The 144,179-nt window shown below is 39.5% G+C and overlaps 4 protein-coding genes, 3 long non-coding RNA genes and 1 pseudogene across 10 annotated transcripts; 6 read left to right on the top strand and 2 right to left on the bottom strand.

Annotated features, from left to right (window-relative positions):
- Window positions 1-8,657: 8,657 nt before the first annotated feature.
- Window positions 8,658-21,020, top strand: LOC122342887 (annotated as a pseudogene).
- A 216-nt stretch (window positions 21,021-21,236) lies between these two features.
- On the top strand, window positions 21,237-21,908 carry LOC122342602. The gene is made up of 2 exons (XR_006250612.1): window positions 21,237-21,439; window positions 21,569-21,908. It is a non-coding gene; the product is annotated as an uncharacterized LOC122342602 (long non-coding RNA).
- Window positions 21,909-26,619: 4,711 nt separating this feature from the next.
- On the top strand, window positions 26,620-27,287 carry LOC122342601. Its single transcript, XR_006250611.1, has 2 exons — window positions 26,620-26,822; window positions 26,948-27,287. It is a non-coding gene; the product is annotated as an uncharacterized LOC122342601 (long non-coding RNA).
- A 2,051-nt stretch (window positions 27,288-29,338) lies between these two features.
- On the top strand, window positions 29,339-34,261 carry LOC122342596 (nuclear factor 7, brain-like). Its single transcript, XM_043236534.1, has 6 exons — window positions 29,339-29,961; window positions 30,724-30,819; window positions 31,178-31,408; window positions 31,487-31,509; window positions 31,582-31,703; window positions 32,771-34,261. The coding sequence occupies exons 1-6, from the start codon at window positions 29,560-29,562 to the stop codon at window positions 33,256-33,258; spliced, it is 1,362 nt and encodes a 453-aa protein (XP_043092469.1). The 5' UTR covers window positions 29,339-29,559; the 3' UTR covers window positions 33,259-34,261.
- Window positions 34,262-73,401: 39,140 nt separating this feature from the next.
- LOC122342885 (NACHT, LRR and PYD domains-containing protein 12) lies at window positions 73,402-87,674 on the top strand. Its single transcript, XM_043237033.1, has 9 exons — window positions 73,402-73,770; window positions 74,177-74,261; window positions 74,436-74,549; window positions 74,738-76,606; window positions 82,077-82,253; window positions 85,170-85,346; window positions 86,234-86,410; window positions 87,294-87,461; window positions 87,668-87,674. The coding sequence occupies exons 2-9, from the start codon at window positions 74,212-74,214 to the stop codon at window positions 87,672-87,674; spliced, it is 2,739 nt and encodes a 912-aa protein (XP_043092968.1). The 5' UTR covers window positions 73,402-73,770; window positions 74,177-74,211.
- Window positions 87,675-89,064: 1,390 nt separating this feature from the next.
- On the top strand, window positions 89,065-94,450 carry LOC122342598 (E3 ubiquitin-protein ligase TRIM11-like). The gene is made up of 5 exons (XM_043236543.1): window positions 89,065-89,225; window positions 91,221-91,267; window positions 91,438-91,574; window positions 94,151-94,274; window positions 94,350-94,450. The coding sequence occupies exons 1-4, from the start codon at window positions 89,065-89,067 to the stop codon at window positions 94,220-94,222; spliced, it is 417 nt and encodes a 138-aa protein (XP_043092478.1). The 3' UTR covers window positions 94,223-94,274; window positions 94,350-94,450.
- A 16,264-nt stretch (window positions 94,451-110,714) lies between these two features.
- On the bottom strand, window positions 110,715-114,764 carry LOC122342600. Of its 4 annotated transcripts, none has more exons than XR_006250610.1 (3): window positions 114,649-114,764; window positions 113,305-114,447; window positions 110,715-112,759 (listed from the first exon to the last, which is right to left on the bottom strand). It is a non-coding gene; the product is annotated as an uncharacterized LOC122342600 (long non-coding RNA). The 4 variants fall into 4 exon arrangements; XR_006250608.1 differs by having other exon boundaries at window positions 113,305-114,471; window positions 114,649-114,762; XR_006250609.1 differs by lacking the exon at window positions 114,649-114,764 and having other exon boundaries at window positions 110,715-112,409; window positions 112,563-112,759; window positions 113,305-114,542.
- A 179-nt stretch (window positions 114,765-114,943) lies between these two features.
- ptprb (protein tyrosine phosphatase receptor type b) lies at window positions 114,944-135,850 on the bottom strand. Its single transcript, XM_043236529.1, has 30 exons — window positions 135,375-135,850; window positions 134,974-135,262; window positions 131,790-132,053; window positions 130,969-131,232; window positions 130,480-130,749; window positions 129,121-129,393; window positions 128,779-129,045; window positions 127,609-127,869; window positions 127,222-127,485; window positions 125,494-125,757; window positions 123,503-123,766; window positions 122,834-123,103; window positions 122,272-122,535; window positions 121,888-122,136; window positions 121,326-121,595; window positions 120,097-120,375; window positions 119,715-119,864; window positions 119,351-119,612; window positions 118,989-119,095; window positions 118,718-118,823; window positions 118,564-118,644; window positions 118,031-118,112; window positions 117,733-117,823; window positions 117,460-117,536; window positions 117,001-117,135; window positions 116,792-116,914; window positions 116,318-116,481; window positions 116,089-116,224; window positions 115,686-115,794; window positions 114,944-115,315 (listed from the first exon to the last, which is right to left on the bottom strand). The coding sequence occupies exons 1-29, from the start codon at window positions 135,426-135,428 to the stop codon at window positions 115,687-115,689; spliced, it is 5,688 nt and encodes a 1,895-aa protein (XP_043092464.1). The 5' UTR covers window positions 135,429-135,850; the 3' UTR covers window positions 114,944-115,315; window position 115,686.
- Window positions 135,851-144,179: the final 8,329 nt, after the last annotated feature.

Below are 144,179 nucleotides of genomic sequence, written 5' to 3'. Positions count from 1 at the left end.
CACAGAATAAAACTCCTGAAGCGACTGAGATCCATGTGTCACACACTTATAAAGATGGCATTTATTAAAGAGGAGAGTGAAGACATGAAGGTTGTAGAAACATTCAGAGCTGAACGTGAATAACCTTTCAGAAGATCGAATTTATTGACAAACTGTGCAGAACCCACTCTGTCTACACAGTCTTCAATTCTGGGCAAAGGGTAACAGTCAGGCTTTGTCAAGGAGTTAAGCTTCCTGTAGTCTGTACAAAATTGTCAGTTTTACTCACTAATATGCAAGGAGAACTCCAAGAACTAAAACTGGGTTCTGCCAAATTATGAGCCAGCAAGTAATTTACCTCTTTCTGTAGTAACTTCCTCTTCATATGATTTACACGGTATGGATGTTGTTTCACAGGTTGAGCCAAACCAACATCAATGTCATGTCCAATGAGTTTTAGTAGGAACATCATAAAAGAGAAATGGAAACGAATTAATCATTTGAATTACGTCATTCTTTTCTGGTTCACACAAATGAGACAAATGTTGAGCTAAATTAGAAAGAATTTCAGAATTAGCAAGGCGTCCCTCCACTACACCTTGAGAAGGTCCATTGTTCTCCCAGCTGTCAACCACCTCTGTAATTGCATTTGAAATACTTGGACATACAGTTTCAGTAGTTAAAACATCAGCAGACAAAAAGGGTACGGGACTCACATAGGATTTCAATAAATTAACATGACAAACTTCTTTCGACGATCTGGTGTGTTCAATGAGTAGGTGTAGTAAAGAAAATCGTAAAAGTAAGTAGTTGTAGTACCAGTAAATCTAGCCTTGAACGGACTAGATAAAACAGGTAATAAAGCCACCACATGATCGCAAACCTTTTTTTGTCTTTCGATTAAACAACTTCTGCATCTTTCTCTGAGACTTGCCTAACTTTCGAAGAGCAATAGCTCTAGCTTCATAGAGTCGATAACAAAAATTACTCACATAGTCCAAGACATTCTCAGGTGGATTGGATGTTTTCCATTCATCTGACTTTCAGAAGACCAGTCTAGTTTTTCCTAGATCAAAACCCATAATAGGTGGTACACCACAATGTGATTTATCCCAGACATTCCCCCCAGCTAAATTGTTCCCTAAAATGAAGGCAACACCAGGAACGGGAAGCATAGCACGTACCAACCACTACATTTCCTGAGACAAATTTAGAATTTAACTGGATACTGTGTAAAGGAACTTCCAGATGACCCATTTCAAGCCCTCTAACCAACACATGAGATCCAGTAGCAGTATGTTCTGACAAAGAAAGAAAAGACTGCCCTGGCCCAGTGTTTCTAAGAATACCTACAGGCACAGTTACATTGCAACCAGGCAAGGAAACACTACCATTTGTGAGAAATGGGGCAAAGTCCACATTGTTTTGAAACTCTCCTCCTCAATAATGTTCAACTGTTTTTGAGCACTATGATTCACTCTAGAAGTACAAATTAAACCAACAGGTTTAACAGCTCTCTCTTTTTGAGAACCCCACAATCTGAGATTCTATGTCCTGGCTTCCTACAATAAAAACAAAGCATCTCACCTTTTATACATAGTAACTAAATTTTCAGCAAAATGTTTTAACACAGCATTCAGGTTTTTTGTTGGAGAAAACTTTTTAGTTCTCTCAGAGATGTTTAACTTAGATTTATTGACATTGCCAGCAGATACAGGAGTGAGAACAAATTCATCTGCCATAAGAGCAGCATCAGACAGTTTAGTTACTATGTGTTCATTAAGATACATTGCAACAGCACTTGGGACACACTTTTTAAACTCTTCTAAAAGAATAAGCTCCCTTAGTTGTTCCTTAGTTATAGTTCCAGTCTACAATAAAGTAATAAAACTCTCTTTAATCTTGCGATAAGATCTGCAGAAAAGAGTAAAAACAATTTGTGGCCCAATCTGGTTGTTCCCCCTTCTACCCCTCATGTTTTTGGTTCCTGTTTAGATAAACCTCTCCTTCCCCTTGAGTGTGACAAATGCAGATGGGAGGCTAATGTAAATAATTCAGGTGTAACTGGTGAAAGGGTTTCTGGTCTCCTGGTGAGCGTGTGCCCCAATAAAGACCATTTGATAACCATTTGTCTTTGGTCCAAGGATGAGCACGGGAATGGTCCAGGGAGAGGTTTCACATTTGGGTGCTAAATGTTTGATTCTTTGATCGGTCTCTGTATTTAAAGGAAGTGGGCAAACCACTTAGGGAAATTTTTGGTAAGCTTTCCGCACAACTTCTGTGTGTCTTCTGTGTCGTTGGATAAAAGCGTCTGCAAAATGACTAAATGTAAATGTAAATGTAAATGTCTTTATTGCCAGGTACGATGAGCTTTTGAATAATACTTATTATTAAATTTAATAATTTGTTTTATATGGTGGTTTTAGTTTGCTTTATTTTTGTGTGTTTACTGCTGATCAGTTGTGTAAATGTTATGAAATCTCATGAATTGGAAAACAGTACTGCCTTGCAAAATAAACGTAAATCATTAGTGTAACGTAAAAGGTTAGTGACTTCTGAGGTTTTCCGCATTGTTGGCGTGCTAGGGTGAGTCAGATCAATGGTCAATGGATGGAGCCGGGGGCACGTTTTTGAGATCTTGACTTCTGGCCACCAAACTAGCTTAGCATGCTATCACTTAGGGAATGCATAAAACATACTCTTTTTGAGTCTATTGAGGAAATGGCTGCATTAAGGTAAGCGATCTACGGGGTAGCCTCTGACTAAGACCTGGACTAGCCCAGATGTGTTGTGAGTCTCTTCTGGCCAAACAAGGTCTCTAAGCGACCCATACTCCTAATGAACGAAAAGTAGAAACTAGGAAGTATTATAGTTAATTAATGATCCAAATTCAATCGCAACTAGAGGGATCAGCAGTAACATTTAAATTAATATAGTCAAAATCACGAAAATTTGAGTCAGATTAAATTATATAAGGTCAGTACTAAAATTGGGGAAATAAAAGATTAATTGATGTAAGTGATTTTGCAGAAGCACTAGAAAGAGTCTACATGCATCCAGCCTTCGACCAGCCACTGGATTCTGGCCGGTGGGTGGACCCTTACACTAGCAAACTCAAGATATGTAACTTTCTCAGACTTAAAATGACTACTACATTTTTGGCGATATGCCTCTGGTACTAATTCCTATGCGTGCAAAACAGCAGATTTGACAATCTCATAATCAGCACTCTGCTCAGTGGTCAACGCAGAATACACTTCTTGTGCCCTCCCTACCAACACACATTGCAGCAATAAGGTAGAAAATTATTTGGGCCATTTCAAGGACTCTGTAACACGTTCAAAGAGCTGGAAATATTTATCTACCTTCTCCAAAAATGGCGGCACAAGTCTAATGTTTTTATAAATGTTAAACCCTGGTGCAACAAGCACAGGTTCAATAGACGACACTCAGACAGGAGTTTGATCAGTTTTACCCCAACTCTAACTCAAGTTTCCGCAACTGAACGTTTCTTTCCTCTCTTTCTTTTTCAAATTGTAACTCAATTTTACGTAACTCTACCTGTTGTTGTAATTTCTTTATTTCAAACTCATTCTCTAGCTCTTTCTCTTTTAAAAGGACAAACATTGTGCTCAAAGTTTTTCTGTATCAATACACAACTGTTTCTCTTGTAAAGACATCTCACTAAACTTTGTATTTTCGTCAACTTCACCCAGGAGGAGAGGACAAAGATTCTCCGGGTTTGTAACTTCAGCTCTTACCTCTAAAAAACTCGCTCGAAAAACGCATTCTTAAGAACGTTCATTGGCGTTACCTTGAGCTTCTTGTCACTGCACGTTACCTCTATGCCCAACTGCTCAGCAATCTGCAAGAGTTCCTCTTTTGTGCATCTTTCTAATAATATTTCCTAAGGAAAAGGCAAAGAAGTCCTCGACTATCAACAACATACCTATCAAAGAGAGAACAGAACAACCAAACAAAATACGAGCACACGTGTAAATAGAGCTGTAAAACACAAATCCCATCAAACTCCATGTGAACCGTTACTGTAGATAAATAAAACAAAAACTTACAATAAATAAATAAAACAAAGACTTACAAATAATTCCCTAAATGATTTCTTACTTGGCAGAGATCACCTCACAAATACAGAGAAACATCAACAGTGTTACATCAAACAGAAAAAATTACAGACTTCGTTTCCTAACATTAAATGAAACTAACTAAACCATTTAAACGCAAAACTCAGGGTCATTTGGGTATTTCACTCAAAAGCATTTTAAAGATTTAAAACCCCTGTCCAGAATAATATAATAAAGGCAAAATAACAAACAAAAATAACAGATAGCACCTCAATAGAAGGATTTTAAAACACAGCTGAGGACACTCTAGCTACTTGAAGTCTCTTCATTTAAAAAGGTAAACACACTAAAACACTCTGCATTACTTATATATGTAGATATCCCGGATGAGTCCCCAATTTTATGTTACGATCCGCTCATTGAAGGTTGCAACATAAAAGGCGGTCGGAAAAGGATGTCTAAACAAATACTTGTTTATTTGCGTTTCAAAGTTTCAACAAATATTAGTAATGAAAATTAAACGTCTAAGGGTTTTTAAAGAACATAATAAAGATATCAACAAAACCTAAACTACATAACATAAGGAATGCAGAAGAAAACCAACAAGAAATAAGCTAAGGCAAAAATGAGACATTCCCGAGGGAAAACTATCACCCCAGGAGTGCCTGTCAGACAAACTAAATCTCATGTTTAAATACTTCAACTAATGATCAATTAACAAACTTGTAACCAATCAACAAAAAAAAGAGAATATCTCTCGCTCCAATGAGATCAGGAGGCTCGGGATTGTCACAATTTGTCTCTACACCTCAGACTTGATGGCACTGAAAGAAGAGAGTCAAGAACCAAATGAAACTCAAGAAAAGCATCAAAATGAAAAACAGCATGATTTCAAAATGGAAGAATCGATTAGTTGCTCACAAACTGCAAAGACTTTCACACCAAAAAAACCTCAAATTACACCAAGTACAAACTTTCATTGCTACAGTAGAGTTCAGAGTTACGCCTGCGAAAAATGTGGACAAATTTTCAGTCATAAAAAAAGCCTCGCAATGCCCATGAAATTTCACCTGGAAAAGAAACCTTCAATACGCCCTCGCCATAAACAATTCCGAGATTCATGTGCGTGCTTACCCCTAGTGTCTAGTAATGTTAGTTTGGTTGAGGCCGAAAGCTTCTGCCACTGAATAAAATTGCTACATTTTATCTCAAAATTCTGACATTTTTTTTCAGAATTGCGAGATATAAAGTAAGAATTGCAAGTTAGAAAGTCAGAATTGCGAGTTAGAAAGTCAGAATTGTGAGATATTTCAGTGTTACTAAGATGACCTTCAATGTACTGGACAGGACATGTTAACGGAGGGTAGGATTTAGTATTCTATAACCTGTAACAATGGAAACGATTATAGAAGATTATTTTCGGTGCGGTTTCACTAATAGAGAAATATTACATTTATTGGAGGAATCATACAACATAAAGCTTAGTTTATGGACTTTTGAGAGAATGTTATGCAGGAATCATTTGTGGCGGAGACGCAATAAAACAGGCTGAAGTGGCACGTTTTATACACTAGCAGCTTCAGACATCGGGATGACAACATGGAAATCGCTAGACGCACCAGAAATGTTGGCTGTCCGGCATTATTACAGACAGAGAAACTGTCCATCAGTTGATGCAACTGATGGATGGACTGATGGATTCTTCTTTGCCTGTCCTCGGAGGAGGACGTGTTTTCCTCCCCTCTCCCTACCCGAGACCTTGCCTGCTTGTGCTTCTTAGTCTCGTCTTGCGTCTACTTTTCTCCACTTGAGAGACTCTCTCTGCCCTGCTCTCCAGCTAAAAACATGGATTTGATCAACTGGTCTCTCAACGCAATTGACACCATCTTCTCGAAGAGAAGCGTGGGTTCGGGGGAACCCGATTGTCCTGCTGGGACGATGGCGGCCGGGTATTCGATGGACTCGTGGGAGAAGTGGCGTCTCGTGTGCTTGGCGCCTCTTTCCGTGCAGGATATTGAGGATATCTTTCTTTTCAGAGAGTTGAATACGGGGCTATTGCTGATCAGATTGGGCATAGCCCTGGTATATCGACAAAATGAGAGAATGAGGGCAGCTGTCCACAGCCCCACAAAGTTACCAGGGAAAATTGATGTGGTGGACAGAGCTGTCGGGACTTTGGATAACATCATGGGGAAGCTCGAGGCTTTTTTCGGGGGATCAATTTGGGGACCACAATGGACAATAGAGTAGTTCGGGTAAATTTCTTACGACTACTCGCACCAAGCCTAAACAAATTCCATTCCTATCTGGTTTCGACTCCCTCTACCATGCACTGGCCTCGGCCAAGGCCACTGCTGGAAAACAACTCCCCCGGAGACGGGTCTGGATCAAGCGCTGCATCGACGGCTGCCAGAGAAGGATGGCTGATCGCCAGTGGAGGACCCCAACAAACCCAGACTTACATGTTGTCAAAGTGTCTAAACTATGTGCTTCTATTGCTGAGGTGTTTTTTTCCCGTTACCACACTGTGGTCTGGGTTGGCTTTTTTTTCTCGCCTCACCTCTCGTCATGTAATGCTGTACTTCTTTATTTCTGTCATCCCGTCATGTCTACCCCCATCTTGTATCTGTATGTGGATGGGATGATGGCCAAAGCATCTCGCTACACGTCATACTACGTATGTCTGTGTATGTGACAAATAAACTTGATTTGATTTGATTTGAGGAGTTGATCTGCGTGCTCACGGTCGCCTGCGGCGATGGTCAAACTATGTTTGGCATATCGACGGATATGATAAGTTAATATCTTACGGAATATGTATAAATGGATGCATTGCTGGGTTCTCCAGAAAAATGATCTGTCTTGAAGCGTACAAAATGAACAATGACCCACAAGTAATTACCTACAACTGTTGGTAAGAATAACAGATTTCCACAAAGAATTCGCATTGACCATGGAACTGAAAATATACATTTAGCAGATATGCAGACATTCTTTAGAGACAATGTGAGTGCAGAATGTGTCACTCTTGGTCCAAGCGCTGGGAACCAGAGGACTGAACGATGGTGGACCACATTGAAAAGCCTGTGCATACAATTTTGGATGGAGCATTTTGACCAACTTAAAGAAGATGGACACTTTGTTGGTACTTTTATTGACAAATCTCTCATCCAGTTTTGCTTCCAACATTTTATACAGGTACCTCATTTTATTCACTTTCAGAGATGCTTTTACTTTAATTATAACTTAATATTTATTGATGTAGACTAAAATGTGCATTTTAATTCATTTAGCACAGGGGTGGGCAATTAATTTCTATCAGGGGTGTTACGGCCCATGCGGTGGCCGCACATTAAACGATCAGGTGAGAAATACACAGTACACTAATCTATATTTATTCATTTTGTTTAAATGGTTCATTATTAGTATTTGAAATAAGACTCATACACAGTTTGTTAGTTTATTTATTTTAAAGCAGTTAACCGTTTGGGTGCACACAAGTTGGTTTACTGTGTTTATTTTGTTTAATATATATTTCTTTGAGTTAAGTTACCATGTCGTGGGTGGTGTGGAGAGTGGTGGAGGTATCGGCTGTTCCTTTGTGAGGTCCGGCAGTTTAAAGGGCGACCCGCCACCACGGCTGCTCTTTTAGTTCCGCCGGCTTGTTCCATCCAATCTTATTTTTTTTTCTTTTTGTTATATTTCTTTCTCCGTTTATGATTTATCTAAGCAATTATTTGTTATGAAATGATTTGTTGTTGTTAGATTTATGTAAATATTTAAAATATTGATTTCCTGTGTTTCCCTCCTTGTTTCTAATGGATTAGTCCTTTTGTATATAAGTGCTCTGTCATTTTGGGGTGGGGTTGGCTTGAGTTGGTGTCGTCTTTGAGTTGCCAGTAGTTATTTTTGATTTATAAGGCCTGCTTATTGATTTGATAATTCTGTGTGTTAATATATATTTTTGGCTTTTTATTAAAAGCATTTTTTTTCTTTCCTTTAAACTTTGTTTGTGCTGGTGTGTGCCCTTACAATTTTAAAACCTGGTGTGATCCCTCACAAGGGGCCACATGAGAAACTAGAATTGTGTCGAGGGCCACCAACTTTTTTTCATTGTAAAATGCTCTAAATTAAATATTTTGAATAACTGGTACTGATAATCAGAAGATTAACACACTTTGTAAATATTTATATTAGGTTATGTGAAATTATGGTGTATAGGTTAAAAAAGAAAACAAAATCATTCTTGGCGTTTTCTCTTGTGTTTGATGCACGCGACCCCATCAGCTTCCGGTTCCGGTAGCGTGGTTTTGTGTTTGAGCTCCGTAGTTTTGACTACTAATCTTCGGTTTTTTTCGTGATACATAAACACTATAACCGATTTATTCTTTCTCTGACCAAGAGTAAACATACTTGCTTTATCTCTTACATCGAATCGCTTCCAAAAGTTGTATATTTGACAGTTTTTTCCATTTTCAAGATCACCTGCTTCTAGCTTGTAGCCCGTTAGCACCACTAGCGCGGCTATCACAACACAGCGCACATCACAACACAGGGTTTACTAAATCCACAACCTAACCTCTGTCGTCTTTAATAATGTCGACTGCTTGTCTACCTTTGAGTGCAGGGGAGGACTCACTCGAGCTGCACTTGCTGGTGTCGGAGCTGGAGGCTATGGAGAAGCAGATCGGCGTTCTCCAGCTGAAGCAGGCCCAGCTCAGGAAGCGGATAGCTTTGCTTGAAACTTCCGCTCTGAGGCCCGTGCTTCCAAGGTTAGTCGCGCGCGCGACACTAACACCTCCCCATCACCTCGACTCCGTGTGCTTCTCTGTCCAGGCTCACTGCAACCAGGTCCCGGGCCGCTCGGGTGTCGTTCACCCCGATGCCCGGGCACCGGGATCCCTCCTGGTTGCAGCCGCGACGACCGCGAGCCCGAGCCCGAGCCAGAGCCTCCCCTCCGCCTGCCTTCGAGATCTCGGCGCAGAACCGCCGCCACCCTCTGCGAGAAGGATCCTGAGGCTGTCATCATCGGTGACTCCATCGTCCGACACGCCCGCGCCACCGCGGTTAAGTATAAGGTTCGAACACACTGTTTTCCAGGCGCTCGTGTTAAGGATGTCTCTGCACAGGTGCGGAGATCGTGACCGAGCTCACCGGCGCTGTGGTCGCGTGCATGCGGGGTGAACGACATCCGCAGCGGCAGTCTGAGGTTCTGAAGAGGGACGTGAGGAGCCTGGTGGAGGGAATCCGCAGCGCCGCGCGCCGAGACGCAGATCATCATGTCGGACCGCTTCCCACGCTCCGTCATGGAATAGAAAGGTTCAGTAGACTTTTTGGTTTCAATGAATGGCTGTCTTCATATTGTAAAGAACAGAAGCTGCTCTTTGTTGATAATTGGGATTCTTTCTGGAAGCGTCCTAGGTTCTTCCGTGCGGATGGTCTGCATCCCAACCGTGCGAGCAAAGCGTCTCTCGGACAACATCTCCACCGCGCTACACTCCATTTGACTAGTAAGTAACGAATCACACAACAGCAGCTTTGACAATATGACATGTAATGTAAATGTTAGACCGAGAGTAAGATTACCCACATAGAAACTGTGTCTGTCCCGCGAAAAATCAGATATATCAGGAAATCCGCACAGGCCTTAGAAATAACCTAGTCACGATCAAAACAACAGTTAAAACCGGTAAACAGAAACAATATTTAAAGTTTGGTCTCCTAAACATCCGATCACTGGCGCCGAAATCTCTCATAGTACATGAACTAATTACAGACAAAAAGTTTTTGCGCGCTCTGCCTGACTGAAACATGGCTGAAACCTAACGATTACATCAGTTTAAATGAGTCGACTCCATCAGGGTACTTATATAAGCACGAGCCCCCGCCGGTCAGGTCGAGGTGGAGGTGTTGGAGCTATATATCGTCAGGAGCTAAATGTTACTCAGAGAACTGGAATTAGCTATAACTCTTTTGAACTGCTTGATCTTAATGTTACGCTTATGGATGCTACAAAGAAATCTCTGTTATCTCTTTCTCTTATCTCTTTGTATAGACCACCAGGACCTTATGTAGATTTTCTTAAGGAATTTGCTGATTTTATTTCAGACTTAATAATTAATAAAGACAGAGCACTTATTATCGGTGATTTCAACATTCATGTTGACGACCCAAATAATACAGTAGGAGCTACTTTCACAAATTTATTAACATCTTTTGGGCTAAAGCAAAATGTAATCGGCCCAACTCACTGCTGTAAGCATACATTAGATTTAATTATTTCGCATGGCATCGATGTTTTAGACCTAGATATCTTACCTCTAAGTGACGATATCACTGATCATTTCCTCATATCCTATAAACTTTCTGTAAGTGAGATTAACCGAGCCGCACCTCGTTACCAACTGGGTAGAACCATTATCCCAACCACTGTAGATAAATTCACAAATAACCTACCAGATCTATCCGACCTGCTCCGCAAACCTGAGAAAGCAGATGATCTTGAGCAAATGACCAGCAGTATGTGCAGTATCTTCACTCGCACATTAGATACTGTCGCTCCCATCAAGTTAAAACAGATTAGAGAGAATAAAAGTGTACCATGGTACAATAGTCATACACACTCTCTAAAAACAGCTACTCGTTCACTAGAACGTAAGTGGAGAAAGACTAAGCTAGAGGTTTTTAGAATTGCCTACAAGGACATTATGTGCACTTACAGACAGTCACTAAAAGCAGCCAGAGCCGAGCACCTCCGTAAACTCATTGAAAGCAACCAAAACAATCCGAGATTTTTATTTAGCACAGTGGCTAGATTAACAAATGATCGGTCAGCAACAGAACGCTGCACACCCTCTCTCAGTTAAGTAGCAATGACTTCATACAATTCTTCACTAATAAAATAGATAATATCAGACTTAAAATAACAGAAAATCAACCCTTAACTTTGTCCTATAGTCCAGCCTCACTCAGTACCCAGCAAATTCAGTTACAGTGTTTTTGCAACCATAGGACAGGAAGAGTTCAATAAACTAATCACTAAGTCTAAATCTGCCACATGTGTATTAGATCCTATTCCAACTAAATTTCTGAAAGATATATTACCAGCAGCTGGTGAACCTCTTCTAAATATTATTAACTCCTCCCTATCGTTAGGTCACGTACCCAACCCATTCAAATTAGCAATTATTAAGCCTATGATCAAAAAACCACAACTTGATCCTAATGAACTATCTAATTACAGACCGATATCAAATCTCCCATTTATATCAAAAATATTAGAAAAAGTTGTGTCAGCGCAGCTATGCTCCTTCTTACAGATGAATGATGTCTATGAGGAGTTTCAGTCAGGTTTTAGACCGCACCATAGCACAGAAACCGCATTAGTTAAAATCACTAATGACCTGCTCTTATCCTCCGACCGAGGGCTGCGTCTCGCTACTCGCTTTATTGGATCTCACTGCTGCATTTGACACTATAGATCATAATATTCTCCTGAGCGTTTAAACACCGCTGGTGTACAGGGACAGGCTTTAAAGTGGTTTAAATCATACCTATCAGACCGTTATCAATTTGTAGATATAAACGGAGACCGCTCTACTACAATGCCCGTAAAGTGTGGTGTGCCTCAAGGATCAGTTCTAGGCCCCTTACTGTTCTCTATATACATGCTGCCCTGGGGAACATTATTAGGAAGCACAGGGTTAATTTCCACTGTTATGCAGATGACACACAGCTATACATTTCATCTAAGCCTGATAAGTTATCAGAAATGTCTAAATTAACAGAGTGTGTTAAAGACATAAAAGACTGGATGACTAGAAATTTTCTTCTATTAAACTCTAATAAAACAGAGGTGCTCCTTATCGGACCAAATTCATGTTTGCAGCAAATTTCTGAGCTCAAACTACAATTAGATGGATGTGATATAAACGTTACTCCGACAGTTAAAGACTTGGGTGTGATATTGGACAGCAACCTGTCCTTCGAACACCATATCACTCATGTTACAAAATCTGCCTACTTTCATCTTAGAAATATTGCTAAACTCAGACACATGCTCTCTCTCTCAGATGCAGAAAAGCTAGTTCATGCATTCATGACATCTAGACTGGATTACTGTAATGCCCTGCTCGCTGGTTGTCCAGCATCTTCAATAAACAAGCTTCAGTTAGTGCAGAACGCAGCCGCTCGAGTTCTTACCAGGACAAGGAAATATGATCACATAACCCCAGTTTTATCCTCCTGCACTGGCTGCCTGTTCATTTTCGGATTGATTACAAAGTACTGTTACTGACCTACAAGGCTCTAAATGGTTTAGCCCCATTTATCTGACCAGCCTTCTGTCTCGCTACAACCCGTCACGCTCTCTAAGATCTCAAAACTCAGGGCTCCTGGTAGTTCCTCGTATAGCAAAAGTCTACTAAAGGTGGTCGAGCGTTTTCACATTTGGCACCTAAACTTTGGAATAACCTTCCTGCTAATGTTCGGGGATCAGACACACTCTCTCAGTTTAAGTCTAGGCTAAAGACATATCTTTTAGCAAAGCATACTCGTAAAGATTAACAGAAACCTATGCTACAGTACATCGTGATTCCCAATAGTATGAATGGCCGCTACTCTAATTATCCTTTTGTCTCCACCTCGGGATGTACATCCCGAGGCATCTAGTTACCGAGCCTCTCCAGTGGACCCAGTGAGAGATGACCTTCCTGCGATGACGTCGAGGAAAACTCAACCTTCTGTCTGGACTAAATCTATCTTGGACTTTCTACATTGTAATTCATCCAGCTGTTTTGTAACGCATCCTGTTGTGTGGTGACTTGCTTATGTCTGTGGAACGATTTGCTTTTGTCTTGTAATAATTTGCTTTTGTGAAGCTGCTTTGGAACAATAGCCATTGTAAAAGCGCTATACAAATAAACTTGAATTGAATTGAATTGAATTGAATCAGTGCAATTTATTTTTAACTTGTTAATCTCCATGAAAAATAAATTGTAATGTTTTCCACCTCATGTTACCACTTCAGTCAGAATAATCCAATCTGTTCTGGGCTTGAACAAGGGCATTGAAATCTGGCGTAATGTCTGAAGTTGCTATGCGAAGAACAGCTGAGAGGTGGTCATCAGTAGAGGATCTGTGTTTGGATTTATTGAATTTCATAACCGAAAATGTCTGTTCACAATGATAGGTAGATCCAAAGAGGACTAGGATCCTCTGAGCATGCCTCCTCAGGAGTGGAAAGTTCTCCTCTTTGAGGGAAGAGTAAAAGTCCAGGAGTGAGACTGACCTAAAGTGATCTGCCAGAAGTGAGTCAGACTGCAGATCAATGAGTTCCATCTGAACTTCACTTGGTGCATCATCCACACTGCAGTTGAAGGGAGAAGAAACCATTTGCATTTCACTCTCAAGAGTTTTGATATCTTGAAATCGCCTTAAACTCTTCATGCAATGCTTCTAACATGGTTCCCATATGGAAAAGTTTTGTTAAAAACCACTGTGATTCTTATATGTTTCAACAGAATATTGTAAGGGACTTATATGTTGCAGAAATCACATATATAAAATGCATAATATTTCTGTATTTACTATCATATATGTTATATATGTCCTGCATATGACTGAATCCTTATATATTTCCAAGATGTAAAAATATAGGGAAAGAATGCTAATTTAATATGAATGCCAGCCACATCTCTTGTGAGGCATATAAAACGCTGCAGATGCACAGAGCACCAGAGTGGCCACACAACAACAGTTTATTTTCTCAGGCAATCCATCTCAGACAATTGTGGAACACTCAACATTATTTATTTATCCAACACACTTATACTTAATTTAGATTTCAAATTTACACATAATATACAAAATTGTAACATACCTATAAATTAAAACGGTCAATTTCTATTGTTACCTATTATTACCTATAAAGCCCTGAATGGTTTAGCTCCTCAATACTTGAGCGAGCTCTTATCACATTATAGTCCTGCACGTCCGCTGCGTTCTCAAAACTCTGGCCATTTGATAATACCTAGAATATCAAAATCAACTGCGGGCGGCAGATCATTTTCCTATCTAGCACCTAAACTCTGGAACAATCTCCCTAACTCTGTTCGGGAAGCAGACACACTCTGCCAGTTTAAATCTAGATTAAAGACACATCTTTTTAACTTAGCCTACACATAACACACCAACACACCTTTTATTATTCAAATCCGTTAAAGGATTTTTAGGCTGCATTACTTAGATTTGCTGGAACCGGGAACACTACTCCTAAAACACGATGTACTTGTGACATCGTAAAAAGAATGGCATCTACGCTAATATTAGTCCTGTTTCTTTCTCAATCTGTTTTCACAGTTTGTATCCAGACTAGATGGTGGATCAGCACCCAGAGATTATGTTCATCAGAGACCAGAACACCTAGATGCGCCCGTCGACAGATCACCAGATCCTGATGCACACACACACGCACACACTAAGTCATTTACACTACCTGACACAGCAGCGTTTAAAATTGAACTGGAAGTTAAGTGCTGGGCGTCCGGTCAGAGGAGAACTGACCCCAACTGAGTCTGGTTTCTCCCAAGGTTTTTTTCTCCATTCTGTATGCATGGGGTTTTGTTTCCTTGCCGCTGTCGCCTCTGGCTTGCTTGGTTGGGGACACTTAACTTCTAGTGACTATCGTTGAATTGACTACAGAGACCGTCTCTGCATTTAATAAGAAATTGGTCACTTTCGTCATTATACATCCCTGTCATTATACATCCCTGTCATTATACTGTACAGTGCTTTGATGCAACCTGTGTTGTTAAAAGCGCTATATAAGTAAAAATGATTGATTGATTGATTGATATATATATATATATATATATATATATATATATATATATATATATATATATATATATATATATATATATATATATATATATATATATATATATATATATATATATGTGTGTGTGTGTGTGTGTATAAATTCTTTTCACAGGTTGTGTGGCTGAAGTCTCACTTCTCAGTCCTGTAAAAGTTTGTCATTAGCTCTACAATCATCAAACAATATCCTGAGAGAGCTAGACCTGAGTTACAATGACCTACAGGATTCAGGAGGGATGATTATTTTCGAAGTACCAAATAATCCAAACTCTAAGCTGGAGATATTGAGGTTTGGGTTTTACATGCTTATTTTATTTCACACTTTTTCACACTGTTAGAGTTAATTCAGTATGCAACTACTTTGTTCTTCTTGTTCAGATTGTCCATCTGTAATCTCACTGCTCACTCTTGTGGGAGTTTATCATCAGTTTTAAAATCACTAAACTCTGTCCTGAAATAACTGGACCTGAGTAACAATGACCTGCAGGATTAAGGAGTGAAGCTACATTCTGAAGGACTGAAGAGTCCAAACTCTAATGTGGAGGTACTGAGGTAAATGGCTGTCCATAAAATACCATAATTAACAAAATGCTACTACAATAAATGACCATTAAATTTTGTAAACAAATGTTTATTCTGCTTTCAACGCAATGCCAGAACAATAAACAAAAACATTTACATGCATTTTGTCATGTTTATACAGTTGTCTGTTGATATGGATTATATTAAAAGTGAAATAGCAAAATGGCCTGAAACAATTACTAAACAAACTGCGAAACTGCTGCTTTTTCAAGGATTGCACAACATTTAGGAGCTGGGTTTAAACACCTGCCAATGAGGTGATAACATTGCTGTTTTTGTAATTAAACAAACAACTTTCACTATAGGCTACTCTCTCGTGCTTTCTATCTCTCTTTCTCTTTCACACAATTTTATATTTTCAGAGAGAGAATTCTACTGTGAGCTTTAGATAAATAAAACTTAGATCTCTCCTCACGTGGTACCCACCCCAGTACTTTCCCTATGTACTTTCTCAGTGAGTCCATAGCTGAACTGTCACATGCCACCTCCCCTACTGGGTAGGATGTGATCTCCATATTGCCTTCTCTCTTGTGGGGGAGCATGACACTGTCCCAACACTACTGTCTTGAAGACTTCCACTTATATGGAGGCTCTCCCGATTGTGGAGAGCGAAGATGATTATGAGGGCGAAGGTTCATTTGGTTGTGATGCTGCCCTGTCAAAATTTGGCCTCTGAGGATTCGTGACGCAGTTCAGCAGTGGTGGCATTTGTTTAGGGACCCGTACGACACACTCAAGAAGATGTTGAAAAACACAACAAAAAGAGTCTAGTAACTTATGGTAACCGTTGTTCCCTGATGGAGGGAACAGAGATGTTGTGTCCTTCCTGCCACAACAACTCTGAACTCCCTCTTTTGATGTAAAAAAGGGGCTTTATTTATACAATTTATTGTTATTTATGCTACTTATAATCTGAATCTTTGCTGATGGCCTTTCATTTTCTTTCTCTTTTTTGTCTCAATATCTGTCTTGTTTCCTGTTTTAGCAAATACTCTCCTCTGTGCTCAGGCTCAGCATGCCTACATTGCCTGTAAAGTAGACCTGTGCTGAATGGTTAATTCAAAATTAAGTGTAACTATGCAATAATCTAAGAAATATAGAATTGAATAATTAATAAAAAAAATTAAACTGGAAAAAAGTAAATCATTGTGTTGAAAATCTCTTGTAAGAGAGGGGTGCAGCAAATTACATTAGACGTTTTGTTTTAAATCTTATCTTTAAATTTTTTTTACTACTTTGTTGAAAAATGATTTCAAGAGCAGTACCACTATTGTTTGTGTGAGAGATCAAATGCTTTACCTTTGTATTTACATGTAAGATATATAATGTCCAATCATTTAGGGGAATATTTGTTTCTTCTTGATAATTCCAAATTAGCACAAATTTACCTTTTTTCCTAAACAATCAGAAACAATGAGTTCAATATAAAGAAGGTACAACAAACTAATGTCACTTAAACTGTTGTTGTATGTTTTGTAGGTTGTCTGGTTGTATGGTGACGGAGGAAGGCTGTAATTATTTGTCTTCAGCTCTGAGTTTTAACCCCTCACACCTGAGAGAGCTGGATCTGAGCTACAATCATCCAAGAGATTCAGGAGTCAGACTGCTCTCTGAAAAACTGGAGGATCCAAACTGTTCACTCAACAAACTCAAGTATGTCAAGGTGTTTTTGGTTTCAGTATCTTTGTAAGTTTATATGAGTTTTGAGAGAATACAACATTATTAAGGATTTAAAGAGCATTGGTAAGTAAGTAAATTATTGTCTACTGTCTAACAACAAAACAGCATAATTTAATTCCCTAACTGGCCACAAAACAGGAACAGATAAAATGCAACAGAAATGCCAATCAAAAAATATAGATTCATGATAGTATAAAATTATATTTTAAATTGCAAACATTACTGTTTAAATGAAAGAACAAAAATGCTCCAACTTTCATTATACAAGTTAAATGCTGGAGTGACTATTACAGTAAATTAGTTGACATTATCCCAGAATAACCCTTATGCACTGTTTTTTGGGGTTGATGCTCCCAAAGAAGGTTAAATTGAAAGACTTACAAATTTTTTCACAGTGTATTTTATTGCACATCAGAGTCATCAAAAATATGAAATAATACAAATGGAAATTATGTGCTCACCAAAAAAGGGAAGCAATCAATCAATAATAAAAAAGCATATTAACTTGACAAGAAGAATAATTACTTTTTTGTTGATCTTACTCTTACAAAACCCAGTGGAAAAAGGTCTTTTGGATTCTTTATTTTTGTTTTATGATAGAAAACTGTACATTTTCATGTTTTATAAAAGTCTAATTTAGCAAGTGTTTTTTTTTTTTTGTAACTGTCACTGAGCCACCACTGGGCCCACTTGTTTTAAACAGTAAAATCTTAGTGCAAACCTTAAGTAATCATGAAAAATATATACAGGTTATGAATATAACCATGGTTCCTTGAGGGGATGAGACACTTCATCTGAAAATGCTATGGGAATTGCCTTCTGTTTGACCATGCTCTGAATCTGCTGTAGAATCTGTCCAATGGAAGGGCGCAATATCATAGAAGGGTGACAGCACATAAAAAGACTTTTTAGGACATTACCCTTATGCCCTCTCTTTTTGAAACGCTTATAAGTGACACAGAATGGAGTTTATAGAAAATCCGAAATAGCAGATAGTCTCTTGTAAAGAGTAGGGTTGATGTAGAGTGCTAGCACATACAGTTTGAACCAGTAAACCAAAAGAAGACAAAATAAATCTAAATTCTACTGGAAACAATGTCAGTGTTGGCAACTGCATTTTATTTACTGACTAAATGTGTCTGTGTGTGTTTTCTAGTGTTGATCATGGAGGGGAATCAAGAATTACAGCAGGATTCAAGAAATGTACTTCCACATACACACACACACACACACTTTGTTTTACTATACTTGTGAGAACTTTGATAGACTTATAGATATTTGATCCCCAAATATAGATAATATGTATTTATGTAAAAGAGGAGTCATAATCGCTAGAGCCTACCCAACTAAGCAAACTAGATTCAGCAGCGGCAAGGAACCACAACCCCATCTGTGACAGAGAATGGAGTAAACTAAAATTTGGGAGAACCAGGCTCCCGCTTCTGGCTGATAAAATTAACACAATCTAAAAATTCTTTAACAGGTTTAAAATAATAGAAGCATATAAGTGTGTTCTGTGTAAGCCAGGTTAAAGAGATGGTTCCTTAATTTATATTTAATCTGACAGAGTGTGTTTGCTCCCGGAACACTGTTAGGGAGTTTGTTCCAGACTTTGGGTGCTAAATAGCAAATGATCTGCTGCCCGCAGGTATTATTGTCACGCATGTGGTAAGCACGAGAGTTTTAATCTACTAGGAGAAGAAATAAACAATATAAATGCAGGCAGGCAGTCAGGCAGGACAAAATCACACGCACATAAAGACGAGATCGGACAAACAGAACTGAAATCACAGGACTTAAATACACCCAGTAAATGATTAAATTAATCACACAGCTGAAGACAATAAACTAAATTAGGTCACACGGAACACATGGCACATGACAAAAACAATGAAAAAAGTCCAGAGACGTGACAATTATCAAATGGCCAGAGTTTTGAGAACGCAGACTATAATGTAATAGAAGCTCAAGTGTTAAGGAGCTATACCGTTCAGGGTTTGTTAAGTAATTAACAAGATTTCAAAATCTATAAAATGTTTGATAGGGAGTCAGTGAAGTGACAGAACCAATATGGTCATACTTCATAGTTCTAGTAAGAATTGGGAAGACTAAGCTGCTGCGTTTTGGACCAGCTGAAGTCCATTTATCAAACGTGCAGAATAACCACCAATAAAGCACTACAATAATCTAACCGTATGAACATTTCTGCGTTTGACGTTGAGAGCAAAGGTTGTGATTTGGATATAATTTTAAGATTGAAAAATGCAGTTTTACAGATGCTGGAAACATTTTCAAAGGAAAACTTGCTATCAAATAGCACACCTAGGTTCCTAACTGATGATGAAGAATTAACAGAGCAGCTATCAAGTGTTAGACAGTGTTCTAGGTTCTTGGGGTTTCTAGGTCCAATAATTAGCACCTTTGTTTTGTTTTAGTTGTTTTTTTTTTCAGAATTTAGCATGAAAAAGTTGCAATTTATTATTAACTATGCATTCTGTTAGTTTCTCAATTTGGTGTTTATGACCGGGCCCTGAATAAATATTGAGCTGCGTATCATCAGCATAGCATTGAAATCTAATGTCATGTCTCCTGGTAATATCTCCCAAATGTATCATGTACAGTGTGAAAAGTAACGGCCCTAGTACTAAGCCTTGAGATACTCTCTAGTCAAGAGAAGGATGTGCGCTGAGATCCAATAGCACTTATAACAAGATACAACCACGCTCAGATGATAGGAGCTCACATTTAACCATCTGGTTAACCATCTTACCAGCTGGTAAGATAATAATAGCAGAAAGTATTTTTCCTATTATAGTTTACAAAACACAGCAACTGCAAGCCGCTTGCTGGCATTGCTACGTTACAGTACATAAAATTTCCCTTACCACATAAACAGAGGTAAGAGATGGCTGATAGGATGATGGCGAATCACTTAAAGAACCTGAGCACCACCAGAAAACCAAATGTTGCGAAATGTGTGGCAAGTCGTGCGCACTTCGTAATAGAGTAGGCTATGTATGATCGCAAACCTCCCTGATATTAGGCGCTGTTTTTAAATTACAGCACGTGAGAAACCATATAAAGAAAATACGCCAAAGCAAAGTACCCCCAAACCCACCTACCTTAACGTGATTTTGAGGGTCTCCCATAGCAAATTCAATGCCAAGGGCCCAGATTTTCTAGCTCTGCTCACAAGTATAGCAAAACAAGCCCACACATTACACACACCAAACAGCTGCAGTGATTATTGTTGTGTTATTAATGTCGCTGTTCTTGTGTTCAGATGCATGTTTTCTGACACTGGATCCAAACACAGCACACATTGAACTAAGTCTGTCTGAGGAGAACAGAAAGATGACTCATGTAAAAGAGAAACAGCCGTATCCTGATCATCCAGATAGATTCTATGAGTTTCCTCAGGTGTTGTGTAGAGAGAGTGTGTGTAGACGCTGTTACTGGGAGACTGAGTGGAGTGATCGAGTGGATATATCAGTGTCATATAAGAACATCAGAAGGAAGAAAGACAATGACAAGTGTTCGTTTGGATTTAATGACCAGTCCTGGAGTTTGATCTGCTCTCCTGTCAGATACGTATTCAGACACGATAACATAAAGTCTGTTCTCTCTGTGAAGCCCATCATCTGCAGAAGAGCAGGACTGTATAATATCTACAGAGTAGGAGTGTATGTGGATGAGAGCGCAGGAACTCTGTCCTTCTTCAGCGTCTCTGACACAATGAGACTCATCCACACAGTCCAGACCACATTCACTCAGACACTCTATCCTGGGTTTAGTGTTTATTTTTCGGAATCATCAGTGAAACTGTGTTGATGAATCAGAAGAGACTGATGAAGTTCTACCCACAATGCTTTGAGGTTCATGATAAATCAGTAACATTGACACATAATTATCAATTATTAGTCTCTTCCTGATATTGCTGCTGCTCAGCTTTGGTCACTGAACTAACAGAATACATTTGTTTTATTGTAGTGTCATGTTAATCATTTTGTAACAGATCTAGAAAACTGTTACTTGCTTTCTGTGGTGAATGAAAGGTGTTATTTTACTCCCTGCCATTAGAGGGCACTGGGAGCTATTACTGTGTAAGGTCTCTAGGCCAGAGAATAAAAGGAATGGGGAAGTTTAAATGAGGAGCACATGGAAGCTGAGGGTGTTTGCTCTCTCTATGCTTTTATTTGGAAACCCTTGTTGAGGAACATTTTGTTCTACATCTCAATGTGAGTTACTTTATTTCTTTCTTGGAAGTTTTCTTGTTTTAAGAGGTTTGTTAGGAAGAAGTGTGTTTTGTTTGCTGAACCTCTTGCTTGCTTGTTTGTTTGTTTGTTTGTTTGGTTGGTTTTGTTTAGAGGGGTTTTGTGTCTGTCTGATTATGGGATCATCTACCCTGGTCACGGATCCTTCTCTTCAATATTGGGATTTTCATCCGAGTACTTTTTGAGGATTGCTATTCCCTTTGGATAAAGTTTACTGGATGGACTTGGATTTATCCTTTTTAACATCTATGCCTTGATGGACTGAGGACATGTGCAGTAACGTTGAGCTTCATTGTTGTGTGGACATTCAAATGTTTTTCTTTCAAATGTGACTGCTGCTCTGAGATATGGTCATGATTGTTGTGCGGTTTCAAACTGTATGTCTTTTGGGAATGTAAATATAATAAGATTGGTGGTGACAGATCCCTCCTCATTTTTTGTGTGACATTTAGTGAATAATCTTTGTTACATAATTTGGCGCCCGAACAGGGACGAATCTCCACCATAGTCATTTTCCTGAACTGAATTATGTTTTATCTCTCTGTCTACTTATAAGTCATCTACTTTTGAGCTTAAACTATAACTTTTTGGTTTATTTGCAAAGTAATAATTTGTGGTCACATTGGTACTGATAATTGTCTAATTTATTTTTGGTTTGAGTACTTGCAGAGGACCTTGCATGAGACAACATGAGCCTGTCCCAGATGGATCCAGACTATGCTACTGAACCTTTTACCACCCGACGTGAACCAGTTCAAGATCTGATATGTTCCTTCAGCAGCTTGTATCTAGAGTCTGAAGAAGGAATAGCTGTTCCTGAAGAGGATAATGACTTTAGTTGTCTGCCGCCTCCACCACCGCTGGAAGAGGATGAAGAGAGTTTGATCAGTCTTGCTATTTCAACAAAGGTTAGTCAATTGGGGATCAGAATGGATAAGATGGAGCAAGATAGCGTGGAACGTGTACAAGCAATGGAAAGACATATTCAGAGTCATCTACAACAGTATGACCGCCGTTTGATTGGTATAGAGGGGCAGATGCCAGATTTATTAAAGCTAATGACCTCTCAGTCATCCACCAGCCAAAGCTTGAATAAGATGGAGGAAAAACTAATTGATTTTGTTAAGAATGAACTCAGCCACCTGAAGAAATCCTTAGAAAATCAGTTGCAAGACATGGGTAAAGCTGTGATGGATTGCATGAAGAGAAGAGATAGCCATCTCAGGTCTTTAATTTGCATTACGCCTGGAGCTACCTCTACCCCAACTGCTACCTCAAACCAAGATGTGCCATCTACATCAATGTTAACCCAGCTGCCTTACAAAATGGCAATTAAAATAGAATTCCCTAAGTTTGGGAGCATGGTAGATGAAGACCCAATAGCATATCTGGAAAAATGCGCAGAGTACTTAGCTGTACGACCCATGAGTGATGCCGAGATATTAGCAACACTGCCATCAGTACTGACACATACTGCCAAGGATTGGTGGGTAGCTGAAAAAACACACGTTAAAACATGGAGTCAATTCAAGTCTGCCTTTTTGCGATCATTTCTGCCTGATGATCATGAGGTGGAAGTGGAAAGGAGGATAAGGGAGAGAAAACAAGGAATCGATGAAGATCTTCGAACATTTGCTTTTCAGTATCGAGCCTTGTGTCTCAGACTTAAACCGGCAATGACAGAGAAGGAGATTTTGCAGGCTACCTTGAGAAACTGTAATCCCAGACTTGCAAGTATCTTGAGAGGAACAGTAAATACGTTTGATGACCTGGTGCGCACAGGGGCATTGGTGGAACGAGATATTGCTGAGGAAAGGGCCTTCTGGAAGCAACGTCAAGCAGAGAAGAACTTCAAAAAGATGGTCCAGGATAAGTCCTGCAGAGGTAAGCCTGGAGGCCACAGCATGGCGTTAGTAACCAGAGGGAATGTAAAACTCCTGACTTTGAATATAATTCTGTGTAATCAATCTTGTGAAGCCATTGTGGACACAGGCAGTTCATACTCATTGATTCAGGAGTCATTGTGGAGGAAATGGAAGGATGGAGCAGAGTCATGGCAGTCCAGTCGAGGACAGACGTTTGCACTTGCGAATGGCCATATCCAGAGGGCTTTAGGTGAAGTGACATGGGACTGTACTTTGCAAGAGTGCACAAACCCTTTGCGTCTATTTGTTATGAGGGATGAAGACTTGGCATTCCCGCTCATCTTAGGCCTTGAGTTCCTTGTGATAAGTAGAGTGAAGCTGGATTTTGACACCTCCACCTATTCTTTGCCTGGACAAAAGGAGATATTACATCCTTTCTCTTGCTATGACCAACCATCTTCAGTTAATGTACATTGTGCACTGCCGTTAATGCAAGCGTCCAGCGATACCATATCTGCAGTAAAGGATTTGGTGGGTCTTGCTGATGTCTCCCAGACGGAGAAGTATCATTTGGAAGAATTGCTGTTGAATTGGCCAACTGTTTGCACCGATGTATTGGGTCAAACCTCAGTGATTAAGCATCAGATTATAACAAGTGATTCCATTCCAGTGCGCAGAAGAGCTTATTCTGTTCCTGTCAACAAGCAGAACTTTATTGATGAGGAAGTCAGAGCAATGCTGAGTAAGGGTATAATTAGGCCATCTACATCTCCGTGGGCAGCTCCAGTAGTGCTAGTATCAAAGAAAGATGGAGGTATGCGTTTCTGTGTCGATTATCGAGCACTGAATGCTAAAACCCCACTGGATGGCTTTCCCATGCCTCAGATACAAGATATCTTAGAGTCTGTCTATGGAGCTACAGTCTTCAGTACCCTGGATCTGAGGAGTGGATATTGGCAAATGGCAATGGATGAGAGCAGTATCCAAAAGACTGCTTTTGTTACCAAATACAACCAGTATGAGTTTGTTCGTCTACCGTTCGGCTTGAAAAATGCAGGTGCAACATTCCAGAGGCTGATGAACAAAGTTCTGCAAGATATTATAGGCAACTGTTGTTTTGTGTACATAGACGACATTGTGATATACTCCAGAGGAATTCAGCAACACTTCCAAGATTTGAATAAGGTTTTTGCTGCACTGGAATCCGCTGGCTTGACACTTAATCTTAAGAAGTGCAAATTTGTGAGGAAATCATTGACTTTCCTTGGACATGTCATTTCGGAGGAAGGAATTAAGACAGAAGATTCCAAAGTGGATGCTGTTAAGAATTTTCCTGTGCCCAGAAATGTGAAGGAAGTGGAGCGATTTCTGGGACTTGCAGGATGGTATCATCGTTTTATCCCACATTTTTCAGAACGTGCTGCTCCTCTTCATGCACTTAAGAAAAAGTATGTACCATGGAATTGGTCCAAAGCATGCCAGCATTCCCTGGAAGACTTGAAGGATGCCCTACAAAAGGCCCCTGTATTAATGCCACCAGATACAAATAAGTCGTTCAAAGTGCAGACTGATGCAAGCGATATTGGACTTGGTGCAGTACTGACTCAAGAATCAGAGAAGGGAGAACACGTTATTGCCTATGCCTCCAGATTGCTACAAGGAGCAGAAAAATCATATGCTGTCTCGGAGAAGGAGTGCCTTGCCGTGGTCTGGGCAGTTGAGAAGTGGCGACAATACTTAGAAGGGAGATCCTTTGAGATTATTACAGATCACGCTGCTCTCACTTGGGTATTTAACCATCCTCGCCCGACATCCAGACTTACTAGGTGGGCCATACGACTACAGGGGTTTGAATTTACAGTGAAATACCGTAAAGGGAGGTGTAATGTTGTACCTGATTCACTGTCTCGTGTAATGCCTGAAGAAGTGCCATTTGGAAGTGTAGCAGTATGTAATGCAAAGGATGAAAGTGGAGATTTGCCAATCAACTGGGAAGAACTTGGACGAAGTCAGAAAAGTGATCCGTCTTTGCAACTTTTATGGGATGAAGCGAAGCAAGACCCCTTCGACCCCCAGCGTATTCACTATGTTGTGCAGAATACCTTTCTGTTCAGATGTGTTCCTGATGGCCAGAAGGGTCATACTTTGCAGGTGATCGTCCCTAAGGATCTTCGGCCACAATTTCTTCAGTTTGCTCATGATAATCCTTTGAGTGGGCATCTAGGACGCATGAAGACACTGCGTCGGCTTCTCAATGTAGTGTATTGGCCAGAGATTCAACGAGATGTATGGGATCACTGCAAACAGTGCCAAGTTTGTCAGCAATACAAACCACGTATATCCAAACTTTCAGGGACACTTCAGTCTACTCCTGTGAAGGAACCTGGATATATGATTGGTGTGGATCTTATGGGACCATTTTCCGAGGAGCATGAGGTTAAATGAGTATTTGCTTGTGACTGTGGATTACTGTAGCAAATGGGTTGAGGTATTCCCTCTACGATCAGCTAAAACACCTCTGATAACTAACATCCTCATCAAAGAGATCTTCACTCGATGGGGGGTACCTACTTATTTGGTGTCAGACCGAGGGCCGCAGTTTACCTCGCAACTTCTAAATGCCACTTGCCGGCAATGGGGTGCTATTCAAAAACTCACCACTGCTTACCATCCGCAGACTAATCTAACTGAAAGTGTGAATAGAACTCTCAAGATCATGATAGCCTCATATGTCAAGGACAATCATCGGAACTGGGACCAGTGGATCCATGAATTCAGATTTGCAATTAACTCATCTTGGCAGGAGAGTACACACTATACCCCTGCGGAAATTGCACTGGGACGCAAGCTGAAGGGGCCCCTTGAACAATTCCAGAATCGTGCACCTGATCCTGACCAATCTGCCTATGGCATGATTGAACGGCAGCAAGCTCTTCTAGAGAGAGTGAAAGAGAACGTCACAAGAGCCCAAAGTAGACAACAAAAATATTACAATCGGAAAAGGCGGCAAGAAACTTTCCAAGAAGGGGAACTTGTCTGGGTACGTGCTCACCCGTTGTCTCGTGCAGGGGACTCATTTATGGCTAAGTTGGCTCCCAAGTGGCAAGGGCCTGCCAGAATTGTAAAGCAGCTCAATAATGTGAATTATAGAGTTGAGTTGTTAACTGATCCCAAACAAGTTGAAACTTACCATGTAGAAAAATTGAAACGATTCTACGGCCAGGTTAGGCCTTCTTCTGAAAGGGGGGGTGTGTAACAGATCTAGAAAACTGTTACTTGCTTTCTGTGGTGAATGAAAGGTGTTATTTTACTCCCTGCCATTAGAGGGCACTGGGAGCTATTACTGTGTAAGGTCTCTAGGCCAGAGAATAAAAGGAATGGGGAAGTTTAAATGAGGAGCACATGGAAGCTGAGGGTGTTTGCTCTCTCTATGCTTTTATTTGGAAACCCTTGTTGAGGAACATTTTGTTCTACATCTCAATGTGAGTTAATTTATTTCTTTCTTGGAAGTTTTCTTGTTTTAAGAGGTTTGTTAGGAAGAAGTGTGTTTTGTTTGCTGAACCTCTTGCTTGCTTGTTTGTTTGTTTGTTTGTTTGGTTTTGTTTAGAGGGGTTTTGTGTCTGTCTGATTATGGGATCATCTACCCTGGTCACGGATCCTTCTCTTCAATATTGGGATTTTCATCCGAGTACTTTTTGAGGATTGCTATTCCCTTTGGATAAAGTTTACTGGATGGACTTGGATTTATCCTTTTTAACATCTATGCCTTGATGGACTGAGGACATGTGCAGTAACGTTGAGCTTCATTGTTGTGTGGACATTCAAATGTTTTTCTTTCAAATGTGACTGCTGCTCTGAGATATGGTCATGATTGTTGTGCGGTTTCAAACTGTATGTCTTTTGGGAATGTAAATATAATAAGATTGGTGGTGACAGATCCCTCCTCATTTTTTGTGTGACATTTAGTGAATAATCTTTGTTACAATTTGTATTATCAAAATTATATTGCTTACTGCAGAAATAATAAATCAACAAATCAACTTGAGATCATATATTAATTGATGTATCAAAAAATACAACTGATTCCTCTCTGTATATTGTAACGACATTAAAGCTGCATTAAAAGAGTATATTTCAATGAGTGTGAGAAGCTGTCTGAAGATACTTTAAGTGTTTTATTCACAGTTGTCATGAACTGCTGCAACACACGAAGGTTGAAGTAATCCTCAAACAAAAGACCAAGCATTGGCTCTTTGTTAATTAATTAGCTAATTTCACATCAAACCCTGCATATTATTATTATTATTGTACTTTATTCTCAATCATTAATGGTAACTACCTCCTCCATGGCTCCTCCCTCTGTCGGCTCCACCATGGATCATCATGGCTGGGCTCTGCTCCTATTGCTCCGGGCTCCTCCCTCCATCTGTTCTTCCCTGGACCCCCTACCTGGGACTCGTCCTCCACCGGAACCTCCTCCCAAGCTTCCAGTTTTGTTTTGTTTTTTTTGTTTTGTTGAGTGCCAGGAGTCGCTCCTAGGAGGGGGGCTATGTCACCAAACCAGCAGAGGGAGCCCTTACCTGTGATCACTTCCTCTGCTGCTACTTCCTGTTGTAGACTATAAATACTGTAGCAGGCCCCTCATCTGCAGGTTGTATTGTTTGATTGTTGTTGTTTCCCGAGATTCTTTGGTTTTGACCCTGCCTGTCTTCTGATACTTTGATTGTTTGCTGCCTGACCCGACCTCTGCCTGTTTTTTTGAATTCTGTTGTTGCCTTGCCTCTTATACTCCTGTTTGCTGTGTTTTGACATCTGCCTGCTTTGACCATGTCTTTGTTTAAACAAATGGATCCGCACGCCTCAGACCCCTCAATCATGACAATACCAAAGCGTTGTGCAACTAGTACTGTAAAACTACGTTGTAAAACTAGTACAAGGGTAAGAATACACTAATGTTAGCTGGGTTTGTTAAACAACCCATCACTTTTTTTATTTTTATATTTCTTAGCAAAGCAAAATAGGCATAGTAGAACTATCTAAAATAATTTGTTAAACAGAGATTAAAATAATTGTGAAATATTTAAAAAATAAATAAATAAATAAATGTGTCTCGTTATAAATAACTTTAAAAACTGAGATAGAAAATTACTTGAGCCAGAAATTCACTTTTGCTGAAAAACACAAATTTTCTCAGAAGAAAACTTCTCGGCTTTGTTCTCTTTGTAATAAAGCCGTTTTCTGGCATCAAAAACCCAAGACTTTGAGTGTGATTCTTGTTAGCAATGGTCAGCGAAAAATCTACAAAGGGTTCCAGTAATTGTGATGCATAAAGCATGGTGACACAACGTTAATCTGAAGTTACACCTGCCTCCTGCAAGGTTTAATTTAAGGCCCAGTTTAGTCCTGAAATAGCTCTAGTCTTCCTCTAGGAATTCAGCCTATTAAAATCTGGCTTGGACTAAATCAGAGACTATTTAAAAGCATGACAGAGAAAGCAGATTTCTTTTAATCTGGTTTAAATGGCCATTTTACTTTTGGACTAGGCTTAATCTCTGTCCAGGAAACCAGTCAACAGGTGAGCAGCCACATTCTGAACCATCTGCAGTTTGGAGAGAGAAGCCTGAATAATTTCTATATAAATGCAGTTACAATAATCCAGATGAGCTGAAATAAAAAATAATGAATTTAAAGTCTTTAGAAAATGGTAAAGTTTTCACTTTAGTGAGTTGTCTTGACAAGAGGGGAGTAATTAGAAAAGTACCTCAAGATGGGATTCCGATGTGGGTTATCTTTTATATTTGAGAGCAATAATATTGAATAAATGAATAGAGATCCTATGGAACATTAAAGGTAAGTGCACTTTGATCACAAATAATCCTTGTCCACATTCAATCAATCAAAAAAAAACTCTGGTGATGTAATGGAGAAAAAAGGTACAAGGTAACAAGGGGCATTGTGTTTACTAAAGAAATCCTGTTTGTGTTGTCTGACCTGTTTGAACAGGTCTTACGGTTCTTACCAGGAAGAGGATTATCTCCTTGCTTTCGTTCTCTCTTCTGTCTTTCTAAAGAAAACAAAGAATCTATAAAGAACAAATACAGCAAATAAATGTTTAACTATTTATTTCTGAAAAGACATCAGATCTTTGGGATTTATTAGATTTTGAAGCATTTCTCAGAAAGTGAATGTGAAGTTCAGACTCCTGGAGCTCAGAGTAAAATGGCTTCACCAAATGTATCTGCAGAAGAACTTTCTTGTCCCGTTTGCCGTGGAATTTTCAAGGATCCCGTTCTTTTATCATGTGGTCACAGCGTCTGCAAAGAGTGTCTTCAGCAGTTCTGGAGAACCAAGGAAACTCAAGAATGTCCCATCTGCAGGAGAAGATCCTCGAAAGACGATCCTCCTCCTAATTTCGCACTGAAACACTTATGCGATTCATTCCTGAAGCAGAGAAACGAGAGGTGTTCTTCGGGATCTGAGGAGATCTGTAGTTTACACGGTGAGAAACTTGATCTCTTCTGTCTGGAGGACAAAGAGCTGGTGTGTTTGGCGTGCAGAGATTCTCAAAAATGCATCAATCACATGTTCAGACCTATCGGTGAAGTCATTCCATCATATAAGGTAAGCCAAAAATCTCTGGTTTATTATGTAAATTACAATAATTAGTCAAAAATACAGATGATCGCAGGTCATTATATCAGGATATCTTTCTATAAAAGTTTAAGATCTTATGACTTTTTTTTTGTTTTGAAAATCCTACTTGATTTTAGAATTTTGGGATATTTTGGCTGGAAACAAGACCAAAAAAAAAAAACATTTTCTGGGAAGGTTTGGTACATCAAGTTTTACCATTTGGATATTCTCTTGAGTCTACAAGCCTTTGAAATAGTTCTCTCATAATTCTTATAAAATCTCATTATTTATTTGTTTTTTCATAATGCATTACTGTTTAAAACATTTTAATCAATTCAACCCTCCAGTATTGATCATTTGGAGGTCAATCTTACGGTGTTCAGGTCAAAACAGACCAGGCACCCAAAATGTAACTTTTTTATTTTTAGTAAAATCAATGTAATATATATATTTTTCCATAATATTTTTTTATCTTTTGAGAACATTTCATGGTACTAATTAATATTTATGCAATAATCAATATCAAATTTTCCCTATTAATAATAAAAGAGACAATGCCTTCAAAATGGAATGTTTGAAGTAAGATTAGTGCCATCCGGTCAGAGTAAAAAAAATTTAATATCTGCAGGTTCATGGTTTAGCCGCAGGATTCCTGTATAGCTATATATAAACAGTCTATAAACTTCCTAGTGGTTTTTAGGCATAAATACTTATTCATTATTAAGTTGTAGATCTGGATATATATTCTAGGAGGAGCTCAATACAGCACTGAAGTCCTTACGGGACAAAATTCAACAGAATGAAAACATTAAAGAAGAGTATGAAGAAATAGTTCAACACATCAAGGTGAGGAAAAAAGTAAAAAAATAAATATACATTTTAAGACCAAACAATGGAAGTAATATATTTTATAAGTTATTTATAATATATTTTATAAGTTTTTGTTGTTATAGCACAGTTGTTATAGATGTGTGGGTTATGCCCAAGATGAATGTGACGGGGAAATAAAACCCCTTTTTACTGTTAGCATGAATTCACAGATGCTAACTGAACAGGACCATTCTTGAAAATAAATGAAAAATAGAAAATAAACATTTTCCTTGCACACTAATAATAACTATAAAATTGATATATGTGGTATATGTCTGTAACTGTTAATGTATCGATATGTGTTGATTGAGATAATTATTATTATTAATTTTAGCATCAAGCTGAGAGTGCAGAGCATCAGATTAAACAGCAGTTTGAGAAGCTTCATCAGTTTCTCAGGGATGAAGAAGAAGCTACAATCGCTGCACTGAGGGAGGAAGAGGAGCAGAAGGAGGAGATGATGAAGGAGAAGCTGGAGGAGATCAACAGACACATCTCAGCTCTTTTAGAGACAATCAGTGACACAGAGGAGATGATGAAAGCATCTGATGTCTGTTTTCTAAAGGTATGATTTCAGATCGTTGATTAGACTGACTGATGATAGGTTGAGTTCTTGATGATCAATGGTGCGTTTGTTCTGCAGGAGTTTCCGGTCTCAATGGAAAGGTGAGGGATCTGCTGATGTCTCTGCTTCTCATCTTAAGCCACTGCATTTCTGATTTCTGAGTCTTCTTCCAGAGTCCAGATCTCATCACAGCCGGATCCACAGACACTTTCTGGAGCATTGGTTCATGTGCCACGATACTTGGGCAACCTGACCTTCAGAGTCTGGAAGAAGATGCAGGACATCGTCCAAAACAGTGAGTCTAAAACATTAAGAAAATCTTTGGAAAAATTTTAAAAATAAGGGTATGGACAGCTACATTTTTGCCCTAAGGATTTCAGAATTATAGCAATCACGGTCTAATGGATAGAGATTATTTTTATTACTGTTGTTCTGTTGTTCTTCTTCTTTTAAGCAGAGCCTTTGGAGGTTATCCATTAAGAAAGTCGGGCAAGAAGCAACAGCTGTTTTTGCTTCCAGCTTGCATGTCTTATTATCGGCCATGATTATTCTACTCTGTTCATTTGAAAGACTGGTTATATGTTTTTTACAAGAAAATCATATGTAAGGGACTGACAATTAGCTTAATTAGTGCCAATTAGACTGCATTTATTTATTTGAATTTGAAATCCCAACACTGTATTAGATATAACATTAAGCACAATTTGTGTACATTTATTAACTAAAAAGGCTGTTTGACTGGTGTATATTTGTATACTGTTACCAGCTACTAATTTTGTGTCGCTAAATGTTAGCCTTTGTTTGGGTTTCTTGAGTTTCTGACCTCACCCTGATTCCTGAACATGATGTTATCATGAATAGACAGCCAGGTATCCAATACGACGGTGTGTTTTGATGAACTGATTAGAGGTGTGCAGCAAAGTCAGTATTTCTATCTGTAACAATCACAAAACTATTTGCATCTGTTTGAGTTTAGACTCAATTACTGCACACATTTGTTAATGCATTATAATTTTAGAGGTTTGCTTTCCTTTGACTCAACAGTTCATGCACAGTTTCAAAATGAATTTGAAGGTCTGAAAAACTATGGAAAACAGTATGGATACATCTCTATTTTTGTTTGGAAAATCTAAAAATAACTTCTTAAAAAACACACTTGGGCCTTTGGTCTCTCTTCAGTCATGGTATGGAGGGAGAGGGAAGATACTGTTGGAAACATTTTCAGAACGTCAGAAATTGACAGTGACAGTGATCAATGACAGTGATCATAGAAAAAGTCTAATGTGCTTGAACTACAGAAGTTCACTCTTGACCATTACATGAACATCAGAATAAAAGCATCTGTTGGTTGTGTCTTATCAGCTCCTGTGATTCTGGATCCGAACACGGCTCATCCAGATCTCATTCTGTCTGGCGATCTGACCAGCGTGAGATACAGCAAGAACAGTCAGTCTCTCCCCGATAACCCAGAAAGATTTGACTATCATTTCTGTGTTCTGGGATCTGAGGGTTTTGACTCAGGAACACACTGCTGGGATGTGGAGGTTAAAGAGAGCCCGGTCTGGAGACTGGGAGTAACTACAGAATTCAACCAGAGGAAGGGACGCGATTTCTACGACACCAGTGTCTGGTTTGCGCAGCACGGACGGACTTTCAGCTCTGGTTTTCCCGTTAATCGACAGCTTGATCGTGTGAGAGTGTATCTGGACTGTGACGGAGGAACGTTGTCATTCTCTGATCCTGTAACTAACACACATCTACACACATTCACAACCACCTTCGCTCACACACTCTTCCCATTCATCAGTTGTTCTTCCTTTCTGAGGATCTTACCGATCAATAGTCAGTAAAAGTTACTTTTGTAGATCTGGAAGTTCTTGCTTTCATAATATTTCCTATATTGAATCCATTTCGGTGAGAGTGCTGTCAATCTAAACGTCAGTACAGCTGTGATTGAGTCATGATGATCACATGACTGATATCCAACACTACAACAATCAGGGTCTTAAGATCAAATAAGCCAATTGGGTTCTTGAAAATCTTGCATATTGATAGACAATATAGTAATATATTAAACAGTTATTAATCATATACCCTTAATAAGAGGGTTTCCATTAAGAGAAAACTTTACTTTCACAGTACTTTTTTTTTTTAAATGTCCAATGATTGCTTCACGCCCCTTTTTCGGAGGAATGCCTTCATCTTAAAAATGACAAGTAAACTTGCTGCGAATCAACGAGTCTATTCCATAACAGAAATGTTATCAGTCACTCAGTATGTACTTTACATTATAAATGCATCCATTTTGTAGTGAGAGCCCGCCCACACACGCTTCTGATTGGCTGTGATATTTGATTGATTGCGTCGCACTTGAACTCATCGCGTGTAGTTGGGACATGGTGTTAGAAACCTTTATGACGTTAGTGTACTTCCGTCAAGATCTTCCGTCCGAAAAAGTGTGTCATGCATTTAGAGACTGTTATATTTGTAGAAATGTAAGGTCATTAGTGTCGCGTCATGGTGCTTGTTTTGTTTTATGTTCTTATTTAAAGTGCATCTAACTTTCTTCATAGTTTTAATATATAGTGAGTCATCCTTTAATTATTAAAATGTGTATTTTTTTTTAACAAGAACTGAGTTTGTGAAGTAATTGCTACAGAATTCTTCGTGGCTTTGTGAATTTTATTTCCAAAAACTATTGGCACATTGTCAGACCTCGTTTTTCATCATAGATTCTCTGCCCTTCTAAAACAAATGAAAGGGATTGTTTTTTCTTTAATTCAGTTATTACATAACTGTTATGTAATGTAACATGAATGTAAAACAATGAATCTTTCCTATTCTTTTTCTTCACTTCTTTGCCATTTGTATTCTGTAATTTCATTTACAAATTAAAAAACTCAATTTCTGTAAAAAAAAAACAAAAAAAAGGAAGTGTTTGGATCACACGAATCAGAAAACAATTACATGTAGCCACCAGTGAAAACCTAATCCATCAATAAAAGGATGGCTGTTATATAAATGGCTATTTTGTATAGAATTGGAGAAGGCTATTTTTGATAACATGCAACCAGGCTCTCAGCCTAACATACCTGGGATCATGTCCACCCGCTTGTTTGGTTTTTTTTAGCAAAAGGAAATTTCAGTTTAGCACTAGAATATGAAGTCTAAAACAAGTTGCTAAGCAACAGTGACAAGTATCTTTAACTGTGGTAAAAAAAAGAAATGACGGTAGAAATGTTCAGAACTCTGTTGGGTTTTGTAATTTTAATACACAAAAAATAAAATATAAATACATTTAGGAAAAGTCAGGGTATTATAGTTATATTGGTTGTATTTCAATAAAGTTATCCCATTGCTGGCCTTGGTAGTTCTAGTGCTGAAGGACAGAATGCATTTTTTCTGATAAGCCTTGTCAATGAACTGTTGAAATGATTACTGGAGTATTGCTGAAATATTATTTGTAATGCTGGTAATGGGAAATAATATTTGTCACATTAAAAGTTCCATATTGTACACCTTTTTGGAATTTTATTTTAGTATAAGTAACAAAAACTATCTCAAAATGTTTTTACAGCTCCTTTCTTATGAGCTCTGTCGAAAACAGGTTCATTTTGGTCTGTCTAATTACTATTCATGAGCCTCTCTACTGATTGTCCTGTTCTTTTTGAGTGATGTATGAGCAAGCCATTTAAATATAAAGACGTGTTTATGTCACAGTGCAATACAAAAGTATAATACACTTAAAAGTGCATTTAAGTACCTGGGAACTTATTCATTTTTATTAATTTTTATTGGTACTGTTGTTGTTATGTTATGAGTTGACTTGTAGTCTACTGAAATTGTTGTGGATTCCCTGGATTAAAGAAAAACTCCAAGCATTAGGTTTTGATAGCAAAAGTCAGACTTTTATTGATCAATACAAGCCGAGTCTGTCTAAGGTCCAAACAGAACCACTCTATAGACAGCACTCCCCCTCACCACTATTCAGGGGTTTTTATATGGTCGTCACAACAACCCATCACAGTAATAAATGGTGGGCACCTGAAATACCCTTGCTAAATGAGGATCACAGGTGTAGAACAACAGATGTAAAATGCCAAAAACAGATGGTTTTAAATAGTGGGGTTTCTAGCTTAGGTCTGACTGCAGTTATAATGGTAAACTAAATTGTATAGGATTTCTTTATATTTTGATCAACAAAAACGTCTTCATATTTCCCCCTTTGAGATGTTTAGATCTCATTTTACTCTTGAGTGACGTTTTATGATTCAGTCTGTTCTGTTAATGCTATCTAGTAACTAAAAATAGTCCCTATGTTACGTTAAAACAAGTTTAAATCATGCCACTTCACTCAAGAAGGTGGTAGGGCCAAACCTCTTCCCTCGGTCTCTTTGGCTAGAAGGAAGTAAAAGACCATAACACCTTGATTTTACTTTATAGTCAATGTACAGGGGTTGTGTACTTGGTTTTACTATATCTATGGTTATCATAATTATGGAACACATCTAGGTCAATAAAGTAGATCAAACAAAGCATGAGTAAACATAAACAAATATGAATATGTAAGTAAGAAGGGTACCTCCTAAATGCTAATCAGAAACATCATAAACCAAAAAACATCTTAAAACAAAAACATCATAAACCAAAATATAAAACATGCATAATAGTTTTTCGTCATTCCCTTATTCTTCATCAGAGCTATTGGACATTTCTTCTGCTAGATGCAAGTTCATGGTTGTTTTGTAAAGTAGGTAATGCTCATTTTGATTTGAGTATATTTTTCTGCTAGGTCTCAATACTCCCATTTGTTTGACTGTGGATTTGATAATTAAAGATTTTACAAAACAACAAAGTAATAATCCTCCTATGGTAATTGCCATTGCGAGTTGTAGTCCTATTTTTACTAACCATTTTCCCCATGATCCTAAATTTAAATTAAACTAGTCCCATATTTTCTCATCTTTTCCAGCATTCTTTTTCATTTCTATCTGTAGTTCTTTGAGCTTGGTCATGGCTTTTGTAAATGTCCCTTCTGGTGAGGTGTTGTTAGGTATGTAAGTACAACATTGATTACCAAATAATACACATACTCCCCCTTTGTCAGCTAATATCCATTTAAGAGCTAGTCTATTTTGCCATGTCATTTTACTTGTTGCATCTAATTGTTCTCCTAAAGAAATTAATGCTTTGTTTGTGTAATTAATGAACCTTTGTTGATTGTAATATATATAATTTATCCATTCTGTATTTTTGTTCTGTGTAATCCAGATAAATATGGATTCAAGACCTGATTAAACTTGATTCCTTGCTTTAAATTGCTCGGGTAAACCTCTTGGTTCGCCTACAGAGTCTATATATATTCTAGGATCTGGTTTATAACTTCTCTTAGCTCTGGAATTTACTGCGTTATTTTTCCCGGAAAGGGATTCAGGATTTCATTCTGTAATATGAGTTTCTTGTATCGACCCTACTCTAGTACATTTTCCTGTCCATCCTAGGGGTAATGAAGGTAAAAGTTTCCCATTTCCACAAATCCAGAAAAAGTCTGCTAGTGCTGCCATTTGATCCTTGTATCTGTCTGCTTCGGGAAATTATATAGTTTGATTTTCACATGTTTTAGCTGTATATATTTTTCTTCCTCTGCTGATTCCTGAGGCCTGGAAGGGTGGAAGTTCCATAGGATCATCAGCTTCTCAATAGATTTTGGCATCAATATTCCATGTGACGCTGCACTTCCCTTTGAATTGTCCCACACTTATAATTCCTGTCGGTTTGGCAAAACACTCATATTCTTTACTATAGTCTATGGTATGCCAGGTTGGAATTTCTATTTGGTCTTTTTAAATTCTCATGCCCTCTGTTAGATTCAGACTTCTACATTTAGCTCTCAGTCTTGGTATGGGTTTGAAAAGAAGTTTGTGGTTAGCATTACTTAGAGAGCCTACCCTTCAGCGGGGCAGAAGGGTCTGAAGTCTTTTCCCAAATGGCAATAATCTCTTTTGAATTTTGCACAATGTTCGTAGTTGTATGGATTTGGAACGGCTATTAATTGGCTTACAGGTGTTTTGGTACATACTTGGCAGTTTTTTTTATGTAATTCATACCACTGATTACTTTGTGCCAGTTCCCACAAAACATCTTGCTTGGTGTTATCCTCATACATGATATCATTGTCCTCGCTGTTCCTGTGTTGCTTTCCATGTAGTCCTGCTTCAACTGAGTCGCTGCTGGTTTTGGTGGAGGCCTGAAAAGTTGATGGTAGAAAAGTGAGGTTGTGCGGCAGAGTGTTGTTCAGTGCTTGACTTGTGGGGGCTGGAGCTGTGATGTTGTCTGTGGCTTGAAGTTGTGACAGACATGTGCTGATCAGGCATGTGGTCAACATTATTATCGCCGTTGTCATGCTGAGCTCTCTCTGTTGCATGTTCTTCATCATTCTGTATCGTGGCTGGTCTTTCTTTGGGAACTCTTGTGCAGTGATTTAGATGGTACCAAGTGCTGCTTCCTTCTACTTGAATAGCAGTTGGTGTCGCAGCTGTGACTTTATATGGCCCTTCCCTTCTTGGCTCATTCCATTTCCTTCTGAATACTCTCAGATAGATCTGATCTCCTGGGGTGACAGGACAGCTGGTTTCCATCTGCTCCGACAGCTCCTTTCTTTTTTTCCAGTGCACAAATAGCTTTATGGATAGCAGTTAGGTCTTTCATGTACGATTTTAACTACATTTGTAGTTGTTCTAGTGGGGGGCCTTTGTATGGACCTCTGTTACATGGTGCAGGCATCATGCATCCAGTAAGCATTTGGTGAGGTGTTAGATGTGTGTTTTGGTTAGTTTGCATGCGGTAACTTATCAGTGCAAGAGGCAAAGCATCAACCCAATTTAATTTAGTGCTTGCACATATTTTGTTAATCTTGGATTTGAGAAGACCATTTACTTTTTCAACTTGTCCCTGGGATTGAGGATGGTAAACACAGCCTAGTCTTTGTTTTATTCTCAAATTCTGTAGGACTTGTTTTATAGTTTTTTGGATAAAAGCTGATCCATTGTCAGAACTTATTTCGGAAGGAATTCCAAATCTTGGAAACATTTCTCTTGTCAAAAATTTGATTACCATTCCTGCTCCTGTTACGGTCCTACCTGGAGCAATCGCCGAGCTCGCTTTCCATTTTGACAATGGACGAACGGCCAACCGCGTCGCGCTTGAGAATGGACGGGAGCCAATCAGAGCGCGAGCTGTCCATTGTTGGGGAGCCAATCAGAGCGCGAGCTGTCCATTGTTGGGGAGCCAATCAGAGCGCGAGCTGTCCATTGTTGGGGAGCCAATCAGAGCGCGAGCTGTCCATTGTTGGGAGCAGACTTTACGCAGTCCTGAGGAAAATTGACAGATTTCAATTCGACAGAAGAAAATTGCATAATTCGACAAAGTAAGTATTAAATGTTTTTTTCCTCACCGTTTGCTATGTTTTTGAGCTGATAATTCATTACGTTTTCGTCCGTCGTTCATGTTTTGCGTTTAAAAACTATGACTTCGTAACGACTTTTGAACATCTTCTCTATAATTACAATTTGCCTTTAATCTTATTTATTACATTCCATTTAGTCGTTTTATATCTCGGGAAAAAGCGTTACAACTGTCATTAAATTCCCCGGGGAAATTCAAAATGATTTGACTTGAGTGACGTGTGGTGTAGTAACCATGACGTGTTTTGTCGTCGCGTTGTTTGCCTTTAATCTTAGTTATTACATTCCATTTAGTAAGTTTTCAACTGTATAAACAAAGTATTGCTATACATAAAAATCTGAATGAAAAAAAACAACGTGACGCTTGTAAACATTTACCATGTGCAATATTTACTATAGTGGAAGTGTAGTAAAAGTGTTTTGTTAGCATAGTTTCACAAGATTTTTAAAAGTTTATTTTGGGTAAAAAACAATCATTTTACATCAAAGTTTGTTGTTTTGCTATAGTGTGAATGTAGTAATCCTGTTTTGTGTTTGCAGATTGATTACTATTTGTATAAACACATATGCAAGTGCTAAACATAATCATTTTAAATGACAAAGGAAAGTAATACATCAATTAACCATAGATATATAAACGTGCAGTTACAAAACTGTAGTTACTATGAAGAAACATATGTTTAACCACAGTTTTGAACTGAATTAACAATGCGTTTTATTTTTTTTGTCATTATTACACACTAAATGTAGTAACTAACATAACAGTAAATTGGCATAATTGGATGTAACTATTCAAACTAAACAAAAACTAATCTTACCTCTATTGTAAGCGCATTTAGTAATAATAATGTTCAAATACTGTATAATTGAAGTGTAACACTTTAAAAACAAGGTTTATTTATTATTTATTTGTAGTAAAATAATTTTCATTTGCTGTAATGAGTGCCATTATTTAGTTACCTTGAATGTGTATGTGTGTGTGTGTGTGTGTATATATATATATATATATAATTGTATCATTATAAACAAATTGAAATTGGCTGTGTAGTTGTCTAGTGCTTGCAAAAATGCACATTATTTAGAGTTATTTCCAAATTGTGTTTAGATGAGTACCAAGCCAAAGACCCACAAGGCCATGGGTGATGTCGAGTGGATGAACAGGTTGAGGGCTTTTGCAAGCTCTGGTGCATGGCCTTCTGGAGGCAACAGACCAGCACCACGGCAGCGGACGTGGTATGACCTCTACCAGAAGGTAAAGTTACCAGTATCTCATTACATTGTACGGAGGTGAATCAAAACCTGTAAATGAAACAAATCTTGGATTTGTTTAATATGATTTACAAAATTTACTGGTATTCCCATCCTTGTGACGACACAATAACGTGATAAATACCAGGTGAACACAAACACACACGGACACGGACACACATGCGCACACACACACACACACAAAGTACATAATAGACTCCAATTAAACTGTATAATAAAAAAAATGATGAACATAAAAGTCTTGTTACATTTGTAAATTTCAGATCACAAAGAAGCTGGCCGGCCATGGACAGGGGACAGCACTCTGGGTAACCTCCATTGGAAATGAGGTTGACCAGATAGTGCCCAACCAATACAAGGGCATTATATACTGCCCCTCTGTAGAGACACTACCAAAGGAGCAGTGGTTGGAGAATATTAAAAAAACTAAATAAAAAAAAAAAGAAACTTTAAAGAAGGTTTTATTTATGTGTATAGTTTTATTTTATTTTTTTTACAGAAGAGAAATGGAAACTTTATTTATGATGTTTATTTATGTGTAAAGAATATAAAAAGTTTTATTAATCTGTATAGCTTTGTTTTTGTTTGTTTTTTTTCCGAGAGGCATGGTAACTTTTTTTATTTTATTTTGTTTTTTATTTATATTTAGTTTTATTTATGTTGAAAGAATGCACAAGACATTTTATTTATGTGTATAGTTTTGTTTTTTGTTCTTTTATTTGTGCCAAGAATGCACAAGTGTCATGGATATGTTTAAGGTTTGTTCATGTTCTGTTCTTTCTGTTGTTTTTGCAATGAATAATTGGCTATGACTAATTGAAAAATAATAAAATGGTCCTGATTACATAACTCTCTTTTCCATGTTTTACTTTTCTACATTTTCATTCAAAGGTTATAGACATTTTTAAAAATTCAGAGAAATTTTAGGATTGTTTCAGAAATAAACGGACTATTTATACTATTTTATTTAGAAAATAGCTGCAGTAGAAGTATAATTTAAATTAAAAGTGAAAAACTGAACTGAAGAGAATATTGACAATCAGCAACATAAAATTAATAAAAGGTTTATTGGCAATTTCAGAAAAAATTCGTAGCATTAAGTAACGACTTTTATTCCTGGCAGCAGCGGATTCGAACCAGGTACCTTGTGATCAACCGTTCTCCTCACAAATGAATAAAACAACAGGAAAACGTTTTTAAAAGCAATTTATTGCAAACAAACACTTACAAAAACATTGCTTTGGCGCGCACAAAGGGATTAGAGCCACTTTCCTCCTCATTTTCCTCTTTTTTCGCCTTTTTTCTCTTCTTCCCCCTTCTCCCCCCTTCTTCCCTCGCCTTCCATTTCTTCCCCCCCTCTAACAGACTATTGTTCCCCAGCTTTTGTACCTTTTTGACCCCTGTGTCTATTTTCTGTTCCTTGTTTTACGGAAGCTCGGCTATCCAAGTTTGTTTGTACTTTGTGACTTTAGTTTCATTAGTAAAGATATTTTTAGTTTGAAGACTCAAGTCTCCTGGCTCTTTTGCTCTTCTGCTCTTGGGTTTCAATGCCTGGAAGTTAGCTCAGTAGCTAATACCACCTTCTCAGAACACCAGAGACCAGGGTTCTAGTCCCGCCTAGGGGGACCCCTGACAGCAAGACTGAACCATGGAAGGAAACCCAGCAGAAGCAACTTCACCTCCTTCTAATGTGGATCGTATTTTAACAGCCCTCTCAGATCAAGCAGCAACCATACAGCGGCATGACCAGGCGTTGTCTGAGATCCTTCATCTTTTAAATCTACAGTCTCAAGCCTCCTTATCCCAGGAACCTCAACCTCCTTCTGAGCAGTCTAACAGACCCATGTTGGCTGTCCCGTCCGAGCCCAAGTTACCAGCACCAGAGAGGTATGATGGCAGCCCAGAGAGATGCAGAGGATTCATTACCCAGTGTACTCTGGTTTTCCAGCTCCAACCCAGCAGCTTTCCAACTGAAAGTAGCAAGGTGGCCTACATGATTACTCTACTTACAGGCAAGGCTTTGGACTGGGCCTCAGCTTTGTGGGATCAGAGAGCTCTACTAACAATCAACAGCGATGACTTCATTTCTGAGATGAGGAGAGTTTTCCAACATCCAGCCAGTAGAGGGGATGTGGATCACCGACTGCTCCACCTCACTCAAGGTTCTCGGAGTGCAGCGGATTTTGCTATTGAATTTCGCACACTTGCCACAGAGAGTGGGTGGGATCAACGAGCTTTGAGGGCTACCTTTCACCATGCCTTGTCTCCTGCGATCAAAGATGAATTAGCTTTCCGAGACCCGGCACCGAACCTTGAGTCCCTCATTGATGTGGCTATCCGGGTAGACCACCGCCTTAGAGAACGTCAGCAGGAGCGACAGCAGGAGACTAGGGTTTTTGAACTCCCAAACCCTGTTAAACTGCCTGCAACTCTTAGTGCCCCGGAGGAGCCCATGCAACTGGGTGGAACTAGAATTTTCCAAGCTGAGCGCAACCGACGGATGAAGAAGAAATGCTGTCTCTACTGTGGCAAGTCGGGTCACTTTCGTTTTACTTGTCCTGAGTTGTCGGGAAAAGTCAATTCTCGTCCAGGAGGAGGGGGGCCAGGGCGAGAATAAGATCCTTCCCCTGCTCAGCAACCTCAGGTTTGACAATCCCAGCTACAATAACCCAGAGCAACCAACTCCACCATGCACTCGCCTTTATTGACTCTGGGGCTGCTGGGAGTTTTATGGACTATGAGTTGGCTAAGAGACGTGATGTTCAGCCGGTTACCCTCCAAAGACCCCTAAGTATCACGGCAGTTGATGGCAGTCCTCTGGGTACAGGGAGAGTCAGTCAGTGTACTCCACCTCTCCAGCTACAGGTTGGACATCACCAGGAGCAGATAGAGTTTTATCTGATTCATTCTCCTAAGCTTCCTCTTATCCTTGGTTTTCCCTGGTTGACTTTACACAACCCACATATTGATTGGGCCCAAGGGGTTGTTAAGGCCTGGGGAACTAACTGTCAAGTTTCTGATACTTCTTTCTGCTGCTCTTCCAAGCTTTTAGAGACTTTTCAAGGACCCTCAGCTGACATCCCCATGTGGAGAACAACATCCTCTTCTGATACTCAATCCACAGAGGTCATGGCCATCCCGAGATGAGGTCAGTCACAACCAAATCTCTAATTCAGTGTCCCGAGTTATCCCGAGTTCCCCAGGAGTATGTAGACCTCCAGGAGGTCTTTAGTAAGACTCAAGCAGCCACATTACCCCCTCACAGATCCTATGATTGCACTATTGAATTAGTTCCTGGTACATGCCCACCACGTGGAAGGCTCTATTCCCTCTCTGGCCCTGAGAGGTTGGCAATGGAGAAGTATCTTGAGGAAGCCCTGAGCAATGGACTTATACGTCCATCCACATCACCTGCAGGAGCGGGTTTTTTCTTCGTTGAAAAGAAGGATGGGGGACTTCGACCCTGCATAGACTATCGAGGTCTAAACCGCATTACCATCAAGAACCGATACCCTCTTCCTCTGATGACCACGGCTTTCGAGGTCCTACAAGGGGCCACTATCTTCACTAAGCTTGATCTGCGAAATGCATACCATCTAGTTAGAATACGTGAAGGGGATGAGTGGAAGACGGCTTTCAACACACCAACAGGGCACTACGAATACCAGGTAATGCCATTTGGCCTAGTCAACGCCCCAGCCATCTTCCAAGCCTTTATTAATGATGTTCTCAGAGAAATGTTAAATACATTTGTGTTCGTTTATCTGGACGACATTTTGATATTCTCTCGCAATTACCCAGAGCATGTTCAACATGTCCGACAGGTCCTGGCCCAACTACTGAAACACAGACTCTATGTGAAGTTGGAAAAGAGTGAGTTTCATGTTCCAGAAGTTTCCTTCCTTGGTTTCAGGGTATCAAGGGGCAGCCTTCAGATGGACCCTGGCAAGATACAAGCTGTATTGGATTGGCCTCAACCTACGTCAGTTAAACAGGTACAGCGCTTTCTTGGCTTTTCCAATTTTTATAGAAGATTCATTAGGAACTTCAGTTCCATTGCCGAGCCCCTTTCTGCATTGACCAGGAAGTCAGCAAAGCCATTTATGTGGACCTGTAGAGCAGGTCAAGCCTTTAACAAACTAAAGCGACTCTTCACATCTGCCCCAATCCTAACCCTCCCTGATCCAGAGCTGCCTTTTGTGTTGGAGGTGGATGCCTCAGACGTGGGAGTGGGAGCTGTCTTGTCACAGAGATGTAAGAGTGATAATAAGCTTCACCCATGTGCCTTTTTTTCTCGTAAGCTCACCCCGACACAGAGAAATTATGATATTGGAAACCGGGAGTTACTGGCTGTTAAAATGGCTTTGGAAGAGTGGAGGCACTGGCTGGAGGGGGCCAAACACCCATTCTTAATCTGGACTGACCACAAGAACCTTACTTATATTCGGGAAGCAAAGAGACTGAATGCCCGACAAGCCCGCTGGGCCCTCTTTTTCAACCGGTTTGACTTTACTCTCTCCTATCGCCCAGGTTCGAAGAATCTCAAACCAGATGCACTCTCAAGGCAGTTTGAGCCACCAGAAGTGGATTCCTGTCCAGAACCCATTCTCCCCAACGTGAGAGTGGTAGCTCCCATTCAATGGGACGTTGAAACTGCGGTCAAGAAGGCCCAGATGCAGCAGCCAGGCCCAGGTAATGGCCCTCCAGGTCGCCTTTTTGTTCCTAACTCTCTACGCTCTAAGGTTTTACAGTGGGCTCATGCTTCTCTTCCTTCTGGACATCCTGGAACTACTAAGACATGCAAGCTCATCCAAAGAAGGTTCTGGTGGCCTAGATTACAGAGGGACGTCCGGGAATTTGTTGCCGCTTGCATGGTCTGTGCCCAGAACAAGGAGCCAAGGACCCACCCTCATGGCCTGCTGCACCCACTCCCCATTCCAAGACGCCCTTGGTCTCACATTTCGATGGACTTCATCACAGGCTTGCCACGGTCTCAAGGAAAAACGGTAATCCTAGTAGTGGTTGACAGATTTTCAAAGGCCTGTCACCTCTTACCTTTGCCCAAGCTCCCCACAGCCGGCCAAACTGCGGAACTGTTGATGAGGCAGGTGTTCAGGATCCACGGGTTTCCACATGATATGGTTTCTGATCGGGGCCCACAGTTTACTTCCCGGTTCTGGAAGGCATTTGGCAGACTCATTGGATCCTCCATTAGCCTGTCTTCTGGCTTCCATCCCCAGTCTAACGGCCAAACTGAGAGGGTAAATCAAGAGATTGAAAAAAACTCTAAGATGCCTGGTTGCAGACAACCAATCTACATGGAGCTCTCATTTAATATGGGCTGAATTTGCACATAACACCCTTTACCATTCCTCCATAGGCATGTCACCTTTTGAGTGTCAGTTTGGTTACCCCCCTCCTCTATTTCCTGGACAGAAGCCAGAGGTGGATGTTCCAGCTGCCACAAGGCTATTCCAAAGGTGCCGACGGGCCTGGAAAAAGGCCAGAGTGGCTTTATTAAGAGCTGTCCAACAACACCGGGTGCATGCAAACCGTCTCAGGAGGGCAGGGCCCACGCCCGTCCGGGACAAAGAGTATGGCTCTCAACCCGAGACCTTCCTTTGCGGGTGGAATCGCAAGCTGGCCCACGATACATTGGCCCATTCAAGATCCTCAAGAGGATTAATCCAGTCTCTTATCAACTCCTCCTGCCTAGGGCTATGAAGGTGCATCCCACTTTTCATGTCTCCCGTTTAAAACCTGTTGTTTGCTCTACTCTGTCTTCAACTAGGAACCCCCCCCCAGTTCCTCGCATGTTGGATGGCCAGCCAGTTTACACAGTCCGAAGGCTGCTGGATTCTCGACAGGTTCGTGGAGGCGTCCAATATCTTGTGGATTGGGAGGGATTTGGTCCAGAGGAGCGGTCCTGGGTTCCGGCACGAGATATTTTAGATCCCACCCTTATCTCAGAGTTTCGCCGAGCCCAAGGGAACAGTCGGAAGAACGTCAAGGGCCGTTCCTAGAGGAGGGGCTCCTGTAATGATCTCATCCCTACACTGCTATTCCACTCCCAACCTGCAGGGGATGCCCTCCTTAAACCCTTTGGTTATGCTTCCCCAAAGACTCTAGATGGCACCATTGTACCTAATCTTATTTAATACGCTCTTCATTAGCCCTGATTCCCTGCACCTGTGTTTAACCCTTTATAAGTGTGTTTGCTCTCTGCACCTATGTTCAGTCTTGAGCCTACGTACTGTGGTCGCCGGCTCGCAAGTCAAGTTTGTACCTTATTGTACCTTTTTTGACCCCTGTGTCTATTTTCTGTTCCTTGTTTTACGGAAGCCCGGCTATCCAAGTTTGTTTGTACTTTGTGACTTTAGTTTCATTAGTAAAGATATTTTTTGTTTGAAGACTCAAGTCTCCTAGCTCTTTTGCTCTTCTGCTCTTGGGTTTCAATGCCAGGAAGTTAGCTCAGTAGCTAATACCACCTTCTCAGAACACCAGAGACCAGGGTTCTAGTCCCGCCTAGGGCAACCCCTGACAAAAACAGGACCAAAAATGATACGATGGAACTTCCTAAAGAAGACAGCCACAGCTATGGTCTAAATTTAAGATTAACATTCTTGAAAAGATGCTGAAAAACAGCAGCAAACTTGACAAAAAGGGTGAAGAGTACAAAGAACTGTGTTGGGGTTGCCCTCTAACCCCTGTGTTGATGCGGCTGTGTCTTACTCACGTGGCTGAAAAGTTTGTTGAACAAATAAACCAGCCAAATTCAGAAATCCACATTTGCAAAGAAAACGTCATTGTGAGAGTTAAACAGACTGTCAGCAGTGATTTCCTAAAACAAGCAGAAAAGGAAATACCCACTGTGTACTGTAAATTAGTTGCTGATCTTAAGAAGTGATAGTGAAGCCTTGAGTAGACTATTATCATTTTACAAAATACACACGTGAATTGATTATATTAGTTTTAGGTTATAGTGCAAGATCATCTAGCCCCACACGGACATTAGCACAGGCAACATTGTATAAGGATCTTGAGAAACAATTAATTGGCAAAATATTAAGGCTCTCTCTCTAGGATCTGCAATATATTAGAGAAAAGGGTTTAGCGAATGTCTACAATCAAAAATAATCATGCAGTCAGTATGTTAATGTCTTAAAGTTAGCAAATCTTAGTGATTTTTACAAACATTTCTTTGAATAACATGATCACAATTTAAAAATAATTTAATATAACAGAACAAAGAATTGCTTTTCTTTAAAATCTTTATTAATGTCAATAATGCTTACATTTATATACATCTTTTTGTTCGCTTGGGCAGCCATGTTGCCGCCGTTGCTTTTTTCCGCTAAGGAAATATCATACCCTTTCATGTTTATATTGCAGATATTTTATTATGATTTTAATGCAATCGAAAATTTTTACATCTTAAATCACTCCTGATCATAAATTAAACATTATGAAATAAATATGAAGCATAAATATGAGACAGAAAATTGTAAATGTACTATTAAATAAGTTGGTGAGATAATCAGGCTAACAGATTTTTTGATTTTCCTTGCTTATGAATTTTCATTGTTGTTCAATCTCATGTTTGTGAGTTTTGATGAATTGTTCAGTCTGTATGAATAAAAGAGAAATAATTGGGAATGTTTATGGAAACCCAAGGTTTATTGGATGTTGCCTTCATGGGTAATTGATCTCAATCTCCAACATCATAGTTCCATTCGGCAGGGTTTGTGGGAAATAATTTTGCTGACACTGTTGGAAGCATCTATCTCCACTACAAATTCTTTCGGTGAAGAATAGCAGCTGTGGTGAACTTTTCCTTTAGGCACTCAGGTGACCATTGCAGACGATGAGTCCCCTTCTTGACTAGGGACGTGAGAGGTGCTGCCGAGGTATTGGATAAATCTCCAATAAAAGTTTGCACATCCTAGAAACGTATCTCTTTCAGCGTTGTAGGTTGTGTCCAGTTGACGACGCCTTGGACCTTGTGATCATCCATAGCTACCCTAAGAAGGAGACTTGAGACTGATTGAACTCTCACTTGGCATATAGTTACTTGTGTTGTAATGTGTAATAACTCATTTAAAATGCATATTAAATAACATGAATAAAAAATTTTAACTCGCATGTTAGAAATACATGATAAACATATTCATTAATCCTTTTTCTCATGATTTCCAAATGATCATGATTTGAATTGAAAACCAAGGTTGTTTTGGGTTGCTCTATTGGTTTTTTCTCCTTATTGTAATTTTTAGCAACTTTTCATGCATATTGATGCTGGTCATGAGGCTTATCAACAACATTCATAAAAGTTCAAATTAATTTGTCAAACTTCATATCCTCCAACACTAATACTCCCAATAGTAGTTATACTAGTGAACCTTAGGGTGAACACCAGTGAATTTGTGCTTGAATACAAAATAATCACCCAGGAACTATTTTTCCCGTTTATGCCCTTATTGCATGGGATAGTATAGATGCGACAGGAAACGATGGAGGGGGAGTGATTATCAAAGTACCTCAAGCTGGGATTCTGACTTGGGTTATCTTCTATATTTGAGAGCAATAATATTGAGTAACCAGTGAATGGGAACATTTATTAATGAGTTCCATAACGTTATTAAGAACTAAAATGGACCTTAATATAAAGTGCACACCTGTGAACCATTTATTAATGAGTTATAAACTACAATAACTGGTTAATGGGCACCCTAATGTAAAGGGGTCATCTTTTAACCATTTATTAATGAGTTATGCATGTTAATAACCTGTGAAAGTGAAGACAACTATATAGAGTGCTTCCAGTTGCAAAATCATCAATAGTTTCACCAAATAGAATACTAATAAAAATAAAGCAAGGTTATTTTTCTCTAGTAACTTTACTAACTTTTGTAAAAAATAAACAATAAGTGATAGTGTAAATACTGTAGGGATACAAAGTACACAAATATTTAAATTGCTCTGAACAACCAATCCTTGAACCCGAATGATGTCGAGTTCCTTGAAAACTCAAAAAAATTGTGTACTTTTAAAGTGCTATTAAATATGAACCATTCTTAAACAAAAATATAAAAGAAATCTAGGAACATGCAACTCCTTTCGAAAGACATGACACCTTTGAAATACTGGATTAAACAAGAAAAAGTTTGAAATGTTTTGAATAGAAATGTTAAGAATTTTTTTAAAAAGCCTGCAAATTCAGAGATCCGTATGGAACAGGTAAGTGCACTTTGACCACAAATGATCCTTGTCCACATTCAATCAATCAAAAAAAACCTCTGGTGACGGAATGGGGAAAAAGGTACAAGATAATGAGGGGCATTGAGTTTACTGAAAAAATCCTGTTTGTGTTGTCTGACCTGTTTGAACAGGTCTTACGGTTCTTACCAGGAAGAGGATTATCTCCTTGCTTTCATTCTCTCTTCTGTCTTTTCTAAAGAAAACAAAGAATCCATAAAGAACAAATACAGAAAATAAATTTACTAAACATTAAGTAAAGTTATACTAAAACATTAAATTTATACTAAAACATTAAGAAAATCTTTGGAAAAATATTAAAAATAAGGGTATGGACACCAACATTTTGCCCTAATGATTTCAGAACTATAGCAATCACGGTCTAAAGGATAGAGATTATTTTTATTACTGTTGTTCTGTTGTTCTTCTTCTTTTCAGCAGAGCCTTTGGAGGTTATCCATTAACAAGTCGGGCAAGAAGCAACAGCTGTTTTTGCTTCCAGCTTGCATGTCTTTATCGTCCGTGATTATTCTATTCTGTTCATTTGAAAGGCTTGTTATATGTTTTTTACAGGAAGATCATATGTAAGAAACTGACAATTAGCTTAATTAGCACCAATTAGACTGCATTTATCTTTATTTGAATTTGGCAGCATGATATCTCACTCTAGAATACGTTTATGAATAATTTGCATAGTTGGTGCCTAGTTAGTAAGCGTGTAACAAGGCCCACCCTTGCTCTTCATTACTAAGTAGGAAAAGAGTTCTCTCACACACTAAATATGACACAAGCACTAAATACTAAATAATTTGAGGGTTTGTAATAAGTGCAGATCATACTATTAGGCAAGGCAAGTTTATATAGCGCATGTTGATTTCGTACACAGTGGTAATTCAAAGTGCTTCACATAAAAGTAAGTAAAACACTCATTCGGTCATTGCGAGCAGTTTATATGCTTTGACAGGCAACATATGCTCCCCTCCAGATGAATTTTATTTCAGGGAAGGATTTGTGTGTTTTAGCAGGACAATGCAAAACCGCATTCAGCATGGCTTCGTAGCAGAAGAGTACAGTGCTGAATTGGGCTACTGCAATCCAGATCTAAGCGTAATTTGTGTACATTTATTAACTAAAAAGGCTTGACTGTTTGACTGGTGTATATTTGTATACTGTTACCAGCTATTAATTTTGTGTCGCTAAACATTAGCCTTTGTTTGGGTTTCTTGAGTTTCTTACCTCACCCTGATTCCTGAACATGATGTTATCATGAATAGACAGCCAGGTATCCAATACGACGGTGTGTTTTGATGAACTGATTAGAGGTGTGCAGCAAAGTCAGAATTTCTATCTGTAACAATCACAAAACTATTTGCATCTGTTTGAGTTTAGACTCAATTACTGCACACATTTGTTAATGCATTATAATTTTAGAGGTTTGCTTTCCTTTGACTCAACCGTTCATGCACAGTTTAAAAATGGATTTGAAGGTCTGAAAAACTATGGAAAACAGTATGGATACATTTCTATTTTTGTTTGGAAAATCTAAAAATAACTTCTTATAAAATACACGCACTTGGGGCTTTGGAAACATTTTCAGAACATCAGAAATTACAGCAATGACAGTGATCATAGAAAAAGTCTAATGTGCTTGAACTACAGAACAAGTTCACTCTTGACCATTAAATGAACATCAGAATAAAAGCATCTGTTGGTTGTGTCTCATCAGCTCCTGCGATTCTGGATCCGAACACAGCTCATCCAGATCTCATTCTGTCTGGCGATCTGACCAGCATGAGATACAGCAAGAACAGTCAGTCACTCCCCGACAACCCAGAAAGATTTGACTATCATTTCTGTGTTCTGGGATCTGAGGGTTTTGACTCAGGAACACACTGCTGGGATGTGGAGGTTAAAGAGAGCCCGGTCTGGAGACTTGGAGTAACTACAGAATTCAACCAGAGGAATTCTACAACACCGGTGTCTGGTGTGCGTAGCACAGACAGACTTTCAGCTTGATCGTGTGAGAGTGTATCTGCTCTATGACGGAGGAACTGTGTCATTCTCTGATCCTGTAACTAACACACATCTACACACATTCACAACCACCTTCGCTCACACTCTTCCCATTCATTAGTTGTTCTTCCTTTCTGAGGATCTTACCGATCAATAGTCAGTAAAAGTTACTTTTGTAGATCTGGAAGTTCTTGCTTTCATAATATTTCCAATATTGAATCCATTTCGGTGAGAGTGCTGTCGATCTAAACGTCAGTACAGCTGTGATTGAGTCATGATGATCACATGACTGATATCCAACACTACAACAATCAGGGTCTTAAGACCAAAATAAGCCTGCTTTGTAGGGCAAGCTACAATTGTGTTCTTGAAAATCTTGCATATTGACAGACAATATAGTAATATATTAAACGGTTATTAATCATATACCCATATATCTTTACAAACCATATCAACAATTAAAAATATCATTAAACAGATGTTCTACGAACCAAAAAACTAACATTCGGTTTCCATTAAAAGAAAACTTTACCTTTACAGTACTTTTTTTTTAAATGCCCAATGATTGGTTCCGCCCTTTAGCAATAGCCCACCCACACACACTTCTGATTGGCTGTGATATTTGATTGATTGCGTTGCACTTGGACACCCAAGTTTGTTGTCTCATCGTGTGTAGTTGGGACGTAGTGTTAGAAACCTTTATGACGTCTAATAATAAAAATAAAATTACGTAATTATACATACAAAGTATTATTGTTTATTTATTTACAAAAAGAGAAAAAGCAGCAACAATTATGTGTTTGGATTATATCCAGTGAGAAAGCATTTTCAATATAGCTGTACTTCCGTCAAGATCTTCCGTCCGAAAAAGTGCGTCATGCGTTTAGAGACCGTTATATTTGTAGAAATGTAAGGCCATTAGTGTCGTGTTACGATGCTTGTTTTGTTTTATGTGCATCTAACTTTCTTCATAGTTTTTATATATAGCGAGTCATCCCTTAATTATTAAAATGTGTAATGTGTACAAGAACTGCGTTTGTGAAGTAATTGCTACAGAATTTTTCGCGTTTCATCTCTGGAAGCGGATTGGCTGGATTCATCTCGTGGCTTTGTGAATTTTATTTAAAAAAAACTATTGGCACATTGTCAGACCTCGTTTTTGATAACTGATTCTCTGCCCTTCTAAAACAAATGAAAGGGATTGTTTTTTTTTCTTTCAAAGCAGTTATTACATGAATGTAAAACAGTGAATCTTTGCTATTCTTTTTCTTCACTTCTTTGCTCATTTGTATTTTATTAATTCATTTGCAAATTAAAAAACTCAAATTCTGTAAATAAAAAAAAAAGTGTCGGATCACACGAATCAGAAAACAATTGCATGTAGCCACCAGTGGAAACATAATCCATCAATAAAAGGATGGCTATTTTGTATAGCATTGGAGAAGGCTATTTTTGATAACATGCAACCAGGCCCTCAGCCTATCATACCTGGGATCATGGAGGAAATTGGAGGTGTCCACCCGCTTGTTTTTTTGTTTTTTTGTTTTTTTATCAAAAGGAAATTTCAGTTTAGCACTAGAATATAAAGTCTAAAACAAGTTGCTAAGCAACAGTGACAAGTATTTTCAACTGTAGTAAAAAATAAATTATGGTAGGTTCGACGGCGAGGGCGACCACGCCTCCTGGGAGCAGGACGGTCTGGATGGGCCCGATGAAATTCATCCAGGAGAGAAGGGTCTAGGATGTCGTCTCTGTAGATCCAGGCTCTCTCCTCAGGGCCATAGTCCTCCCAGTCTATCAGGTACTGGAGCCGGCCGCCCCGGCGTCGGGAGTCAAGAATTTTCTTGACCCGATAGATGGATTCGGAGTTCTCGACCTCGGGGGGAGGGGGGGGTTCCGGGTGCTCTGTGGAGGGAGGAAGGAGAGGGTCAGTATAGGGTTTGAGTAAGGAAACATGAAAAGAAGAGGATATACGATATTTGGCAGGGAGGCGAAGTTGGTACGTGACTTCGTTTATTTGTCGATCGATGGTGAATGGACCTATATACCGGGGACTCAGCTTCTTGCAGGGCAGTCGGAGGCGTATGTCCCTGGTGGATAACCAGACCCGATCCCCGGGTCGATAGGCTGGGGTATTTGATCTGCAGGTGTCGGCCTGGTGCTGATGCCTCCGAACTGCCTGCTGGAGATGGACGTGAGCTGAGTCCCATACCCTCTCGCTCTCTCGGAACCAGTAATCTACCGCTGGGACTTCAGCTTGGTCACCGGTCCAAGGGAACAGAGGTGGTTGGAAGCCTAGGACACACTGAAATGGAGTTAGGCCTGTGGTGCTCTGACGGAGGGAATTCTGTGCATATTCGGCCCAGGGCAGATACTGGCTCCAGCTATCTTGGTGTTGATGGCAGTAGGCCCGGAGATATCGACCGATTTCTTGAATCTTCCGCTCCGTTTGTCCGTTGGTCTGCGGGTGGTAGCCAGAGGAGAGGCTGACTGACGTACCGAGGAGGCGGAAGAAACTTCTCCAGACTCGGGATGTGAAATGAGGCCCCCGATCAGAGACAATGTCTTCGGGTAGCCCGAAGTGACGGAACACGTTGTGGAAGAGTGCCTCTGCGGTCCCCATGGCCGAAGGTATTCCACGTAGGGGAATTAGTTTGCAGGATTTTGAGAACCGGTCTACCACCAGGATGGCGGTATACCCTTTGGAGGGTGGTAGATCGGTGGCAAAGTCTATGCCCAGATGGGACCACGGCCGACGTGGGATTGGAAGTGGCACTAGCTTCCCTTCAGGTAGACGTCGAGGAGTGGAGGAGATAGCACAGACTGCACAACCCTTGATGTAACGGTCGACATCCCCGGCCATGTTGGGCCACCAGTAGCAATTACGGAGGAGCGAGAGGGTTCGGTAGCTACCTGGATGCCCAGATCCCGGAGAGGTGTGTACTGAGTCCAGAAGGTTTAGGCGTAATGCAGATGGGACGTATAGTTTCCCTTCTGGACCTCCCGGCGGAGCAGGTTCGGTGGCAGCGGCTTCTCGGATCTGGTCGTCTAGGGCTCACTGGATGGGAGCTAAGAATGTGGAGGCTGGTAGGATGGGTTCGGCATCTTCCGGAATGGGGTTTGGCTGGTGAATGCGAGATAGGGCATCAGCCTTGATGTTCTTATGACCGGGTCGGTAGGATATCCGGAAATCGGAGCGGGTGAAGAATAAGGCCCATCTCGCTTGTCGCGGGTTGAGACGTTTGGCGTTCTTCAGATATTGTAGATTCTTGTGGTCGGTTATGACCAGAAACGGATGTTTTGCTCCCTCCAGCCAATGACGCCATTCTTCCAGGGCGAGTTTGATGGCAAGCAGTTCTCGATCTCCTACATCATAGTTCTGCTCCGCCGGGGACAGTTTTCTGGAGAAGTAGGCGCAAGGATGGAGTACAGGAGGTTCACCCGTCCGTTGGGATAGGATGGCGCCGACCCCCAAAGTCGCCGCATCTACCTCCACCACGAACGGCTGGTTCGGGTCTGGATGGGATAGGGTCGGAGCGGAGCAGAATGCAGACTTCAGACAAGAGAAAGCGGTCTCAGCCTGCGGGTTCCACCGGAGGACTCTGGGCTGGTGACGGAGTAGAGAAGTGAGTGGGGCAGAAATTTGGCTGTATTGGTGGATGAAACGACGGTAGAAGTTGGCAAATCCCAGGAATTTTTGGAGTTGTTTCACGGAGGTTGGTGTGGGCCAGTGGTGTACTGAATCCACCTTCTTTGGGTCCATGCGAACCCCTGAGGGTGAGATGATGTAGCCAAGGAAGTAAACAGAGTCGCTGTAATAGAAAAGGGGTTCTTTAATGAACAACAAAAAGGTGGCGTACAGCCTCAAACTTCAACAAAAAGGATCACAGGAACGTCCAAGTTCTTTCCTTTCTCTGGATATTACTCTCCCGGGGAATTCCAACGAGACGAGCAGACAAGCTGACGGGAAGACGGCCGAGGTTCCGTGTTTGTAACCTCAAGGATCGCCGTTGTGGAAGTGGTGAGTGTGGTTTATGAAGGGTGGTTGTTGAGTGGTTGCAGGTGTTGCTGATTAGTACTCGGGTGATTGGGATCGTGTCCATGTGGTGAGTTCGGTGGAAGGTGGAAGTGATGACGTGACAGTATTATTGTTATATTGGTTGTATTTCAATAAAGTTATCCCATTGCTGACCTTGGTAGTTCTAGTGCTGAAGGACAGAATACACTTTTTCTGATAAGCTTCGTCAATAAACTGTTGAAATGATTACTGGACTATTGCTGAAATATTATTTGTAATGCTGGTAATGTGAAATAATATTTGTCACATTAAAGGTTCCATATTGTACACCTTTTTGGAGTTTTATTTTAGTAACAAAAACTCGAAATGTTTTTACAGCTCTTTTCTTATGAGCTCTGTCGAAAAAACAGGTTGATTTTTGGCCTGCCTAATTACTATTCATGAGCCTCTAATACACTTAAGGTAGCATGCTAAAAGTGCATATAAGTACCTGGGTTTAATTTTCCAAGTCAGCTATATATTGTTGAAGAAAGCGGGACGTTTTCCCAATTTTGTAAGTTTGCCTTGTTTATTTAAGTAATACCTTGTATTGTATACACATTGGGATGTGTTACTGATTTATCAAGAAGAAGAGACCACACAGAATATTGTATTCTTTTATTTGATAAGTATTAATAAGATACACAGTACACATGGTATTGCATTCACTTTATTGAATAGTAGAAAGAAAGACCACCACAGCATCATGTGTAAAAGTAATTTATTGAGAAAAGACATTAGGTATGATATATGTAGCATTTAGTTGAAGTATAGTCAGATAAAATATGTATTAGTAAGAACTTTGAAGAATAGGAATGTTACCGTTGAGTGCTGAGTTCCCGACGCGGAGAGGAGGACATCTTAGAAAGATCTTCGCAGAAGAGCAGACTGATAAGATGGCTGTGTTTTTATTGTGAGCTTCTTGAAAGGGAGGTCTCCAGCTGGACAGGACTTTCCCAAAAAGTGTTGACTTGCACCTGTAGTCTATATAGGAGGGTTGCACTTAGAAGTGAACCAGAAGATAACGCTGTACCTCGGCGACACGCTTCTCCGATGCCAGACGCCACGATGCCTCCGAACGACCGAGCTCGCAAATTATAGAACTTTGTTTTTATTTCTATTTTATATTAGTGTTTTATTTGTAATGTAAATACATTACAAAAAAACACTAATATAAAATAGAAACCTATATATAATAAAACTATATCTTATTATAACCAATACGCTCGCCTGCCAAAGACTCTGATTTCAAGACCTGAGCAGAACAGACCACGGAGAAGTCTTCTGTGACCTGTCTTGTGAGTATGATTAAATGCTTATTAGAGATAGGACAGATTCGACTTATTTTACCTTACCTGAGGATAAACTGAATAAGGTAGAAGGTGCAGGAGATTTGCGCACCATAAAACATGGCGCCCAACGTGGGGCCCATTGATCATTGATTACTGGCCATAATCAATGACCGATTGCTCAGCCTAAACAAGACGTTCTAGAAGTGAGAGTGTAGAGTTTAATAGGTGAAAGAAATCCTATAGAAAACTCTAGTAGTTAAAAATAATTCAAAAATAATTATTTAATAAACTCAGAAAGAGTTTAGTGTAAACACAAAGAAGAAAAATCTTGTAAGTTAGAGACGAATGCTTAATGAGGTTAGAGAAGTCTTGAGGGGCTGTAGATCTGTCAAGTGGGGGACACCTTGCTTGTAAGAAATACAGTCCATAAAATGAATTAGAGAACAGAAAAATACTCGAAAAAGCGTGTTTTAGTTCAGGAAGAACTAAAATTATATTGGTTTTAATTATTACCAAGATATTTGGTTCCAATCCAGAGACATACAGAACAGAAGAAGTTCAATCAAATAAAAATAGTCGGTGCAAAATAGCCTACTAAAATATAGAGAATTATATGGAAAAAATAGAGAGAGAAAAGGGATGTGAGCAAATTTAGTTTACATTCAGAGACAAAACCTATTAGAAGAAACAATACGAAGAGAGTAATGGAAAACTTTTGTCCAAGAAAAGTACTCTAAGAAATGTGTTTTAGTTCAGTAAGAACTAGAGTTATATCGGTTTTAATTAATACCGAGTTTCCATCCAAGCCTATGGGGAAACCTAGAGATTCTAGAGAAGCAGGTCAAGAATTAGTGCATGAACTAAATAAAAGGAGATTTGAGAAAACGTGAAATATTTTTAATCATAGTTTATGATGGTTTAATAGAAAACAACTAGAGGAGGAATGGTAGTGCTAAATGGAAATCTATTAAAGCAAACAGGAAAAGGGGCTGACATTACGATTTTTTTTTAAAAAAAGAAAAAGATAAGAAACTAAGTGTTAGCAGAAATAGAGAAAACTAAGTAGCATTTAGGTATGCAGAGTCCTGGGTCAGTCAGATTAACTTCTGGTTTGCTGCATTGGACTTATGTAGCACATACCGTTGTGAAAGACCGTAGAGAAGATCTATGTAGCACCAAAAGATCAGAGTAAGAAACCGAGACAATAATGTCATCCTTAATTCAAATAGCGGTCTGTAGAGAAGTTAAGATAATACATTTAATCTTAAAGGAGACAGGACAGTTTGGGCATTGTGAAATAGCAGGGAGTTGAGTGTTAAGTGTTAAGTGTATGGTTGTCAATACAGTAGAAGAAGAAAAAGAGGAAAGACTTGCAGAGTATGATTTAACCTACCAACATCTAAGGGTAGTGAGGAAAAAGAAACCTCAAAATACGAGCACACAGAAATTACAAAAGGTTAATTTCACAAAAATGCAGAATAATAAAACAGGAGAGAGAAAACAGTATAACACTCGTTTTCAAACTAGACAAAAAGAAGGAAATAGCAACACTACGTTTAGGACAGAGAGTCAAAGTATAAGAGTTGGAAAGAAGAATTTAAGAATAGGAAAAGATGGATTGGAAAGTAAGATGGGGGATGTAAGATACATTCCAGCAAATAGGTGGGAGAGAAGGACCCCAGCTGAAAGTTATTTAGAAGCGTAAATTAGAAAGTTCTTAAAGAATGTAGAGAAGGTTAGACGGACTAAAGTGGTAGATAAGAAAGGAATGCGAACAGATCCAGAAAGTACGAAGAAAACAGTAGAGCAGAAAGAAGTGGTACCACAAAGAAAAAAACTTGGCCTGTTGAAGAGGAATAGCTGTGATCAAAGAGTAACTGAAAAGGATAATAATCTATATATTAATGTAGAAGGAACACAATACTTAAGCAGCAGATGTCACCTCGACAGCAGAGCCAATACAATTCACAGATAATATTCTGGTACAAGCTTATAATTGTAAAGTCGAAAGAGAATGAGTGGGAGAAGAGTTTGGTATTAAAATGATTAGAGGGTCAGATTTGTTAGCAGCAAGGGATTTGAGAAAGGTATTCAGATTAAAAAAAGTCGATGTTGAGTTAGAATTAAGAAAAATGCGTAGTAAAATAGTAGTAAGGATAGATAGTAAGGAATGAGAAAATTAATATAACAATATGATGTCTATCACGTTGTGTATAAACTGGAACCAAAGGCAGTGGTAGAGGAGTACAAAGAGGATTTATTAACAAAAACAACAGAGAGATATAAACAACAGGCTTGGAGAAATGAGGATCAACAGTCCTTATCTGACTGGGAAAGCAGGCATCAAACACATAGCAAATGAAGTTCATTCGTGGGGTGCAGGTCACGTTCTGTAGTCCAGGAGTCTGTAGAATAACATAGGGAAGTGAACAGTAGACCCGACGCTGGAGGAATGACTGAGTGTAGATTATATAGGATGGAGCTGATTGAGATCACGTGACGATGATTAGTATTCAGGTGAGTTTGATCTGGTAGTTAGTGTGACAGGTGAGTGTGCCTCTGGTGAACGCCTGACAATGTCAAGGAGCTGAGAGAATCCAGAAAGAAAAGTTCTTACCAGAAGGAAAGAAACTAGCAACTATCAGTAAGACTTAAAAGATCTCGTGCGAAGACAGAATTCTACAGTTAATACAGATAAAGCATTTAACTAAGAATAAAATAACAGACGCAAAAGACCAAAATACTCTATGATAAAGATAGGAGAATATATTTAGAGATCCTAACTTAAGAAATAGTTAAGGAAAACTAAAAATGTCAGAAGATAAACTTATTTAAAGTAATTATAGTAAAGTAAAGTAATGATAATCTAGAGCACTGGGCACAAATAAAGTGAATAAAGATAAAATGAGAAGAATAGAGAAGAGGTGAAGGAAAGAGGTTCTGATCCTGTCACAGCTTTGTTTGCAGAAGCAATGTCTGTTTTAAAGGCTTATGAAAAAAAAGAGTTATTTTGATGACAAAGTGGCAGATATAGTATGTCTGAATGTAAACTTAGACGTCTGAAGACAGAACAGCTTTTCAACATTGAATAGAAAGCCTGTTTAGTATAGTGAGCTGTGGTAGGACTTTTATGATCTAATGAAGAAGAGTGAGATCTAGTAGTAGTTCATCAAACTGAACATACCACAGATGACACAGAAATAGCGCAGAGAGATGGACGACTTAGAAGAAATAAGGTGTATAGTTGTGATCATAGAAAGCGAAAATAACACCATTCATAAAGTACATGATTACATGAAACATTCTAATGTTAAAAATTGAAGAGCAAAGTCTTATCAGATAAAAGATACAGACAAATGTAACATCCAGCCAGCAGAGGGAGCCCTCTCCCGATTACTGACTCGAGCCGCTCCATCTATCACCACTTCCGGGTTAGGGCTATTTAACCGCGAAGTATTGCCAGCCTGTCTGCCTTACCGAGCGTTTACCCATTGTACTATTGACTACCATTGTGTATGACCATTGCTTGCTTTTTCGACTCACGGCTTCACGGATCTTCCTTGTTTGTTACGGTAACCGAACACTATTGAACTTTGTTGTTGACCTTTGCCTTCATTCGACTTTGCCCACGGATATCCCTTTGTGTATGTTTGCCTTCCGGACTGATACTACTGTTGCCAACCCTTGCTTGTCTTTGACCATTCTCATCTGTGTGTGTGTTTCTAATAAACATCTGCAAATGGAATCGCAATCGGCTTCCGCCACCTCCTTACAGAATACTTCGCCTGACCAGACTCCAGCAGATGTAACACACATGCAACAATTGATGGCATACCAGGAGGAGCTATTGAAAGGTTATCAGTCCCAATTGAATCAACTGCAGTCGGTGAACGAACACCTCACCCAGTACATTCGGAATCTACCACCTACTACGTCTTCTTCGGTAAACCTTGCCTTACCCGAGAAGTTTGACGGTTCTGCTGAACGATGCAAAGGTTTCATTCACCAGGTCAGGTTGTATTTGGAGTTTCAGCATGGTAGATTCAACAATGAAGAAATCAAGGGTGCATTTATCATGACGCTACTGACTGGAAGAGCGATTGACTGGGCGACTGCAGTTTGGGATACAGATCCCCACATCAAGACATCTGCTAATCATTTTTTACAGATGCTACGAGAGGTGTTTGAATATCCTGCAGGGGGCAAGGATATCTCAACACAGCTGATGGATCTGTCCCAGGGTAAACGCACTGCTGCTGATTATTCTATTGAGTTCCGGACTCTCGCTGCTCAAAGCGGCTGGAATGATGTCGCACTCAAGGCAACGTTCAAGCGGAGTCTCACGGCTTATTTACAGACGGAATTGGCGTGTAGAGGTGAGGATTTATCCTTTTCTGATCTCGTCAACTTAACTATCCGTATTGACAATCTTAAGCGCCAGGCACCACAATGTAAAGCGCCGTCTATGATCACGAGCCAGGAAAAGGATCAAGTACGACACGAGTTAATGAGGGAACCAAAACCCATGCAATTAGACTCCCAACGTGTCTCTATTGAAGAATGCGAACGCCGGCGCCGTCTTCAACTATGCTTTTACTGTGGAAAAGGAAAACATTATCAGGCTGACTGTCCTCACAGACCCACCACCACCAACCGGGTAAATATGGATCATTTTTACATGTTCAGCAACAAGGCTCTCATGTTACCTATCATGATTAGAAGAGACAATGTAAATGTTATGTTGACAGCAATGGTTGACTCGGGCGCGGCCTTGAACATCATCAGTCGTGAGGTAGTCGAAAAGTATCACATTCCTTTTCAACCCTGTGAATCTGTTTTAAGGATTAAGACCATTAATGATGATAACATCGGAAGGGGCATTTCTCATAGAACCGGGACTCTTACTCTCCAGGTTGGCATGTTCCACAAGGAAGCCATTACGTTCTATATTGTTGACTCATCCAAGTATGAAGTAATCCTCGGATTCCCCTGGCTCTCTGTACACGACCCAACTATATCCTGGGGTAGAGGTGAGTTAACGCAATGGTCTCACACTTGTATTAACAAATGCTTCGCTGTATCACCAAAGAACTGCCTCACCACCAGTATTGAGAGTCCAGATGATCAAAGGAGAGTTAAGATACCAGTATGCTACAGTCAACTTTCAGAAGTGTTTAGTAAATCAAGGGCAACAGAATTACCACCTCACCAACCATGGGACTGTGCAATTGACCTCCTACCTAACGCCATGCCACCCAAAAGCAAGGTATACCCATTGTCACTCACTGAAAGCCAGGCTATGGAGGAATATATTAATGAGGCTCTTAGCTTTGGGTTCATTAGACCTTCCACATCACCTGCAGCAGCTGGATTCTTCTTTGTTGGAAAGAAGGATGGAGGCCTGTGCCCATGTATCGATTATCGAGGCCTAAATAACTTCACAGTCAAGTTCCGATATCCCCTACCTTTAGTTCCATCAGCTCTTGAACAACTACGTGAAGCAAAGGTGTATACTAAGTTAGACCTCTGTAGTGCCTATAACCTGATAAGGATCAAGGAGGGAGACGAGTGGAAGACTGCTTTCATGACGACTAGAGGGCACTATGAGTATCTCGTTATGCCGTATGGGCTAGCCAATGCTCCAGCTGTATTCCAGTCTTTCATCAACAAAATCTTCAAGGACATCCTGAACAAATACGTGGTGGCTTATATTGACGACATCCTCATCTACTCAAAGAATGAAGCTGATCACATTGGACATGTCAAGGAGGTTCTGTCCAGGTTACTGTTGGAGTTATGTATGTATCCATCGGGTGCCAGGCTTTGTCAGCTTGGTGAGAACGGAATGTTAGAGTTGAATGTTGACAGTTATGCACCTGTGGCCCTTTTAGTTTCAGTTTGATTCTTGGTCATAACATGGCCTCCGTATAATACTGATAGGGCCACCGGAAGAATCTGAAGGAGTGAAGATTCTGACGCACAAGAAACGTGGCCAATTGTTTTCATTTATTGTATCTTGTCTTTTACTCTATAAATAAAGTGACTTGCAATCTGAGCTTCGGAGGCAAAGCAGGGAGGCAAACAGAGAAAAAGCAGGGAAGGAGGCAGAAGGCGGGGGCCTGCCCGGCCCCCGGCCTCAGGCGGACTGAGATCCGTCTGGAGGCAAAAGGGAGGTTAAGGAGAAACCTGCTTCTCTCCCGCTTGCAATCGACAGCGCAATCCTTGCAAGCTAAAATTCTAAAAACTTGTCTTGTGTTTTATTTCGCCTTGAGTTGATCCTTCCTGGTAAAGAGCCGTTTGAGTGAAATAGTCTCAACAGTTACTGAAACACCGGTTGTTTGTCAAGGAGGAGAAATGTGTCTCAAACTTTGTTCCTAGGTTACCAGATCAGCCACCAGGGAGTGAGGATGGACGAGGACAAGGTTAAGGCAGTTACGGAGTGGCCTCAACCCACTACTGTCAAGGAGCTACAACAGTTTCTAGGGTTTGCAAATTTCTACAGACGCTTTATCCGGAACTATAGTACCGTGGCTGCACCACTAACCTCTCTCTTAAAGGGAAAGCCGTCCAAGCTGAGATGGAATGAGGGAGCAATTAAGGCGTTTTCCAACCTCAAGGAACGTTTCACCACAGCCCCAATTCTCAAACATCCTGATCCGGAACTACTGTTTATCGTGGAAGTGGATGCATCGGACTGCGGAGTTGGAGCTGTTCTCTCACAGCGTCACGGTCAACCAGGGAAACTTTACCCTTGTGCTTATTTTTCTAGGAAACTAACAGCAGCTGAGAGAAATTATGACGTGGGAAACAAAGAGTTGTTATCCATGAAAGCGGCCACTGAGGAGTGGAGACACTGGCTAGAAGGAGCAGTGCATCCATTTCAAGTCATCACGGACCACAAGAACCTTGAATACATCAAGGGAGCTAAAAGGCTGAACCCCAGACAGGCAAGATGGGCACTATTCTTTACTCGTTTCCAATTCACTGTCACCTATCGTCCAGGTTCCAAGAAGATTAAGGCTGACGCACTGTCCCGAAGATATGACGCACCACAGAAGGAGGGAGTCCCGGATAATATTCTGCCACCCACGGTAATCCTGGCACCAGTGTCCTGGGATATCATGGAGGAGCTGCAGAGGGAATTGCAGCATGAACCAGCACCCCCTCAATGTCCCACCGGTAAACATTACGTACCATCGACAATACGCCAACGCATCCTACAATGGGTACACACTTCACTGAGTTCAGGTCATCCAGGCATCAATAGAGTTAGTTACAGTTAGTGCAGAACGCTTTTTGGTGGCCGTCAATATCCCGGGATGTGACGAACTATGTCAAGGCATGCCAGGTATGTGCACAATGCAAGACCCCCAGAGAATTACCTGCCGGTTTACTAAAGCCTTTGCACATTCCTCAACGACCATGGTCTAACCTATCCTATCCTAGTCATTATCGATAGATTTTCGAAGTCATGCCGATTAGTTCCCATGAAGAACCTCCCCACCGCCATGGAAACCGCCCTCGCCCTGTTCGAGCACGTATTCAGGATCTACGGATTACCCGAGGACATAGTGAGTGATAGAGGTACTCAGTTTACTTCCCAAGTATGGAGGGCTTTCTGTAAACACCTCGACATTAATGTGAGCCTTACCTCAGATTACCACCCACAGGCTAATGGACAGGTCAAGAGACTTAATCAGGAGATTTGGAGGTACCTTCAGACCTATTAACACAGAGAACAACACAGGTGGTCAGAGTTTTTACCATGGGCTGAGTATGCTCAGAACTCACTAGTCAAGCTAGCTACAGGTATGACCCCCATTCCAGTGTGTCCCCAGGTATCAGCCGCCCATGTTCCCGTGGTCAGGAGAACCATCCAATGTCCCAGCCGTTGATGATTGGATTCGTAGGAGTGAGAGGGTGTGGGATAGTGCTCATGTGCGACTACAAAGAGCGATCAGGTATCAAGAGACTCAAGCTAACCGCCACAGACGCCCACATCCCCCATATCAACCTGGACAAAGGGTCTGGCTCTCGACGAGGGACATCAAGATGCGGCTGCCCAGTAAGAAGCTAAGCCCAAGGTATGTAGGACCATTCAAGATAATAAAACAAGTAAATGATGTCACATATCAACTTGAGCTGCCTACTAATTATTGTATATCTCCATCCTTTCATGTATCCCTCCTCAAACCGGTCCACCCGGGAGCTGACCCTGGCCATGAAGCCCCAGAACCACCGCCGCCACTTGAGATTGACGGGAACCCCGCATATCAAGTGAGCGGACTACTGGACTCGCGGAGACGGGGGGGTCGGCTCCAGTACTTGGTGGACTGGGAGGGTTATGGACCAGAGGAGAGATCCTGGGTAGCCGCTCAGGACATTCTGGACCCATCCCTTATAGAGGAGTTCCACAGAGCCAGACCCGATCGTCCAGCACCTCGCCCTAGGGGAAGACCACGTAACCCACAACGAGATCCACCCCAGGATCAACCACGGCCACGAGAACGACCACGAAACCAACCACGAGATTCTGCCCAGGACCAACCACGACCACGGGGACGCCCACGAAATCAACCACGAGATTCTGCCCAGGACCAACCACGACCACGGGGACGCCCACGAAATCAACCACGAGATTCTGCTCAGGACCAACCACAACCCCGGGGACGCCCACGAGGACATCCACAAAAAGCTCCAGGAGTCGCTCCTAGAGGGGGGGGTTCTGTAACATCCAGCCAGCAGAGGGAGCCCTCTCCCGATTACTGACTCGAGCCACCACTTCCGGGTTAGGGCTATTTAACCGTAGAGCACCATGTGCTCTACGCGAAGTATTGCCAGCCTGTCTGCCTTACCGAGCGTTTACCCATTGTACTATTGACTACCATTGTATATGACCATTGGTTGCTTTTTCGACTCACGGCTTCACGGATCTTCCTTGTTTGTTACGGTAACCGAACACTATTGAACTTTGTTGTTGACCTTTGCCTTCATTCGACTTTGCCCACGGATATCCCTTTGTGTATGTTTGCCTTCCGGACTGATACTACTGTTGCCAACCCTTGCTTGTCTTTGACCATTTTCATCTGTGTGTGTGTTTCTAATAAACATCTGCAAATGGAATCGCAATCGGCTTCCGCCACCTCCTTACAACAAATAAGGCTAAAATGTGACATTTGTGAGAAAAGAGGGTACAATAAACATTTAAATGATTATTGTAAAATTATACAAGAGCAGGTTAATAAGGAATAGTTAATGGTTATAACAGGAGCTTTAAATCCAAGACTGAAGCTAGGAAATAAATATATACTAGTAGTAGAAGGATTTTCTGGACACATGAGTAAAATCCTGGAAAAAAAAGAAACATCAGCGGAAACAATTATAAAAGTGATAGAAGATTTAATATTGAGTCAGGGGAGACCTCAAGCAATTTGTTGTGATAAAACCACTTATTTAGTTGAAAGTTAGAAGAATAGCTTTTAAAGAAACATACAACTAAATAAAGTTTTACGTTATTCACCTGAGAGGAATACATCTTTGACAAACTTCTTTAGATCTAATTACAAAAATTTTAAATGGGATAAATGCATGAAAGAAGCATTTATATTATTGTAATTTTAATAAATAAATAAAGAATGAATTGTTGGAAAAGACAAAGAATAGTCTAGTAACAAATGTCAAGTTAGAAATCATATTTAGTTGAGATTGGACAATTAAAAGTCAACTAAACCTTTTTAACAAATATGATTATAAACAAGATAAGGTGATAAACATGATTGACAATCATACAGTAGAGGAGTTGCAAAATAGACTGTGACGTAAAAGAAATGTACGTTTAGATACTTAACAGTTAAAAATTGAACTTAAGAGGTAAAATAACTTTTTTCTAAAAACGTAATATACCTGCATTAGTGGGTTATATCTTACAAAACAGTTTCATTCATGCATGAAGAAATATGCGATAACTAGGAATGAAGTATTGAAGCAATAAAACAGCTAGTAGTATGTCTCTGGATGGACCAAAAATGAGAGAAACTTATGCTCAGCAGAAGTAAGAAATAAACTTTGAAACAAAAATATATAACTAACAAATATCAGCGCATAACATTTGAGGCAGAGAAACAAGGAAAAGTGTTCACTGGCAGTGGCCTGGCTGTCTGGCACCGTAAGTATGACATTTTATTAATTATAATAAATTATGATAGACCCCATAGAAGGGGAATACATATGTTTTGAATGTAATAAGACTTTTAGAAGGGGAATGAAGCCCAATCAGAGAAGAAAAGTCTTTTTACACACAAAACGGTCTTAAGATCTGTAACAGCAGAACTTACAAATACTGAAAAAAAACTCTAGATGACTTAAAGAAACTGAACACAATTTCAGATTTGTGTTATATTTTACAGGACAAGGAACCTGGAGCTAAGTGTTTGGCTCAGACAGAGAAGTGTTCAAGGATTAGTGAAGATGGAAACAGGTCTGCTTTAGCAAACCAATCTTTCTGGTAAACATGATAAATGAGGTCCAGAAGGAAAAAACGTTAAGAAAGAACCAGTGTTGTAGAGTCATATCAAGACACACGTGTTTAGAAGGTTGGACAGAAGAACTCTAACATTGACCAGATCAGACTTGTCTTACAGCAGGATGTCCGACACAGAGGTTGCTGGAAACTTAGATGCACTTGACCGTTTCGACTTACTGGTAATCGCTTTCTTTTTATATTATCAAGAAATGTATGTTTATTATATATATACTGCTATTTGGTAACAGTATGTGAACAATATGGAATAGGATGAATGTATGACTTGTCATCAGGTGTTATATATTCAAAAAGCTGGATTTGTTGTGGGTGACTAGTGCAAAAATTGCTTTAAGAGAATCAAAACTATCATCTGGTATTCTATTATCTTATTCTATTTTAGATCCATTATTTCAACGATTAGTCAAAAGTCAAATGTCTAATCAGTGGAAGAGGCCACACGTTAATTTGTGAAGACTCTAAGAGACATTTAAATTAGGGCATGCTGTCGCGAAATAGAAACAATAGAAAACCAGTGAGAGATAAACTCAGACAATATTTAACTTTTATGAAACAAAGCACTGAGATTCGACTAATTGGAGATGTTATAAATAAGAGAATTATTGTAAGCGAAATTGTGAGACCTAGAAACAGATGACCTTGGGTTGATCTCTATTTTAACGTATTTCAAATGAATGTCCTAACAGAAACAGGACAAGTGTATGTCAAACTGAGCAAGTATGACAAAGACAAAATGTGTTATGTTCCAGACATAAACTTTAAGATAAGAGACTAAAGACTAGAGCAAACTTCCAAGACTGGGGTGTTGAGGAAAACTATTTTGTAAGTTTGCTTTGTTTATTTGAGTGATACATTGTATTGTGAACACATTGTGATGTGTTACTGATTTATCAAGAAGACGAGACCACACAGAATATTGTATTCTTTTATTTGATATATTAAAGTATAGTCAGAGCTAAAATATGTATTAGTAAGAACTTTGAAGAATAGGGATGTTACCGTTGAGTGCTGAGTTCCCGATGCAGAGAGGAGGACATCTTAGAAAGATCTTTGCAGAAGAGCAGACTGATAAGATGGCTGTGTTTTTATATGAGGTTCTTGAAAGGAGGGTCTCTAGCTGTTACCTGTCTTGAGTATGATTAAATGCTAATGAGAGATAGGACAGACTCAACTTACTTTACCTTACCTGAGGATAAACAAAATAAGGTAGAAGATGCAGGAGATTTGAGCACCATAAAACAGGATGTATAATGACTAGATTGAACAATTTGTTATTAAATGCAGAGATGGTCTCTGTAATCAATTCGATGATAATCACTAGAAGTTAAGTGTCCAAAGCTAAGCAAGCCAGAAGATACAGAGGCAGAGAACAAAAACCCCATTCATACAGAATGCATGCATTTTCCTCATATATTTTGCATAATTGAAATAGCCAACATGTGCTTTTCAATGTTTTAGCTTTTCCAAAAAATACATTTAAAACATCCCTTTAGAAATCAATTCACCGTCCAAAACACATTCAAAACAACTTTTAAATACTGGCCGGCTTCCAAACAGGTGATAGTTATGATCAACCTACAAAACTGAATGTGGAAGTTATTATAAAGCCGATAGCAGGCACAACAATTACTTTTAAAATACACATACACACCTTTAGCAAATCTTCCCTTGCAACTCAACAAAATGTGTCTTCTACACAGCATGACGCATGCTTAGGTTGACTTTTAATATTTTATTTATTTTTGTAAATCGAATGTAACAGGAAGTGCTTCTTGCTTCGGCGGCTTCTGCGGACAAGAGATGAAGACAGAGTCAGAGAATCCTATCCCATCTATTGGTCAGGAACCTATGAGAAAAAGCTGAGGCCGAACGAAGAGCTCCAAAGAAAAACAGACAAGATTTGCTGCTGAACTGAGGATTTGACAATTCTATTTCAATTCAGGTTAAAAACCTTTCTACAATTGGAAGAGTTTGGTCAAAGTTTAGACTCAAATGAAAGAGAAGATCAAAAAATCTACAGTATTTGTATGTTTTATTGCAAATTCTGTTGTATTTTCAGTTATCTTAAAGTGTACTTGTTTATCTCTAAAAACCTTATTTAAACCATTTAGGAGCAATAATGAAATCATAACCTGGGTCTACTAGCATGGAGGCTGAAAGACCAGGTCTGGTTAAAAGAAAGACTCATGGGAGTATTTTGAGAATGTATTATATTACTGATAATATGTGTATAATATATTATATTCTATTGGAGCCCAGTTAAAATGTTCACTGCTCTGCCGCAAGAATAAAATAACTGTATTTATTGTTGTTTTTGATACTTGTTATCTTGTATTCTCATAAATAAACTTGTGCTAAATCATAGTTAATAGTATAAGGTGAATATAAAAGAAACAAATCAACAAATTAAAGACAATATATAACAATAATAACTAAATAGAACAAAGATAGCTATTAAAGAAATGAAATATAGAAGAATCATTGTTAAAGTTACTAAATGTAATCAATGAGTGTTTTTTGTATTAATATTAAGTATGGTCACATCCAATATATTGATGTATATACCATTTTTCTCCCCATTTTTGACATAACTGACTGTTTTTCAGGATATGCTCCAAGACTGGTATTTTATTATTACTGTCCTTGTTTTTTCTTCCCTCAAAGTCTTAAAGCTAAAGTTAAGTGCAAATCAATGTTTTTAATATACACTAAGTGTGAGATTTGAATTGTCGAGCAGAAACCATAAATCATAGTTTATTGTTCAGAATGTTAGGGATGAGAAGGAGTAGGAGATATTATAGTCAGCTTGATTGGGCGTCTAGAACTGATGACCCGGGGGTATTGTCTGGTTAGTGTATTTAAACCAGACTATTAGGACTCCCCGATGTAACCTGGAACCTATATAAGAAGGATTCAGGAAGTATTTCACTTAAGCTAACCAATCACTTTCCATATATTGCTGTAATGTTGTATACAGCTGATATTGACATGACGTTTTGTTTTACAGAAATCAATTACTCCACATTTGCAAGATGCTTCACCATAATGTGAAGTATTGAGAGACTCAAAGTAGTATATGACTGGAGCTGAACCTGCCTTATGTCACATATGAAAGAAAGAGATAGTGAGAAAAGTCTACTAATAATAATGTCACGGTCGCGCTTTCGCGGGACGAAGCACTCGAGACGTTAAATGAACTTAAATGGGTTTAATCCAAAAACGGCAAAATAAATATATACAAAAGGCAGGCAGGTAGGTAGGTAGGTAGGTAGGTAGGTAGAACAGACAGGCAGGACAAAACTCACGTAGGGACATTGCCGATCGGACAAACGGAACTGAAAACACAGGACTTAAATACACAGGGTTAAATGACTAAATTAACTACATACAGCTGATGACAATTAACATGAACTAAAGGCAGGGCACACAGAGCACGTGGCACGACACAAAAACAAAAACAAAGTCCAGAGACGTGACATTACACCCCCCTCCCGGAAGGTGCGTCCTCGCACCTAAAGAGGAACAAAAACAAAACGAATGGGAACTGGGGATACAGGATCTTGGGAGGAGGTTCCGGTGGAGGACGGCCCCCAGCAGGGGGCAGACAGACAGGAGTCCAGGGAGGAACAGACGGAGGGAGGAGCCAGGGAGGAGACAGGAGGAGTCCGGAGCAGGAGGAGATCCAGAGCCCAGCTATGGTGGTCCACGGTGGAGCCGACGGAGGGAGGAGCCATGGAGGAGGAACAGCCACCGACTCCATGGTGCCGACCGATGGCGGCGGAGCAGGTGGCGGAGGAGACTGAAGTGGAGGCGGAGAGCCGAAGAGCCAGGGTGACGTCGAGGCGCTGGAGGTCCAAGGCGACGCCGCAGGCTTCGGCGACTGACACGGAGACGGGGGACGGGAAGGACGTGGCGGAGCCAGAGCGACTGAGGACTGAGGTGAAGCTGGAGGGAAGGAGGAGCCTGACAGAGCCGGTGGGATGGGAGGACGAGGCGGCCGGAGGAGAGGAATCCCGAGGCGACGGATGGTCGACGACAGACCGAGGCGGAGCCGGAGGGACGATGGAGCCTGGTGGAGCTGGTGGACTGACGGACCACGGTGTAGAGGAGGGAGCTAGGAGCCCAGGGGGAGCCGACGGGTCTACGAGCCGAGGAGGAGTCTGGGTCTCGGAGGCAGGACGGCGAGGCGAGGATCCTTCACCTCGACGGCGATGGAGACCGGCAGACCCGTGGCGAGCTCCAGTTGGAGAGCTGAGGATGAGCGCAGGGGCTGCTGGGATCCATCGACGTGCTATGACCAGGGTGGGAGGGTGTGAAAACTGGACGCGCACGTGGCGCGGGCACTGGAGGGAGTGCACGTGGCGCGGGCACTGGAGGGAGCGCACGGGCGCGGGCACTGGAGAGGAGCGCACGGCGCGGGCACTGGAGGAGCGCACGTGGCGCGGGCACTGGAGGAGCGCGCCGCGCGCGCGCGAGCGGAGGCAGGGCGGGACGGAGCGCACGTGGCGCGGGCACTGGAACGGGACGGCTCGGCGGAACCAGCGGGCTAACGGGACGGCTGGGCGGAACCAGCGGGCTAACGGGACGGCTGGGCGGAACCAGCGGGCTAACGGGACGGCTGGGCGGAACCAGCGGGCTAACGGGATGGAGCGCACGCGGCGCAGGCAATGGAGGGAGTTTTGGGGATCCAGCAGCCCTAGGTGGGGAATCAGCTCATTCTCAGCCGATGTGCAGTGGGCGGAGCTCCACTCCGCGCTCTCATCGCAGTCGGCTCGCTCCACCGTGGTGAGCTCTGTTGCTGGCTCGCCCACCTGGTCTGACGTAATTGGCTCGGGTCCTGTGACGCTCCACGGCTCTGTCGCTCTCTGTGACGATGGGTCCGTGGTCGCGCTCGACTCCGCCCCCGTGTCAGCGGTGGGCTCAGGCTGGGGCTCGACCTTGCGGTGAAGGGATGGGCTAGGCTCTGGATCTGGAGTGGGGCTGGTGTCGTTATCCTCCAGCGCAACCGTCATTGGCGAATTGCAGGACACCAGCACCCACTCGATGTAGGCGGCGATGCTCTCTCGAGGGCCGTCTCCGGACAGCTTCGCTCGTGGGGAGTAGTCGAGTCCTCGGAAATAAAGCGAGCAGAGGAAGCTGTCCGAATAGCGCGAGTCATTCGCGAGGGCGAGGAAGTCCATTGTGTAACCCTCGAGAGAGCGATCCTCCTGCTCCAGCAGGAGGATGAAGAAGTTGGGGTCGTCGTAAGGGGAATCCATGACAAACAAAAAAAACAAAAAAAAAGGAGGGAAAATACGCCGCTATTTACTTTTGGGTCCGATCGTACTGTCACGGTCGCGCTTTCGCGGGACGAAGCACTCGAGACGTTAAATGAACTTAAATGGGTTTAATCCAAAAACGGCAAAATAAATATATACAAAAGGCAGGCAGGCAGGCAGGTAGGTAGGCAGGTAGGTAGGCAGGTAGGTAGGCAGGTAGGTAGGTAGGCAGGTAGGTAGGTAGGTAGGTAGGTAGGTAGGTAGGTAGGTAGGTAGGTAGGTAGGTAGGTAGAACAGACAGGCAGGACAAAACTCACATAGGGACATTGCCGATCGGACAAACGGAACTGAAAACACAGGACTTAAATACACAGGGTTAAATGACTAAATTAACTACATACAGCTGATGACAATTAACATGAACTAAAGGCAGGGCACACAGAGCACGTGGCACGACACAAAAACAAAAACAAAGTCCAGAGACGTGACAAATAATAAACTCAGTTTATTATTATTATTACATCAGAGAGATGTTTCAAATAAAAAGTCTCAAAAGACTGAAAAAACTACACTAATGTGATGTTTCTGTCAGGTTTGATCTTTGTCTGAATTTTTTATTTACGTTAAATAATTAATTAGAACAAGTCAAGCTGTGATACCAAACAGGACCACAGGGAGACACCAAAGACCATAATATTAATATTGAGGAGCAAAAGACGACGGAATATTTTTATTTTTGGGTGAACTATTCCTTTAACATTATAGGCGGGACTAACAGAAACTGACGAATCATCAGTGTGACAAGTGTGTGATTTCCACCAATAGAAAGAGGGAAAATTAGGAAAATACCCGTATTTGATCATAAAAACAAGTCTTAAACATATATTTTTAAAATAAGTATATAAATCCATAGTGAAATAAGTCATTTATTATTATGATTGTTTAATAAATTATATTTTTTGTAAAATGACCAGCTTCTCCTCGTAGCCTCAGCACTGCTCTAAACAGGATGAACCTTCCTGAGAAAAAGAAAACGCAGATTATGTTTTACATGGGACGTTTACACTTGATCGTAAGAGCTTTTCTTTTCAAAAACTGATCATTAATCTTTTTATTTGTTCTTGTGGGAAGATACATAAACTTAATGAGAAAGCAAAGACATTTTGATCAAAGCAAGTCTTCAGCTGTGGAGCAGAAAGACACTTCCTTATTCATGTAAGTAAAGATTAAATACTGTCTTAATCATGAAACACTCATGAAACATGATCAAATATAAACAAACATGACTCATAAGACTGTAAGATGTTTCTTTCTAATCTTCTAAAAACACTTTTATAAACTTTTACACAGTTTTATAACAAAGTGTAACTGAAAGTATCCTGCAGTTACACATTTTTACCATGTTTTTAACAGCTGTAATAAGGTTAAGTTACACTGTAATATGGAATGTAATAAATGCATTTCATTAATTACTTTTTTTAAAAATAAAGACAATATCTCATCTTCATGTTCATTGTGTGATCTTGAGCGAGATTCATTTCTGCATTTATTAGTACATAAACCCATGTCATTGTTTATTTAGTTACTGTAGTTTTTGTGATTGTTTGTCATTTCCATCTAGAGTCAGTGTTGAAGATCAAACTGTTCAGATCCATCATGAATGAAACACAAACATCGGGAGATGAAGAGTATTTTAAAGTCTGCAGGTACTTTGAGGAACACAATAAAGCTTTTCTCTTATAGAAATTAAACCATGAACATTTACATGTTTATTTATTACAATTTATTTTGTATACAAATATTTTTTAAGCATAATAAAATTATCTTGTAATATATTAAGATGATTCTGATTATAAAGTATAACATCTGTTCTGTTTCAGCTCAGTTCATCAGAAGAAATCAGAAGCAGAGCCCAGCTGTGTGTCTATGAAGAGTGACTGCTCTATGCATCAGCCAAGAAATTTTAAGAGTGAAGATTCGCAGCCTGGGTTCGGGTATGACACCTTATATGATGTTTAGATATACAATTTATATTATCATATGTTATTTAAGTCAATAGTTTTTGTAAATACATTCTATGGAATTATTATAAAGTACTCTTTATGAATATGATCATAATAAATAACTGAAGTGTTAAATACAGTATTTTAAGTGATTTAAGTTGAATCTCTTTCTGTTTTAGTTCAGTTCATCAGAAGAGATCAGAAGCAGAGCCCAGCTGTGTGTCTATGAAGAGAGAGACATCTGTGATTCAGTCTTTAAATTTTAAGAGACGAGTCCTCAACACACTTAGATCAAATCTGCTGAAGAAGTTTGAGTGTCTGTGTGAGGGAACAGCGATGCAGAGAAAGCCAACACTGCTGAATGAGATCTACACAGAGCTCTACATCACAGAGAGTGAGAGAGGAGAGATCAATAATGAGCATGAGGTGAGACAGATTGAGACACAATCCAGGAGAGAAGCAACAGAGGACACAGCCATCAAATGCAGTGACATCTTCAGACCTTTACCTGGACAAGACAAAGACAACAGAACTGTGCTGACAAAGGGAGTCGCTGGCATTGGAAAAACAGTCTCTGTGCAGAAGTTCATCCTGGACTGGGCCGAAGGGAAAGAGAATCAGGATGTCCAGCTCATATTTCCACTTCCTTTTAGAGAAATCAACTTGATGAAGGATAAAACACTCAGTCTTTTAGATCTTCTTCATGTCTTTTTCCCTGAAACTAAAGAAATGGAAATATCCAGTGATGAATATAAAGTATTGTTCATCTTTGATGGTCTGGACGAGTGTCGTCTGTCTCTAGACTTTAAGAGTAAAGTGAATCTGTGTAGTATATCTGAGTCAGCCTCAGTTGATGTGCTGCTGATGAACCTGATTGTGGGGAACCTGCTTCCCTCTGCTCTCATCTGGATCACCTCCAGACCAGCAGCAGCTGATCTCGTCCCCTCTGAGTGTGTCCATCGAGTGACAGAGGTAAGAGGCTTCAATGAGCCACAGAAGGAGGAATACTTCAGGAAGAGGATCAGTGATCAGAGTCTGGCTGACAGGATCATCTCACACCTGAAGTCCTCCAGGAGCCTCTTCATCATGTGTCACATCCCAGTCTTCTGCTGGATCTCAGCCACTGTTCTTGAGAAGATCTTGAGTCGAGCAGAGACTGGAGAGATTCCCAAGACTCTCACTCAAATGTACACACACTTCCTGATCCTCCAGACCAACATCAAACATGAGAAGGACTATGAGAAGAACCTGACGGATGAAGACATGATCTTCAAACTGGGGAAACTGGCTTTTCAGCAGCTAGTGAAAGGAAACCTGATCTTCTATGATGAAGACCTGAGAGAGTGTGACATTGATGAGACAGAAGCATCAGTTTATTCAGGACTGTGCACTCAGATCTTCAGAGAGGAGCTGGGCTTGTTTCTGGGGAAAGTCTTCTGCTTCGTTCACCTTAGCCTTCAGGAACATCTAGCAGCACTATATGCACACTTATCCTTAACAATAAAGAAGATAAATGTGTTTGACCAAATCCAACAAAAATCCTTCTTTACTGTCATCTTTAATGAAATTGGACCATTATCTGAGCTGCATCAGAGAGCTGTGGATGAGTCTCTACAGAGTAAGAATGGACATCTGGATCTTTTCCTGCGGTTTCTTCTGGGTCTCTCAGTGGAGTCCAATCAGACTCTCTTAAGAAAACTACTGACACAGACAGGAAGCTGCTCCTACAACAAAAGGGAAACAGTTCAGTTCATCAAAGAGAAGATCTGGGAGAATCACTCTTCAGATAAATCCATCAATCTGTTTCACTGTCTGAATGAACTGGGTGATGATTCACTGATGCAGGAGATCCAGGGTTATCTGAAATCTGGAAAAATAAGAGAAATCAAACTCTCCTTTTCACAGTGGTCAGCTCTGGTTTATGTGTTGCTGACATCAGAGCAGAAGATGGATGTTTTTGATCTAAAAAAGTTTATTGGAAAACAACATACAGGAGAAGAAGTTCTTCAGTATCTGTTACCTGTGGTCAAAGAATCCAGATCATTTTGGTAAGTAACACTGAAGATCAATACACTTTAAAAACATGTTCATGATATAGCTTGTGTTTTACTAAAAGTAATGTGAATGATCACATTTCTGGCAGTGAACAGGAGAGTTTTGGGAGATTCACTAAACCATTCGATGAGGTCTTTGTGTGATCTGTGTAACAGTTTCTCCTGAATTTTGCAGCACTTTTTCAGATTTCTTTTTCTTCAAAATTATGCCAACACTTGTACCATATATTGTGGTGTTTTGCAGTAAAAATATAACATTTATCTGAAAATATATCAACATTCTTCTAACATAGTTCTTCTGACCTCAAGAACCATTGTGCTCTGTAACATAAAAAGAGAAGACTAAAAATGTCAAAATATATATTATCAACATTTACTTTCACGTGACTCTTTAATATTAAACCTTTTTCAATTTTTAAGTACTCAATATTAATTTCATTTGAATTAGTCTTTTGCATTTTAACGAACCAGTAGATATTTATCAATTTTAGAGCATGCCAACAATGCATTAACTAATGCAAACAAATGCAAACAATGCATTAACTTTTGCAAGTAATTAATCTAAAGTTATCTAATATAATTCTATAGACTGCCAACTATGCATCATCTCCACATAATTGACAAAAGACATGTGAAAACCAACGTTTCATTTTTTTAATATTCAGATATCAGTATAAAGTGTGTGTAAATCTACAAATAAGATCAAAATCTACTGAATCATTCCTGGTTTCCTCTCAAAAGCTGCAGAAAACCAAGGCTCTGAGAGTTTGGTTAGTAGTTAACCTCCTTTGGCTTAATAACACCAGTTTATTCACCAGCTTTCATCATTCACTAAGTTTGAGAAAGCATATTTGTACCATTTGGCCGAGGTTCTCTCATGTAGACCTTTCCAGAACACATCCAAATCCACCTCCACCTCAAACTTGTCAAGTAAGAAGTTTGTTGCACATCACTGAAATGTGGAATGGCCTTGCAACACATTGTTATCTAAGGGTTAAACACCCTGACCTCCTGGTCAACCTTATGCCCATCTGCCATGTACTTGTTGAGTTTACCCTCTGCACTGCTGTATGTTGAGTCTGAGTCTTAATTGCAAACGGAAGTCAAAGGTAAAGTACTGTGAACATGTTTCATACTGATGCTTCACCCCAATGGTAAATGTAATTACATTTCTGAAAATGAAGACTAAGTATAAAACTAGACTACAAAATAATTTAATGTATATTTTGAATTGAGTTTTTTGCGTTGCTGAAGAGGTATGTGGCGAGTCTGTCCTCTATTTCCTTTGTTCCTAAATATGAGTGAATTTTGTTTCATAAAAATAAATAAATATTATTAATAATAAAAAACAAAAGACTTTTAAGGACAATCTGGGCATATAAGCAGTTTTAGTGCAAAAACAAAGAAGCACACAATAGGGGCAGAAAACATTCTAAGCACTACCTTGCTGGTCAGTGTCAACATTACATTGGAACAATTGGTCTCGAAATGGTTACCATATACTATAAGACTTATCAATATTACTCCATACCGGACTCTTTCCATGTGCAATATTCCAGTAAGATATGTCAACCAGGTCTTAAACTGAGGAAAAGTGTCTGATTTCCACAGCCTGAGAATGAGACTCTTAGCAATAATCATTCCTTAAATGATAGTACTTCGTACAGACACATTATGATCTCACAGAGAAACAGAATAACCAAATAATGCTATTTCAGGACCAAGTATAAACACACAACCATTCAAGATTCAAGATTTTATTTTTCACATACAATTTGTACAAGTACAACTTGGAATGTACCAGAATAACATTTCACTACAAGACTGTGCAGAGGAGAAAGAAAGAAATGTATTTAAATGTAGAATGTAAAATAAATACTAACAACAAAAAATACACATCAAAATAACAATATATAATGACAATAAAATAAAGTGTAAAATATATGTATGTACAAGTCAGAGAACCACTTAAATATGTCACACCAAAAAAGTATTGGATATGTCAAAGAGTCTTCTGAAGATTTACATCGTTCACCAATAGGAGAAATGATAGGAAAAAATCTGTGCAGTTCTAATTTTGAATAATGCAGTCTATGCATCATTTTAAACTGAATTAATTGATGTCTAGAATTAATATAACAAGACAGAATCCTGCTGAGGCCCTCTTCCCATACATCAGCCTCAATCCGTATGCCCAGTTCCTCTTTAAAAAATAAGAGGAATGATCCTTTTCTAGAGAAAATAAATTTACAAAATCGGAAATTAAATGTTTGGAATCAGGTGAGCCCAACAATAGCCTATAAATCCTTCTTTCTTCCGGGAGAAATTCAAAATTAGATACTGCTGTAACAAGGACACGGAGGCTGTGTTTAAATCCATTTGCTGTAGTTTATTTAGGGCTAAGACAATAATCATAAACGTGAAGGTAGGCAGAAAGTCAGAACCAGTACATCAATCCAATCCAGTAAACAATACAGAAGGGCAAATCCAAAGGTTGTAAAACAGGTAAACAGGCAATGATCATACACAAGATTAGCAAGAGACAGAGATAAAGAACGCTCGGTAAGGCAGGTAATACTGGCAATACTTTGCATCGTATTCTTGGAAGGCCTCTTGTTGTAAAGACCTCCAAACAGGAAATGAAGGCAGAAGAAGCAGAGGGTGAGCCCAGCTAGTACTCAGGTGAGGGCTCCCTCTGCTGGCTGGGTGTTACAACTGTATGACTCACATAATTTAATCTGTAAATGCTGTGTTGTGGGGAGAGAAAACTTCTCTTTTAGTTAAGAAAATGAGAAAAAAATGTTTGTTAATATATAAATTCTGCAGGGTGTCCATACCACTCTGCCCCAGGTGTTGAATGTCAGAGATAGAAGGGAAAATGCATGCAAAAATAACAATGTCAGGTAATTTGCAGCCTTTCTTAATTTTACACCATATTTTCAAACAGTTTAAAACAGTAAAATAATCAATCTTATCAATCTGCAAGTGATACAGCGAAGTAAACTATTTTTAATTTTTTTTCAATAGCAACCCAGGGGGTGTATCAGTGGGGATTTCCACTTTATAATCCTCCTGCCAGCAGACAAGGGCCCTGGCATTTGCTGTCCAGTAGTAGTGTAAGAAACATGGTAGACCTAGTCTACCTTTACTTCTTGACTTCTGTAAATGCATCTTTATGGATATTCTGTGAGCTTTAAAGCCCCAGATAAAAGGGAGTTAATGAATCTAATGTTTAAAAAAAAGACATTGTCAAATAAGTGGGTGATTATAAAGCATATCTATCATAGAAAGAGGAAGTGTCCTCCATTTGCTTATGTTTGTCTTCAAATCTTCCCATTTATTAAGAAAAAAAAAACTTAAAAATTAATTTGGGTTTTTTGGGCAGAATAACTCTAAGATCAGCACCTAAAGACATAAATTAATTATTTATACAGAGACCATAGAAAATTATTTTATAAGATCTATAAGATCTAAGAGTACAGGAACTGACTGTTTGGGTTCTGACAGAAAAAGAACAATATCGTCTGTGTATACGAAGATGTAATGATTTCCCAGACTTACAGGCTTGATAGGTGAATGATTTCTAATAATGTTTGCAAGAGGCTCAATCGTTATCACAAAAAGCTGAAGGACAAGGACTGAAGAAACATCCTTGGCATGTTCCACAATGTAATAAAAATGCTTAACTTCTCTTCAGTGATCAGAAAATAAGATGTTGTGATAGTTTGAAGTAATCACATTTGATATAAGTTTGGAAACTAGCAAAAAATTGCCTATTATACAGAAAGACTTGTGTCTTAGTGAAAAAAGAATAGTCTCTACTAGTGGGATGTGTCATTCTCCATATCTCAACCAGGTTCATGGAAGACTTTAGGTTATTTAAAACTACAGAAGCGGAAGGCAACTGGATTATTTGGTCTGACCTGTCCAAACAATGATCAAGTACACGATTAAAATCACCACCTACAATCACATGTGAATCAGTGAAATCAGACAGTAAATGAAATATTTTACGAAAGAAGGCAAGGTCATCAAAGTTCTGACCATATACATTGAGAAGTGAAATATACAGTACATATATTCATATATACATATATAATATATAATATACATTAACATGAAATAAATAAATGAAGCCAATTACCAAGCTGTAATGACCATTTGAATCACTCAGAGTGGAAATATGTCTTAAAGGAACTGATTAACGGATTAAGATTGCAACTCTTCTAGCCTTGCTGGATAATGTAGACCGGAAAATATGACCAACCCAGCTGCATTTGAGCATCTTCTCTTTGGTGGGCCTAATATGTGTCTCTTGTAAGTACATAACATTGGCAGATAGCAATTTTAAATGTGACAATACTTTAGCTCGCTTAAGCACATGACCCAGGCTACGCATATTCCAGCTGGTAAAGGCCACTGCCTCTTGAAGGTAAATTAGGATTCATACAAAAGTTGAAAATGAAAGATATACCCCCTTTGAAAACAAGCATTAAAAGTGCTTATAATAATAAATAATAATAATAATAAAAAAAGAACTTGCACAAAAAGAGAACCAAGAACATTACCCTCCATTCCCCGCCCCACTTTTCCAAAGAAAGTGAGAATACACACCCCCGAGAATCACTGAGGGATTGCAGACCATCTGAACAGTAAACTACAGCTTAAGAGAAAAGCCCAGAGACTCTCTCTCCAATCACATGAACACATATAATAAACAACAAAAAACAGTCAAATTAATGCTTCAGTCTAAGCGACTGCTGAGTAGGAGTCACGTACCAGTGCATGTCCAGCCTGCATATATATGAATTAGATTTAAGACAGCAACCCAGTGAGTGTCTCAAGGTCTTCAGGTGAGGAAAACACCTTGTCAGTAGTGCCGCGGGTGAAGCGTAGTTTCTCCGGATAGATGATCTTTACACTGACACTCCGGAGATGCTTCCGAACATCACTAATTTCAGCCGGAAGATCTGGAAAGATGTATATTGGTCTGCCCTCGTAGTGAAAAGGAAACTGTTGACGAACCAGTTGAAGTATTTTTTCCTTCTTTGGAAAGTGATGAATCCATAAATTGTTTCATGACAAAGGGCTTCATTCTCTGATTGTGAGAGAGGAGACAGTCAAAATCTGCAGTAGCATTTACAACCTCAATTGATTCTATCCCAGAGCCTCAAAAAAGATGCCTGAGTGGACACCAAAGTTGCTTCCACAAAAAAATAAGCGGTCAGTCATTGTTTTGCTCATATTCTTTAATGTCAAAAGAATACTGCTAGATTCAGTTTCAGACTCTAAACCAGACCCAGAGACTGATGTGGCCTGTTCTGTCATCTCCAGTGGCATGTTTTGTTAATTTGAAATAATACAAACCTATTGCAATTGAATCCATTCTCCCTATTACAGTTGTTTTACAAAGAAGGCCGTTTACTTTTTATGAATCTAATTGTTTGTCTTGTTCTTTACACAGGCTACGTGGATGCAAACTCACTGCTCAGTCTTGTGAAAGTTTGTCTTCAGTTTTACAATCCTCATACTCAAACATCCTGAGAGAGCTGGACCTGAGTAACAATGAAGTGCAGGATTCTGGAGTGAAGCTGCTCTCTAAACGACTGAAGAGTCCAAACTGTCATCTGGAGATCCTGAGGTAAAGGCATTCTTTAAAATAAATAAAAAGGGGGAATATTTATAAATAATTATAGCTAGGTATAATTAATAATAAATGTTTGAATTCGATCTTATAATTAACTTTAGAAGAATGTTCCAATTATTTCATCTCTTTGTCCACCGAGCAGACAATATAATTATTTATCAATTCTTGAAAAGGTTATTTTCCTGGCTAAAGAAGAATAGCTTTCCTACTTTGCAGTACTAACAGTAATTTGGCATGTAGCAAGGGTCAAGATTCAGTGACTTCAAATTGTGAGCAGCACGCAGAGACAATCATTTGTGTATATAAGGAATTCAATAAACGAGGCTATAGATAACAGACAACAACTTAAAACAAAACACATTTACATAGATTAAAGGAAAGTAAGGAAGAGAGAGAGAAAGAGGGGAGCAAAAGAATGGAAGTATTACCCATCAATTAACCACAACCTAGTGAGAATCATCAAAGAATCAAAATTCACCTTAAAAGTGGCTCAAAATTAAACACACATCCAACTAGTTATAAAAGTTACTTGCATTCGTTTTTGTTGCTGCAAAAGAATCTTGATGCGGTAGACAATAAGTTTTGATTACTTTTTTTGGGTGTGAGCTGGAGATTTTCCTCTGGTTTCTCTTGAAGGTAGGAAAGTCCATAGTGAGATGACAAAGTTATTTTAAGGTAATTACCAGAAGGTTGGACTCTAGAGTTGAGTCTGTAGAGTATCTGTCTGAAAGAAAAGAAGATTTTGAGTCTTGAATAGTCAGTGTTAGGGACTTTTGATAGTTCCCTGACAGACCCACCGTTTAGGTGGAATTGCCAATCAGAGGCATGGATTTTGAGTGGGAGAAAGTTTCTTTGTTTTTATGGCCCATTGGCATCTTTATTGCTGGTCTGCAAATTTGAAGCAGCTTTATTCCAAAACACAGTAAAACTGGTGTGGTGCACCAAGAAAGAACCTTCTAGGAGATATCAAAGTAGAGATAAACTCATAGACATGAAGATCCTAGTGATTTTTGTCATGAAAGAAAAATTTACAATTTTGACTCATACATTCTATATGACAGGTCTATAAAAAATCATTTTAATTACATTTAATTTTGTATAGAGAATAGTATTTTATTCAGATCTACCTCTATTTCTTTTTTATCCTGTTTGATCAGTTTGAGTTTTGTAAGGGTACACCCACTGGCCGGATTCCAGTGGCTGGTCGAAGGCTGGATGCGTGTAGACTCTTTCTAGCACTTCTGCAAAATCACTTACATCAATTAATCTTTTATTTCTCCAATTTCAGTTTTGATTCTATATGATTTGATCTGACTCCAATTTTCATGATTTTGGCTATATTAATTTTTATGTTACTGCTGATCCCTCTAGTTGCGATTGAATTTGGATCATTAACTAACTATAATACTTCCTAGTTTCGACTTTTCGTTCATTAGGAGTCTGGGTCACTTAGTGACCTTGTTTTGCCAGAACAGACTCACTCTGGGCTTGTCCAGGTCCAAGTCAGAGGCTACCCCGTAGATCGCTTACCTTAATGCAGCCATTTTCTCAATAGACTCAAAAAAAAGTAATTTTCCTATGCTTTCCCTAAGTAATAGCATGCTAAGCCAATTTGGTGGCCAGAAGTCATGATCTCAAAAACGTGCCCTCGGCTCCATCCATTGATCGTAGATCTGACTCACCCTAGCATGCCAACAATGCGGAAAACCTCAGAAGTCACTAACCTACTGGAAAAGTTATTTCAGACTAAGTAAATCAAGATTTACTTTTATTTTGCCAGGCAATACTGTTTTCCGAATCATGAAATTTCATAACTGAGGGAACATTATGCCTTCTCTACTATGTGTCTGTGTATGAACTCTGACCTAAATGCAACGGAGACGCCTTGTGCGTACGGAGAGCTGTTTTGGCTAGATAACAACTGGCCATTCTATCACCTCAAGGTGACACAATGTATCTTGCTTTCACAAGGTTCTCACTCCCACTATTTTTCCCTCTTTTTGGTTTTGCTGAGTTGTTAGAACGATTTAACTGATATTACCGTACATGTATATGTTTTTCTTTGTTATGGCTTGAGGACCAAGTTCCTCCTTTTCGGGTGCACTCCTATTTTCCTTATGTATATAAGCTGAAGACAGACTTGATGTGTTAAGCATTTGCTTGAATAAACCAGATTGATTTCACTTGTGTGGTTTTATCCGGCTGTGCTTCCAGCGCGCTGAACCAAGGGTACACATCCACCAGCGATACAGACAGAAGGGACCTGCTGCGGTGCAGATTGAAGTGTACGCACTGTTTGATAATTTCCTACAATAACATTTACACAACTGATCAGCAGTAAATACACAAAAATAAAGCAAACTAAAACAAACATATAAAACAAATTGGAAAAAGTATTATTCAAAAGGTCATCGTACCTGGCAATAAAGACAAACAGAAGTTGTGTGATACTATCTCCTTACAGAAAACTTCCCTGAGTGGTTTGCCCTCTTCCTTTAAATACCCAGAGCGATCAAAGAATCAAACATTTAGCACCCAAATGTGCAACCTCTCCCCGGACCATTCCCGTGCTCATCCTTAGAGCAAATGATGGTTATCAGACAAATGGTTATCAAATGGTCTTCATTGGGACACACGCTCACCAGGAGACCAAAAACCCGATTCACCAGTCACACCTGAATTATTTACATTAGCTTCCCATCTGCATCTGTCACATTCAAGGGGAAGGAGAGGTTTTGTTGGTTTAATTAATTTATTTTTTGTTAATTTAAAATAATACAAACCTGCTGCAGTTCCTTTAACTGTGTTTTTTTTTATACAGAATTGAATTACTGAAACTGGCATTTCAAATCTAAAGAAAGACTGTTTATTTTCTTTTCAATCTAATTGTTTCTCTTGTTCTTTACACAGGCTATGTGGATGCAAACTCACAGCTCAGTCTTGTGAAAGTTTGTCTTCAGTTTTACAATCCTCAAACTCAAACATCCTGAGACAGCTGGACCTGAGTAACAATGACCTGCAGGATTCTGGAGTGAAGCTGCTCTCTGAAGGACTGAAAAGTCCAAACTGTCATCTGGAGATTCTGAGGTAAATGCTTTTAAAAAAACAAATAAGCAAAATGTGTTTATCAAATTGAAAAGCTTGCGATGTCATGTTAATATAATTATCCAGTCTGGCTGTATATTTACTTATATGTGATCCTGGACCAAAAGAAAAAGGGTCAAGTTTGCAAAATGAAGATTTATACATAATCTTAAAGCTAAATAAAGCATTGATATGTTTATTGTTGATGGTTTATTAGGATATGACAAAATTTGTCCAAAAGACAAATATTTGAAAGTCTGCAATCTGAGGCTACAAAAAAAATCCAAATAGAGAAAATCACCTTTATAGTTTTCTAGAAGTCCTTAGCAATGCATATTTCGAATTAAAAATTAAGTTGTCATATTTATGGTAGCAAATTGGCAAAATATCATCATGGACCATGATCTTTACTTAAGATTCTTATGATTTTTGGCATAAAATACAGTCTTTATGACAGGTCTATAAAAATCATTTGAATTACATTTAATTTTGTAGAGATTAGTATTTTATTCAGACCTACCTCTATTTCCTTTTTATTCTGTTTTATCAGTTTGAGTTCTCTATGGGTTTTTTTGTCCTTTATTTCCTTGCTTCCTAAATATGTGTTTATTTGTTTTCATAATTACAGATTAGTTTGTCATCTGTCTAGTTTAGTTCTTCATTATGTTATTTATAGTCCTTCTGCAGACAGTGGAGCAAGTTTGTTAGCCATTTTGTTGGGATTATATATTTTTTGTTAATTTGAAAAAATACAAATCTGCTGCAATTGGATCCATTCTTCCTATAACAGTTTTTTTATAAGGAATGGAATCACTGAAACTGGCATTTAAAATAAAAAAAGGTCATATACTTTTTGTTCAATCTAATTGTTCATCTTGTTCTTTACACAGGCTATGTGGATGCAAACTCACTGCTCAGTCTTGTGAAAGTTTGTCTTCAGTTTTACAATCCTCAAACTCAAACATCTTGAGAGAGCTGGACCTGAGTAACAATGACCTGCAGGATTCTGGAGTGAAGCTGCTCTCTGAAGGACTGAAGAGTCCAAACTCTCATCTGGAGATTCTGAGGTAAAGGCTTTCAATAAAACAAATAAGAAAAATGTGTTTATCAAATTCAAAAACTTGCGATGTCATTTTAATATAATTATCCAGTCTGGCTCTATATTTACTTATATGTGATCCTGGACCAAAAAAAACGGTTGTAAGGGTGAAGTTGTCAAAATGAAGATTTATACATCATCTTAAAGCTTATATGTTTATTTTTTAAGGTTTATTAGGATATAACAATATTTGTCCAAAAGACAAATATTTGAAAATCTGCAATCTGAGGCTACAAAAAAAATCCAAATACAGAAAATCACATTTAAAGTTCAAGTCTTTAGCGATGCATATTTCTAATGAAAAATTAAGTTGTCATATTTATGGTAGAAAATTGACAAATATCTTGATGGACCATGATCTTTACTTAGGATCCTAATGATTTTTGGCGTGAAAAAAATATTTACAATTTTCACCCATACAGTCTTTATGACACGTCTATAAAAATGTATTTAATTACATTTCACGAGTTCGCACTTACATATAATTAATCACAGTAATGGTAAAAGTAAGCGTGTTTGGTAGTGCTGTCAGGGAGAGGGCTCGGAACTTGGCAGACTACCAAGTTTTTTCCTCTTGTCCGTGAAAAGCGGACACGGCTGCTTGTCGGGTTGGGTTGGAGCTCACGGTGGCTCTAGCAGGAGGATCTGAAGGAAAAGAGGGGAAAAGATAGGGACGGAAAGAAGAGTAGATGTGTGAAATCTAATTTATAGTCCTTCTTCAGACAACGGTGCAAGTTTGTTAGTATAACTGTTGTTGTATAAAGAATTGAATTACTGAAACTGACATTTAAAATCTAAAAAAAGGCCATATACTTTTTTTAATCTAATTGTTTGTCTTGTTCTTTACACAGGCTATGTGGATGCAAACTCACAGCTCAGTCTTGTGAAAGCTTGTCTTCAGTTTTACAATCCTCAAACTCAAACATCCTGAGAGAGCTGGACCTGAGTAACAATGACCTGCAGGATTTTGGAGTGAAGCTGCTCTCTGAAGGACTGAAGAGTCCAAACTGTCATCTGGAGATTCTGAGGTAAAGGCTTTCAATAAAACATATAAGCATAATGTGTTTATCAAATTGAAAAGCTTGCGATGTCATTTTAATATTATTATCCAATCCATCTCTATATTTATTTATATGTGAAACTGGACCAGTCTTAAGAGTAAAGTTTTCATCTTAAAGCTGAATAAATAAGCATTAAGGTGTTTTTATTTTTGATGGTTTATTAGGTTATGACAATATTCATCCAAGAGACAAATATTTGAAAATCTGTGATTTGAAGCAACAAAAAAATCACCTTTATAGTTCTCTAAAAGTCCTTAGCAATATATATTACAATTTAAAAAGTAAGCTTTTAAACATTTAATTGACAAAAATAAATGGTCAAAATATCTTCATGGAACATGATTTTAACTTTAGATCCTAATAATTTTTGCAATAAAAATAAGAAAGTATAATTTGGCCCAAGAACTCTATTTTTTGGCAATTGCTTATTACATTGTTCCCATGTGACTTGGCATGTACTGTTACACAATAGAGACAGTTTTGAACAGGTAACATTTATATTGAGTCAAAATGCAATAATTTCATTAATAAATTGTTGAACTGCACCTGTGATGGTCAGGTCAAACGATTTATTAAATTAAATTAATTCAGTTGTTAATAGGCACTTACCTAAATTCGCAATAAGTTTTGTGGCTGATATGTGGAAAACTACTTTTAAACATAAAATTATGGAATATTTACAGTATCAATCAATCAATCATTTTTATTTATATAGCGCTTTTAACAACACAGGTTGCATCAAAGCACTGTACAGTATAAGGTAGAAGAGTACAATGACAGGGATGTATAATGACGAGAGTGACCAATTTGTTATTAAATGCAGAGATGGTCTCTGTAATCAATTCGACGATAATCACTAGAAGTTAAGTGTCCCCAAAAAAGCAAGCCAGAGGCGACAGCGGCAAGGAAACAAAACCCCATCCATACAGAATGGAGAAAAAAAAAAACCTAATGTGACCGGTTTGAATACCTGGATGACAAAACATCCATAAAACTGCAGAACAAACGTGCGATCCATATTAAGGATTTGCGTCAATATTTTATTTAATAAACAGTGAGACAAAACATTGTAGAAACACTTAAAGTGCCATGGTATATTTAAAAGAGTAATAATAAAAGATTAAATTCAGTATTTGTCATATTAATACTGCATAGTTTTTTTTTTTGTCATTTATATTGTGGGTTCATCTTCTTGTCTTGTCTTGTCAAAATATACATATTCAATAAGGTGTTTACTGAATTTTCCCTTTTAATATCTGGGCTTAACGACTTTATTACTTAAAAATAACTGGTGTTGAGTGAAGCAAAGCCATATGAGCGTTTCTATAAGGCTGTGATGTTGCATGAAAACTGTCTGAAAGTCTGGCTACATGAGACTATCCTGGAATTAGTCAGCCTTTAAGAACAAACAGAAGCTGGTTTCTTAAGTAATGAGTGTAAGCAAGAAAATGTACAAAATTGCGTCAGATGTCATGATTCTAAAGGAATAATTCATGGCTGAAATGGATATTTCATGAATGAATAAAAGGATCACTGCTGTGTTTTCAGATTGTCTGGCTGTATGCTGACAGAGAAAGGCTGTGGTTATGTGTCTTTAGCTCTGACTTCAAACCCCTCACACCTGAGAGAGCTGGATCTGAGCTACAATCATCCTGGAGATTCAGGAGTGAAGCTGCTCTCTGAAAAAATAGAGGACTCAACCTGCTCATTGGACAAACTGAAGTATTTCACTGAATTTTTCATTTTCATTTTTCATTTTACATATCAGTGAGAAATCACGCACCTGATTGCATTTACCATTGATTACAGAACTGGCTTTACTGACAAAATGCACATTACATATCAGCCAATCGTTATCATGCATCCGTATATATATTGTACTGTGCAAAAGTCTCTAGTATTTTCACTAGCCATTATTATTTCTACATGTTATTTCTATATTCTGCTGTAGTGTGTCATTAAGGAATAATAGTTTACTTTTCCAAACATTAATTTAGCCATTACTTGTGATAAGTCAGTGAGATTTGTGTTTGACAATAGTCAGTGCTCCACACAGATCTGATCTGAAGATTATCCAGTCAGTCTGGAATGACAATGACAAACAAAACAAACTGATTCAGACTAAATCCAGAAGAACTGTGGAGAACAATGTCTCCAAGATGCTTCAAGAGATCATAGTGCCATGTGCTATTCCATCTGAACCCAAAATACATTTTGTCAATATAGCTGGCATTGTCCACTTCCAAGACACAAGACGTGCAGAAGCTTTTAAAGCACAAGACAAGGTGACAAGACTGCTTTTTGCTTTAAAAAGACATGCTAGCTGAGGAGAGTTTTCTCAAAGCTGACTAAATGTGATCGATGATCATTTTGACAAACTACATGAATCTGTGATTATCTTTTTCAGTAAAAGTTAAATAACAGCTGAAATGTTTTCAGAGAACCTTCAAAAAGCAGTGTGTTACAACGATGAGGGAAAAACGTGTACATGTACTCACATCTACACAAACAGAAACTACAAGAAAAAAACAAAACATAGGGCCAAGTTTTAACGATCTAAACGCAAAGTCTGCAGCGCATGGTGCACTCAGCGCGTGTCCAAATCCACTTGCTATTTTAACAATGGGAAAATGGTGAGTTTGAAGAAGCAGAAGATGTGAGTCCAGCTAGTACTCGGGCAAGGGCTCCCTCTGCTGGTTAGGAGTTACAAACAGTTATATCATCTGAATAGAACGAGAGCTAAATAGCTTCAGCTCCTGGTTTCTTACTAAAACACCTGATCATTTATTAAAAATAAAGGCTCTATTGCCCAAGCATACAGCTGACCAGACATATGACAATCTTGTTTTATCCCTCTTTTCACTTCGCTACAATAACCTTTCTCCAAAAATTACAATTAAACTTTATTCTGGCGTGCCCATGCTTTTATAAATCTGAACAGTTTTGTGAAAAATCTAGCTTTTGAGCTTTTAGTATGAAATCTACACAGAGTTTTATAAATGAGAGCCCTGATGAAAGTTAATTGAATGCATTTGTAACTTCTTTAAAAGTCAGATCAGAGTCTAAGTTTCCATGAAGTACTCAGGATGTCCTGTACACTCTTTGGTATAGAAGTCCACATAGAAATCGACAGCCAGTCTCTTAATTTCTGATGGAACTAAAGTCATATTTCTATCATGTGTACATAATGCATGCATATAGTTCATATAAAAACACTTAAAATTAAATACATAAAAAAAGAAACCTTATCCTTAATGTGATCTAACAAGAGCTCTTTTTACTTTTTTGTGAGGTAGATTATTAATCTTTTTTTTCCTCAACCTAGAAATTCTAAAACAATTTAAAATTCTCATAAAAAACATTTTGTGTTAAATTTACATCAAATGGCAGTAATACAATTGTGGTTTTGTTTCTGATGATCAGAGATTATACAAGGTGATTATGTGCTCCTATCATAATATTACATTGATTACTATGTAAATAAAATCAAAATAAACATGACACACAAAATTACTGGTTGTAACTTGTAAAAAACAAAAATCCTAAAAATGCCAAGGCACTAAAGAATCTGCACGGGGGTGGAAATGACCAGAAAGAAGAGAGAGAAAGTGTGTGTGGGGTGCAACCACTCCATGTACCCTAGCAACGGAACAACAACAGCCTTAGCAACTGCATAGCAACAGTTTGTTGTTGACTGACTCTGTGTGTGTTTTGTAGAGTTGATCATGGAGGAGAAACCAGGATTACAGAAGGACCAAAGAAATGTACGTCTACACACACACACTCACACACACCACACACACACCACACATATACATGCACACATACACATCACGCACACACACACCCACCACACACACTCACACACAGACACACTCACACACACACACTGTAGTGATTGTTGTGTTACTAATGTCTCTGTTCTTGTGTTCAGGGATGTGTTTTTTCACACTGGATCCAAACACAGCACACACTGAACTCATTCTGTCTGAGGAGAACAGAGCGGTGACGTGTGTGGAAGAGTCTCAGTCGTATCCTGATCATCCAGACAGATTTGATGAAGCATCTCAGGTGTTGTGTAGAGAGAGTGTGTGTGGACGTTGTTACTGGGAGACTGAGTGGAGTGGAGATGTGTTTATATCAGTGTCATATAAGAACATCAGGAGGAAGAGACGGGGTAAAGAGTGTTTGTTTGGATCTAATGATCAGTCCTGGAGTTTGTATGGCTCTCCTGACAGTTATTCATTCAGACACAATGAGATAAATACTGATCTCTCTGTGAAGCCCATCAGCATCAGAAGAAAAAGAACAGGAGAGTATAAAGATATCTACAGAGTAGGAGTATATGTCGATGAGAGTGCAGGAACTCTGTCCTTCTTTAGCGTCTCTGACACAATGAGACTCATCCACACAGTCCAGACCACATTCACTCAGATACTCTATCCTGGGTTTTATGTTGGTTATGGATCCTCAGTGAAACTGTGTTGATAAATCAGAAGAGACTGATGAGATTCTACCCATAATGCTTTGAGCTGCATGATGAATCAGAAACAGTGAGATGTTATGAGTCTCTTCAAGACATTAATACTTAATTAATAAATAATTAATCTAAAAAATAGATAAGAGAATAAATGTGTCAGAAATAGAAAGATCAGTGTGTGTGTGTGCCTGTGTGTGTGTGTGTGTGTGTATAGTTAAAATACAATAAAATGTAACATTTTTTCATTAAAATTGTAATTTAAATCTTTTTTTTAATATAAAATAAAATATACATTTGGCTTTGATTTGACTTATTGATATCATTATTATTATTGAATACTGAATTTTATTTATTTTATTTTATGTTATTCACTGCTCTGAATGGCTGCGTCGACAATGGAAGCATAGAACATAGTTCACTCTGACTCAATGTCTCCAGCCCCCGTTGGCATTCGGTCAAAGCTCTGTGGAGGTGGGAGTTGAAGATCCTCCCTTCCCAACAGACCCGAATGTCACAGTATGTTTGAGCCTGCCGAGTCAAGGCATAACTGTATACTGTAGAAAACTATCAGGGGTAATAAATGTAGATAATTCTCTAGCATAAGATTTTAACGGCACCTGCCAATAACCTTTCAGAAGATCAAATTTACTGGCAAACTGTGCAGAACCCACTCAGTCTACACAGTCGTTGATTCTGGGCAAACGGTAACAGTCAGGCTTTGTCAAGGAGTTAAGCTTCCTGTAGTCTGTACAAAATCTGTAAGAATCGTCAGTTTTACTCACTAATATGCAAGGAGAACTCCAAGAACTAAAACCGGGTTCTGCCAACTTATGAGCAAGCAAGTAAGCTTGCTACCTCTTTCTGTAGTTATTTCCTCTTCATAGGATTTACACGGTATGGATGTTGTTTCACAGGTTGAGCCATACCAACATTAATGTCATGTTCAATGACATGAGTTCTAGTAGGAACATCAGAAAAGAGAGGTGGAAACGAATTATCAATCAATCATTTTTATTTAAATAACGCTTTTAACAACACAGGTTGCATCAAAGCACTGTACTGAAGTAGAATAATGACAATGACAGGGATGTATAATGACGAGAGTGAACAATTTGTTATTAAATGCAGAGACGGTCTCTGTAATCAATTCAACGACAATCACTAGAAGTTAAGTGTCCCCAACAAAGCAAGCCAGAGGCAACAGCGGCAAGGAACCAAAACCCCATCCATACAGAATGGAGAAAAAAAAACCTTTGGAGAAACCAGACTCAGTTGGGGGCAGTTCTCCTCTGACCAGACGCCCAGCACTTAACTTCCAGTTCAATTTTAAATGCAGCTGTGTCAATGTAAATAGTGTAAATTACTTAGTGTGTGTGTGCATCAGGATCTGGTGATCAGTCCACAGAGTGCATCTAGGTGTTCTGGTCTCTGATGAACATAATCTCTGGGTGCTGATCCACCATCTAGTCTGGATACAAACTGTGAAACAGATTAAAAAAGAAACAAGACTAATATTAGTGTAGATGCCACTCTTTTTACGATGTCACAAGTACATCGTGTTTTTGGCAGTAGTGTTCCTGGTTCCAGCAGATCTAATTAATGCAGCCTAAAAATCCTTTAATGGATTTGATTAATAAAAAATGTGTTGGTGTGTTATGTGTAGGCTAAGTTAAAAAGATGTGTCTTTAATCTAGATTTAAACTGGCAGAGTGTGATTGATCATAGCAGTGAGTGGGCAGTAAATCAGGCACAGAACTCTGAAGTTTCAAGAAAAAAAAATGGATTTAATTAACAGCTCCAAAAGTGCATTCAGCATAGGAACAAGCTTTTGCAATGATTTTCCAAAAAAAAAAATAGAAACCAGAAAAACAAAGTACAAAATAAATCAAAACAACAAAAATTCACATCAAGGCTTGCACTTTACAAGGGCATCAGGAGAAAAATTGGCTACCACTCCAACTCAGCATCCCCTTCTGTCTCTCTCTGTCTTGGAACAACAGTTAGCCTTTTATAGGTGATGCACCTCCCCTAAATTTCAAATAGCCCAATCCCACAGTTTCCTCTAAAACTGCTTCACTGAAAAATTTACACGTTGATGATACAAACAACACCATTAACATCTTGAACTGTTTTCACTTCTTTCCCTATACAAATATTTGTCCAAAAGACATACAAAAGAAAAACAATATCCACATGGGTGTGGAACAGACTCCTCCCTTTCCATGGATGGAATAAATAGGGCTTCCTGTTTGCGGGCCGGCCCCTCCTACTAGGAAGCACCAAAGGGAAAGGTAAGACAAAGAAAACCACAAATTAATTACTCAAATGTTATTTGTTTAACTGTCCAATTTTCTCTTGTTTTACAGAACTCAGAAACCACCACCAAAACATAAGTCACACTCGAATGTGCAACTTCCTTGTGACTTAGAAAAATAAAAAGAAACAAATAAAGTTATTTCAAACAAAACCTTGTGGTATGGTTATTCATCTTAATGTATCTCACATCCTTACTTTATCACACAGAGTGTGTCTGCTTCCCGAACAGAGTTATGGAGATTGTTCCAGAGTTTAGGTGCAAGATAGGAAAAGGATCTGCCGCCCAGAGTTGATTTTGATATTCATCAAATGGCCAGAGTTTTGAGAACACAGCGGACGGGCAGGACTATAATGTGATAAGAGCTCGCTCAAGTATTGAGGAGCTAAACCATTCAGGGCTTTATAGGTAATTAATAAGATTTTAAAATTTTAGCCAGAACCGGGCTAATATGATCATACTTCCTAGTTCTAGTAAGGACTCTAGCTGCTGTGTTTTGGACTAGCTGAAGTTTGTTTATCAAGCGTTCAGAACTACCACCCAATAAAGCATTACAATAATCTAACCTCGAGGTCATAAACGCATGAATTAATATTTTTGCATTAGAGGTTGAAAGCATAGGTTGTAATCTAGATATATTTTTAAGATGGAAAAACACAGTTTTACAGATGCTGGAAACATGGTTTTCGAAGGAAAGATTGCTGTCAAACAGCACACCTAGGTTCCTAACTGATGATGAAGAATTAACAGAGCAGCTATCAAGTATTATTTATATGTGGGGGTTTTAGGTCCAATTATTAGCACCTCCATTTTTTCTAAATTTAGCATTAAGAAGTTACTCATCATCCAGTTTTTTATATCGATAATGTATTGTAAGGAGGTGAATCAAAACCTGTAAATGCAATAAGACTGATCTGAGAAGGGATATCCAAAGGAACAAAAGGACTTCAAAAGAGAGTAAACACCCCACCCCCCCTGTTGTGTTTATGACACCCTCTTCACCTCTGCTCTTCCTGCTTCCCCTCCTTCTGCCCAAAAGACTTGGTTTAGAGTTCATTAAGAAAAAGGCATTATATGTCATGTGTCTTATGAACCTATTGTTCTTCACTCTCATGTTTGGTCTCATTTGAAAGGTCTCAGTGCGATTGGTAAATTGGTCTCAATATCACAGTAATCACTTATTTAATATTATATAATTATATAATATTAAATATATAATTACTTGATTATGGAGAAGATTAAGAACTGTGTTCTGTTGAGAAGGAGGTGTGTCCTCCTTTTGGGTCTCTAAACGTGTTCCAGCCAGGTGTGACACTGGAGCACGGGAACCTAAACACCAAAAGGTTTTTACAATTACATTTGGCATCTCTTTGTCTGGTCTGAGTATATAAGGAAAGTGACAAAACACAACAAGGCGCGATTCTGTAGCCAGATCAGCCCGTAGTGTGGTGTGTGTACTCATACACTGCACTATGTACTTTATAAAGACCAGGTATACTGACCTTTTAAGTTCGTTTTATTTTGTTTCGTGTTATTTTTGTACTGCTGATCAGTTGTGCAAATGTTTATGAATTATACCAATTTGGAAACTGTTCTTGCCTGGCAAAATAAATGTTAATCTTGGTTAACTTTTTATATTGTCTGAAATAACTTTTCTAGTAGGTTAGTGACTTCTGAGGTTTTCCGCATTGTTGGCGTGCTAGGGTGAGTCAGATCCACGATCGATGGATGGAGCCGTCTTGAGATCTTGACTTCTGGCCACCAAACTGGCTTAGCATGCTATTACTTAGGGAACGCATAAAAAATTACTCTTTTTGAGTCTATCGAGGAGATGGCTGCATTAAGGTAAGCGATCTACGGGGTAGCCTCTGACTAAGACCTGGACTAGCCCAGATGTGTCGTGAGTCTGTTCTGGCCAAACAAGGTCTCTAAGTGACCCAGACTCCTAACGAACGATAAGTCAAAACTAGGAAGTATTATAGTTAATTAATGATCCAAATTTAATCACAACTAGAGGGATCAGCAGTTACATTTTAATAAATATAAATAAAATCACGAAAGATTGGAGTAAGATAAAATTATGTATAAGGTCAGTACTACAGTACTACTAGGTAAAATCATACAAAACACATCACATCACCGATTTAATACAATTGTTTTCATAAAATGGTTATACAGTGACCACCAATCATATACAACATCGATATCTCTCGACGACCCAACAATCGGGAGGAAAAGCAAAAAAAAAACCCAAAAACCAAAATGCAATATAAATGAACCCCCTCCCACAATGAAAAAAATAGAAATAAAAATATCCCCACTCCAAACAAATAACCAAACACACCGCAAACCAAAAACAAAAGCAAACCCTCCCCAGAGATGATCGTCCTTGTTGTCTATAAGGAAATTGACAAGGTCAGATAACAATTATTACTCACAATTCAACCAACAAAATAAACACAATACAAAAGAAAAAAACTAAAGAATACAATTTAATTAACCCAACAACAAGAAAAAAAAGAAAATAAAAGAAAAGACTAAATCATCTTATCTCCACACTCTCGTAATCACGCAAGTAATTAGTCCTTGTGCAACACGCACGCACACTCGCACCCACACACACACTCAATCAAATGTCTTCTAGAACGCGAACTATGTCGCGGTACAGCAGCGCCGTCAGGCCAGCTCACAGCAGCAAAACAGCAGCGAGCAACTTTCTATAAAATAATTATTCAATAGTTATTAAACACGCACGCTAACGTATTAAAATGGCATCTTTAATTAACAACCAACTTAAAAGATATAAGCACTTACCGGCAGCACAGCTAACGGACTCGCAATACGGATAGTGAATAATCCACAACTCCTACCCGGCTTGAACTAAAAGAAGCGGCACTATTAGTAATTGCCCTCACTTGAAACAATGCGACGTTATAGGTCAATACGCTAACGTACCCAAAACTGCGTTGATGCGGTCGCACATCCCCAGGCCCACGCTCAGAAATAGTTACTGCGTTTACTACGGCTCATAGACTCAATGCTTAACGCACATAAGATTTTTTTCTTTTTACCATGCACTCACACACGGCCCATATCCCATGCCAGAGGAAAAACGGAAGTAAAGGGGAATCTTCACGCTTCTTAAAGGGCCATGAACATCACTTCCGCCGAACAACACCCGCCCCCCATGAAACTAAAAACTCCTTCAAGAAGACTACCCAGTTACATTTACCCCTGGCTTTTCTATCATCGTCCCGATGATACAGTTTATAACCATGGGCGAAAAGGGCAATTTTGGTTCTGACTAGATTGAAGTGAAGCATTAACCAGCTCTCTATCCAGATGTACACTCTGAACTATTGCTGCAGCTCTCGGCAAATGATAAGGGTTTGAATGTTTCCCAGCAGTTGTTCTAATGGTTTGACGCCTACCCCCGCCCCCTTATTGAAGTCGGGGATTATCCACTGACATAGGGCCTTCACACCCCACCCCGACAGGACTTCCCCCTGAACTTTCAAACTCCTGTAACAAATCTACTTCCACTGCACCTGTAACCAAAGGAGAATCCCCCACCAGGGCTATCTCCAGGTCATCCACATCCATGGCCCTTGGGGAAGCTAGCTGCTCGTTCATGTCATCATCCAGTACCCCTAACCCTGGATCAACCATCTGGCCAGAGAATTCGCTGTATGGTACCATCTTTAAATGGGACCCATGCACCCGTTTTACACAAGAAGGATTGTCAGCCTGCTCTATAATGTATACGCCACCATCACCTCTTGGAGTTCTAACTACTTTGTAAACAGTGCTGGACCAATGATTTTGTATTTTATGACGGCCACGAATGCCATAATCACGCAAATACACTTCTTGCCCTTCTTGCAAGGCAAGTTCCTTTCCTACCCGTTCATGGCGCTCCTTACGGAGCTGTGCAGCCCTACCTAGCCTAGCCCTTACTCTAGTATAAACTACTTCAAGTGTATCTCTATGTTCACTCACCCAGTCTTTCATTTGTCCACTGGCCGTTGCAGTAAGCAGAAAGTCCACGGAAGTCTGGGAACCTGCCCAAACATCAAAAAATATGGAGCCTCACCAGTGGTCTGGTGGGGAGTTGTATTATATGCAAAACATACCTGTGCAATATGACAGGTCCATGACCTTTTCTGCTCCAAGGACAACGTACGCAGTAAGTCATGAAGAGTTCGATTAAAGCGCTCGCACTGCCCATTTCCCTGAGGGTGATATGGGACAGTGCGAGTCTTCAGGACACCATACATCTGACAGAGCTGGGAAACCACAGCACCCTCAAAACTCCGACCTTGATCTGAATGAATTTGCGACGGTACACCAAATCTATAAAACCACTCATAGATCAAGACGTTAGCTACCGTGGTCACCTTCTGATCCCTTGTGGGCACGGCCTGAGTGTATTTTTAAATAGATCAGTCATCACTAGGACATGTTCTCGACCATCACTAGCCCGCTCTAATGTGGTAAAATCAATCGCCAAGATTTGGTTTGGTCTAAATGCCAACAAATGGCCCATAGGAGCACGGGTCGGCGGCCGATTCGATTTCGCAACAGCACACTGACTACAGTCTTGACAACTCTTCCGAACATCAGCCTCCATCCCAGGCCAATAACATCGACTGCGTATAAGCTCATAGGTACGTTCCCTGCCTTGGTGGCCATGAAGGTCATGCAACTGCTGAAAAACCTCTCCCTGCAAAACCCCAGGCAACACCAACTGATCTACATCTCCCCCCCCATCAGGTAGTTTCATTTGACGATATAATAACCCACCTCTCTCAATCAACCGGCTCCACTGACGAAGCAATTCCAAACTCCTTTTAGACATAGCCTGACGCTGTTCCTTAGTTGGATACACTTTGGAGGAAAAACAATCAAGCACTGGACCAATAACTGGATCCTGCTCCTGTGCCTGTCGTAAATCTACCTTTGAAGTGGTAGGAAGAGCAGAAATTATGTTCTGGGCAACCCCCATTGGCCTCTCCCTGTCCAACAATTCAACCAACATTGCAGGCAGAGCAGTACCACTATCTTGCGGTGGAGAAGGAACCACTGTGTACTGCCTAGACAGAGCATCCGCATTACCGTTAGCACGGCCGGGGCGATATCGAATGTCAAAATCAAATGCTGCCAACTGGGAAGCCCAGCGCTGCTCTACAGCATCAAGCCTGGCAGTCTTCAAATAGCTCAAGGGGTTGTTATCTGCATATACCACACACTTCTGTCCCAAAAGATAGTCCCTAAACTTTTCAGTTAGAGCCCATTTCAAAGCTAATAACTCCAATTTCATGGAGCTATAATTTTGCATATTTCTTTCTGTGGGTCGAAGCCCCCGGCTAGCATATGCCACTGGCCTCAGCCTGCCCTCCTTCTCTTGACTAAGCACAGCCCCTAATCCGGCATGGCTAACATCGATTTCCACTACAAATGGGAGAGAAAAATCTGCATACGTCAATACAAGAGCAGTCACCAAACGGCGTTTCAAATCTTGAAACCCTTGCTCACACTCCACCGACCAACAGCTCTCAATCGACTTCCCAGAACCGCTTTTCTTCTTTGTCCCTACTAAGTCTGCAACAAGACGATGCAATGGTGCTGCTAGTCGTGCAAATCCTTCTACAAAACGTCTATAATAACTAGTAAATCCCAAGAAAGACAGCAGTTCTGCAACATTGGTTGGACGCTTCCACTCTGCCACCACACTGATCTTGGCTGGGTCAGTAGACACCCCCTCCTTAGACACTACATGCCCCAAGTAGCTTACTTGTCGAAAAAAACAACATTTTTCTAATTTTGCCTTCAGCCCCTCCTGTTGCAATCGGACAAAAACCATTTCCAGCCTCTCCAAATGTTGTGCAATGGTGGACGAAAAGATGATAATATCATCTAAATAGAGCAACAACGTCTGAAACCTTTGATCCCCAAACATGCGCTCCATAAGGCGTTGAAATGTACTAGGGGCATTGCACAACCCAAAGGGCATTCGATTAAACTCAAATAACCCAAAGGGTGTGCAGAACGCGGTCTTACATTCATCTCCCTCTGCCACCGGAACCTGATTGTAGCCACTGGCAAGATCCAAAGTGGAAAACCACTGGGCTCCACACATAGCATCCAGTGACTCCTCAATCCGGGGCAGGGGAAACGCGTCCTTCCGTGTCTTACCATTCAACTGCCTATAATCAACACAAAGACGAATCTGCCCATCTTTCTTTTTCACAACTACAATTGGAGAGGCGTACGGACTAGAGCTCTCCCTTATCACTTGATTCTGCAACAGTTGGTGAATATGCTCTTTAACTGCCTCATAATCGGAAGGGGGTAATCGTCGATACCTCTGCCGTATTGGATCACTATCAAGCAGGGGGATCTCATGAGTAATGAGATCTGTACAGCCCAAGTCACCTTCATGAGCCGTAAAAAATCTATCTATATTTGGGTCAATGACGTGACGCCCCCTTTTTCTGTCCGGGTTAATTTTATTTTGTAGAAAAAATTAAAAAATACATAAAAATTTCTCATCTACTTGTTATACCTTCTTCACCTACTAAACCACTCTAACTTATCCAAATTTTTAAGTTTTTCATCATTTTTCTGCTATCCGAAGTGCCAAAACATCATATGGGGCGACCGTCCAGCCTTGACTTTTGTTAGGACAACTGGTTTAAAAACACTTTAAATCAACTTAAATATATCCCTTTTCCTAGTTGGCATAATTTCAAACATGTTTTACATCCATTGACAAAACTATAAAGCATTTGCACATATATTTCTATCATGATATACAAACAAATGTTGTCCGAATTATGTTGATTCTATCCATATCATCCGGGGCGACCATCAAAAAAACACAATTTTGGGACCTTTATTTTGAAAAACATCTCAAGGATGGGATATTGCATCAGCCAGACACAAGTGAAGACCCCCTGGAAACAACTGTAAGGTAACTCAGTCTTTCTCATATAGTAAGAAAAAGCAGTTTTTTAACTGCTGTAATGTCATAGTCACTTTTGGTCATCATGTGGGGCGACCACCCCAAAACTGTGAATTATAAGTTTTTGATGATAAATTTGATAGTGGCATATCACTAGAAGAAGCTAGTTTGGTTTCTGAGGCTAACTGTTAGCCTCTTATACTTGAATGAACTTGAAAACATCATATGGGGCGACCAAGTATCATGTGGGGCGACCACTGCTGAGTGTTTTAAATTATAGATATATGTCCTGTATTTGTAGTTTTCATATTCTATACATCAATTATATACATAGAGTTAATTGTTTAAGCATAATTATTTGTATATTTTATCTTTTTTTTCTAAATTCAGCCATTTTCCATTCCTTTTATAGGGATAAGCATTTATTTTTGTTGTAGTACAATCCTACAGGAAAAATGTAAAAAAAAAACTATACAGAATGACATTCCATTTATGTGACTATATTAGTCATTTTAAACAAGTTTTAACCTATTTTACCTATTTCCTAGATGGCACGATTAACAAGCAAAGAGAAGACTGCTCGTTATAGACAGAAAGTCAACTCCGACCCTGCAGCAAGAGCAGAGTATCTTGCAAGGAAAAGAGAGAGGTAAAGAAAAAAGAGCTAGATTCACTAGAGCTACAGAAAGTAGGAGACCAGGGTAGATCAAATAAACAGTTTAGACTGTATGCTACAATGAGCTATTAAACATTGGTCACCGAAACAGCTGTTCTCTAAAGAGAGTAGGTTCAGGATAAGGAGGAAAGGACACAGGTGTAGAATGTGTATCTTGTTGTTGATGAACAACTCTGTACACTATTGTTTCAGCTACCAAAGAAGAAAGCATGAGGGAAAGATTCCATATGTGAAGTCAGATGAGTTATCAGAGAGGGAGAGGAATAATCTGAGAAACAAGTGGAAGGCTGCATCCAGAGGATACAGGGAGAGAAGAAAGAGGGAGAAGGCAATGTTGGACCTGACACCTCAATCCATAGAGAACACTCTGCCAGATCCAGCAGGTGTAGAATTAGTGGAGGGGCAGCAAGAGAGTCCAAGGGGGGGTGTGGTGGTGGATGCTCCACCTCAAAATGAGGATTTCCATCCACAAATGTCCTCCACACCAGAGATAGAAGATAGAGAAAAGAAAGCTGAGAAACGTTGTAAACGACTGCAGGCTGAGAAGCATGCATTAAGTAAACTGAACATAAATCTAAGGAAACAACTTGCAAAGATGAGAAAAGAAAAGGAAAGGGCCAGAAAAGGTGAGACGAGGGCAAAAGAACGGTTAAGCCATAGTGAGAGGCTCAAGCCAAAAGGGGGGAAGAAACTGGCAAAAGAGAAAGCTGGCTGTTGTTAGTTTTCTGACTAGAGATGAGAATAGTCGACTTTTACCAGGGAAAAAGATACCATCACAAAAACAAAATAAAAGAACAGCGAAGAATTCTCACAAAGCCACTAACAGAGCTCCATGCGCTGTACAATAGTGAAATGAAGAAGAGCCTCCACCTATCTTACAGGCAGTTTGCTAGAAGACGCCCCTTCTATGTCACTGAGCCAAAAGCCAAGGATCGGGACACATGTGCATGCATGGACCACGAAAATGTCCACCTGCTGGCCAACAAGCTCTACAGCAGAGGGCTGTTGAAAACAAAAGCATTTCTGAGCTGCTGGCTATGATAGTGTGTGATCCAAAAAATAAGGACTGTATGGACCGTGTTTGTGCCAAGTGCTGCTTTGAGGAGGTAGAATTCCCTGAGACAGAGAGCAGCTCAGAAGTCACCTGGGAGCAGTGGAAGAGGGTAACTTCCACAAATGGAGAGAGAATGTTTGGCAACATGGTGAAACAGATCAATAGTGGAACCATCAAGGACTTGATGGAGCTTTTCTCTCAGAAGTTAGAGTCCTTGGCGATACATCAGTTTAACTGGCTGCACCAGGCAGAGCAGTTCCGCTACCTTAAACAAAACATCACAGGGTGTGAAGCTGTTCTGCATGTTGACTTCTCAGAGAATTATGCATGTAAGCTGAACACAGAGGTTCAGGCATTTCACTTTGGAGGTAGCAGACAGCAAGCGACTATCCACACAGCAGTCCTGTACACTGTGCATGGAACAAAGTCCTATGCAACACTCTCTGACAGCCTGCGCCATGACGAGCGGGCGGTGTGGGCACATCTAGAGCCCATCTTAGGAGAGCTTCGTGAAACCTTTCCACAGATCACAACCCTCCACATTCAGAGTGATGGGCGGTTACACAGTACCGGAATAAAAACAACTTCTACCTCCTCAGTACTGTCCCTTTCCTTTCTGGGTTCACTAAGGTGACCTGGAATTATTCAGAAAAGTCTCATGGGAAAGGGGCCCCAGATGGGATTGGTGGGGCAATAAAAAGAGAAGCAGATCGCTTTGTCCAACGAGGTGGTGAACTTCAGACACCACAGCAACTCTATGAGATGCTGAACACAAGATTAGGCTCAAGCATCACACACTATTGGGTAAACAGAGAAAGCATTGAAAAGTGTGATGAGCTAATTCCTGACAATTTGGAGGCTGTGAAGGGCACCTTTAAAATACACCAGGTTTGGTCTTCCCAGCCTTCGCAGATCACTCACAGGACTGTTTCATGCTTCTGTAGGAAAACAGAGAAGAGTCCATGCCCTTGTTACAAGCCCGTAACAGTAGACCTGAGAGTGAGACGCACTGTGTGCAACACTGAGAATCCCCAAGCTCTCCTCCTCAACCACCTAGGGAACAAGAAAACCTAGATCTTTGTGGCAAGTTTGTTGTTGTCATTTATGATGAAAAGCCTTATGTTGGTCAAGTGCTTGCGGTTGAGGGAGAAGAAGTGCAGGTCAATTGTATGCTACAATCTAGTGACAAAAACCTGTTCGTGTGGCCACAAACTGTAGATTCAATTTTCTACGACAGAAAAGATGTGCATGCTGTGATCTCTGAGCCTGAGCCAGCAACATCACGCTTCTCAAAGCTGACTCTCCAAGATTGGGTGAAGTTCAGTAATACCTCAGCTTAGAGAAATGCAAGTTGTGTTCATCACTGCCTTATGTGGCTAAATGGGTCCAGAAAAAGAAATTATTTGTGATATTTGAATGTTGAAAGGTTAATTGAGACGCAAGTAGTGTTAGTCCCTGTCCAATGAATCAAAAAGGTTCCAAAAAAGAGATTCTTTACTCAGCTTCTTAAGTTCTTGAGTTCTTGAAGCATTTAATGTGTGTTGCAATAAAATTGTTTAAATGTTAATGTCCTTCTGATTTGTTATATTTAAATGTTGAAATGTTATTTCAATAAAAAGAGTTAAATTTTATTTCGTCTTGAACTCTTTTGTGTACATTTTAACTGAAATTTTTATACCTGTGGTTTTCTTATCATTTGGGGCGACCCCATGTCATGTGGGGTAACCAACAAATGGCAATAATTACACTAAATTCATAACCAAATATCCATCAGTTTAGCCTCAAATATTAATCAGTGTTATGCTATTGCTGAATGTGTAATATCTGTATAAATGCTAATTCAGTTTTTTTGCTTTTGAAGTAAAAATCAGTATTGTAACTGGATTACGAGGGAGACTCTGATATTATAGAATAAACTTGTAAAATAATGGTATTCATAAAATGAAAGGGCACTAAAGTTTGTCTTTCTTCATCAGTTTATCTACTTACTGATATGTGTTCAACTAGTCCTAATGATACATGAAAATGTGAATTTTGAGATATATTACGGTCACCCCAGATGACTTTTTTAAGGCTATGTATTATTAACGCAAGTGTAAAAACACTAAAATGTCAAATTTTTTACTTTTCTTTATAAAGGCATGTGTACACTACATTCCAAACGTTTGTAAAATGGCCAAACATATCCATATTTTTGGTATTTTAAAATTGGCCTATTCAAAAGTCTTATCCGTCAACGACCCATTTACGCAACTGGGACTTCACCTGAGCCTGTTTGTCCAAAGTCAGCTGAGGCAGATCCATAGTATGAATTGCCTCCTCCACTCTATCCCCTTTCTCTGTCTGCAGTGCAACAGTGGCTTGAATATATACCTGTTGCCCTGATGGTGCCATGACAACATCCTGCCGAGGAACAGTCTGGACCGTACACAATGTCCCCACCACAACATGTGGCTGAAGCAGGAAATCTTTTTCCCCCACATTAACTATGGGTACATAGGCCACCCCTCTAACAATTGGTACCAGAGATACAGAGGCCAGAAGACCAGCTGGAAGCGAATTCTCCCCCCCAGAGGCTCAAACAGCAACACAGGTGGGGGGCCTGTTGGTAAGGAGAAAGTAACCGGCACAAAACGCAATGAATCTGCCGGGATTCGCACGGTTTCTCGACCCCCAATCCTAGCTAACCGTTCAGTCTCAAACATCAGTTTCTGTCTTCTTACAATACTGCAAGGCAGAATACCATGCAGGAGTCTCCCGCACTGTGGGAGGATCAAAGAGACTGGGCCCATGTTGACTAAACAACTCCCTAAAACACTCCTGGATGACGTTCATACCTAGCAACCCAGGAAACCCACCCGGTAACGAAGACTGGGACAGATCTTTCACCACCAGTACTCCCTTACTCTGGATTTTCTTCCCAAGGACGACAAAATCTAACTCCAAATAACCCAAATACAGGATATGCAGGCCATTTGCAGCACGTAACTGTAGCCAACCACAACTGTGCAGCTTCTCTCTACCCCAAGGCTCAAAATGTTCAAAAAAGAACCCCTCTGAAATAGTGGTCACCATGGACCCGGTGTCCAATAAGCAAGGAACTTCTACCCCACCCATGGTAATAGTAACAGAAGGACAATTACCTACTAACTTACAAAGGTCTTGTTTCCCCTTCAATTGAGGGGGTTGTGAGCCAGCAACTACCCCTCCTGAAGTGTGGCTCATCAATTCAGGGGGTTGAAGTTTTCCGTCGGCCTGCGGAAACTCACAGCGTCACCCCGTTGTGACACAGACCCCGGCTGCTCAGTTGACTTCCGGAGATCTAATACACAATTCCGTGCAATATGACCTGGTTGGTTACAACGTCTACAAATAATAGGGTTAACTCGTCTAGACGGGTTAAATGCATGCTGGGACTGTAACTGATGCAGGCTTTGAGTGAGTTGGTTAAGTTGCTCTTGCTGAGCTCTCAACATCCCCTTTAACTCAGCCTACTCTGCTGAATTCTCTTGACCACCAGCTGATAAACTATGTCCTTGGACTCTATACTGAGTAGCGAGAGAGGGAACAGAGTAACTTCTCTCCCGTGTATCAGGACGAAATCCCTCATCAACCCACCTAATCGCCTCTTTCCTTACATCCAACATAGTGGACTGTGGATGAAGCCGGACATAGCGCTTAAGCTCACGGCATAGACTATTGTCAAGCACGTGTTCTACAAACTGGTCTCTAAGTAAGGTAGCGGAGTTAGGAACACCACTTGGGGCACATTGTACAACTTTCTCCATCAAAGCAAAAAGGGCATGCGAAAAGTCTTGCAAAGACTCTGCTTCCTCTTGTTTACGGGAGAAAAACTGCTCCTGAAGGGAAATATACGATTGTGCACATCCATATAACTCCCTCAACACAGAGAACACCTTTTCTGGATCCTCTCTTTCTTCCCTTGACCTAAACTTAATTTCACTTCTAGCAGACCCCCCTAAATGGTCAAGAATCAAGAGAGCTTCCTCCCTAGTTGACAAATTTCGAGCCCGTAAATTACTTTTCATCTCCTCCACCCACTCAAACACATCCTCCTCTCCTTTTCCACTAAACATGGGACATCGTCGTTCTCTAGGAACAAGAATAATATGCTCTGCCATAGGCCTGGGGTTATCCGACACACCAGAAGCATGAGCGCCACTTTCAGTAACGGAACTGGCACTAACAGGGAGCCTAGCTGTGGAATTAGCTTGACGCTGCAACTGCTCCTTCTCAGTCTGTAGAGACTGAACCTGCCTTCGCAGCTGTTCCAACTCACCCTCCATCAATAAGAAAACTGGTGACCCGAAAAACTGCAAATCCCGGGAAAGCTTCCCTTAATCCCTGCCCGCTGCTGCTTTGCTGCTGAAAAAAAAACTCACACAAAACATTCAAATAACACCACAAACAAAACCCAAACAAAAGAAACTACTTCCAACAAACAAAATGTCCAGAAATCTAAGTGCACACACCTCTGTCTACAACACCCTGCCGACTACGCCAAATGTGACAGGGGGTAGAACCACCCACAATTCACGGGGTACAAATCGAGAGATTTCTCTACAACTACAGGTCTCCTTCCGTCAAATGAAGGAATAAACAAAGGTGTGCAATCAGTTTATTTAAATGGACACTTTAAATATAAAGACAGGTAAAATCATACAAAACACATCACATCACCGATTTAATACAATTGTTTTCATAAAATGGTTATACAGTGACCACCAATCATATACAACATCGATATCTCTCGACGACCCAACAATCGGGAGGAAAAGCAAAAAAAAACCAAAATGCAATATAAATGAACCCCCTCCCACAATGAAAAAAATAGAAATAAAAATATCCCCACTCCAAACAAATAACCAAACACACCGCAAACCAAAAACAAAAGCAAACCCTCCCCAGAGATGATCGTCCTTGTTGTCTATAAGGAAATTGACAAGGTCAGATAACAATTATTACTCACAATTCAACCAACAAAATAAACACAATACAAAAGAAAAAAACTAAAGAATACAATTTAATTAACCCAACAACAAGAAAAAAAGAAAATAAAAGAAAAGACTAAATCATCTTATCTCCAAGTAATTAGTCCTTGTGCAACACGCACGCACACTCGCACCCACACACACACTCAATCAAATGTCTTCTAGAACGCGAACTATGTCGCGGTACAGCAGCGCCGTCAGGCCAGCTCACAGCAGCAAAACAGCAGCGAGCAACTTTCTATAAAATAATTATTCAATAGTTATTAAACACGCACGCTAACGTATTAAAATGGCATCTTTAATTAACAACCAACTTAAAAGATATAAGCACTTACCGGCAGCACAGCTAACGGACTCGCAATATGGATAGTGAATAATCCACAACTCCTACCCGGCTTGAACTAAAAGAAGCGGCACTTTTAGTAATTGCCCTCACTTGAAACAATGCGACGTTATAGGTCAATACGCTAACGTACCCAAAACTGCGTTGATGCGGTCGCACATCCCCAGGCCCACGCTCAGAAATAGTTACTGCGTTTACTACGGCTCATAGACTCAATGCTTAACGCACATAAGATTTTTTTCTTTTTACCATGCACTCACACACGGCCCATATCCCATGCCAGAGGAAAAACGGAAGTAAAGGGGAATCTTCACGCTTCTTAAAGGGCCATGAACATCACTTCCGCCGAACAACACCCGCCCCCCATGAAACTAAAAACTCCTTCAAGAAGACTACCCCGTTACACAATGTTGAATCGTGTAGTGCCAAATTTTTACACACTATCTGGGTTTTTTTTCCCATCTTAAAGTGCAGATCCATCACAGAGTTTTTCACCAACAAACCCACTGATGCAGATGTCAGGACTGTCCTTTTACAGCACCCAGACCTTGACCTTTCTGCGTTATTCGGCTTCTTATGGCTCACTTCTCTGAGAACCTGGGAGAGTTAATCCTTCTTGCAAATGTAAGTTACTACTTTTGATTTATTTTCTGTGCTATACTTGTCCTGACGAAGATTCAAAGTATAATACATACAAGGCATTGTTGATTGTTTATTTTGTCCTCATTTCTTCATCATCACATCTGTGTCCGAGGAACATGCTACCGCTGTTGTTGTAGAAAAGACACTCACACTACCTCCAGCTCCTCGGCTTATACTCCTTGGTATGTACATTATAGCAATCTCTTTTTTCCAAATCAGTTGGAATACACAACATGCATGTGTAATAACTTTTGCTTCCACTGCCATTACATGGATGGGAGCGAGAGCAGGTGTTTTTTATCATTTCTTGCATGGTCTGAACCTAAAGACTCTTAGCTCAACACCAGGTCTGTGGTAACCAGTCCATGCTCAAATGCATTTCTGTCATAAGGACAGGACTTAGTGACCATTTTTTTACTTTCCTTCCATTCATTAGCAAATGGCAGTGTTAAATGAATGTGATGTCAATGGTGAAATGTGATTTTCAGGAAGCTGTATTCAACACTGGATGATCAGCCTTGAGGAGCACATCATTTGTGAGTGCATCCATCTTTTTCTGTCTGGGCTTGCAGCTCTTTTCTCTACATACTACAACTTTAATCTTCAATACCAAGCAGAAGCCGCATGCACGCTGGAATTTATCCAAAGGTTAGATACTTGGATGCTTACATTTAAATTTCTTTAGATTTTATTTGTACATCTCTTATTACAATACATATAGATACGTTTTGGTGAATACCTTAAAAGGAAGCAGATTCATCCAGGACCCATCATTTATTGCCATTAAAATGCTGACCATGTGCCTTTGTTACAATTTCTTCAGTCATGACTAAAATATTAGGGTATAATATGTGTTATGTCAGTGCTAAATGTAAAGCAAAGTGTTTTACGCTCCACACTAATTCTAAACACACACATCTGTTTTGCATGCAGTTCATTGGGATAAATCCAGAAAAGGGCACCAAGGCTAGAGGCTAGGTCACTTTTGAGCTTTGTTTTGCCATTTGTTTTCATGTTTTTGCGCAAATGTCAGAGTCTGATTTGGGGAATATTTTTGGTTTATTTCTGACCAATTCTTCCCCATTAATAGCTGAAATATTTCTGTTGTTTTCTTTACTGTTATCTAGGTTTTTTTCTAAGAAAGTTTAATAAAACAAGAAATGTTCTGAAACAGTACTTGATAGCTGCTTTTGTTCTTTTACATTTTAGGTCACTGTGAAAGGACATACTTATACACTAATACAATATGGTATTTTGTAGGCACAACTCGTCTTTAGCTCTAGTCATACGTATTTTTATATCTACCCCGTTCAGCATTCGTTTTTCCTGAAAGAAAATGTCTTTGTAAAACAATCCTGCTGAAAAGACGCTTTTCAAAATTCACCAACGCTTCGATCAGACATCTGTATGGACAGGTGCTAGAACTCTGCGTTATCAGATGATCACCTAGAGACGTCCACCTGTGAGAATATACATGCTCCTGGGTAGTTTATTAATCCCACAGGTGCTCCGTTGGCTATATTAGTCCCATCAGGTCTGGTTATTTTGACCCACGTGTATAAAAAAGTATTGTTGGGAAAAATCTTCGCTGTTTCCCTCCCAGGTTCAGGTCTGTCAATGATGAGACTTACTTTTAAATTTAATATCTTAATTAGTTTAATAAAGTCAGAATAATTGAGACTGAGCTCAGGATACAGAACAACAGCATTAAAGGCATGCAGGGCAGTCCTGTATGCTCACACTACATTTCACACAGTATTTATATTCTTGTGCTTGCGTCTTCCTCCCACTCAGGGTGTCCTTCACAGAACCAGGTGCAGTTTGTTTCTTCTTGACCAGTAGATGGGCTCAGCAATCTCCACATCCTGTTTCTGCAGATAAGACATTTGGCACAGCACATACACATAATATCAAGTAGAAAAACTCTTTATGAGGCCTGGGCACAGTGCTTCTATTGAGTAAAACCTGTAAAACATAAATCCTTTAAAACATAAATCCCACAGTATTATTTAGATCGGCGTAATCTTCTAAAAAATTATATCGGCGAAGAGTCCATTATCGCTGATAGAGGCGGTATTACGATGTACGTATTTTTTGTATTTTTTCAAATTGTAAACAAGTCTAGCTCTGATTTTATTGTCTCCTCAGACATGTTGTGAAATAGCGACATGGTTTGGAAGATAGTGCTCAGAGGTCTTCGGGTCATTTTCTTTACAAGTTTCGTACGGACACGTCAGCTGCGTTTTGCAACTGTACGTTTCATTCAGGCACGTTTAGTCTTTTTCTCGCGTCCTACGAAGTCGTACCCTGGCGGTTTAAAAGAACCTTGTGACATAGCCAATAGGCCATTACTGTTCTGTCCTGAGACATTATTATTATTATTATTATTATTATTATCATCAGTGTACGATCTCGATAGCGCTGTGGTCACTATTTCTTGTGGCTGTTTGCTATATTAAAACCTCTTCTGAGAATTCCTCCTATCCCCGCGCCATACATATTTGTTTCCCGTGTTCCCCGGTAACCCATTACCGGCCTGGTTTCGGTAGTAGTCTCGCGTTAGGATCTTGCAAAAGATAATTATGTTCTCCACGATCTTACTTTAACGGGGGCTCTGTATGTCCCCTTTTCGCTTTCGGGAAGCCATGGAGCGAATTTAAGGGTATTTTTTCGGTCTAAAATCTTTTCTAAAGTTTTATCCTGATTCACAATATATTTTTGTAATTCTTTTTCATAAAAACCCCCTGCAATAAGGTCTCCGTCAGAGTCCCGTAAACTGTACACAGGCGGAGTGTGGGGTATACGATTGGCTTTAGTGAAAAACTCTTCTGTGTAATTTTGCTCGTAACCATTAGAAAACACATTTCTAACTTTAGATACAATTTTGTACTTAAAGACGCACGTACCTTTAATCATACGTAATTTATGAAACTGACCTTCTGACTCGTTTTCTTTATGAACATCCAACGGTCTCATTTTAATGCTCTTGTGATCGCTTGCGTTACCCGTCTAGAAGATCTTGTAAGATGTCTCAATATCGCTTTGAATTAACTGCTGTTAAAAATCGCCACATTTTATTTTTAAGAGTATGATTGTACCGTTCAATCACTTCTCTATAAGTTCATATTTCATAAATATTAAGGTTTCCACTCATGGAACTTACTAAAGTAGTCAGATCTGTTCATCCAAGGGGGTGACCCTATCCTTTGGGCAATATAGTGTATATGAATGTAAAATATGATAAAGTCTAACCTCTGAACAAACTCAAGGCTGCAAGCTGCCTCTTCTTGATACTGGAGGTTGAAATTGTAGAATGAGGCAAACAGTCCTGCAAGACCAGAGACAAAGTTGGGCTGTGCTCCTTCACACACGACCTGACCTTCTGTGCTCAACATCCACCGCTGGCTGCTTAGAGTTTGACCTGAAAATATGAAAAAAAAAAAAAAACATAATAATAATTCATTAATTAAAAGAGGAACTGTGGGCTCCCTAGTGGTGTTATTTAGTGGTTCATACATAGATCTGCACAACTGTTAAAAGAACTATATTATATACAAACGTCAAATATATTTACATTTATAACAAACAATTTCCTGATTAATGGAATAGTCTCCCTGGTGAAATGGAGATAGAGCTACAGCAGAGAGTTAGTTACAGCAGGACTTCAAAACCACAATATCACTCAAGTGAACATTTTTGATTATTCTGTATGTTGCAGATTATAACATATTTTAGAAGTCCGATGCCACCAGCATCCCTGATCCCCAATTCCTGAAATTAGAAACAAACAAATAAACAACCATTATCAACCAATCCAAAACATAAAACATTTTGCTAATTAATGTGATACGGTAAATAATACATTATATTAGGACGTAACCGTTCTACTGAAGATTTTCGATAATTCGTGGATAAAGTGAGGTCAGCGTTGATGCTACAGAAAAGCTTTTTTTTTTACATTTAAATGGGCAATGCACTCTGGTGCCTTCTTTCATATGAGACTTCAAGTGTAAAATTAAGTTTTTGAAATCACTACACTTTTCCAGACATACATCAATGTCACAGACTAATGTGGCAACATCGATTCCTAACTGCTCAGCAGAAGTCTTGGCTTTCTTTTTGTGATCCCTGAATATATGAGCCTTGAAAGCAGTGTACTTTTTACATTTTCTGGAGCAATGAGGAACACCACATTTGAAATCAGTATTAGGAGCATGACTGTGGATTTTCATGTGCTGACAAAATGATAACAGATCACAGAACTGACAGCACAGCATTCTTTGTTAACAATTGCAATCCAAATCACAAGCACTTACGTTAAGACTGGATCTTGCTTCATCAGATTATTTATTCTGAAACAAAAAAACAAAAAAAAATCAAAAGCATGTCGGTGTCTGCGTAACATTACCTTTTATAATTGCCATTGAAAGAGATTTTTTTGTGAATCGCTTTGCGTTATTTATTTATTTATTAATTAAGCGTAAACCAATGTTTTAAGCAGAATCGAACGCCTAGATGAATTTATAAATATTATGGCATGAAAAGATCTAGGTAGTTTGGTTAAATGGTTTTACAAAAATGGCATGGTAAATGTGTTCGTATCACGTTATTACTGGATGAATAAGTGAAAACAGATTTTTCCCCCTCGGGATTTCACATTAGCAAAAGATCCCAAAATCAAAGCACTAATTTAGGCCAATCCCTGTACAAGAGATTATAAACATTGACTTACCGTATGAATATTCAAACGAATAATTATCCATCTTCTCGAACTTGATTATTCAATGGCCAGCGATTTCCCGCTCTTCTTGCGTTCTTCCAAAGAGGATGGAACGCTGTGAAAAAACCCTTCAAGAAGAACGGAGTAGAGCCCGTCGAGATCTCAGCAGAGCCTGATCCAGAACCACCGCGTGTCCCAGATCCTGAACCAGAACCTGAAGTGGATCTGGTCGATGCAGAACGGTTCTGTGCCTCAGCTCCAAAAACTCAGGAAGCTCAAGTGGCAACAGGAAGCTCGAGTCACAAACATTTCCTTGTGCACATTTTCCAACTGGAGCATCAGATGTGCAAATGTAAAGTGCTCTGGACACCTGTCACTGAAGTCTGGCCCAATGTCTTCATTGGAAATGAGTAAGTCTGATACCGTATGAACAGGAATTAAACACTGCATGCAGTTATATTTCTTCCACTTCGTAAATCCACTTAAATGAAGGACTAATCTAAGCTGTTGTGTTTTTGCGCAGAGAGATGGCAATGGACCGAGCCAAACTGAAGGAGATGGGTATCACACACATCCTGAACACCGTGGCATATAAGGAATACCTGCAAGGTACCATTCACACAAGAGCAGAATATTACAAAGAAATGGACATCACTTACTACAGCGTGCTTGTAAGAGAAGAACACAGGTTTGACATCAGCAAGGACTTATTGCCAGCTTCAGAATTCATCCACAAGACCTTGAGAAACACTGAAAGTAAGAGCTGGCACACACACACACACACACACGCAAATGCACACACTTTATCATCCATCATTTATCATTCAGTTAAAAATTGTGTATGTATTTTGAGTGTCTTTCTTTTTTTATTTCCCCAGATAAGTTGTTAGTGCACTGCATAGATGGTGTCAGCCGCTCCGCCACATTTGTTCTGACGTACCTGATGATCCACCATGAAATATTGTTGGAGGATGCCATTGACCACATTATAGACAGGAGATATATCAGGCCAAACAGGGACTTCCTGAAACAGCTGATAACTCTCAGCTCAAACCTGAAATGCCAATGAATACTACGGTTTTAGAAAAAGTACAGTTAAAATAACAGAGAAAAGTAAAAAAAAAAAAAAAAAAAAAAAAAAAAAAGTATGTAAACTTGTACTTTGATTCAAATAAAATACAATGATAATAAAATTTGTGTCACGTGTATTACAAAGCAGGAGATGGAGACATGTCTTTAGAATATTTATTTTATTTAAAGCTTTTGTTAGTTAACTTAGGGAGTCCATTGTGATTCTTATAGAATCCCAGCTTTTTAAGAATTTAGGTACACACTTTGCACGTCATATACATCAAGCATTTCTGAAAATTAATAGTAAAATAAAGTAATCTAAATACAGTTCATTAAAATTACCATAGAACATAAATAATTACAAACAGAGGTACATAAGTATGAACTGAAGTACATAAGTATATCATGAAGTTGTATAAAAATAAAGTATATATCTTTGTTATGCACTGCTATTAAAACTATAGATGAAAATGAAAACATCTTCTCTGTTCTTGTTCAATAAGGATGGTCTTGATGGTCCTGTATGCACGCACCCACTGTAAAAATACATGAAATTATATAAGCTCACTAAATCCCAGCCTCAAACGAATCGAATCAAAAACGAAAAACACATATATAGCAGCCAGAAAGAATTGCGAATTTTGAAGGAAAACATACTTAGATGCTTTTGTACGTTCATATGTAACGATTCAGATTCATGTGTATAAAATAAATTCCGTAAAATCAAGAACTGTACTCATGGATATTACTGACGTAGCCAAAGCTGTTCATTAGATGAGTGTGACCCAATACTTGGTGTATAAGTGCAATAAAAATGTATTTCAATTGCTGGTTAGTTTTGTTATGATCAAACAGATCTGTAAAACTGTGTCCATAAAGAGTCTAAGTGAAACATGCCATACTTGCCTTATAATAGGTTGTTGTAGATGGGGAAAAGAGGGTTATCTCTCTCGCAATGCAGTTTACGAGCCCTCAAAACATCTCGCACACACTGATGGATATAAGCATACTGAGACTGCAGAAAAAAGTACATTATATTAGGGTGCTTATAAACCAATTCATGCATTTCATTAAACCTACAGAGGCAAAATAGAGTAACCACACATTTAGGTAATTCATTCCTAACGGAAAGTGGGCATAGAGTTAATTTTATGAGGGAACCCACACTACAACTATAATGATAATGATCCAGAAAATTGATCAAATCAATCAAAACCCCATTTTTCTCAGTTACTGTGTCTTGCCCGTGTAGTTTAGCAACACAACTGGAATGATTTCTTTAAGCAATGCCATACAGACGGACTCATACCTCGGTTTGTACCATGTATGAGCGATGCAGGCGTAGATCAAACACACATCCATAAATGTCCACTGTGCAGTTCCTGTCAAGTTGCTGTAAAACCCGATCCAGCACAATGAAAGTGCCAGTTCGGCCCACACCAGCGCTGAGAAAGAGAAAAAGATACCTGGCGTGAATATATTTGGAACACGAAAACCCTGAAATATTCTTTGAAAAATTGTAGATGCTCCACAGATACCTGCAGTGCACTACAGTCACTCCTGGACTAGTTGCCCTGTCAATGTAATCTCTGAATGTTCGCACAAACTGAATGAGTGATTGGGTTGTTTCCGGTACGCCGTGATCTGGCCAAATGGTGTAATGGAACTGACGCACAGTCCTGGGGTATCTCAACTGATCCTCCTAAAAATTGAGTTAAAAAAAAAGTGAATTATAAAATTTGTTTATTTGTAGCAATAGCCAACAATAAATTGTATGGGGTCATAATGATCGATGAGAGAATGTCTAGGTAATATTTTTCAAACCCCACATGAAAATGAAGCCAACAGTCATTATGGAGGAGTAAAATATGACCCAACATGTTTTTACAATTTACCTTTAAAAATATATATCTTTGAGAAATAATTTACCTTATAGTAATAAATACCTTTAAAGTTTACCTTTACAGTATTAAATATGTGTATATCCTAACGATCTGTCTATTGACACTTACACATGATATCTTGAAGTCCCGAATGGTCCACTCTGGCAGGATCTTCTCAGAAAGCAGTTGCACAACAACATCACCATAATACAAAGGCTCACTGTCAATTGGCCAGTATCGATCACACTTCACCTGAAATCATACACATATGATAAAAAGTATAACACGAGACCAGCACACATCACTGGAAAAACAGCACTAGAAGCCTCCACACTCACCATGCCCCTCTCCACACACTGGGTCACCATTACAAGGCTGTGCACATTTTGTTCCCACACCATGCGCCAGAAATCATCCTTGGTACCTGGGAGAGGCCCTTGTGTGGCAATATACTGCCATCTGAAATTGTTTCCCTGTGGAACAGACACAGAAATACTATTGAGTCTGAGGACAAAAAGGAGCATTGGCTGCTCTGAGGCTTGTGTGGTATCCATAAATGGTACAGATATTTAGTTTATAATGAATTTGGTAATAACCTGTCACTAAAGGAGTTGCATGGTCATAATGTAAATGTTGACTGACAACCTCAAAGGATTAAATATTATATGAGTTACCATTTTCTAATTCTTTTCTAGGTTTTGCCATTATTAAGCCATGTCACCAGAATTGGATACATTGTACAATTCCACACCACAATATGAATGAACAATCAAATAAAGAACATATGTTCAACTTACAGGTATATAGTTTGCATTGATGTAGTCTGAATAGGGGTCATCCTCCAAGCAAGACAGTCTTACCCGCGTTGAGTCATCTGTAGTTAAAACAGTTTAGTATCAACATGCATTGCATTATGGGAAACTGCAGCGTGAAAATGACCCCATAACAACTATACTGTAACCACACTGGTGTAATCAGTTTAAATGCTGATATCATACTAGTGTGAAAAATATATCACGACAAGTAAATATACTTGTGTTTTACCTACAATATAATTTGTCTCAACTTACAGGGCAGTATATTGTTGTAACGATTTTTGCTTCGGTTACCAAGGAGACGTGCAGCATTCTGAGTTTGGGTCCGTCCCACATCTTTTAGGCCCTTTTCAGCATTGGATAAAGGTTGAGGCGATAATCAGTAATGCAGTCAAATGATAAAGTTCAACTTGTTTTCTGATAAATAGTTTATTTAGATTAGAGCTATGTGGAATGATGGAATGTAAAGTAGAACATTCCATGGAGTTAATATTGTTCAATTGCTGCTTTGATAGACTTTAGTGTTTAATTTGCATTAAATGTAGTGCATTACCTCAAACTCTTCAGACAGAAGGTAACTGCAGTCAGCTTGAAGTTTAACAAGATGAGACTCAAAGTGGGTTGCTTGGACGGGGCTAGTACATAAAATAAATTATAAATCAATAACTTTACAAAATGTGGTTTATAAATATTAATATGTGACCCTGGACCACAAAATCAGCCATAAAGGTCATAAGGGCTTTCTACTGATGTAGGGTTTGTTAGGACAACAATATTTGGCAAGACACAACCATTTGGAAATGATTTTGGAAAAAAAATCTAAATAGTCAGAAAGTTACCTTTAAAGTTGTCTAAATGAAGTTCTTAGCAATACATATGTTTTGATATATTCACGATAGGAAATTTACAAAATATATTTATGGAACATGATCTTACTTAATATCCTAATGATATTTGGCAAAAAAAAGAAAAATGCATCATTTTGACCCATACAATTTATTTTGGGCTATTGCTACAAATATACCCCAGTGACTTAAGTTATTTTCTTCTGTCATCAATATAAAAAGAAATGAAGTGCTGTGGTACCTCCTTATGCCTGAGCACATCTGTGAGGTAGGCAGCTCCTTCCACATGCACATTTTCATTATTGGACTTTCCTTCACGGCACTTGAAGAACACATACAAAAAAAGATTAGCACAGTAACAAACACTGATTGTTAACAAAGGCGCATGTACTCACATTTTATGAGCCCTTTTTTTGTAAATGAATAAGGCGGTCACGACGAGCACCATAGAGACTAGAAACATTGCAGCTGTGATTCCCCCTGTGAGTCCATTTCGTGGCACTGAATGACAAAAACATTGACAAAAAAAACGTTATTTAATAAAATAATAGGTTTGAGTCATGGTATAGCGGTATTACACATGGGAACTAACTGTGTCATGTTTTCATCCCAACTGTAAACTTAACTTTGCCATTAATTATTTACTCAAAAAAAACAGTGTTTTACCTGATTTTGTCATTAATGGGAGGGAAAGGTATGTATCGGTGTAAAGAGGATGCACACATTCTTTGTTTTCTTCATCAAAAAGCTGAGTGAAGGCACGAACACTTAATCTGAGACAGTAAAGCATGAATATTCAGTTGAAACAATTAAAATAAAAAAATAAAATACACATATTTGTATGTTTCAGTGTAATCACGTTTTGCACATTATGCTAAACATATCCTTTGATGCTTATTGTCAAATTTTTTTTTACAAAGGCAACTTTATACTAAAGCGCACTGAGACTGTGACACTGTGATAGACACTACAAAATTGAATTTAAGGTAAGATACTACGACAAATGTTACATAAATATTCAGTAGTACCGATATGATGTTTTAGGATTAAGCGGCCCGTCACAGAAGTGCGTTCCATGCTGGAGAGATTCTGAATCCCATTTGCAAGCTCCCCCCAAACGCTTCATTCCTCCTCCGAGGTTTATTTCAAAAACACGAATCTTGCTGTCAGAGCCCTCAGCACACAGGCTGTGAAAGTAGCCTGTCTGGTATGCTTTGATGGAGTGATTTTGTCTGTAGTCCAGATAAGATGGCAAAGGGTGTCTTTGCTCTGGCTGGACATTGCTGACATCTGTAAATGAAATTAAAACGAGACTGGATTCAGTTCTTTAAAAAGCAAAATAAGAGAGCCTGTAATATTGCCATAAATACCGAAATGAAAATGACCAAGTACCATTTGATTCAGTGACGATTACTGTGAAGAAACGAATAGCCCCATTAGCATCACTGAACCAGCTGCAGTTGAACTTAAACAGGATGGTGAAATGAGTTATGACTGTAGACTGCTCACTGACCCGTACTGTAACCGGAGGGACGGGGGGCCCTAAAAAACAAATATCTCCTAAGATTAGGTACATCTAAATTATATGTTAGAAGGGTTCTTTATATAATTAGTCTTTACTTTTTTACATGGAGTGGGTCACCCCTCATAATGGCTGCCATGTTGAGATCACATTATGCAGTTATGTAGAGCAACAAAGTGGCCAGAAGTCATTTTCAGTTAGAGTTGGTAATTTCAAGCAGAAAGAGCAAGTTTGGGATTTACTGTCACTTACTGTCAATCATAGTGATAACACTGGTTTTTGTGGTCGAACTCTGTTTTTCTCCAGACATCACTGTGATGTAGATAGTGTAGTTTCTAAAGGGTTCCAGCTTGTCAAAATGCTTAGAGAGAGCATCTTGTCCAAGTGTATATGTGTACACTGGCATCCTGGACCCTTGTTTACGGCATTCCACAACATAAGAGTCGTAATCGGAGACAGGGGGTGCCCAGGAGCAGGAGACAGAGGTGGAGCTCAGGGGGAAACAGTGGATGTTTTGAGTTGAATGTGGAGCTATAGTGAAACAAATTCAGTTATGAAGACTTTTGTGAGAAAATATTCCCAAAATCATTGTCCAATTCTTTCAACCCTCCATCAACCTCCTTCTGATCTGCACACATTTCAAAAAGCACCTCTTGCACAAGCCTTTTAACTGCCCCTCATGCTTAAACCAATGCTATTTGACAAGTTGCTTGTAAGTTGCTTTGGTAAAGGTTATTTAGTTGTCATGTTTATGTATCTAAATCCTTAATCTAGAAGTCACAGACACGTTTCCGCATTATTGTTTATTATGAACTTAAGAAAGCAGAAGCAGTTAGTGTTCTACAAAACCCAGGAGAAAATGCTTTCAATTCTTGCAAAGATGTAGCTAAAATTGACCCCAATTTTATACCTATCGACACTCAATCCTCCCATAGACTATGGATGGAATCAATTTCAGGGCCCAGGATTGTTTTTCAGGGCCCAGGAATAAACTATGTTCATTATGTTACAAGAACGTAGCAAGAACAAAAACGTGTGCAAAAAAAAAAAAAGAAAATAAAAGATTTTATTCAACAATTTGTCTAGAATTACATGAAGGTTACATGAATTAATGACAAAAGTTTCTATTTTGGGTGAACAATCCCTTTAAGATTTACTATTTTGGAATTTACTCAATAAAATGATTCTGAAAAAAACTGGAATCAAACCAGTTCCAAATAGTCTGGAATTGAAGAGCCAAATACAACCCAAAACCCACACGTTTTTAAGTTATACTCAATATTTGTTTTTTAATATAATGTTTTTAACAACACAGATTGTGCCAAAGCACTGAACAGTATCAAATAGGAGAATAGAGTGATAGTGATGTGCCGTGACAAGATTAAGCACCTAATCTTTATTAAATGCAGAGGGGGTCTGTGTAATCAAATTAATATCCAAATTAACCAAGTAAATACTGTAGGATGTAAAGATCTACTCACAGGTTCTGATGGTGTGGTAAACAGGACTGCTGTAGGTCACAGGCGAGTTTGTTGTTCCACTGACAGTCCGAAGGCTGATATTATAGAGTCTTCCTGGATAAAGTCCGTCCAGTATACGCCGAGTGGAATGAAGTTCAGAAACATTAAGTGTGTCCTGAGGAAACCATGTCACTTCAAAATCATCGTAGTCTCCTATATCTGGAACATGCCAGTTTATCTCCATTGAGCCAGAAGAGCTGCTGACAGACACTGATGATGGGGGTGCAGGAACTGTAGTGACAAAACAAGTCATTTTTACGAACGTCTTTAAAAACTATAGTGCATTGGTTGCGCTTTGGTTTTAGTAAAATGTCCCAGCTGTTCTTATCCATTTGATGGAAGGTAATTACTATATTCAAGACTTCTCAAGGCATATGATGCTGTAATTGAGAAATTATCCACATTTATTTACATAAAATGAATCATTGAACAAAAGCTGAGAGCTGTACGCATCACTATGGCAATAGATCAGTTATAATGGAAAACATATCTTCAGGGCTGTGTGATTTGCAGCAGCACTGACCTGTACGCCCTATTGCAGTCACAGCGTTGCTCAGATCTTCGCTCCAGCTCTGAAGTGTAGCAGAATAAAGCCTTCCAGCCACCAGCCCGTGAAGGATGACCTGTGTGCTCTCTGGACCCAACTGCTGTTCAAAGTTATCCACAGTGACTGAATATCCAGTAAGTCCTCCAGGACCACGCATCCAGCTCAGAAGAAGACAGTCCATTTGACCCTGATTCTCAATATGGGGGTTTATAACGGTGGCAGGAGCTGTAAAAACAAGTAATGATTCTTAATAATTAAAGTTTCTGGTGTGTGGTGCAATATTTTTGAGGAGAGAAGGCAATTGTTAAGAATCATTGTAACTAGGAAATATTACATACTAAGTAGAGCTTCAGCATTCACCTGTACGTGCCCATATAGACAACTGACTACTTAGTTTCCCACTCCTGCTGGTGATCATCATCTTATAAAGTGTCCCTGGCAGCAGGTATGTGAAGGACCAGCCCAGAGCATCTTTTTCCAGTGTTCTCTGGGACTGTATTGCCTCAATCTGATCGTACAGATGCAGATCAAAACCGTCCACCCGGCCTTCTGGTGCAGTCCAGCAGAATGAAAGTTCAGTGCTAGTGTTGGAGCATATGTGTAGCCCGGTCACCACTGCTGGACCTGAGGAGATTAGGAGAACAAGTCTTATAAACCATCTTGCCAGAAAGTGATTCTATGAAAGACGCAAAATTTTAATTTTTTTCATGATGACTTGGTTGGAAAATTTGTGGAATTCGGCAGCATTTATGTAATTCAAGTAAAATGTGTAAAACAGAGCTTAGAGTACACTTACTGGTAGACAGAAATGTATATTATAATTTAGATTAAGTAAAAATACCATAAGTGTTCTGCTCAATACGTTTTTATACTTAATTGTGTGGTGAATACGAAGTGGAAAACATGCTGCAAGATGTCTTACGTGTTTGTCCCAAAGCAGTGATGTCCTTGCTTTTGGCAGTGCCACTAAGTGTCTGAACATGTGCTTTGTACCACCATCCTGGAGTTAAATTTTTAAACAGGTGGTGGTTGTTAGTAGCAGGTACAGAAGTGTTGGCGATCTCTCTTTCGCTCTCATCTAGTAACTGTAGACTGTAACCATCATAAACACCCACAGCTGCCGTCCAGCTCACTAACAGATTGTGTGTGCTGAGCTCATTATCTATCCGCAGGTTGGTGACTGTGGAGGGGTCTGAAACACACACAAAGTACACACTAGACTGTATTACTTTCTTTCTTCCTGAGACGATATTATAGTATTTTTTTTTAGCATTTTTTATCATTATAAGATATCTCTGAAGATTTTAGCATGGTAATAGATATGGCAGTGCTAATGTATTTAGCGGAATAGATCTGCTATGCTACTGAATTGCTGCTGATGCTGTTACAAGCAAGTACAGTAACTTTCTACTGTCAGTGCATATGGCAATAGAGTGCTATGAGTATTTAAGACATACTGCTGCTGCACAATAACATATAAAAGAACCTGTAGCAGATCTGGGGAGCTGGGGAGGGTGGAAGCTTTCGTATCATATTTTCATTAGAAAATCTAGTTCTGCCGTCTAAATTACAGTTTTTGTGTATTTCATACCTGTTCTGCCACTAGTTGTACTGTTGTTTGTCTGGGTTCCACTGACCGACTGTACAGTAACTGAGTACAGTTGACCAGGTACCAGGTTCTGAAATTCTGTTTGCGTGATGTGCTTAGGAACATGTCTGATGTCCTGGACATGTGTCTCATGATACAGATACACTGAGTAAAAGTCCAAGTCTCCATCACCAGAAGACCAAGAGGCTTTGAGACTGTTGTCTGCAGTGCCAGCGCCAAGATGGAGATCCTGAACCTGACTGGGTACTGGGTGGTAAAATGGAAATAAAAACAGCAGTTATAACAAGGATATCATCAAACTGTGAGGAAGATGATGATGATACATTTAGATTCAAATTCTGTCAAGTTCAACATCTAATTCAACAAACAAACAGTGCAAATTTATCACAAGTGATTAAATAAAGTATATATATACTTTGTTATATTGCAGCCATTTGCTAAAATCATTAAGGGTTTTCCTCATTAATGTACACACAGCACCCCATATTGACAGAAAACACAGAACTGTTGACATTTTTGTAGATTTATTAAAAAGGAAAAAAACTGAAATATCACATGGTCCTAATTATTCAGACCCTTTGCAGCGACACTCAAAAATTTAACTTGGGTGCTTTGGTGAGAGAGGTAAAGAAGAACCCAAAGATCACTGTGGCTGAGCTCCAGAAATGCAGTTGGGAGATGGGAGAAAGTTGTAGAATGTCAACCATCACTGCAGCCCTCCACCAGTCGGGGCTTTATGGCAGAGTGGCCTGACAGAAGCCTTTTCTCAGTGTAAGACACATGAAAGCTTGCATGGAATTTGCTAAAAAAAAACACCTGAAAGACTCCAAGATGGTGAGAAATAAGATTCCCTAGTCTGATGGGACCAAGATAGAACTTTTTGGGAAAACCAGGCACTGCTCATCACCTCTCCAGTACAGTCCCAACAGTAAAGCATGGTGGTGGCAGCATCATGCTGTGGGGGTGTTTTTCAGATGCAGGGACAGGATGACTGGTTGCAATCAAGGTGAATGCGGCCAAGTACAGGGATGTCCTGGACGAAAACCTTCTCCAGAGTGCTCAGGACCTCAGGCTGGGCCAAAGGTTACCCTCCTAACAAGACAATGACCCTAAGCACACCGCTAAAATAACGAAGGAGTGGCTTCACAACAACTCAGTGACTGTTCTTGAATGGCCCAGCCAGAGCCCTTACTTAAACCCAATTGAGCATCTCTGGAGAGAACTGAAAATGCTGTCCTCCAACGTTTACCATCCAACCTGACAGAACTGGAGAGTATTTGAAAGGAGTAATGGAAGAGGATCTCCAAATCCAGGTGTGAAAAACTTATTGCATCTTTCCCAAAAGACTCTTGGCTGTATTATATCAAAAGGTCGCTTCTAGTAAATACTGAGTAAAGGGTCTGAATACTTAGAATTGTTGATATTTTTGCAGATTTATTAATAAATAAAAACTGAAATATCACATGGTCCTGTGTTTTTCTGTCAATACGGGGTGCTGTGTGTACATTGAGGAAAAAAATTTACTTTGATTTTAGCAAATGGCAAATGATTTTAGCAAATAGCTGCAATATAACAAAAAAAAAAAAAAAAATTTAAGAGGGTCTGAATACTTTTCATACCCACTCAATATTTAAAACATAAATACAATGATTGTCTTATATTTTATGCTTTTCATAAAAATTGCATGTATTTCTCCCATATTCTACTTACTGTAGAATACATAAGACCATTGTATTATAATATGTTGTCATACTGTTATAAATTACATTTTAAATAAAAAAAAATCTTTGTGATTATTTAATTCAACATACATTTCATTACAATACAACAATGTTGCTTAAATGGGAAATCTAATTTCTTATTTGTTTGAGCAAAATGATTATTGACAAAAGGTTAGTTTAGTGTACATTTCCTCAGAAACATGACTATTATTATATATGAACAATAAAAACCTCTCCACTGTAAAACTGTACCTGTACGGCCCTCAAGGATCTCTGCACGCTGGTATGACCCACTGTGAGTAGACAGCACAATCTTGTAAAGCCGACCAGGTTTGAGCTTGGAGAACAGGTGTTCCCTAACTGTACTGCTCAGATTCACAGCTGGTGACACCTGCGTGTCATTGAAGAGAATCTGAACCTCATAGTTATCCACATCTCCTGGAGCAGATGTCCAATTCACCCATAGAAAACTGGTTCCATACTCTGCTAGGGACAAATTACCCACAGCACCCGGGACTGAAATACACAAGGGTGAAATATTATTTTTATTGCAGTCCACTGATTATATCTATCACACTAGAAAGTGAAAAACATAATGAAATGGGAAATCAAAATGGTTTCCCATAACTTTATTTAAATGTAAAACAAGAAGAACATTTACAGAGAAATGTACATAAAGATGGTTTTCAACCCAAATTAAACTGTTGGGAAAATGTTGGGACATTTTTAGACTAATGTGAGTCAGTATTTTACAACATAGCGAATGTTGAAGCAATTTTACAGTTTTACCTACATTTCAAATGCCTGCTACAAGTCTAAAAAAAGTTGGCAAGGGGGAAACAAAGGTTTAAAAGAGAATTTTGAAAAGATTCAGCTTAAAGAACATCTAGCAACTAATTAAGTTAAGTTGTCATCAGATCCGTAACATGATTAGCTGTCCACTTTTTTTCTTGAAAAAAAAAAAGTTAGCCTATTGGGTGAGGCTTCCGGTTTGTTAGATGCTATAGGTAAATAACTAGGAGAATAACAATGTGCAGTATACTAGCTAAAAATAGCTGGAAGTATACCCATAAAATATACAAATAGTGGCACCCATTTTTACATCAGGAAAAAGATGGATAAGTGGGATGTCTTAGAGAGGCAGAATCTCTCTGAAGTAAAAATGGGCAAAAATGTTCTTTCTGTCAAGATGGCATTTGTCCTTCCAATTACTTCACTAAAAAACATTAGGAGATTTGCAGTCACTGTCTGTTGTCTTTCCCTGTGTAGAGTTTGATCCAAAACCTTGGATGAAGGTAATGTGCCTAAGGTGCCTACCAATGTAGCGCGCTATATTTTTTTATCTCCTCCCTTTCAGATAGGCGGATCAAGAGGAACTCAATTAGCTTTGTCCCTTAACGACAATTAAGTCTTACATCCACCAATCTTCTTAGTGGTGTAATTTGGACCAGTTGTTGGTCTGCTTTAGTTCACCAACATGCCGATTTTCAGTCTATCTCTGTAGCTTACGAAGTGTGAGGAGTATGGCTACCTCTAAGGCATTGTTGTTGGGGTTTCCCTTCACAATGTGTGTGATATAGCCTCTCTGCACACCTTATTTAGATTTTTATCCCTGACATAGAGTCTATGCCATGATCTCAAGTGCTTGCTGCTTTGTGCTCAATATGACTCTGGAAGCTGTGTCACCTTTTCATACTTACTGTATGACTGAGATTGTCAGAAATTGATTCTGTTTGGTCAGGATATCTTTTATTGCTTCTCCATTGTGCTGTCACCCATTATGAGATGACGTTTCACCAAAGACAAGACGGATTCATCACCATAGCAAAGTGCTTGCAGCACATTATAGGTCAAATTAATTGATTACTGATTACACTGACTGTCATTTGCAGTGTCCTAATTATTATTTAATTTAAATGAGAGATTGCAACAATATTAGTGCGTGCCCATTAATAATGGAAAATGCATGATGTCACTTACATGTCCGGCCGTGTATAGAGACAGTAGAGTGGTACTGGCCACTCCAGGTGCTGATGGTCACAGTGTAGAGACGTCCTGGAACCAGATCACTGAACTCACATTCACTTTGTGTGCTATTGAGCTTCTGATTTTGAAGACGTGTGCCGTTATACTCAATCGCCACTTCGTAATAGTCATTTTCCCCAAATGCATGATTCCAGTACACCTTTAGAAAGTCATCTCTGGCTGAGTGGATGGCGGTGGGATTTTGTACTGTGGATGGCTCTGAAAGATAAAAAGTAATGAAGATTTAATGGAAAACATAGCGATGGGAAAATGTCCGGAAAAAAATGTTTTGCTATGAAATTTCTGAAATGTAAGAACTATAAGAGTGCTATTCTTGCTTACGTGTTCTCTGATGTACAAATGTTTGGTTTCTGTAACTGCCACTGTGTGTGGTAATTGAGATAGTGTACAGTCGGCCAGAGACCAGACTTCTGAACACACACTCTGTGGTTGCTTTAGACACAGTGAGAGTGTGTACGATCTTCTCCTGGTCCTTTAGCATCACCATGTAATTGTCCACATCTCCTTCTGCTGCCTTCCACGACACATTCAGAAAATCTGGACCGCTGTTGGTGACAGTTATGTCAGAAACAGCAGCAGGCACTAAAAACCAAAAAAGAGAAAGTTACAGTGTGTCAAGAATAATAATAATCATTAGGTGAGTCAAATAAAGGGACTCAATGCTGTTCTTATGAATTGTTAGAGAAATTAAATTACAACTGGCTTACTTATAGATGAATCTGTGTATTAAATTGTAATATGAAAAATCAAATTTTAAATTTTAAAAATCATGTTTTTAATTTGTTTTATTATGGTATATGTGTTATTATGTAGCCTAATCATAATAACCCAGCTACAGTTTGATTGTGATTAACTGGAATGCACAGTGCAAAAAACATAATTTTTGAGAATGGTTAATTAGTTATCTGTTTTCGCAAATAAACTCTTTATACTGTAACGTTAAAATTGGTGCACTGCGTGTTAAATCAATTAAAATGCTTTGACTGAAAGTGTCCATTTATGGTGTCTAGCTACTGCACAATGTGTAACTATCCCCCATTGTTTGGACAACTTCACAAGACTTCATTAAATGCTGGCTGAAAATAGAAAGGGCATTTGAGCCCGACAGGATGTGTTCAATATGACCCGCTCCTTTTATGCAGAGCTTCCTGAAATTCCATAAGTCCCCTTTGTATTGACCTGAAAATTGTTTTGCATTTCTGTTGAGAATTTAATCTGTGGGAAAATATTTAGGGTTAAATATAAGATCTATATTATTGGTTTATTAACAGAATGTTTGACATAATCTTATTAGGAATATAACATAACGTGAAAACACAAATTTTATATAATTTTTTTTATGAATGCATTGGAATCTTTATATAGTACATATATATATAGGCTTAAACGGAACATAGCTAGAAAGACATGAAGTCCCGCATAGCAAGAGAGTAAGAGAGTCTAATAATAATGGAAGGTGCACTTTTTGCATTTAATCTGGGTTAATGTTACCTGTACGACATTCAGCCTCAGCTACTTTGGAAGTTTGTGATCCACTGACAGTGGTAACTAGTAATTTGTGTAGAGCACCGGGTCTGAGGAAGGGAAGCAGGGTGGAGGTTGTGTTCGCTGATACAGATACATTGTGCACCGTCTGTCCGATCCATAACAGAACTACGTTGTAGAAATCCAGATCTCCAGGTGGTTTCTCCCAGCTTGCACTCAGACTATCAGATTTTCCCTTGTTACTTAGTTTCAGGTGATTCACCTCTAAAGGCGCTGAGAACACATGATTTGATTACAATCAGATTCTTTAAATAGGTAAAATGCAAAATCCTATAAACATAAACGTACATGTTCTTCCCTTTACTGTAGCAGAACTACGCAGGTTCTTTGCGGTAGTGGTTACGGTAATGACGTAAAGGCGACCAGGCGTGAGAACGTTAAACGTGCACTCTCTCATGTCACGACGCAAGGTTCGTGTCTGAATAGCTTTAGATGCGTCGCTTTGAAAAAGCTGGACGATGTAGTCATTGCGGGAAGATGAGCCAGAGGGGTGAGTCCACAGAGCGCTTAGGGAGGTCTCGTCTGAGTGACGGATGTGCAATTGAGATACTGGCAGAAGACCTGAAAAGAAATAAACCAATACCAAAATATATACAGTATGTTACAAAAGCACAGTTTGAAATAATGTTGTGCTAGGAATAAAATACAACAGTATTATTTACCTGGAATATTAATAACTAATAATTAAGCACAGCTTAAAATCCTATTCAAACAGGACTTGGAAACTTGAAATTTTCAGGTTTGGCTTGAAAATTCAGCATGACAAAATTTTTGTTTTTGAATGGAGGAAGGTTGTGGCTAATCACACAATAACACAATAATGGCACAATAATTATTTCTTAGTCAACTATTTCTCTTATGGTTTCATAAAGAAAATTTAACGTCCAAAATATTACAAAAAATCAAAATTGTCCTTCTACGCCATTGCTGTGAAAACCTTCTATGGTCCCTTTAATTTTAAGACTGTACTGCAGTAATAACTGTCTATATATTATATACTATACATTTTCATTTATATATTATCAATGTGATTGCATGTAATTATTAACTGCAACAAGTGCTTTTTGTCAATTTGACATTAAACAAATATATTTTTTTTACCAATAACACTCCTTAATGATACACACCTGATTCAACTCATCAGCTAATTAGTGGAGACTCCAACACTTGAAATGGGTGTCAGAATAAACTGGAAAACACTTTACGAGAATGCAGTGTTTGTTGTCTTTTTCATATTTGAAATATAGCAGAGACAAACAACACAGCAGATTGAAAACAGCTCTTGCCGCAAATAATAAATTAACATTATATTAAAATTTATTTGGGTATTTTCCACATTAGAAAAAAGTGTTCCTGAATGTCAAAAATGGTCCCATTTAAAGTCTTGTACATATAGCCATTTTTTAACTATTTCAAAACTAGTTAAAATGTGTCTAAATAGCTATTAAGAATTTTTATAGTGATTCACAACAACATTCTTGGGAAATCGCTACTCTGTACATCTGCTTATCTAATATATCCAGTTCAGTCCATGGAGCTCTCTTAAGAATGATCTGAATCAGCTGCATTAAATAATGAAGACATGCAAAATATGATGGAACCCCAAGACTGGAGATCCACCAATTTAGAGTATCAACGCATGGTTACCTAGTTCTTCTTCATAATATACTGTATCAGCCAGGCCTCCGTTCTCTACACTGACTGCCACACTGTACAGTCTGCCAGGCTGCAGATTTAACCGTGACAAGAGAATTTCCTTTGCCATTCTGTCCACAGTTTGGTTAGCAAGGATTTCACTTCCATTCGAAAGCACCACACGGATCTGCTCCCATTCTCCGGAAGGGGGCGTCCAGGTGATCTTTAGCGCGCCACGATCAGACAAGTTCTCCATCACCAAATCTGACACCTTTCCTGGTTCTAACATGGAAAATGCAATGTTAAATTCAAATCGTGAATACTATCAATTAAAAGTATTAAGTAAAAACTTTCGTTTTAAATAGACAGCTACAAGTTTAAATTCTGTCTGAACTAGTGCAGCTGCAAACGACGCATCCCACGATGATAACGTCTCAGGTCGGTAGGCGTCAACATTAAGATGTGTTTTACAGCTTAAGTTCTTAACGTGCTTGTACTTACCAGTTTTTACTGTAATCCATGTTTTATTAGAAAGCGTTCCACTCCTGGTGCTGACCGACACCTGGTAGGTGTTTCCTGGACTCAGACTGTCAAACACTACATCTGTACTATTAGGGGACACGGCTTTCTCAATAGAATTGGAACCAGGTAACGTCAGATTGACAAGATAACTATCCACATCACCAGAGGCTTTTTCCCACAGAACTCTGAGGGTTTTCTGGTTGCCGTTGCTCTCTGCCCTTAGGTTAGAGACAGCAGCTGGTACTGTAAAGGGAATAAAATTTTGTTAAATTTGTGTTTATTTGTATAACATTTTGTCTGTATTGTTTTAAAAGTGTGTAAAACCAGTTTTAAAAGGTCGAAAAAAGTGTTGTGTACTTTTATGTAGGTGTGAATAAAATATGTGCATATATACATTATTCATGGTATCATGCACTGATCTACAGCACTGTATAAAAACAGATTGCGTCAAATGAGAATTTGCTGAGTGATAATGGACGTAGCCAATCAAACAAAACGGCACAAACTTTCAGTGAATGTAGGAATTTATAATCAGTGTGGTGTTTTATGATCCCGACAGAATGACGTAACCTGACATAACACAAGAAGACAAAAGTGACCTTTCAGCACTCAAAACAGGAAAGGGTGTTAACATGTCTGCCTAAAATATAGCAGGGGAAATCGTACAGGCACAGATATATGATGGCAGCCAACACACACATTTATAAAAAAAAGCTGAAAGAAGCAACATTTTAGCATCTGTATTGTCAAATCTGCTCATTTATTTAAAATTATTACTCGACAAATGCAAAACGTCCTACCTGTCTGTGCTTGTCTAGAGGCTGAATTCTGTAGCTCCCCGACTTCCGTAACGACAGTGATATTGTAGAGTCGTCCAGAAACCAGCCCTTTCAATGTGTGAGAGGTGGCCGTGCTAAAAACTGTTGCATTCCAGATCGAACCCGTACCACTGCTGTCTACAAGCATGATCCAGTATCTCTCTGTGTTGCCTGGACCAGGCTGCCATGAAACTTCCAAGCTGTTTGTATCCCCAGCAACCCCAAGGTTTTCCACTGCGGAAGGTCCTAACCAGAAGAATATACAAATCCTGTTAACAGTGTGGAATCTTTAAAAAAATAAAATCGCAAAGTGTATGTACATTTACTAACTTGACTAAAAACATGTTTTAGATGTGTATGGAAGACTTCTATTTAAGCACTCTGCAGTGATCTCTTTGGTTTTGCAGATCTCTGACAGACAGTATCATAACAATCCTTATGGAACTCTTACACAGAAACAAAAAGGTGTGGACACAATGTGTCCTGCTGTGAATTATTCTTAGAGAAGGGAGCAGAATGTCTAACAACCAATGTGCAAACATGATAACGCTGATCTTTGCTTTTTTAAGAAAGCTCTTCCTAATGAGGCTTTGTTGAAAGGGTCTTGTGAGAAAACAGGATAAGAAACCTTTAAGGTTGAAAGTCAAATTCGGACGACCTCTTCTAATGGCTTTTGTTCACTCCTTTTCAAGTCATTTTTTGATCATGTTTATTATCCCAGCTAACTAACAAAATCCAATTAAATAACTGACCCTACAAATAACTGGCCCTACATTGTTTTAATCACATAAATCTATATTTTTCTATTAATATTTACAGAGATTTCCAGACACCTTTTATACTTTGTTCTCAAATGGAATCGTAAGTAACCTAAATATCCAAATACCTTTGGGGTCCATTGTGCATGTTATATAAGCATTACTGTAATCAGATCTTTGAGCACTAACGAGTCTTTGTATATATTAGAACAAAAGAACAATGAGCCGGATGGGAGGGGGAGAACGGACTGAAAGAAATGACCCACAGTCAAACTTCTGTTTTGGAGTTTAGCCCAGTTGCATATACACAGCACATTATCAGTACAAGCCAACCTTTCCTGATATTAAGAGAAGCTTTTGACACTCGGCCATTTGGATTTGCAAACAGAATTCTAGATTTACATAATTCCAAACACTTTATTTCGATAGTCCACTTTAGACATTGCACTAAAAGTAAGTACCTTTGTGACTACATGCCAACTAGCAGTCATTAGAGTATCAGTAGATCGATTAATAACTTCTAGCAGTTTATTTTGATGGGTCCACAACATACAACTTACTATCAGAAACTTTGCAAGTGTATTCTACTAACCCTAAACCTAGCCTAACAGTCTACTCTGAGAGTTAGTAGACATGTAGTTGCAAATGAATGAGAATTAATTGGTATGTACAGTAGTTGACATGTAGTTACAAAGCTACTTATGATACAACGTCTAAAGTGGACTATTAAAATAAAGCAATGAGCCCCAACAAGCTGTGGTTTACAGCTAATTTATAACAGCTAAGTGGCATTGTTAGGAAATGTTGTTATAAATGGTTGTAAATGGCTGTTATAAATGGTTATCCCATAGTAAGATTTCACAGAAGAAAGCAGAGCAAATAAAGTGTAATGATATTAATAAAACAACGTCGTCTTATAGAAACCGTTGTGGTTAGAACAAAGTGGTTGCAGAGTAATACACAAAGCAAACAAAGGTGTAGGTTTGTAGTTAATGTACAATAGCTGCAAACGTTACTTAACCAATCAGAATCAAGGACAGGAACTAAGCATTTTATAATAAAGTATAACCCTGTCAAGTTCTTTCATATATGAATGAATGAGGCATTTATACAGCACTGTACTGTGCATTGCCATACACGCAAAGCGCTTTTCAATCATGTGAGGGGGTCTCTCTTCAACCACCACTAGCATTGTTGCATCCACTTGGATAATTCGACGACTGCCACAGAACAACAGTGCCAGTGCGCTCACCATACACCAGCTACAGGTGGAGAGGAGAGACACAGAGAATCAAATGAATGGGGATTATTGGGAGGCCATGATTGACGTGGACCAGGGGAGGGAATACAGCTAGGACGCCGGGGCTATACACCTACTCTTTTTGTTGAGTGTCATGGGATGTTTAATGACGTTTTATATATATATATTTGAAGCACAAATGTGTTTTTTTAATATTATTTATTTAATTAATTAATTAATTATTTTATTTATATAGCACTTTTAACCATGCAGTATCTGAAAAGTATCAAAAATATTAGAATATTATTATTAATATTATTATTATTATTCAAATATTATCTGAATTTACATGTGCGAAGTCATTTCGGCAGACTCCTCCTAGTTTATAGCCTATTTTCATAATTTTACTTCTAACAAAATTGTAATCTTGTAGATTGTAATCGTTTATTTTTGAAGATTATCATAATGATATTTTTTTATCACCAACCCTATATATATATATATATATATATATATAGGGGAAAAGTAAAATTTCAGATCACTGCATTTTTTATTACGCATTTTATGAAGCGTACATTCTACAGTTAAACAACTGTTTTAATTTAAATGAATGAATAATTAAAATAATAAAGCCATATTATTTTTGCTAGCACTGAATGTTTTAGCTTTGTTATTGATATATTTATCAAAAAACTATATAAATATTGAATAAATAAAATAAGTAAATAATGAAATGTTTGCAACACTGTAACATTTTACAACTGCTAACTTTAAGTAAATATTGTCTTGGTGGTTTAGCTTATCCAGGGGTCATGTATTTGTGCCAGCCAAATGGTGCATTACAAAAATGTTGTAGAGACATAAGCTTTCTAAGACAAAACCACAATGAAGAATACTTAAAAAAATGTTCTACTTTAGAGTCGACGTTGATGTTTGTTTCACCGCATCTCTGTAGTTTAACCATTTAAAAGTATTAGCATTAAGTAAAAGTAAAACGCCTTACCTCTTAATAACATAATCTGAGGAATCAGTTATGTCTGGAGAATATGCATAATCACATTTAATACTGTTAGTTTACTCAGCGAGAAACAGTAGTGATGCTTGATTTGACTAATATCAGACTGAACACAATAAAACATCATTCAATATTAAAAAGCAAGATTCTTACTAGTTGGCAGAGAGACAGTATGTTTAGCCTGTGGTTTATCGTCCAGTTTTGATATTATATCCAGGTGGTGCCACGTTCCAGGATCAAAATTCTCAGTTTTGCACTCAAATTTTGCCAGATGTTCCTGGTCTTGACGGCAGTCTTTTGAGTCATTGTCTCCGTCCCTGACAGAAACTGTGTATTGGCAGTTCACATCTTCATTATTCAGAGTAATGTGTATTGAGTCTGTGGTAGAAATGGCCTTCACAACTTTAATGCTACATTCCTGTGTGTCTACCACCACGGTACTCTAAAAAAAAATTAATTAAAAGTGAGTGGACAGATAAAACAGCACACAGAAGTCCACATAAAGAACAACAAGTATAATCATTATTATTTTCAAATGTGTTTATTACACTTACCAATATCCCACATGCTACCCAAACAGCTACATGAATGGCTTTTCTTCTCAGCATCGTTTTTTCCTTTTGTTTTTTAGATGTTTTGAGTCAATAAATCCAGTTGGGAAAAACACATTGTTCCTTAGTATACATTCCAGCGCGTTCTTTTAAAGTACTTTTCGGAAAATCCAGTCTGGAGGACCTCTGTGGGAACTGCTCACTTTCACTCATTAGCCAACAGCAATCAGGAAAGTGTGAAGGAAAACAATCCCGTCTCTAAAGGAAATCCTCAATCAAACATCTAGAGAAGCATTGTTTTTGGTAGTTCAATGGAGACACGTTGCGCAGTCTCTCTGATGCCGGTCTTTTACCTGAAATGCGAAAACTCTACTTAGACTAGTGCAGAAATGAGCCGAAAAATGTGTTTCTTCGGCAAGCATGCTCCATCAAAAGCTTTAAGCTCATAAATGCTGGTGAATTGGAACTTTTGCTGAAACAATAGATGTCAATGACTTTCTGCTCCATGAACATTCAATACAGCCCGGCCCCACTTCCTTCCTGTGTCCTCAGCGCTCCTGCAGAAGGATGTGTTGAACAGAGAGATCTTGTACTAGTAATTGGCTTGTAAGTGTTCTTGCATAAAGACAATTCCATAAAACAAAAGATTTTCATTTTGAAGACAGTCTGTATACCATATGTAAAAATAAAACATTTGAAAACTGTTTTAGGAGACATGGTTTTAACATCAAGAACAGTGCAGCAATGGCAGACACATAAAAGTTAGTCCAGTGTATACATTTATGACCTTGAAGGTTCAATGCAGAGCTGTAAAGGAATTCACGTCATCTCTTGAGCAGACATACATCTCAAGTATCTCTAAAACATCACAAACATGTCTGCCTGGTTTCCAAAGCAACTCCAAAGAGGAGGAAAGAGGCGTCAATAAGTAGGATTTAATTTGACCTTTGTGTGTGCTTCAGTATTTGTGTTTTTCATTGTTTTTCTTATTGTTATTTAAAATACATATATAATTTAATTAGACTGAACAAACATATCAGAAATCATTCTAATGTTTATTTGCCCAGGAAACATATCTTATTGTTATTCATGTTGAAAGCAGTTGTGCCATGATATATTACTATCAAAATGTTTGTGTGTGTGTGTGTGTGTGTGTGTGTGTGTTTAATAGAATTTGAATTAAAATGATAAAAAATTACGGTAATTCGTTTTATGTTATATATATATATATTTTCCATTAATCAAAGAATCCTTAAAAAAATGTTTTCACAAATTATTAAGCAGCAAAATATTATAATAATATTAGTAATGAATAATAGAACTGCAATGAATAATATATTTCAAATGTTAAAATGTTATATCAAAAGGTTTAAAAAAAATAAAATAAATGCCCCAGTACTGGCTATGTACCATTGCACTTGTTTTGAACTGCCTACATTACTTACAAGTCTTAGCCTCACTCTTGTAGGGTCTCTTGGGCATGGCTTCGGGATTATCAGTGCATCAGGCTGTGAGCAGGTGCCTACACAATTGCATGCTGTAACCGTGCTGTATTATTGGCATTTGCCAGACAATTTGCTGTCCCTGTAACATTGGCATACCCAGATCCTGAAATGCTGTTACACCTTGAAGCATCAGCACACCCTCGAAACCTGGTGCTGCTGGTGTAAGTATGTTGGGTACTGGCTACAGTGACTGGCTACAGCGAGAAGTGCATTGATGATGTGACCGTCTCTAGGGCAGCCCTAAAAACAGCGAGGGCCAAACTGTCCCGAGCTATCAGAGAAGCAAAGTGCGCTTATGCTAAAAGAATCCACGGCCACTTCCAAAACAGCAGTGACTCACAGCGCATATGGCAGGGCATTCAAGCGGTCACCAACTACAAGACAACTCCACCTGTCTGTGATGGTGATGCCTCCCTACCAGATGCGCTGAATGACTTCTACGCACGTTTTGAGGCACAGAATAAAACAACGGTGAGGAAGTCCACCCCTCATACCAATGACCCAGTACTCTGCTTCACCACAGCTGACGTGAGGAAAACACTTTATAGAGTTAACCCACGGAAGTCTGCTGGACCGGATAACATTCCAGGCAGAGTACTAAAGGAGTGTGCGGAGCAGCTAGCTGATGTCTTCACTGATATCTTCAACATCTCTCTGAGCAGCTCTGTCATTCCAACGTGCCTCAAAACAACAACAATTGTCCCGGTGCCTAAGAAGTCTGTGGTTTTGTGCCTCAATGACTATCGTCCCGTCGCACTCACACCAATTGTGATGAAATGCTTCGAGAGGCTTGTCATGAGGCACATCAAGTCTCAACTACAACCTTCACTTGACCCGTTACAGTTTGCGTATCGTCCAAACCGCTCTACGGACGATGCTATCACCACAACTCTCCATCTCGCCCTCTCACATCTGAACTCAAAGGGAAACTATGTCCGAATGCTGTTCATTGACTTCAGCTCAGCATTCAACACCATCATACCTCAGCAACTTATAGAGAAGCTAAGCCTGCTGGGCCTGAACACCTGCACTCTGCAACTGGATCCTGACAGGCAGACCTCAGTCAGTCCGGATCGGGAACAGCATCTCCAGCACCACCACACTGAACACTGGAGCTCCTCAGGGCTGTGTGCTCAGTCCACTGCAGTTCACTTTGCTGACTCATGACTCACTCCAATCATATAATCAAGTTCGCTGATGACATGACCGTGGTGGGTCTCATTAGCAAGAACGATGAGTCAGCATACAGAGATGAGGTGCAGCAGCTCACAACTTGGTGTAGAGCCAACAATCTATCTTTGAATGTCGACAAGACAAAGGAGATGATTGTTGACTTCATGCGAGCAAAGAACGATCATTCTCCGCTGTCCATCGATTCCTTGGTGTTCATCTGGCGGATAACTTCACCTGGTCACTCAACACCAGCTCCATCACCCAGCCCAGCAGCACCTCTACTTCTTGAGGAGGCTGAGGAAAGCTCATCTCCCTTCACGCATCCTGACTATGTTCTATAGGGGGACCATTGAGAGCGTCCTGTGCAGTTGCATCACTGCCTGGTTTGGGAATTGCACCGTATTGGATCGCAAGACCCTCCAAAGGATAGTGAGGACAGCTGAAAAGATCATTGGCGTCTCTCTGCCCTCTATCACGGACATCTACACCACACGCTGCATCCGCAAAGCCCACAATATAGTACAGGACCCCACATACCCCTCACACACATTATTCACCCTCCTGCCATCTGGAAAGAGGTACCGGAGCATTCGGGCCATCACAACCAGACTGCTGAACAGTTTTTTCCCACAAGAAAATCAGACTCCTCAATAACCACACCTGAATGGACTTCCTGTCCCATAAGCATTCTTGCACGTCATATTTATTGTTGTGCACTTCATATTTATTGTTGTTGTATTTTGTGTTCTTGCACTGATTATGTCTTTGCACTGTTTGCACTAGTTTGCACACTGGGTTTGCACTCTACTCCCCTGCTGTTTGCACTAGTCTGCACACTTTGCACTTTATGTGGCTAAGGCACTGTCTTAGCTCAATATGTGAGTTCTCCAAAGTGTATTTTGTATTGTGTATTTTGTTGTAAGTGTGACTCCATGTAGCACCAGGTCCTGGAGAAACGTTGTCTCATTTCACTATGTACTGCATAGCTATATGTAGTTGAAATGACAATAAAAGCCACTTGACTTGACTTGACTTGACTTGACTTGACATTGGACTGTGTGCTGGTGCCTTGGGTCTGAGAGGGGGGTTGTGCAGAAGTCTGCCTCTGCTTTTCCTGACCTGCTGTGCTCTCTGGTAGCTTATACTGGTACTGCTCCCCTGGTTGTTCTGGCTCAGTCTATAGGCGATTGACCACCATCTATGATCATATCCACTCCTTCTCCTTCCTGGACTTTTTGAATCATTTACAACATTGTGTTATGAGTATATCAAATGACCACTTCCTGGTTTAGAAGATCACCGCAGAACATAATCAACATAATCAGCGTTGTTTACATTCTGCATGCCTGCACTGTCTACTGAATGTAAACCATGCTCATGCTGATTACGTTCTTGGGTACTCTCTAAAATATTGACCTTTTGTGCAAAAAAAAATATTCTTGTAGCTTTGTAAAATTACGGTTGATCCCCTGATGCCACATAGACTATTTTACCTACAGTACTGGGCAAAAGTTTTAGGCATGTGTGAAAAAAGCTGTAAACCAATAGTGCTTTCAAAAATGGAAGTGTTAAACATTTATTTTCATAAATAAACAAAATGCAGTGAATAAACAAAAGAGAAATCTAAATCAAATCAATATATGGTGTGACCACCCTTTGCTTTCAAAACAGCCACAAATCTTCTTTTCACTTGCACATAGTTTTGAATGATCTAGGCTGGAAGGTTGTTCAAAATACCTTGGAGGACTAACCACAGATCTTCTGTGGATGTAGGCTTTTCCGCATCTGCCTGTCTTTTTATGTAATCCCAGACACACTCGATGATGTTGAGATCAGGGCTCTGTGGGGACCATGCCATCACTTCCAGTACTTCTTGTTCTTCTTTACGATAGTTCTTGATGACTTTGGCTTTATGTTTGGGGTTGTTGGACTGCTGCAGATGGTATCGCATGATGGATAAATATCTGCCTGTATTTCTCAGCATTGGGAAATTTAACCCTGACCAAATCTCCAACTCCATTTGCAGAAATTTGCTCTCACAATTAAATACCATTTTCAAGATGCATATGCAGACAAATAAATTCTAAATATGTAAATAAATAACCACTTACAGCTGTAAATGCAAATTAAGTGGACAAGCCTGAAGAGGCCATAAGATTTGGGATAATTCCCTGTGAGCAGCGCAAATCAGCTGGTTTGCACAGCTATAGTCAGGGTTTTATTTAATTTAATTTTAAATTAATTTGTACATTTTATATTTAATTTTTTTTAGCCTGACGAGTGTCTGCTTGAAATCATTTTGGAATATGTCTTAAACAAAGTGAAGGCCATAGAAATAGTTAACCCAAAAGATGAAAAGGAAGATATGCTGACATGACTCCAGTTCATAAACTAATGTCATGTAAATGGAAAAGCTCTGTTTTTGTAATAGATGTTAAGAATTTGACTCTGTATTATATTTTTTCACTTGCACTATATCGCACATAATTTTGCCAAATCTACATCTACAAAAAGTTTCTATGATTTTTTATTTATGTTGGATATTTATATTCAGCAATAGGAAAATCATTAAAACATATTTCACTTCAAAACTTTTTATAGCTAAAAGACAAGGCCTCTCAATAATATTGCATTCTTTAGTGGAGAAAATCAAGAGAATCAAGAAAGCAATATGCAAAGATAAAACATAGATTAAAACAAATACAGCTGTTGATTTTGTGACATCAAGAGATGGACTTTTCTTTTTTTTATATTTTGAATGTATTAATGTCTATTGCATTGAGCCTATAAATGGAAGATAACTTGTATTCTTCTTTTTTTCACCTAAGCTTGTTAATGCTATAAGAGGAGAGTCAAGAACCGAATGAAATAGAAAATAAAGATGTGAAACATCTTGATTTTATGATTAGAAAATTTCCACATAGTAAATATACTCAAAAGAAAGCAACTTATTATTTCACATGCTTTCAGTGTGGAAAGAGTTTGTTTCAGTGATTGATTGATTGGTAGGGTTAGAATAAGTTGACATGTTTTTGAAAAGTTACCTGTAGTCAGTATTATCACAATAAAGAGTCAGCAGACAGTCTACTTATACTCTAATGAAAGTTAGTTGAAATGTCGGTGCAAAGATAGTTATTGTCAACAAAATATTCTTAAGGGACCATCAAAGTGAAGTGTTACCAATTTATTTAATACACAAGTTTCATTTGAGTCGAATTACTAAAATAAATACTTTTTTCCATAACATTCCAATTTATTGAGATGCACCTGTACATGTAACTTGACTTTTAAAATCAAGTAAAAGTTGCTTCAGTATAGTAAATAGTCACCAAATATTTCTAATAATAAAGATAATAGGGGGCATGTTTTTAAATCATGTTGATAATTTAGAGGTTTAAAAGACTTAAAATTAAACTATAAACTGAAATTACACCTCTTGCCTGAATACCTCGACCTTTGATCATAGCTGCCTGCCTCAATCCTCGCTTTACTCTGTTCACAATTTTGCCTTGGTTTCTGATAGCCCTGTCTCTGTTGTTGCTCTCCTGCCTGACTATTCTCATTAAAGAGCTAGCAAATGGATCCAACCGTCTCTGACTCTTCGTTACAGAAGAATTTGCCACCACAGGATCCAGCAGGATCTCATCTGGATTCTGAAGTATTATTTCAAGCCACCATGCTCACAACTTATCAACATCAACTACTAAAGCTAACCATGCTGACCGAGGAGCAGGTTAAAACTATGCAAATTCTCACACCACTTACCACCAACGTGGCAACAGCTGCTCCATCCCCTGCTCAAATCGACAACAACGTGAGTGCTAATCCCATCACTCATCAACTATCTCTGCTCAATAAGTTTGATGGCAATCGCGCCAAGTGTAATGGTTTACTACTCCAGTGCTCACTGTTCATCAATCAACAGCCTTAACTATGTCTCTCAAATGACAGCACAGTGGCTTTAGTGTGTTCATTATTGACTGGGAGAGTGTTGGATTGGGCTACCACCATGTGACAAATGCAGACAAATGACTTTCCCTTCTCACTCCGATTTCCTATGTCAGTTCAGAGATGTGCTGGAGGGAGAGAATTGATTTCGGTGTGCCAGTGGCATCTCTTGATGGACGCCTATTGGGATCATGAGAAATCAGCTTTGTCACTCAGAAAATCACACTTCAAGAAAGTCCTCTATATAAGGAGAAGATTTGTCTTTTTACCATTGACTCACCTCAACACCCCATCATCCTTGGACTTCCCTGGTGTCACGAATGAGGGGACTGAGGCATGCGGATCCATGTGCAGGCTTTTATTAAACAAAGGCATGGTCAAAGCAGGTAGGTGTCAAACAGGGCAAACAGATGTATCAGAGGCAAAGCAACAACAAAATCCAAATACAGGCAGAGGTCAGGTCAGGCAGTAAACAATCACAGAATCAGAAGACAGGCAGGGTCAAAACCAGGGAATCTATAACTCGCAAAACACTCGGAAACTCGGGAATAATAATAGAACAGGCGAACAATGCAACCTGCAGGTGAGTGGCCTGCTACTGAATTTATAGTCCAGGAAGAGGAAGTAGTAGCAGAGGGAGTGAATGCAGATCACCCAGAGGTAAGGGCTCCATCTGCTGGCTTGGTGACATAGCCCCCTCCTAGGAGCGACTCCTGGCACTCCACAAAACAAACAAAACAAAACAAAACTGGGAGCTTGGGAGGGGTTCCGGGAGGGAGTCAGCAAACAGAATCCAGGGAGGAAGAGACGGAGGGAGGAGCCAGGTAGAAGACAGGAGGAGTCCGGGCGGGAGATGATCCAGAGCCCGGCCATGATGGTCAGTGGTGGAGTCGACGGAGGGAGGAGCCATGGAGGAGGAACGGCCATTGACTCCATGGGACCGACCGATGGCGGCGGAGCAGGTGGTGGAAAAGACTGAGGCAGAGACGGAGAGCCGAAGAGCCAGGGTGACACAGAGGCGCTGGAGGTCCTAGGCGATGCCGCAGGCTTCGGCGACTGATGCAAAGACGGGGGACGAGAAGGACGCGGCGAAGCCAGAGCGACAGAGGACTGAGGTGGAGCCGAAGGGAAGGAGGAGCCTGTCAGAGCCGGAGGGATGGAGGGACAAGGCGAAGCTGGAGGAGTGGAATCCTGAGGCGACGGATGGTCGACGACTGACCAAGGCGGAGCCGGAGAGACGATGGAGCCTGGTGGAGCTGGTGGACTGACCGAGCACAGTGGAGAGGAGGGAGCTAGGAGCCTAAGGGAAGCCGACAGGTCTACAAGCCGAGGTGGAGTCCGGGGCTCGGAGGCGGGATGATGAAGCGAGGAATCCTTCACCCACGGCGGCGATGGAGACTGGCAGACCCGTGGCGAGCTCCAGGTGGAGGGCAGAGGATGAGTGCAGGGGCTGCTGGGATCCAACGTCGACGTGTGGCGAGGGTGGGATAACTTGAGGCGCGGGCACTGGAGGCGGCGCACGAGGCGCGGGCACTGGGGCGGCGCTGGGCAGGCGGCCGTCTTGGAAAGAGGCGCTGGGCAGGCGGCCGTCTTGGGAAGAGGCGCTGGGCAGGCGGCCGTCTTGGGAAGAGGCGCTGGGCAGGTTGCCGTCTTGGGAAGCGGCGCTGGGCAGGCGGCTGTCTTGGGAAGTGGCGCTGAGCAGGAGGCCGTCTTGGGAAGCGGCTCTGGGCAGGCGGCTGTCTTGGGAAGCGGCTCTGGGCAGGCGGCCATCTTGGGAAGCGGCTCTGGGCAGGCGGCCATCTTGGGAAGCGGCTCGGGAAAGTCGGCCATCTTGGGAAGCGGCTCGGGAAAGTCGGCCATCTTGGGCAGCGGCTCGGGAAGGCGGCCGTCTTGGGCAGCGGCGCTGGGCAGGCTGCCGTCTTGGGAAGCGGCGCCGGGCAGGCGGCCATCTTGGGAAGCGGCTCTGGGCAGGTGGCCATCTTGGGAAGCGGCTCGGGAAGTCGGCCATCTTGGGCAGCGGCTCGGGAAAGCGGCCATCTTGGGCAGCGGCGCTGGGCAGGCTGCCGTCTTGGGAAGCGGCTCTGGGCAGGCGGCCATCTTGGGCAGCGGCTCGGGAAGTCGGCCATCTTGGGCAGCGGCTCGTGGAAGGCGGCCATCTTGGGCAGCGGCTCGGGAAGGCGGC

The sequence above is a fragment of the Puntigrus tetrazona genome, chromosome 4 (genome assembly GCF_018831695.1).
Source record: "Puntigrus tetrazona isolate hp1 chromosome 4, ASM1883169v1, whole genome shotgun sequence".
In the NCBI taxonomy this organism is placed as follows: Eukaryota; Metazoa; Chordata; class Actinopteri; order Cypriniformes; family Cyprinidae; genus Puntigrus; species Puntigrus tetrazona.
The sequence above is the reverse complement of the archived record's forward strand: the minus strand, read 5'-3'. Positions and strand labels throughout refer to the sequence as shown.

Bases quoted from the DNA above. Each gene is read 5' to 3' on its own strand.
- LOC122342596 (XM_043236534.1), top strand. From the start codon at position 29,560: ATGGCTTCACCAAATGTATCTGCAGAAGAACTTTCTTGTCCCGTTTGC. The intron at 30,820-31,177 runs GTGAGGAAAAAA...TATTAATTTTAG, and splicing joins AAATAGTTCAACACATCAAG to CATCAAGCTGAGAGTGCAGA. The intron at 31,409-31,486 runs GTATGATTTCAG...TTTGTTCTGCAG, and splicing joins CTGATGTCTGTTTTCTAAAG to GAGTTTCCGGTCTCAATGGA.
- LOC122342885 (XM_043237033.1), top strand. From the start codon at position 74,212: ATGAATGAAACACAAACATCGGGAGATGAAGAGTATTTTAAAGTCTGC. The intron at 74,550-74,737 runs GTATGACACCTT...TTTCTGTTTTAG, and splicing joins GATTCGCAGCCTGGGTTCGG to TTCAGTTCATCAGAAGAGAT. The intron at 82,254-85,169 runs GTAAAGGCATTC...TTCTTTACACAG, and splicing joins TGTCATCTGGAGATCCTGAG to GCTATGTGGATGCAAACTCA.
- LOC122342598 (XM_043236543.1), top strand. From the start codon at position 89,065: ATGCTGACAGAGAAAGGCTGTGGTTATGTGTCTTTAGCTCTGACTTCA. The intron at 89,226-91,220 runs GTATTTCACTGA...TGTGTTTTGTAG, and splicing joins TGCTCATTGGACAAACTGAA to AGTTGATCATGGAGGAGAAA. The intron at 91,575-94,150 runs GTGTTGTGTAGA...TTTGTCCAAAAG, and splicing joins GATTTGATGAAGCATCTCAG to ACATACAAAAGAAAAACAAT.
- ptprb (XM_043236529.1), bottom strand. From the start codon at position 135,428: ATGCTGAGAAGAAAAGCCATTCATGTAGCTGTTTGGGTAGCATGTGGG. The intron at 122,137-122,271 runs GTGAATGCTGAA...TTGTTTTTACAG, and splicing joins GTCTATATGGGCACGTACAG to CTCCTGCCACCGTTATAAAC. The intron at 115,795-116,088 runs GTATGAGTCCGT...TTTTTTCTGCAG, and splicing joins CATACATGGTACAAACCGAG to TCTCAGTATGCTTATATCCA.